We start from the raw sequence: 144,179 nt of genomic DNA, 5'->3' as shown, positions 1-144,179 counted from the left end.
ACATTTGTTAGTCTCAGTTCATTCTGACCCTGGTGTAATCCATCCCGTACAGTCAATGCTCACAGCATCCTTTCCTCCCACTGTCACTCTGTTACATTTGTTAGTCTCAGTTCATTCTGACCCTGGTGTAATCCATCCCGTACAGTCAATGCTCACAGCATCCTTTCCTCCCACTGTCACTCTGTTACATTTGTTAGTCTCAGTTCATTCTGACCCTGGTGTAATCCATCCCGTACAGTCAATGCTCACAGCATCCTTTCCTCCCACTGTCACTCTGTTACATTTGTTAGTCTCAGTTCATTCTGACCCTGGTGTAATCCATCCCGTACAGTCAATGCTCACAGCATCCTTTCCTCCCACTGTCACTCTGTTACATTTGTTAGTCTCAGTTCATTCTGACCCTGGTGTAATCCATCCCGTACAGTCAATGCTCACAGCATCCTTTCCTCCCACTGTCACTCTGTTACATTTGTTAGTCTCAGTTCATTCTGACCCTGGTGTAATCCATCCCGTACAGTCAATGCTCACAGCATCCTTTCCTCCCACTGTCACTCTGTTACATTTGTTAGTCTCAGTTCATTCTGACCCTGGTGTAATCCATCCCGTACAGTCAATGCTCACAGCATCCTTTCCTCCCACTGTCACTCTGTTACATTTGTTAGTCTCAGTTCATTCTGACCCTGGTGTAATCCATCCCGTACAGTCAATGCTCACAGCATCCTTTCCTCCCACTGTCACTCTGTTACATTTGTTAGTTCTCAGTTCATTCTGACCCTGGTGTAATCCATCCCGTACAGTCAATGCTCACAGCATCCTTTCCTCCCTCTGTCACTCTGTTACATTTGTTAGTCTCAGTTCATTCTGACCCTGGTGTAATCCATCCCGTACAGTCAATGGTCACAGCATCCTTTCCTCCCACTGTCACTCTGTTACATTTGTTAGTTCTCAGTTCATTCTGACCCTGGTGTAATCCATCCCGTACAGTCAATGCTCACAGCATCCTTTCCTCCCTCTGTCACTCTGTTACATTTGTTAGTCTCAGTTCATTCTGACCCTGGTGTAATACATTCCATACAGTCAATGCTCACAGCATCCTTTCCTCCCACTGTCACTCTGTTACATTTGTTAGTCTCAGTTCATTCTGACCCTGGTGTAATCCATCCCATACAGTCAATGCTCACAGCATCCTTTCCTCCCACTGTCACTCTGTTACATTTGTTAGTTCTCAGTTCATTCTGACCCTGGTGTAATCCATCCCATACAGTCAATGCTCACAGCATCCTTTCCTCCCACTGTCACTCTGTTACATTTGTTAGTCTCAGTTCATTCTGACCCTGGTGTAATCCATCCCGTACAGTCAATGCTCACAGCATCCTTTCCTCCCACTGTCACTCTGTTACATTTGTTAGTTCTCAGTTCATTCTGACCCTGGTGTAATCCATCCCGTACAGTCAATGCTCACAGCATCCTTTCCTCCCACTGTCACTCTGTTACATTTGTTAGTCTCAGTTCATTCTGACCCTGGTGTAATCCATCCCGTACAGTCAATGCTCACAGCATCCTTTCCTCCCACTGTCACTCTGTTACATTTGTTAGTTCTCAGTTCATTCTGACCCTGGTGTAATCCATCCCGTACAGTCAATGCTCACAGCATCCTTTCCTCCCACTGTCACTCTGTTACATTTGTTAGTCTCAGTTCATTCTGACCCTGGTGTAATCCATCCCGTACAGTCAATGCTCACAGCATCCTTTCCTCCCACTGTCACTCTGTTACATTTGTTAGTCTCAGTTCATTCTGACCCTGGTGTAATCCATCCCGTACAGTCAATGCTCACAGCATCCTTTCCTCCCACTGTCACTCTGTTACATTTGTTAGTCTCAGTTCATTCTGACCCTGGTGTAATCCATCCCGTACAGTCAATGCTCACAGCATCCTTTCCTCCCACTGTCACTCTGTTACATTTGTTAGTTCTCAGTTCATTCTGACCCTGGTGTAATCCATCCCGTACAGTCAATGCTCACAGCATCCTTTCCTCCCACTGTCACTCTGTTACATTTGTTAGTCTCAGTTCATTCTGACCCTGGTGTAATCCATCCCGTACAGTCAATGCTCACAGCATCCTTTCCTCCCACTGTCACTCTGTTACATTTGTTAGTCTCAGTTCATTCTGACCCTGGTGTAATCCATCCCGTACAGTCAATGCTCACAGCATCCTTTCCTCCCACTGTCACTCTGTTACATTTGTTAGTCTCAGTTCATTCTGACCCTGGTGTAATCCATCCCGTACAGTCAATGCTCACAGCATCCTTTCCTCCCACTGTCACTCTGTTACATTTGTTAGTCTCAGTTCATTCTGACCCTGGTGTAATCCATCCCGTACAGTCAATGCTCACAGCATCCTTTCCTCCCACTGTCACTCTGTTACATTTGTTAGTCTCAGTTCATTCTGACCCTGGTGTAATCCATCCCGTACAGTCAATGCTCACAGCATCCTTTCCTCCCACTGTCACTCTGTTACATTTGTTAGTTCTCAGTTCATTCTGACCCTGGTGTAATCCATCCCGTACAGTCAATGCTCACAGCATCCTTTCCTCCCACTGTCACTCTGTTACATTTGTTAGTCTCAGTTCATTCTGACCCTGGTGTAATCCATCCCGTACAGTCAATGCTCACAGCATCCTTTCCTCCCACTGTCACTCTGTTACATTTGTTAGTCTCAGTTCATTCTGACCCTGGTGTAATCCATCCCTACAGTCAATGCTCACAGCATCCTTTCCTCCCACTGTCACTCTGTTACATTTGTTAGTCTCAGTTCATTCTGACCCTGGTGTAATCCATCCCGTACAGTCAATGCTCACAGCATCCTTTCCTCCCACTGTCACTCTGTTACATTTGTTAGTCTCAGTTCATTCTGACCCTGGTGTAATCCATCCCGTACGGTCAATGCTCACCGCATCCTTTCCTCCCACTGTCACTCTGTTACATTTGTTAGTTCTCAGTTCATTCTCACACTGGTGTAATCCATCCCGTACAGTCAATGCTCACAGCATCCTTTCCTCCCTCTGTCACTCTGTTACATTTGTTAGTCTCAGTTCATTCTGACCCTGGTGTAATCCATCCCGTACAGTCAATGGTCACAGCATCCTTTCCTCCCACTGTCACTCTGTTACATTTGTTAGTTCTCAGTTCATTCTGACCCTGGTGTAATCCATCCCATACAGTCAATGCTCACAGCATCCTTTCCTCCCACTGTCACTCTGTTACATTTGTTAGTCTCAGTTCATTCTGACCCTGGTGTAATCCATCCCATACAGTCAATGCTCACAGCATCCTTTCCTCCCACTGTCACTCTGTTACATTTGTTAGTTCGCAGTTCATTCTGACCCTGGTGTAATCCATCCCATACAGTCAATGCTCACAGCATCCTTTCCTCCCACTGTCACTCTGTTACATTTGTTAGTTCTCAGTTCATTCTGACCCTGGTGTAATCCATCCCGTACAGTCAATGCTCACAGCATCCTTTCCTCCCACTGTCACTCTGTTACATTTGTTAGTTCTCAGTTCATTCTGACCCTGGTGTAATCCATCCCGTATGGTCAATGCTCACAGCATCCTTTCCTCCCACTGTCACTCTGTTACATTTGTTAGTCTCAGTTCATTCTGACCCTGGTGTAATCCATCCCGTACAGTCAATGTTCACAGCATCCTTTCCTCCCACTGTCACTCTGTTACATTTGTTAGTCTCAGTTCATTCTGACCCTGGTGTAATCCATCCCGTACAGTCAATGCTCACAGCATCCTTTCCTCCCACTGTCACTCTGTTACATTTGTTAGTCTCAGTTCATTCTGACCCTGGTGTAATCCATCCCGTACAGTCAATGCTCACAGCATCCTTTCCTCCCACTGTCACTCTGTTACATTTGTTAGTCTCAGTTCATTCTGACCCTGGTGTAATCCATCCCGTACAGTCAATGCTCACAGCATCCTTTCCTCCCACTGTCACTCTGTTACATTTGTTAGTTCTCAGTTCATTCTGACCCTGGTGTAATCCATCCCGTACAGTCAATGCTCACAGCATCCTTTCCTCCCACTGTCACTCTGTTACATTTGTTAGTCTCAGTTCATTCTGACCCTGGTGTAATCCATCCCGTACAGTCAATGCTCACAGCATCCTTTCCTCCCACTGTCACTCTGTTACATTTGTTAGTCTCAGTTCATTCTGACCCTGGTGTAATCCATCCCGTACAGTCAATGCTCACAGCATCCTTTCCTCCCACTGTCACTCTGTTACATTTGTTAGTCTCAGTTCATTCTGACCCTGGTGTAATCCATCCCGTACAGTCAATGCTCACAGCATCCTTTCCTCCCACTGTCACTCTGTTACATTTGTTAGTCTCAGTTCATTCTGACCCTGGTGTAATCCATCCCGTACAGTCAATGCTCACAGCATCCTTTCCTCCCACTGTCACTCTGTTACATTTGTTAGTCTCAGTTCATTCTGACCCTGGTGTAATCCATCCCGTACAGTCAATGCTCACAGCATCCTTTCCTCCCACTGTCAGTCTGTTACATTTGTTAGTCTCAGTTCATTCTGACCCTGGTGTAATACATTCCATACAGCCAATGCTCACAGCATCCTTTCCTCCCACTGTCACTCTGTTACATTTGTTAGTCTCAGTTCATTCTGACCCTGGTGTAATCCATCCCATACAGTCAATGCTCACAGCATCCTTTCCTCCCACTGTCACTCTGTTACATTTGTTAGTTCTCAGTTCATTCTGACCCTGGTGTAATCCATCCCATACAGTCAATGCTCACAGCATCCTTTCCTCCCACTGTCACTCTGTTACATTTGTTAGTCTCAGTTCATTCTGACCCTGGTGTAATCCATCCCGTACAGTCAATGCTCACAGCATCCTTTCCTCCCACTGTCACTCTGTTACATTTGTTAGTCTCAGTTCATTCTGACCCTGGTGTAATCCATCCCGTACAGTCAATGCTCACAGCATCCTTTCCTCCCACTGTCACTCTGTTACATTTGTTAGTCTCAGTTCATTCTGACCCTGGTGTAATCCATCCCGTACAGTCAATGCTCACAGCATCCTTTCCTCCCACTGTCACTCTGTTACATTTGTTAGTTCTCAGTTCATTCTGACCCTGGTGTAATCCATCCCGTACAGTCAATGCTCACAGCATCCTTTCCTCCCACTGTCACTCTGTTACATTTGTTAGTCTCAGTTCATTCTGACCCTGGTGTAATCCATCCCGTACAGTCAATGCTCACAGCATCCTTTCCTCCCACTGTCACTCTGTTACATTTGTTAGTTCTCAGTTCATTCTGACCCTGGTGTAATCCATCCCGTACAGTCAATGCTCACAGCATCCTTTCCTCCCACTGTCACTCTGTTACATTTGTTAGTCTCAGTTCATTCTGACCCTGGTGTAATCCATCCCGTACAGTCAATGGTCACAGCATCCTTTCCTCCCACTGTCATTCTGTTACATTTGTTAGTCTCAGTTCATTCTGACCCTGGTGTAATCCATCCCGTACAGTCAATGCTCACAGCATCCTTTCCTCCCACTGTCACTCTGTTACATTTGTTAGTCTCAGTTCATTCTGACCCTGGTGTAATCCATCCCGTACAGTCAATGCTCACAGCATCCTTTCCTCCCACTGTCACTCTGTTACATTTGTTAGTCTCAGTTCATTCTGACCCTGGTGTAATCCATCCCATACAGTCAATGCTCACAGCATCCTTTCCTCCCACTGTCACTCTGTTACATTTGTTAGTCTCAGTTCATTCTGACCCTGGTGTAATCCATCCCGTACAGTCAATGCTCACAGCATCCTTTCCTCCCACTGTCACTCTGTTACATTTGTTAGTCTCAGTTCATTCTGACCCTGGTGTAATCCATCCCGTACAGTCAATGCTCACAGCATCCTTTCCTCCCACTGTCACTCTGTTACATTTGTTAGTCTCAGTTCATTCTGACCCTGGTGTAATCCATCCCGTACGGTCAATGCTCACCGCATCCTTTCCTCCCAGCTGTCACTCTGTTACATTTGTTAGTCTCAGTTCATTCTGACCCTGGTGTAATCCATCCCGTACAGTCAATGCTCACAGCATCCTTTCCTCCCACTGTCACTCTGTTACATTTGTTAGTCTCAGTTCATTCTGACCCTGGTGTAATCCATCCCGTACAGTCAATGCTCACAGCATCCTTTCCTCCCACTGTCACTCTGTTACATTTGTTAGTCTCAGTTCATTCTGACCCTGGTGTAATCCATCCCGTACAGTCAATGCTCACAGCATCCTTTCCTCCCACTGTCACTCTGTTACATTTGTTAGTCTCAGTTCATTCTGACCCTGGTGTAATCCATCCCGTACAGTCAATGCTCACAGCATCCTTTCCTCCCACTGTCACTCTGTTACATTTGTTAGTCTCAGTTCATTCTGACCCTGGTGTAATCCATCCCGTACAGTCAATGCTCACAGCATCCTTTCCTCCCACTGTCACTCTGTTACATTTGTTAGTCTCAGTTCATTCTGACCCTGGTGTAATCCATCCCGTACAGTCAATGCTCACAGCATCCTTTCCTCCCACTGTCACTCTGTTACATTTGTTAGTCTCAGTTCATTCTGACCCTGGTGTAATCCATCCCGTACAGTCAATGCTCACAGCATCCTTTCCTCCCACTGTCACTCTGTTACATTTGTTAGTCTCAGTTCATTCTGACCCTGGTGTAATCCATCCCGTACAGTCAATGCTCACAGCATCCTTTCCTCCCACTGTCACTCTGTTACATTTGTTAGTCTCAGTTCATTCTGACCCTGGTGTAATCCATCCCGTACAGTCAATGCTCACAGCATCCTTTCCTCCCACTGTCACTCTGTTACATTTGTTAGTCTCAGTTCATTCTGACCCTGGTGTAATCCATCCCGTACAGTCAATGCTCACAGCATCCTTTCCTCCCACTGTCACTCTGTTACATTTGTTAGTCTCAGTTCATTCTGACCCTGGTGTAATCCATCCCGTACAGTCAATGCTCACAGCATCCTTTCCTCCCACTGTCACTCTGTTACATTTGTTAGTCTCAGTTCATTCTGACCCTGGTGTAATCCATCCCGTACAGTCAATGCTCACAGCATCCTTTCCTCCCACTGTCACTCTGTTACATTTGTTAGTCTCAGTTCATTCTGACCCTGGTGTAATCCATCCCGTACAGTCAATGCTCACAGCATCCTTTCCTCCCACTGTCACTCTGTTACATTTGTTAGTCTCAGTTCATTCTGACCCTGGTGTAATCCATCCCGTACAGTCAATGCTCACAGCATCCTTTCCTCCCACTGTCACTCTGTTACATTTGTTAGTCTCAGTTCATTCTGACCCTGGTGTAATCCATCCCGTACAGTCAATGCTCACAGCATCCTTTCCTCCCACTGTCACTCTGTTACATTTGTTAGTCTCAGTTCATTCTGACCCTGGTGTAATCCATCCCGTACAGTCAATGCTCACAGCATCCTTTCCTCCCACTGTCACTCTGTTACATTTGTTAGTCTCAGTTCATTCTGACCCTGGTGTAATCCATCCCGTACAGTCAATGCTCACAGCATCCTTTCCTCCCACTGTCACTCTGTTACATTTGTTAGTCTCAGTTCATTCTGACCCTGGTGTAATCCATCCCGTACAGTCAATGCTCACAGCATCCTTTCCTCCCACTGTCACTCTGTTACATTTGTTAGTCTCAGTTCATTCTGACCCTGGTGTAATCCATCCCGTACAGTCAATGCTCACAGCATCCTTTCCTCCCACTGTCACTCTGTTACATTTGTTAGTCTCAGTTCATTCTGACCCTGGTGTAATCCATCCCGTACAGTCAATGCTCACAGCATCCTTTCCTCCCACTGTCACTCTGTTACATTTGTTAGTCTCAGTTCATTCTGACCCTGGTGTAATACATCCCATACAGTCAATGCTCACAGCATCCTTTCCTCCCACTGTCACTCTGTTACATTTGTTAGTTCTCAGTTCATTCTGACCCTGGTGTAATCCATCCCATACAGTCAATGCTCACAGCATCCTTTCCTCCCACTGTCACTCTGTTACATTTGTTAGTTCTCAGTTCATTCTGACCCTGGTGTAATCCATCCCGTACAGTCAATGCTCACAGCATCCTTTCCTCCCACTGTCACTCTGTTACATTTGTTAGTCTCAGTTCATTCTGACCCTGGTGTAATCCATCCCGTACAGTCAATGCTCACAGCATCCTTTCCTCCCACTGTCACTCTGTTACATTTGTTAGTCTCAGTTCATTCTGACCCTGGTGTAATCCATCCCGTACAGTCAATGCTCACAGCATCCTTTCCTCCCACTGTCACTCTGTTACATTTGTTAGTCTCAGTTCATTCTGACCCTGGTGTAATCCATCCCGTACAGTCAATGCTCACAGCATCCTTTCCTCCCACTGTCACTCTGTTACATTTGTTAGTCTCAGTTCATTCTGACCCTGGTGTAATCCATCCCGTATGGTCAATGCTCACAGCATCCTTTCCTCCCACTGTCACTCTGTTACATTTGTTAGTCTCAGTCATTCTGACCCTGGTGTAATCCATCCCGTACAGTCAATGCTCACAGCATCCTTTCCTCCCACTGTCACTCTGTTACATTTGTTAGTCTCAGTTCATTCTGACCCTGGTGTAATCCATCCCGTACAGTCAATGCTCACAGCATCCTTTCCTCCCACTGTCACTCTGTTACATTTGTTAGTCTCAGTTCATTCTGACCCTGGTGTAATCCATCCCATACAGTCAATGCTCACAGCATCCTTTCCTCCCACTGTCACTGTTACATTTGTTAGTTCTCAGTTCATTCTGATCCTGGTGTAATACATCCCGTACGTCAATGCTCACAGCATCCTTTCCTCCCACTGTCACTCTGTTACATTTGTTAGTTCTCAGTTCATTCTGACCCTGGTGTAATCCATCCCATACAGTCAATGCTCACAGCATCCTTTCCTCCCACTGTCACTCTGTTACATTTGTTAGTCTCAGTTCATTCTGACCCTGGTGTAATCCATCCCGTACAGTCAATGCTCACAGCATCCTTTCCTCCCACTGTCACTCTGTTACATTTGTTAGTTCTCAGTTCATTCTGACCCTGGTGTAATCCATCCCGTACAGTCAATGCTCACAGCATCCTTTCCTCCCACTGTCACTCTGTTACATTTGTTAGTCTCAGTTCATTCTGACCCTGGTGTAATCCATCCCGTACAGTCAATGCTCACAGCATCCTTTCCTCCCACTGTCACTCTGTTACATTTGTTAGTTCTCAGTTCATTCTGACCCTGGTGTAATACATCCCGTACAGTCAATGCTCACAGCATCCTTTCCTCCCACTGTCACTCTGTTACATTTGTTAGTCTCAGTTCATTCTGACCCTGGTGTAATCCATCCCATACAGTCAATGCTCACAGCATCCTTTCCTCCCACTGTCACTCTGTTACATTTGTTAGTCTCAGTTCATTCTGACCCTGGTGTAATCCATCCCGTACAGTCAATGCTCACAGCATCCTTTCCTCCCACTGTCACTCTGTTACATTTGTTAGTCTCAGTTCATTCTGACCCTGGTGTAATCCATCCCGTACAGTCAATGCTCACAGCATCCTTTCCTCCCACTGTCACTCTGTTACATTTGTTAGTCTCAGTTCATTCTGACCCTGGTGTAATCCATCCCGTACAGTCAATGCTCACAGCATCCTTTCCTCCCACTGTCACTCTGTTACATTTGTTAGTCTCAGTTCATTCTGACCCTGGTGTAATCTATCCCGTACGGTCAATGTTTACAGCATCCTTTCCTCCCACTGTCACTCTGTTACATTTGTTAGTCTCAGTTCATTCTGACCCTGGTGTAATCCATCCCGTACAGTCAATGCTCACAGCATCCTTTCCTCCCACTGTCACTCTGTTACATTTGTTAGTCTCAGTTCATTCTGACCCTGGTGTAATCCATCCCGTACAGTCAATGCTCACAGCATCCTTTCCTCCCACTGTCACTCTGTTACATTTGTTAGTCTCAGTTCATTCTGACCCTGGTGTAATCCATCCCGTACAGTCAATGCTCACAGCATCCTTTCCTCCCACTGTCACTCTGTTACATTTGTTAGTCTCAGTTCATTCTGACCCTGGTGTAATCCATCCCGTACAGTCAATGCTCACAGCATCCTTTCCTCCCACTGTCACTCTGTTACATTTGTTAGTCTCAGTTCATTCTGACCCTGGTGTAATCCATCCCGTACAGTCAATGCTCACAGCATCCTTTCCTCCCACTGTCACTCTGTTACATTTGTTAGTCTCAGTTCATTCTGACCCTGGTGTAATCCATCCCGTACAGTCAATGCTCACAGCATCCTTTCCTCCCACTGTCACTCTGTTACATTTGTTAGTCTCAGTTCATTCTGACCCTGGTGTAATCCATCCCGTACAGTCAATGCTCACAGCATCCTTTCCTCCCACTGTCACTCTGTTACATTTGTTAGTCTCAGTTCATTCTGACCCTGGTGTAATCCATCCCGTACAGTCAATGCTCACAGCATCCTTTCCTCCCACTGTCACTCTGTTACATTTGTTAGTCTCAGTTCATTCTGACCCTGGTGTAATCCATCCCGTACAGTCAATGCTCACAGCATCCTTTCCTCCCACTGTCACTCTGTTACATTTGTTAGTCTCAGTTCATTCTGACCCTGGTGTAATCCATCCCGTACAGTCAATGCTCACAGCATCCTTTCCTCCCACTGTCACTCTGTTACATTTGTTAGTCTCAGTTCATTCTGACCCTGGTGTAATCCATCCCGTACAGTCAATGCTCACAGCATCCTTTCCTCCCACTGTCACTCTGTTACATTTGTTAGTCTCAGTTCATTCTGACTCAGTTCCTGGTGTAATCCATCCCGTACAGTCAATGCTCACAGCATCCTTTCCTCCCACTGTCACTCTGTTACATTTGTTAGTCTCAGTTCATTCTGACCCTGGTGTAATCCATCCCGTACAGTCAATGCTCACAGCATCCTTTCCTCCCACTGTCACTCTGTTACATTTGTTAGTCTCAGTTCATTCTGACCCTGGTGTAATCCATCCCGTACAGTCAATGCTCACAGCATCCTTTCCTCCCACTGTCACTCTGTTACATTTGTTAGTCTCAGTTCATTCTGACCCTGGTGTAATCCATCCCGTACAGTCAATGCTCACAGCATCCTTTCCTCCCACTGTCACTCTGTTACATTTGTTAGTCTCAGTTCATTCTGACCCTGGTGTAATCCATCCCGTACAGTCAATGCTCACAGCATCCTTTCCTCCCACTGTCACTCTGTTACATTTGTTAGTCTCAGTTCATTCTGACCCTGGTGTAATCCATCCCGTACAGTCAATGCTCACAGCATCCTTTCCTCCCACTGTCACTCTGTTACATTTGTTAGTCTCAGTTCATTCTGACCCTGGTGTAATCCATCCCGTACAGTCAATGCTCACAGCATCCTTTCCTCCCACTGTCACTCTGTTACATTTGTTAGTCTCAGTTCATTCTGACCCTGGTGTAATCCATCCCGTACAGTCAATGCTCACAGCATCCTTTCCTCCCACTGTCACTCTGTTACATTTGTTAGTCTCAGTTCATTCTGACCCTGGTGTAATCCATCCCGTACAGTCAATGCTCACAGCATCCTTTCCTCCCACTGTCACTCTGTTACATTTGTTAGTCTCAGTTCATTCTGACCCTGGTGTAATCCATCCCGTACAGTCAATGCTCACAGCATCCTTTCCTCCCACTGTCACTCTGTTACATTTGTTAGTCTCAGTTCATTCTGACCCTGGTGTAATCCATCCCGTACAGTCAATGCTCACAGCATCCTTTCCTCCCACTGTCACTCTGTTACATTTGTTAGTCTCAGTTCATTCTGACCCTGGTGTAATCCATCCCGTACAGTCAATGCTCACAGCATCCTTTCCTCCCACTGTCACTCTGTTACATTTGTTAGTCTCAGTTCATTCTGACCCTGGTGTAATCCATCCCGTACAGTCAATGCTCACAGCATCCTTTCCTCCCACTGTCACTCTGTTACATTTGTTAGTCTCAGTTCATTCTGACCCTGGTGTAATCCATCCCGTACAGTCAATGCTCACAGCATCCTTTCCTCCCACTGTCACTCTGTTACATTTGTTAGTCTCAGTTCATTCTGACCCTGGTGTAATCCATCCCGTACAGTCAATGCTCACAGCATCCTTTCCTCCCACTGTCACTCTGTTACATTTGTTAGTCTCAGTTCATTCTGACCCTGGTGTAATCCATCCCGTACAGTCAATGCTCACAGCATCCTTTCCTCCCACTGTCACTCTGTTACATTTGTTAGTCTCAGTTCATTCTGACCCTGGTGTAATCCATCCCGTACAGTCAATGCTCACAGCATCCTTTCCTCCCACTGTCACTCTGTTACATTTGTTAGTCTCAGTTCATTCTGACCCTGGTGTAATCCATCCCGTACAGTCAATGCTCACAGCATCCTTTCCTCCCACTGTCACTCTGTTACATTTGTTAGTCTCAGTTCATTCTGACCCTGGTGTAATCCATCCCGTACAGTCAATGCTCACAGCATCCTTTCCTCCCACTGTCACTCTGTTACATTTGTTAGTCTCAGTTCATTCTGACCCTGGTGTAATCCATCCCGTACAGTCAATGGTCACAGCATCCTTTCCTCCCACTGTCACTCTGTTACATTTGTTAGTCTCAGTTCATTCTGACCCTGGTGTAATCCATCCCGTACAGTCAATGCTCACAGCATCCTTTCCTCCCACTGTCACTCTGTTACATTTGTTAGTCTCAGTTCATTCTGACCCTGGTGTAATCCATCCCGTACAGTCAATGCTCACAGCATCCTTTCCTCCCACTGTCACTCTGTTACATTTGTTAGTCTCAGTTCATTCTGACCCTGGTGTAATCCATCCCGTACAGTCAATGCTCACAGCATCCTTTCCTCCCACTGTCACTCTGTTACATTTGTTAGTCTCAGTTCATTCTGACCCTGGTGTAATCCATCCCGTACAGTCAATGCTCACAGCATCCTTTCCTCCCACTGTCACTCTGTTACATTTGTTAGTTCTCAGTTCATTCTGACCCTGGTGTAATCCATCCCGTACAGTCAATGCTCACAGCATCCTTTCCTCCCACTGTCACTCTGTTACATTTGTTAGTCTCAGTTCATTCTGACCCTGGTGTAATCCATCCCGTACAGTCAATGCTCACAGCATCCTTTCCTCCCACTGTCACTCTGTTACATTTGTTAGTTCTCAGTTCATTCTGACCCTGGTGTAATCCATCCCGTACAGTCAATGCTCACAGCATCCTTTCCTCCCACTGTCACTCTGTTACATTTGTTAGTCTCAGTTCATTCTGACCCTGGTGTAATACATCCCATACAGTCAATGCTCACAGCATCCTTTCCTCCCACTGTCACTCTGTTACATTTGTTAGTCTCAGTTCATTCTGACCCTGGTGTAATCCATCCCATACAGTCAATGCTCACAGCATCCTTTCCTCCCACTGTCACTCTGTTACATTTGTTAGTTCTCAGTTCATTCTGACCCTGGTGTAATCCATCCCATACAGTCAATGCTCACAGCATCCTTTCCTCCCACTGTCACTCTGTTACATTTGTTAGTCTCAGTTCATTCTGACCCTGGTGTAATACATCCCGTACAGTCAATGCTCACAGCATCCTTTCCTCCCACTGTCACTCTGTTACATTTGTTAGTTCTCAGTTCATTCTGACCCTGGTGTAATCCATCCCGTACAGTCAATGCTCACAGCATCCTTTCCTCCCACTGTCACTCTGTTACATTTGTTAGTCTCAGTTCATTCTGACCCTGGTGTAATCCATCCCGTACAGTCAATGCTCACAGCATCCTTTCCTCCCACTGTCACTTGTTACATTTGTTAGTCTCAGTTCATTCTGACCCTGGTGTAATCCATCCCGTACAGTCAATGATCACAGCATCCTTTCCTCCCACTGTCACTCTGTTACATTTGTTAGTCTCAGTTCATTCTGACCCTGGTGTAATCCATCCCGTACAGTCAATGCTCACAGCATCCTTTCCTCCCACTGTCACTCTGTTACATTTGTTAGTCTCAGTTCATTCTGACCCTGGTGTAATCCATCCCATACAGTCAATGCTCACAGCATCCTTTCCTCCCACACTGTCACTCTGTTACATTTGTTAGTTCTCAGTTCATTCTGACCCTGGTGTAATCCATCCCATACAGTCAATGCTCACAGCATCCTTTCCTCCCACTGTCACTCTGTTACATTTGTTAGTCTCAGTTCATTCTGACCCTGGTGTAATCCATCCCGTACAGTCAATGCTCACAGCATCCTTTCCTCCCACTGTCACTCTGTTACATTTGTTAGTCTCAGTTCATTCTGACCCTGGTGTAATCCATCCCGTACGGTCAATGCTCACAGCATCCTTTCCTCCCACTGTCACTCTGTTACATTTGTTAGTCTCAGTTCATTCTGACCCTGGTGTAATCCATCCCGTACGGTCAATGCTCACAGCATCCTTTCCTCCCACTGTCACTCTGTTACATTTGTTAGTCTCAGTTCATTCTGACCCTGGTGTAATCCATCCCGTACAGTCAATGTCACAGCATCCTTTCCTCCCACTGTCACTCTGTTACATTTGTTAGTTCTCAGTTCATTCTGACCCTGGTGTAATCCATCCCGTACAGTCAATGCTCACAGCATCCTTTCCTCCCACTGTCACTCTGTTACATTTGTTAGTGTAATCAGTTCATTCTGACCCTGGGTGTAATCCATCCCGTACAGTCAATGCTCACAGCATCCATTCCTCCCACTGTCACTCTGTTACATTTGTTAGTTCTCAGTTCATTCTGACCCTGGTGTAATCCATCCCGTACAGTCAATGCTCACAGCATCCTTTCCTCCCTCTGTCACTCTGTTACATTTGTTAGTCTCAGTTCATTCTGACCCTGGTGTAATCCATCCCGTACAGTCAATGGTCACAGCATCCTTTCCTCCCACTGTCACTCTGTTACATTTGTTAGTCTCAGTTCATTCTGACCCTGGTGTAATCCATCCCGTACAGTCAATGGTCACAGCATCCTTTCCTCCCACTGTCACTCTGTTACATTTGTTAGTCTCAGTTCATTCTGACCCTGGTGTAATCCATCCCGTACAGTCAATGCTCACAGCATCCATTCCTCCCACTGTCACTCTGTTACATTTGTTAGTTCTCAGTTCATTCTGACCCTGGTGTAATCCATCCCGTACGGTCAATGCTCACAGCATCCTTTCTTCCCACTAACATTCTGTTGCACTTGCTGTGCGGTGACCACAGAGTGATAAATACGTGGACACATCTTGCAGCTGTGGTGGGCAGTTACCCTGGAAACGGAGGAAGTGGCTCACCAAAGATAACCGAAAAGGGAAATAACAAACTACATCATATGCTGTGAGTTCTACTGTGACAAATAGTAGTACTGCAGCCACTTTGAAATGAAGAATCTAAAACTATAAAGGCTGCTTTTAGCCATGCCTCGCTCTGTATTCAATTAATCCTCTCGTAGTTCTGGCTAACAAAAAAAATTATTCATACTCTGCCAGAAATACACCCAATGACAGCCTCAACCATCATCTGTTGTAACAAACTCCACAGAGCAACCATTCTTTGTTGGAAGAAGTTTCTCTCATCTCGGTTTTAAAGGGAAACTGCTTTATTCTGAGGCTGTCCTCTTAGACGCAGACTCTACGTCGTATGCAAATATCATCCTCATGTCCACTGGATCCAGGCTGTTCAGCATTCTGTGGGTTTAAATAAGATCCCGTCCACCTCTATACTTCTGAACTCCATAGAGTACAGGCCCAGAGTCATCAAATGCTTGTCGTACATAAACCCTCTCATCCCTGAGATTACTCTTGTGAGCAACAACTCTGCTGAACACATTTTCAGGAAAAACAGGGAAACTGGTACCAGGATAATTTACAAGGGAAAACTATGGTTTCTTTACTTTTCCATTAAGAATCACAAAACAAGCGCCTGTGCACAGGTCCATTTCCAGAGGAACTAAGTTAGCGATTTGGGTTCACAACCGTACGTCAGAATGGCTTCAACTATTTCCCATTTATAGTGCGGATTTACAGCATTTTGAGAATCTGCCTGTTTTCCACCGACTGACAGTAAGGGGGGATTTCCAAACACAGTTTGAACACCAAACTCACAGGTCTATTTCTACTGGTGCAAACACGGAACAGCCCATTTAATCACACCCTCTCACTGTGAGGAATGAGATGGTAATTCATCTTCTCCTCAGTATAGCAGTCATTGCTTCCAAAGGAACTCCAGAAACAAATATCTGAGCCCAGAACAGAAATACTGGCTCAACACTTCATAAACCTGGGCAGCTTGATCCCCGGGTCCATTGTGCTTGGATGTAAAACTTGGATCCCAGGACCCAACCTCACAGGGTCACACTGCTGAATTGGCCACTCACCGACCCTGGAACTCTCAGACATCATCCCCACATCTCCCAGTGAGTCGTGTACATAGAACATAGAAAACCTGCAGCACAATACAGGCCCTTCGGCCCACAATGCTGTGCTGAACCTGAGCTTACTTTAGAAATTACCTAGCGTTACCCATAGCCCTCTATTTTTCTAAGCTCCATGTACCTACTCAGGTGTCTCTTCAAAGCCCCTATTGTATCCGCCTCTACCATCGTCGCCGGCAGCCCATTCCATGCACTTACCACTCTCTGCATAAAAATGTTACCCCTGACATCTCCTAGCACCTTAAAACTGTGCCCTCTGGTGCTAGCCATTTCAGCCCTGGGAAAAAGTGTCTGACTATCCACATGGTCAATACCTCTCATCATTTTATACACCTCTATCAGGTCACCTCTCATCTTCTGTCGCTCCAAGAAGAAAAGGCCTAGTTCACTCAAGCTATTCCCATAAGGCATGCTCCCCAAACCAGGCAACATCCTTGTAAATCTCCTCTGCACCCGTTCTATAGTTTCTATATCCTTCCCGTGGAGAGGTGACCAGAACTGAGCACACTACTCCAAGTGGGGTTTGACCAGGGTCCTACATTGCTGCAACATTTCCTCTCGACTCTTAAACCCAATCCCACTGTTGATGAAGGCCAATGCACCGTATGCCTTCTTAACCACAGAATCAAGATTTGAGCAGCTGTGTAGCAGCTTTAAGTATCCTATGAATTCGGGCACCAAGATCCCACTGAACCTTCACACTGCCAAGAGTCTGACCATTAATTCTATATTCTGCTATCGTATTTGACCTACCAAAATGAACCACCTCACACTTATCTGGGTTGAACTCCGTCTACCGCTTCTCAGCCCAGTTTTGCATCCTATCAATGTCCCGCTGTAACCTCTGACAGCCCTCCACACTATCCACAACACCCCCACCCTTTGTGTCATCAGCAAATTTACTAACTCATCCCTCCACTTCCTCATCCAGGTCATTTATAAAAATCACGAAGAGAAGTAATCCCAGAACAGATCCCTGAGACACACCACTGGTCACTGACCTCTATGCAGAATATGACCCATCTACAACCACTCTTTGCCTTGTGTGGGCAAGCTAATTCTGGATCCACAAAGCAATGTCCCCTTGGATCCCATGCCTCCTTACTTTCTCAATAAGTCTTGCATGGGGTGCCTTATCAAATGACTTGCTGAAATCCATATACACTACATCTACTGCTCTACCTTCATCAGCGTGTTTTGTCACATCGTCAAAAATTTCAATCAGGCTTGGAAGGCATGACCTGCCTTTGACAAAGCCATGCTGACTATTCCTAATCATACTATGCCTCTCCAAATGTTCATAAATCCTGCCTTTCAAGATCTTCTCCAACAACTTACCAACCACTGAAGTAAAACTCACTGGTCTATAGTTTCCTGGGCTATCTCTACTCTCTTTCTTGAATAACAGAACAATATCCGCAACTCTCCCATCATCCGGAACCCCTCCCATCCCCACTGATGATGCAAAGATCATCACCAGAGGCTCAACAATCTCCTTCCTTGCCTCCCACAGTAGCATGCAGTACATCTCGTCCGGTCCCGGTGACTTATCCAACTTGATGCTTTCCAAATGCTCCATCACATCCTCTTTCTTAATATCTATATGCTCAAGCTTTTCAGCCTGCTGTAAGTCATCCCTACAATCATCAAGAGCCTTTTCTGTGGTGAGTGCTGAAGGAAAGTACGAGAGGTAATTGATAAGTTCGTGGCCTAAGGTAGCAGGAGTCAATTTTAGAAAACCTACTTTACGAACCCACAGGTTTTGTTTACTGTTGACTGTCGCTTTAAGTACCTGAGATAGGCGGGACTATGACGTCAGTCACAGGCTGCTGCGAACTTAAACTGAGGTATAGAGAGTGACCTTCGGGGGGGAGAGAGAGAGAGAAAGAAAGAAAGAAAGCTGGTAGCTTCAGCTTGTCGCAGCTGGGGCTTGGAACTCTCTTATGCCCACAAGGGTGGGTTAAACATCGGCACATGGTGCACAATGAATGTGTGACTGTCACTTCGTACAATCCATAGGAGTGGATTTTGGGGTATCTTGTGGGACCCACTTTTGTAGCCCTTGCCTGGGTATGTGTGTGGTAACCACTGGAAAATGATATTCCCGTGACAGGTCAATTTCGGTGATAATTCGTATGTGGATTTGGAACGACACATCGGACAAGACCTACGGTGACTGTTATCTCGTTCTACCAGCGTGGAACCTGTGGAATATTTTCTACTTGCCTTTTCTCTACGTTTCATCTTGGATTACAAATATCTCTCTCCCATCATTTATTTCATGGATGACTGAACTTTCCAACTTTATCATCTCAAGACTCTCAGCCTTGTTTCCCCAAGCTCAATAGTTATGTTTACACACATATATACCTATAACATTATTAACTTTTGTTTATTTTGGTTACATTACTATATTATAAGTAGTTACTAATAAAGATAGTGGTTTTAACATCAAAACCAGACTCCATGTGTAAAATCTATTGCTGCTGGTTCTTTTCTAATACGTTACATATTGTAACACCTAGCAGCACATTTATTTTTCAACATAGTCCCCTCGTACATTTATACACTTATTCCAGTGGTCGTGGAGTATACAGATCCCTTCTTTGTAGAAGTCGGTGTCTTGGACCTCCAGAAGTGGTCCACAGCAGGGGTGATTGATAAGTTCGTGGCCTAAGGTAGAAGAAGATGAGTTATTAACTTCAAACTTTCTGCATAATCTGCACGTGCATGTAAAGAGAGCTGTGGACCACTTTTGGAGGTCCAAGACGCCGACATCCACGAAGAAGGGATCCATATGCTCCACGACCGCTGGGCCGTGAAGGTAAATGTAGGAGGGGACTATGTTGAAAAATAAATGTGCTAGGTTTTCTAAAATTGACTCCTTCCACCATAGGCCACGAACTTATCAATCCCCCCCCCCCCCCCCCCGTATTCATTAAGTACCTTGCAATCTCCTCCGGTTCCAGTCTACTGTCACACTTGATTGGTCCTATTCTCTCACGTCGTATCCTTTTGCTCTTCACATACTTGTAGAATGCCTTGGGGTTTTCCCTAAACCAGCCTGCCAGGGCCTTATCATGGCCCCTTCTGGCTCTCCTAATGTCATTCTTCAGCTCTTTCGTGATAGCCTTATATTATTCTAGACCTCTATCATTACCAAGTTTTTGAACCTTTGGTAAGCTTTTCTTTTCTTCTTGACTAGATTTTCAACAGACTTTGTATGCCACAGTTCCTGTACCCTACCATCCTTTCCCTGTCTCGCTAGAACGTACCTATGCAGAACTCCACACAAATAACCCCTGAACATTTGCCACATTTCTGCCGTCCATTCCCTTGAGAACATCTGTTCCCAATTTATGCATCCAAGTTACTGCCTGATAGCCTCATATTTTCCCTTATTCCAATTGAATTCTTTCCTAACTTGTCTGTTCCTACCCCTCTCCAATACTATGGTAAAGGAGACATAATTGTGATCACTATCTCTAAAATACACTCCCACTGAGAGATCTGACACCTGACCAGGTTCATTTCTCAATATCAGATCAAGTACAGCCTCTCCCCTTGTAGGCTTATTTACATATTGTGTCAAGAACCCTTCCTGAACACACCTAGTGAACTCCACCCCATCTAAACCCTTTGCTCGACAGTGAATGCCAATCAATATCTGGGAAATTAAAATCTCCCACCACGACAACCCTGTTATTATTACACCTTTCCAAAATCTGTCTCCCTATCTGCTCCTCGATGTCCCTGTTACTATTGGGTGGTCTACAAAAACACCCAGTAGAGTTATTGACCCTTTCCTGTTCCTGACTTCCACCCAGACAGACTTAGTAGGCAATTGCTCCAAGGATATATGGTGTATCAGAAAGATAGGTTAGTAGGCAGAGGGGGCAGTGTGACCCTGTGTATAAGAAATAATATTAAATCATGTGAAAGGGATGACATAAGATCGGAAGGTGTAGAGTATCTATGAGTTGAATTCAAAAATAACAAGGGTAAAAGGACCCTAATGACAATTTTATACAGGCCTCGAAACAGCAGCCGGGATGTAGGTTAAAAATTACAGCAGGGGATAGAAAAGGCGTGTCAGAAGGGCAATGTTATGAAAATCATAGGGGATTTTAACATGAACATGGATTGGGATCGCCAGGCCTGTACTGAACCTCAAGGAAGAGAATTTGTAGAATGTTTAAGGGATGGCTTTTTTGAACTGCTTGTTGTTGAGCCCACTGGGGCATTGGCTGTGCTGGATTGGGTGTTGTGCAATAATCCGGAGGCGATGAGAGACCCTAAGGTTTAGGAACCCTTAGGGAACAGCGATCACAATATAATCGAGTTCACTTTGAAATATGAGAAAGAGAAACTGAATTGTAATGTATCGGTATTTCAGTGGAATATAATGGCATGAGAGGGGAACTGGCCAACTTTGACTGGAAAGGGATAATAGCAGGAAGGACAGCAGAGCAGCAATGGCTGGAGTTTCTGCGAAAAACGAGGGGTGCAAGACAGCTATATTCCAAATTGGAAGACAATTTTGAATGGAAGGAGGACACTGTCGTGGCTGACAAGTGAAGTCAGAGCCAAAGTAAAAGCAAAAGAGAGGACATACAAGGAAGCCAAAGCTAGTGGTAGATAGAGTATTGGGAAGCTTTTAAAAACCTGCAGAAACTAAATTCTAATGTATCGGTATTTTAGTGGAATGAAGCAAATTACAATGGAATGAGAGGGGAACCGGCCAACATTGACTGGAAAGGGAAGGTTATTGGGAAGGAAGAGATGAATTATAGAACATACACAGAACGTAGAATAGTACAGCACAGTACAGACCCTTTGGCCCACAATGTTGTGCCGACCCTCAAACCCTGCCTCCCATATAAGCCCCCACCTTAAATTCCTCCATATACCTGTCTCGTAGTCTCTTAAACTTCACTAGTGTATCTGCCTCCACCACTGACTCAGGCAGTGCATTCCACGCACCAAACACTCTCTGAGTAAAAAACCTTCCTCTAATATCCCCCTTGAACTTCCCACCCCTTACCTTAAAGTCATGTCCTCTTGTATTGAGCAGTGGTGCCCTGGGGAAGAGGCGCTGGCTATCCACTCTATCTATTCCTCTTATTATCTTGTACACCTCTATTATGTCTCCTCTCACCCTCCTCTCCAAAGAGTAAAGCCCTAGCTCCCTTAATCTCTGATCATAATGCATACTCTCTGAACCAGGCAGCATCCTGGTCAATCTCCTCTGTACCCTTTCCAATGTTTCCACATCCTCCCTATAGTGAGGCGACCAGAACTGGACACAGTACTCCAAGTGTGGCCGAACCAGAGTTTTATAGAGCTGCATCATTACATCACGACTCTTATACTCTATCCCTCGACTTATGAAAGCTAACATCCCATAAGCTTTCTTAACTACCCTATCCACCTGTGAGACAACTTTCAGGGATCTGGGGACATGTACCCCCAGATCCCTCTGCTCCTCAACACTACCAAGTATCCTGCCATTTACTTTGTACTCTGCCTTGGAGTTTGTCCTTCCAAAGTGTACCACCTCACACTTCTCCGGGTTGAACTCCATCTGCCACTTCTCAGCCCACTTCTGCATCGTATCAATGTCTCTCTGCAATCTTTGACAATCCTCTACACTATCTACAACACCACCAACCTTTGTGTCGTCTGCAAACTTGCCAACCCACCCCTCTACCCCCACATCCAGGTCGTTAATAGAAATCACGAAAAGTAGAGGTCCCAGAACAGATCCTTGTGGGACACCACTAGTCACAATCCTCCAATCTGAATGTACTCCCTCTACTACGAACCTCTGCCTTCTGCAGGCAAGCCAATTCTGAATCCACCTGGCCAAACTTCCCTGGATCCCATGCCTTCTGACTTTCTGAATAAGCCTACCATGTGGAACCTTGTCAAATGCCTTACTAAAATCCATATAGATCACATCCACTGCACTACCCTCATCTATATGCCTGGTCACCTCCTCAAATAACTCTATCAGGCTTGTTAGACACGATCTGCCCTTCACAAAGCCATGCTGACTGTCCCTGATCAGACCATGATTCTGTAAATGCCCAGAGATCCGATCTCTAAGAATCTTTTCCAACAGCTTTCCCACCACAGATGTAAGTCTCACTGGTCTATAACTTTCAGATTGGAGGATTGTGACTGGTGGTGTCCCACAAGGATCTGTTCTGTGACCTCTACCTTTCGTGATTTTTATCAATGACCTGGATGTGGGGGTAGAAGGGTGGGTTGGCAAGTTTGCAGACGACACAAAGGTTGGTGGTGTTGTAGATAGTGTAGAGGATTGTCAAAGATTGCAGAGAGACATTGATACGATGCAGTAGTGGGCTGAGAAGTGGCAGATGGAGTTCAACCCCGAGAAGTGTGAGGTGGTACACTTTGGAAGGACAAACTCCAAGGCAGAGTACAAAGTAAATGGCAGGATACTTGGTAGTGTGGAGGAGCAGAGGGATCTCGGGGTACATGTCCACAGATCCCTGAAAGCTGCCTCACAGGTGGATAGGGTAGTTAAGAAAGCTTTCTTAAGTCAAGGAAGGTTTTTCACTCAGAGAGTGGTTGGTGCGTGGAATGCACTGCCTGAGTCAGTGGTGGGGGCAGATACACTAGTGAAGTTTAAGAGACTACTAGACAGGTATATGGAGGAATTTAAGTTGGGGGCTTATATGGGAGGCAGGGTTTGAGGGTCGGCACAACATTGTGGGCTGAAGGGCCTTTACTGTGCTGTACTATTCTATGTTCTATGTACCCGGACTATCCCTACTACCTTTTTTGAACAAGGGCAGAACATTCACCTCCCTCCAATCCTCCGGTACCATGCCCGTGGACAACAAGGACATAAAGATCCTAGCCAGAGGCTCAGCAATCTCTTCCCTTGCCTCGTGGAGCAGCCTGGGGAATATTCCGTCAGGCCCCGGGGACTTACCCATCCTAATGTATTTTAACAACTCCAACACCACCTCTCTCTTAATATCAACATGCTCCAGAACATCAACCTCACTCATATTGTCCTCACCATCATCAAGTTCCCTCTCATTGGTGAATACCGAAGAGAAGTATTCATTGAGGACCTCGCTCACTTCCACAGCCTCCAGGCACATCTTCCCATCTTTATCTCTAATTGATCCTACTTTCACTCCTGTCATCCTTTTTTTCTTCACATAATTGAAGAGTGCCTTGGGGTTTTCCTTTACCCTACTTGCCAAGGCCTTCTCATGCCCCCTTCTTGCTCTTCTCAGCCCCTTCTTAAGCTCCTTTCCTGCTTCCCTATATTCCTCAATAGACCCATCTGATCCTTGCTTCCTAAACCTCATGTATGCTGCCTTCTTCCATCTGACTAGATTTTCCAACTCACTTGTCACCCATGGTTCCTTCACCCTACCATTCTTTATCTTCATCTTCCTCAGCGGGACAAATTTATCCCTAACATCCTGCAAGAGATCTCTAAACATCGACCACATGTCCATCGTACATTTCCCTGCAAAAAACATCATCTCAATTCACACCCGCAACTTCTAGCCTCATAGCCTCATAATTTGCCCTACCAGAATTAAAAATTTTCCTGTCCTCTCTGATTCTATCCTTTTCCATGATAATGCTAAAGGCCAGGAAGCGGTGGTCACTGTCCCCCAGATGCTCACCCACTGTGAAAGGAAGCTGGCGACTAATATCAAAGAAGCTACTAAAAGTTTTTTGTTCAGTATATAAAACGTAAAAGAGAGTTGAGGGTAGATATAAGATGAATAGAAAATGACGCCGGAAATATTGTAATCAGAGGCAAAGAGGTGGCAGAGGAACTGAATGCATATTTTGCATCAGTCTTCACAGTGGAAGACATCGGCAGTATACCGGACATTTAAGAGTGCCAGGGAAGTGAATTATGTACAGTGAAAATTACAACTGAGAAGGTGCTCAGGAAGCTTAATAGTCTGAGGGTGGATAAATCTCCTGATCCTGATGGAATGCACCCTCTGGTTCTGACGGAAGTAGCTGTAGAGATTCCAGAGACATTAACAATGATCTTTCAAGAATCGATAGATTTTGGCATTGTACCGGATGACTGGAAAATTGCAAATGTTTATCCGCTATTTACAAAAGATGGGAGGCAGCACAAAGGAAACTGTAGACCTGTTAGCCTGACATCAGTGGTTGGGACGTTGTTGGAACTGATTGTTAGTGATGAGGTTATGGAGCACCTGGAGGCACATGACAAGATATGCCAAAGCCAGCATGGTTTCCTGGAAGGAAATTCCTTCCTGACTAACCTACTGAAACTTTTTGAAGAAATTACCAGCAGGGTGCACAAAGCAGATGCAGTAGATGTGGTGTACTTGGATTTGATTTTCACAAGGTCTTTGACAAGTAGCCGCACATGAGGCTGCTTAGCAAGATAAGAGCCCATGGAATTACAGGGGAGTTTCTAGCGTGTGTGCAGCACTGGCTGATTGGCAGAGGATAAAGAGTGAGAATAAAGGGTTCTTATTCTGGCAGGCTGCCAGTTACCAGTGGAGCTCCACAGGGGTGGATATTGGGACCGCTGCTTTATATGATGTATGTCAATGATTGAGACTATGGGATGAATGGATTTGTGGCTAAATTTGCCGATGATACAAAGATAGGTGGAGGAGCGGGTAGTGTTGAGGAAACAGAGAGCCTGCAGAGAGACTTAGATAGTTTAAGGGAATGGGCAGGGAAGCGGCAAATGAAAATGGTCATGCACTCTGGTGGAAGAAATAAATGTGCATACTATTATTTATATGGGGAGAGAATTAAAAATACAGAGATGCAAAGGGATTTGGGAGTACTTGTGCAGGATACCCTAAAGTTTAACCTCCAGGTTGAGTTGGTGGTGAAGAAGACGAATACAATGTTGGCATACATTTCAGGAGGAATAGAATATAAGAGCAGGGATGTGATGTGGAGGCTCTATAAGGCACTCATGAGACCACACTTGGAGTATTGTGTGCAGTTTTGGGCTCCTTATTTTAGAAAGCATATCCTGAGTTTTGAGAGGGTTCAGAGATGATTCACGAGAATGATTCTAGGAATGAAAGGGTTACCGTATGAGGAACGTCTGGCTGGCAGCTCTTGAACTGTATTCCCTGGAATTCAGGAGAATAAGGAAGGATATCATAGAAACTTTCCGAATGTTAAAAGGCCTGAACAGATTAGATATGGCTATGTTATTTCCCATGGTAGGGGAGTCTAGGACAAGAGGACATGACTTCAGGATTGAAGGACGTCCATTTAAAGGGGAGATGTGGAAAAATTACTTTAGTCAGAGGGTGGTAAATCTGTGGAATTTGTTGCCACAAGCAGCTATGGAGGCCAAGTCATTGAGTGCATTTAAGGCAGAGATATATAGGTTCTTAATTGGCCGGGGTGTCAAAGGGTATGGGGAGAGGGCAGGGGAGTGGAGATGACTGGAAGAATTGGATCAGCCCATGATTGAATGGCGGAGCAGACTCGATGGGCCAAAAGGCCTACTTCTGCTCCTATATCTGATGGTCTTATGGAATTCTTCCTTTTCTGCTGCCGTGACACTCTCTCTGATCAGCAGTGCTACGCCACCACTTTTGCTTCCCTCCCTGTCTTTTCTGAAACATCTGAAGCCTGGCACTGTAAGTAAGCATTCAAGTCTCTGTAATGGCCACAATATCATAGCTCCAAGTACTGATCCATGCTCTAAGCTCATCTGCTTTATTCATAATACTCCTCGCATTAAAATAGACACATCTCAAACCTTTGGTCCGAGCGCATCCCTTCTCTATCACCTGCCTATCCTCCATCTCGCACTGTCTACAAGCGTTCTCTGTTTGTGAGCCAACTGCCCCTTCCTCCCGCCCTTCAGTTCACTTCCCACCCCCCAGCAATTCTAGTTCAAACTCTCCCCAATAGCCTTAGCAAACCTCCCTGCCAGGATATTAGTCCTCCTCGGATTCAAGTGCAACCGATCCTTTTTGTGAAGGTCACGCCTGCCCCAGAAGAGGTCCCAATGATCCAGATATCTGAATCGCTGCCCCCTGCTCCAATCCCTCAGCCAGGCATTTATCCTCCACCTCATTCTATTCCTATTCTCACTGTCAGGTGGCACGGGCTGTAATCCTGAGACTACAACCTGTGTGGTCCTGGTTCTCAACTTCCTTCCTAACTCCCTGTAGTCTGTTTTCAGGACCTCCTCCATTTTCCTGCCTATGGAGTTGGCACCAATATTTACCATGTCCTCTGTCTGTTCACCTTTCCACTTCAGGATATCATGGATGCGACCAGAAACATCCCTGACCCTGGCACCTGGGAGGCAAACTACCATCCATGTTTCTTTCCTGCGTCCACAGAATCGCCTGTCTGACCCAGTGACTATCAAGTCCCCTGCTGCCATCCTCTTTCTTTCCCTACTCTTCTGGGCCACAGGGCCAGACCCTGTGCCAGAGGCGCGGCCACTGTTGCTTCCCCCAGCTAGGCTGTTCCCCCCCACAGTACTCAAACAGGAGTACTTATTGTTAAGGAGGACGACAAGTCCTATAACCTCCAAGCTCGCCTCTTTCTTCTCCTCGACCATTTTATTCCGATATCTTCCCCCACTCTTCCTCAGTAATGAAGAAGACTCTTTCCCCAAAATGTCAACTGTTTACGCTTCTCCATACTGCTAGATGTGTTGAGCTCCTCCAGCATTTTGTGTGTGTTGCTTTGGATTTCCAGCATCTGCAGGCTTTCTCATGTTACTGTAATAATTTCTTGGGGTTTGTTGAGATTGTATGTGGAATGGGTGTAAAATCCCGCTCCCCACACTAACACGGGTTATACAGACCAAAGAACAAACTGCCGGAGGAAGTCAGTGGGTCAGCAGCATCTGTGGAGGGAAATGGACCGTCAACATTTTGGGCCGAGACCCTCCCTCTGGACTGAGAGTGGACGGGAAATAGAGAAAAGAGGTGAGGGGTGGGGATGGGGCAAGAGCTGGGGAGTGAGAGGTGGATCCAGGTGAGGGGGGAGGTGGGAAGGTGGAAATAGTGACGGGGTGGGAGGTGAGTGTTGGGGCAACATGGGGCTGCAGAAGATGGAAATTTAATTCCATGAATGATTAACAAAGAGGTTAGAGAGTATTTGTTTTAGAGATTCACCAGACTGACTCCTGGAGGACGATGAAGATCAGTGATTGTCTTCATATAAAACAGAGGTCGGCAGATGTGTGGAGACCGGATGGATCCAGCAAGTGGTGATCAGGCAGGAACGTGTGGCTAGGACAGGAGAACAGCCGCTCTCTTGTCGATGGTTAGAGGGGCTGAGCGGCCACCTCCTGCTGTATCTCAGTTGATGTTTCAGTGTTCCTGTCCAGTGAGGTCTCGAAGGAATGTAAATAGAAATTAATGTAAAAAAAAATCGTAGTCATTTGAATGAAAGCTGCACATTTTTTGTTCGGGTCTGAATTGTGTATCGGACCGGGATGGGAATCGAACTCGTAACTCTGAGAACCGGGGGAGGAGCGATGGGGACGGGAAAGGTGCAGAGGGAAAAATTAAAAAGGTAGCTGGTGTAAATATGGAATAATGTGTAAAATGCGGCAGGCGGGTCGGGCAGCGTGTGAGGGGCGAGGAGCAGAGTCACCGGTTCAGATGGGAGACCCCCCTCCCGTCACGTGATCCGGTTTCTCGCTCCCATTTCCAACGCAGCATCCGAGGCCCCGCCCCCGCCCCGCCCCCACAGTCCCCGGATGGGCGGCGGCTGAGCTTCCGTTCTCTGTCGAAGCGGATCGCCGGCGGGGGATCACTGTCTGCGGGACAAGTTGATCAGATTGCCATCGGTGAGTGCTGAGGTCGATCCCGGGGCGGGTGGGGGGGAGACCTGATGTCGGCCAGTGAGTCCCGTTAACTTCCTGGTACCGGCGGCCTTGTCCCGCTTCCTGGATGCAGTCGGTCCGGGTTGCGGGACCTTCACACCGAACCGCCTGAGATGAGCCGCCGCTAGAGGAACGGGACCCGGCCCGGTATCGGAGCCAAGCTCCGCCTGGGGTCGATAATTGTTTTACGCTGGAAGCGGCCGTTTGGCCTGGTGTGTTCTTGCAGACTCGAGGGTGAAACGGAGTAATCGCACCCTCGGGACACTGCTCCACGTGTATGAGCAGCTTCATCTTTCCCCCGTTCAGACGGGACAGTGAGATCCGGATCTCTCACGGCCTCTCGGGGGACTGGGAAATTTACTTCCATCTTCTTTGCATCGCTACGACTTACCGAAATGCTGACAGCGTTTCCCGATATCTGGCCCGGTTAATGCGAGAATTAAGTCTTGTTCGTTTATCTGGGTTTCTCGGAATTGTGTACACTACCTCCAGAATTTCCAAAGGAACAGCCCAGGCTGTCTAAATCTTCCACACGATTAAAGTGGGGATTAAAACTTTGATATGCGTTGCTTAAAATGGGAAATCTTTATTTTGTTTTACATATACAGAGGTTGAGTGAAAATCGTTTCTTCGGTATTATCCACACAGATCAATACATTACAGCAGTACATTGAGGTAAAACAATACCAGACTGGGAGACCGCTTTGCTGAACATCTACGCTCTGTCCGCCAGAGAAAGCAGGATCTCCCAGTGGCCACACATTTTAATTCCACATCCCATTCCCATTCTGACATGTCTATCCACGGCCTCCTCTACTGTAAAGATGAAGCCACACTCAGGTTGGAGGAACAACACCTTATATTCCGTCTGGGTAGCCTCCAACCTGATGGCATGAACATTGACTTCTCTAACTTCCGCTAGGCCCCACCTCCCCCTCGTACCCCAGCTGTGACTCATTTTTATGCACACATTCTTTCTCTCACTCTCCTTTTTCTCCCTCTGTCCCTCTGAATATACCTCTTGCCCATCCTCTGGGTCACCCCCTCCCCCCCCTTGTCTTTCTTCCCGGACCTCCTGTCCCATGATCCTCTCGTATCCCCTTTTGCCTATCACCTGTCCAGCTCTCGGCTCTATCCCTCCCCCTCCTGTCTTCTCCTATCATTTTGCATCTCCCCCTCCCCCTCCAGCTTTCAAATCCCTTCCTCACTCTTCCTTCAGTTAGTCCTGACGAAGGGTCTCGGCCTGAAACGTCGACTGCGCCTCTTCCTATAGATGCTGCTTGGCCTGCTGCGTTCACCAGCAACTTTGATGTATGTTGCCAGAGTGTAACAAATCATTACGGTTACAGAGAAAGTGCCGGTAGATATGTGGTACAAGGTCACATCGATTTGGACTGTGAGGTCAGGAGTCCATCTCATCACGCTGGGGAACATTCAGTTCGCTTATAACAGCCGAATGGACACTGTCCCTGAGCCCGGTGCTATGTTTCTGTTTTATTTCATCTTCGCCCCTATGGGAGGGTGAGAAGTGAGAATGTCGAGGGTTGTGGGGATCTTTTGGCTGCTTTACTGAGGCAGTGGGAAGTGTAGACCGAGTCCATGGAGGGGACGTTAGTTTCTATGATGTACTCAGCTGTGTCCACAGTTCTCCGCTATTCATTCAGTTAAAGAAAGAGCGATAGCCGTATGAAGATGTGAAGTACCGGGATGGGATACTTTCTGTAGAGCATTGATAACACTTGAGTCGGAAAGGACAAATACCACAGTTCTTATTGTTTTTTTCTGGCTTTGTTATATGGGAATCTATTATCTAGTAGTATTTGCGAATAATTCAATATCTGTGTATTGGTGGAGGACCATCAGAGATCGCCCTTGATCCCTTCTCCTACCTGGCTCCGTCTGCTCATTCCCTGCCCATCTTGTTCAACCTCTGTCCAGCCTGTATCCCACCACCTTAATGATATACGGTTAATCAGCAATCTCTACTAAACTTTGTCTTAATTGTGAAGTTTTGTTTTGCACCTTTTCCAGGGGTTGTTTTTTTGTTAGCTGGAACTAGCAGAGGTTTAATTGAATACAGCACATGGCAGGGTAAAAGGAGCCATTTCAATTTTAGTTTCACCGTTACAAAATGGCTGCAATGTTAATCTTTGTCACAGTGAAACAAACAGTATCTGATGTTGAGTTTGTTATTTCCTTTTTCGGTTATATTTGGTGAGCCACTCCCTCCGTTTCCAGGGTAACAAACCACTAGAGCTGTAAGAAGTTTTGCAAATTTTTATCGGTATGTGGTCACTGCCTCTCAGCGTAGAGACAGTGGCCCCAGGAGCAAGTGCAACAGAACAATAGCGGGAGCATTGATTGCATAGAATGTATTACACCAGGGTGGGAATGAAATGAGAACTAACAAATTGGGTGGGGTGGCATTTACAGTTTAGGGTGTTGCCGATATTTTCCAATAAGTTACTATCTGTGCATTAAAATGAAGAGGGAGAGAATACTACATTTGCAGGAAATTTACAGTAAGAAGAACAAAATACTGGAAACGCTCAGCAGACAGTTCCAGTTTTGAAACTGGGTCTTCCACCATTTATCCTTTCACAGATGTAGCCTGATGTACTGAGTTCCCAGCATTTTCTACTTTGTAATTTTACATTTTGTTCCTGCTACACTGTGGGGAAGCAGGGCAGCCAGCTGTGCTGGGCAAGATCCCACACAGCAGCGACATAGTGATCAAATGTGCTGGTTTAGCTGCTGGAGACAAGCTGAAGTGTATCTGCATCCGGTGAACCAGCCTGAGGGTGATTAGGTCCCAGTTCCATCTTAGTTTGTGAATCAGAAACAGCAGAAACTCCACGGCAAATCACCGGCACAGGGTATAGGTTATAATATCGGGATGGAGTCTCCGAGGATATGAACATGGCTGTATACAGGCTTCAGTCCAGATCGGTAATTCTGCAGCTGGGATCAGAATTTCCTTAGTCTGCAGTGAAGCTGAAGTTTCGGGCGATTGAAATCACTGTCTATAGTGCCCAGTTGGACGTCATGTCTGTCAGATATTTTGGAGATTTGTTTTTAAGAGTTAACTATGGGGTTAGATGAAGTTGGGTAGTGATGATAGACATCCCACCTCTCCTGGAAGATCTGGGAGTCTCCCGGATATCGATAGTGGCTCCCCGACGCCCGGAAATTATATACAATATCCCGGAAATAGATTTTTTTGAGAGGGAGAGCAAGCATCGTGATTGGTCTCTCTTCGTGCTAAGATTGGTCCCCAACCACCGGGCCATGAGGAAACGATATGAGTCAGCTGCCCCTTTCCTCATTCCCTGTCACGCACTGTTGAGCCATTACGCACGCGAGCTCATTACCCGCGCGTCATCCGTGTCAGCACAGGAAGGAGATCAACTCCTCGAGCTTGCAAATGACGGCGGGCTGAAAAGTATGTTTGACATAACATCTCTGTCGGCTTTCTGGATTAAAATCAAGGCTAAATATCCTGAGATAGCCACGAAAGCACTGAAAACGTTGCTTCCATTTCCAACATCATATCGCTGCCAAGCGGAGTTTTCTGCAATGAATGCAACGAAAACTAAATTGCGGAATAGACTGGACGTAAGGAACCCCCTTCAAGTATCGCTGTCTCCCATCACCCTTCGATAGGGCCGTCTTGTTGCAGGGAAACAAGCTCAGGGCTCCCACTGATTCAGCGATATTGGTGTGTTGCAATGATTTTATATGTTCATACAGGGAAAATATGTGCTGTGTGTTTAATATCCAAACGTTACTTAAAATGTTATGATGCTATTGACTTAACACCTATATTCCGGTCGTGATTATCACCCCCCCCCCACCCCGGTTGGCCGGTCCGCAAGAATATTGTTAATATTAAACTGGTCTGCGGTGCAAAAAATGTTGGGGACCCCTGCTAAGTAGAGCTATCAGGTTTCTCTGTGGGCGGGCTTTACAGTCGACCTCAAAAATAATGACAGTGTTGCTCGCTGCACTATTTGCAACAGTGACTTTTCTATTGCCCATGGTGGGTTAAAATGTAAAAGACATGCTGAGGTGAGTTTAACAGGTGTCATTACAGCATAGCTAACGTTATTTAAACTATCTGGCTAGCTGCCAAGGAGCTACGCTATTGACGTCCTACATGATGAGGCCAAACTCCCTGTAGACTTGCTTAAAGTTGTAATAGAATAAACATGATAATATAATATATGTACATATTTTAATGCCACATTTGCTGCATATACCCAACTTGGTTTGCAGATTAGACAAAATCACTAAACAAAGTTTTCCATACACCCTTGGAGGTCAACGGGGGAGGGGGGTGGATATTGGGGTTCTGGGGGGTGGGAGTGCTACCTCCCTGAAATAGTGGTGATACCTCCCTGAAATGAGTTTTTGCAGGGTGGGATGTCTGGTGATGTTGTCCAAATCGAACAAGATCTCGCAGAGCAGCTGATCTGGAAGGTTAGGCCACGTGGGATTCACGGGGAGCTTGCGAGGTGGATTCACACTGGGCTTGATGACAGGAAGCAGAGGGTGATGATTGAAGATGAATTTAGTGAATGGTGATGAGTGGGATGTGCGTGTCAGTATTGAGTAATTTGATATTCATGCCAATAATTTGTATATGAATGTACGTAGCATGGTTAGCAAGGTTGTGACTAAATTCGGGAGCGTGGTTGATATTGAAATAGGTTACAATGAATTTCAAAGGGATCTTGGTCAGTTATGGAGATGGGCTGAGGAACGGCAAGTAGTTTTCAACTTGGACAAGTGAGAGGTGGTGCACTTTGGACAGTCAAACTATGGTGGGACTAGTATAGTGAATGGGAGGACATGTAGTGTTGTTGAACAGAGCAATCTGGTATTACAAGCATACAATAGCCTGAAAGGGAACGTGCAGGTATGGAAAAGAAGGCTTTAATCATGCTGGCCTTCATCAGTCAGGGCATTGAATTCTGGATTATGGACATTCGATTGTAGTCATAAAAATGGTTGGTGAGGCTACACTGAGCATTTATTACAGTTTTGTTCACCCAATTGTAGAAAAAATATTATCAAGTTGGAGAGGGTGCAGAACAGATTGGTGAAAATACTGTCTGGACTAGAGGGCTGAGTCATAGGGAGAGGTTGGCCAAGCTGGATCTTTATTCAACAGGAGAATGAGGGTGACATTGTAGAAGGTTATTAAATCAAGAGGGAGTGTAGATAATGTGGTTGGTCGTGGTATTTTCCCAAGGCTCAAGATTCAAGTTTGCTCAATGCCATTCCAGGACACTGATGTAAAGGAGAACAAAATAATTGTTACTCTGGATCTCATGCAGGAACAAAAAACACAAAAACATAAAGACCATAATAATAAAAAAAAAGTACATATCATAGATTAAGACGTTAATTGTATGTCCATAAAGTAACGTTAGGCACAGGAGTATCTTTACGTATGGTGACTCAGAGGAAATGTTAAACTCGTGGTGATGGAGGTGAGGAAGGGTTGATTAGTGGTTGGAGGTGCTGATCAGTCTTAGCGCTTGAAGAAAATAACTTTTTTGGGTCTCGTGGTCCTGGCGTGGATGCCACGATGGCGGTGGGACAAACAGTCCATGAGCAGGGTGAGTTGGAGAAGGGGTACCAGAACAGGTCCCTTAGGCACACCACTGGTCACCGACCTCCATGCAGAATTTGATCCTTCTGCAGCCACTCTTTGCCTTCCGTGGGCAAGCCAGTTCTGGATCCACAAAGCAAGGTCCCCTTGAATCCCATGCCTCATTACTTCCTCAATAACCCTTGCATGGGGTACCTTATCAAATGCCTTGTTGAAATCCATATACACTACATCTACTGCTCTACCTTCATCAATGTGTTTAGTCACATCCACAAAAAATTCAGTCAGGCTCGTAAAGTACGACCTGCCTTTGACAAAGCCATGCTGACTATTTCTGATCATATTCTGCCTCTCAGGATCTTTTCTATCAACTTACCAGCCACTGAATTAAGAGCATTTATGAGCATTTGGAGAGACATAATGTGATTAGGGATAGTCAGAATGGCTTTGTCAAGGGCAGGTCGTGCCTTAGGAATGATTGAATTCTTTGAGGATGTCACAAAGGTTGATGAAGGTAGAGCAGTGGATGTAGTGTATAAGGATTTCTGTAAGGCGTCTGATAAGGTTCCCCATGCGAAGTTCATTCAGAAAGTAGTGAGGTATGTGATCCAAGGAGACATTGCTTTGTGGATCCAGGATTGGCTTGTCCACAGAAAGCAACATTTGGTTGTAGATGATTCTGCATGGAGGTCGGTGACCAGTGGTGTTCCGCAGGGATCTGTTCCTGGACCCCTCTTTTTTTTGATTTTTATAAATGTCCTGGATGAAGAAGTAGAAGTTTGGGTTAATATGTTTGCTGATGACGCAAAGTTTGCGGGTGTTTTGGATATTCTGGAGGGTTGTCAGTGTTTAAAGTGGGACATTGATAGGATGTAGAACTGGGCTGAGTTGTGGAAGGTTGAGTTCAACCCAGATAAGTGTGAGGTTGTTCATTTTGGTAGGTCAAATTTGAAGATGGAATATAATATAAATGGAAAGACTCTCAGCAGTGTGGAAGATCGGAGAAATCTTGGGGTCTGTGTCGATAGGACACTCAAAGCTGCTGTGCTGGTTGACGGTGTTGTTAAGAAGGTGTATGGTGTGTTGGCATTCATGAACAGTGGGATTGAGTTCAAGAGCTATGAGATAATGTTACGGCTATTTAAGACCTTGTTCAGACTCCACTTGGACACTGTGTTCAGTTCTGGTCACCTCACTACAGGAGGAATGTGGATACTATAGAGAGAGTGCAGAGGAGGTTTACAAGGATGTTGCCTGGATTGGAGAGTGTACCTTATGAAAATAGTTTGAGTGAACTTGGCCTTTTGTTCTTGGAGCGATGGAGGATGAGAGGTGACCTGGTAGAAGTGTTTAAGGTAATGTGGAGCATTGATCATGTGGATAGTCAGAGGCTTTGTCCCAGGGCTGAAATGGCTAACACAAGAGGGCACAGTTTTAAGGTGCTTGGAAATAGGTACTGAGGGGATGCCAGGGGTAAGTTTTTCACACACAGAGTGGTGGGTGTGTGGAATGCACTGCCGGCGGCGATGGTGGAAGCGGATACAATAGGGGCTTTTAAGAGCCTCTTAGATAGGTACATGGAGCTTAGAAAAATAGAGGGCTATGCACTAGGGAAACTCTAGGGAGTTTCTGGAGTAGGTTACGTGGACAGCACAACATTGTGGGCCACAGAATCTGCAGTGTGCTGTAAATATCTATGCTCTATATTCTATGTTCCCCTTAAATATTTAAATTTTCACCCTAAATCCATGACCTCACCCAAGCTGAGGGGCAAAAGTCTATATGCATTCACCCTTTTCGTACCATCCTACTTGTGTGTACCTCTAGCAGGGGTTCCCAAACTTCATGACATGGACCCCTTCTATTACCGTGGGGTCCTAGGATCTCTCCTCATTCTCCTGTACTTCAAACAATCAATTTCTTACCTGTTCAACCTACCTTTGTAACTCTGTTCCTTAAATAGCAGCAACATCTGTGTCTTCCAGGGCTCCTGCAGCCTTTACGCTAGTCTGCCACAAGGTCTGAGGGACCCGTTGTCAGACCCTGGGGATTTATCCATCCTAATTCACCTCAAGACAGCAAATACCTGCTGTGTAATCCGTATTCAATCCATGACTTGATTAACTATCATATATACGCACAGAGAAACCATTAAAGATCTCTCCCATCTCTTTCAGCTCCATGACTAGATGAGCACACTGATCTTCAGGAGATATTTTGTGGCAGTTACTGGGGCAGTACGGAAACCAAAGGTTTTCTCAATAGATTACCTTGCCGCCTAATTGTCTGTTATTCGTGGAAATGTGCTCATCACAGTTGTTGTTTTTAAAGTTCACAACAGTGATTCGGGAATGAAAAGTTTTATGTAGGAGGGGTATTTGGTGTCTCTGGGCCTGTTCTCAATGGAGGGGTGGTGACTCTGGGAACAGGAACCTCAATGAAATCCTGAGGTCTGGATAGATTGGATGCGGACAAGGTGTTTTCAACAGTGGGGGAGTCCAGGATCTGAAGTTCCGATCTTAATCCATCCAATTGTATCTGGGGAACTTCCCTTCCATCATTCTGTCCGGTATCAGGATCTGAATTGCACCTGTATCAATGCCTGGGGTTGATCGTAGTTATAAGTTATTTGCACACACAAGATTATGATGGAATTTTTAACCATTTAATTGGACAAAGTAGGAAACTTCATGATTATCACCAGAATGTATTGTGTGATGTCCTTTGTAAATATCCCATAGTGGACATTTGGAACTGACAGGCTGCATCCAACAACGTGTTTTGATTTTGGACCAGCTTCTGCACTGCTGGAAGTTCTGTAGAGATGGAAATACCAACAGATTTACTGGATGCACCTCGAGACAGGGTTAAAACAGTCACTGGGATTTTAGCTTCCCCATTACAAAATGGCTGAGGGTTCAGTGTTCATCTCTGTCATAATGAAACCCAGAGCATGTGAGGTTGAGTTCCTTATTTCCTATTTTCAGTTAGTTCTGCTGAGCCACATCCCCCATCACCAGGGTAACAGCCCACCAGAGCTGCAAGGAGTGTTGAACATTTTTATCACTCTCTGTCTGGTCACTGCCCCTCAGCGGAGAGACTGTGACCTCAGGAGCCGGTGTGGATGCAAGGATTCTTTGGGCATTTACTGTACAGAATATATGATGCCTGTGTTAGTATGAAGAGACTACAAATAGTTTCAACGTTAGAAAATGGCCACTGTGATAACCTTTGTCACGAAGAAATTTGCTGTAGTTAAAGCTGAGTCTGTTATTTTTCTCAGTCATTTCTGGAGAGTAACATTCTCTGTTGCCAGAGTAGCAGCACACAGGATCTGCAGGGAGTGGTGCAGATTTTTATCGCTGTCTAGTCACTTCCCCTCATTGAGAGTTAGTGGCCTTGGGAGCAGATGTAACGGGTTGATCGTGGGGTGGGGAGGATGTTGTGAGCATTGACTGTATCGGCTGTATTATCCCTATGTTGGAATGAAAAGCAAACTAATGAATGTGGGTATTACATTTGTGCAACTTTGTTCAGGCCATCACAAACATCTTGTAATCAGTCAATAGTTGTGCATCACTTAAAGTAAAAAGAGAAAATGCAGGAAATGTTCAGCAGATCGGGGAGCATCTTGGACAGTCCCAGTTCTGATACTGGGTCTTCCACAGTTTCTCTTTCCACACATCCAATCTGATGTACCGAGTTTCCAGCACTTTAATTTCAATTTTATATTAAAAGTGTTTTATTCCTGTTAGCCCACAGGAAATGTGACAGCCAATTGCGCTGGGCAAGATCTCATTTAACAATGATAATGATACAATGTGTTCAGTTTAGCTGCTGGAGATGATGTGAAATGTATCCCTGCCTGATGGTGCCCCGCGCCCAGGTTTTCCAGCCGGATCTCTGCCCAGTCAGAGGATCATCATGTTCCCGTTCTACCACAGGTTGATGCAGGAGTGTTAGTTTTTGAACTCAGAATGGCTGAAACACTGCAGCATATTACCGGTAACAGGGAGTCCTGGGAAAATTGGTGCTTGAACTATTATCCTGGAATGTAGTCTCCGGGCATATGGAACTGTCAGTATTGGGGATTTGGCCCAGGTCAGTACTTCCACAGATGGGGCTGGATGTTCCTCCTTCCACAACAAATCAGAAGTCTCGGGCAGCTGGACATTGGTCGTGGGGCAATCGCTGATTACACCACTCGCTGAGAAATGTGGGGACGATGTGCAAGGATTCGGGGGTCGGTGAGTGGTAGATTCAGCGGTGTGACCCTGTGAGGTCGGGTCCTGGGATATCACAGTTTTAGATCCAAGTGCAATGGACCCGGGGTTCAAGCTGCCCAGGTTTATGAAGTGTTGAGCCAGTATTTCTGTTCTGGGCTCAGATGTTTGGTTCTGGAGTTCCTTTGGAAGCAATGACTGCTATACTGAGAAGATCATGAGTTACCATCCCATCCAGTTGTCAAAGGGAAGGCTCGTCGGTTTGATGCTGGTTCCCCAGGGAGCGAGTGATCCAGCAGGAGGAGGAGGGAGAACGAGGATAAACATGTTGTGAGGGGTTGGATAGGATGGAGTCTGGGAGGTTGTTTGTCCCGGTGGTGGATCAAGGAGCAGGTTGGGGGAAGGAGCCCATTGACAGTGGGGAAGGGACATGAGGGGCTCGTCTGTGGAAATGTCTGAGCCCATGGTGGTGGAGAGCAGAGATATTCACCACTTTGGGGGGCAAACACTGGCAGACTGTTGAGCTGCAAGTGGGGCCAATGGTCCGGGCAAAGTGGAAACGGGCATGGTGTTGGGGGACAAGGATGGACTGGTTTGGGTCTTATTGAATGACAGGACAGGCTGGAGGGACTAAGCAGCCTGCTCCTGTTCCTGTGTTTAAAGAGAAGGATTTACCAGACCCTTCTTGGGTCTGCAGGATGTCCCAGTGGGTGCAGTAGGGACCGGTGCTCGGAGCCCAGTTTTTCCAAACTGTGTCAACAATTTGGCTGAGGGACCATTTTCAACATTTCCAAGGCTGCTCTTGAAAAAAATGTATATTCACACATTGTTAATGACATAAAACTTGTATTTCTACATTGATAATGAGACAGAATTGTATAACATATGTCTGTGTGTTATCTGAATGTACTTGCCTGTGATGCTGCTACAAGTCACTGTTTCTCTGTCCCTGTACCTTCCCGTACTTGTGCACTTGGCAATAAATTCAACAGGACCTGAGAAAACTCAGTGAGATTTGATTTGTGTCGATGATCTTGGAACCTCGGTAGGTCAAATATAAAGAGATAATACACTGTTAAGTCAAGCCCTGTAAACGTGTCGATGAGCAGAGGGATCTTGGAGTCCCAAGTTCACTGCTCCCTCAAAGTGGCTACACAGATTGACAGGGTGGTTAAGAAGGCAAATGGCATGCTGGCCTTTATTAGTCATATATTGCATTCAAAATTCAGGAAGTTATGTTGCAGCTTCATAAAACTGGAGTTAGGCCACATCTGAAGTATTTCATACATTCTGGTTGCCTCATTCCAGGAAGGATATCAATGGCCCTGGAGAGGGTGCAGAAGAGGTTTACCAGGATATTGCCTGGATTTGAGGGCATGAGCTGTAACGACAGGTTGGACAAACTTTGGTTGTTTTATCTAGAGCGGCGCAGGCTGGGGTGAGATGATGGAGTTTTATAAGTTTATGAGAGGCATAGATAGAGTAGACAGACAATATTTTTTTTATCCTGGTTAGCAATGTCTAATACAAGATACCATGCATTTAGAGTGGGAGGGGGTTGCTGGAATGTGCTGCCTGGGCTGACGGTTCTGGCAGATACATTGGGGACTTTTCAGAGATATTTAGATCAGCACATGAATGTGAGGAAAAGGGAAGGATGTGGACATTGTTCAGGCAGATGGAATTAGTTTAGTTGGCAATTTGATTAATTGAATAGTTTGAGCACAATAATGTGGGTCGAAGGGCCTGTTCCTGTGCTGTACTGTTCTATGTTCTGTGTTTCTTGTCGAGAGATTTCAGCGTAACGGAGGCAAAAGGAGTGAGTGGGCAACAGGTCAGCTGGAGACCAATATGGAAAATGTGAGATCACCCACTTCTGTAGGAGAAACAGAAACACTGAGTGTGTAAATGACTGAGGTGCAGTGGGTAGGGATGAAGGTCACAATACATTGTATTTATTGTAAGAGTTATTGGATATCAGAGTGAAATGACTTTAACAATTATTTGTGTTTTGTTGAGACTGTACCTGGAATATGGTGTAAAATCCCGCTCCCCACACTAACACGGGTTACACAGACCAAAGAACAAACTGCCGGAGGAACTCAGTGGGTCGGGCAGCATCTGTGGAGGGAAATGAACCGTCAACATTTCGGGCCGAGACCCTCCCTCTGGACTGAGAGTGGACGGGAAATAGTCAGAGAAAAGAGGTGAGGGGTGGGGATGGGGCAAGAGCTGGGGAGTGAGAGGTGGATCCAGGTGAGGGGGGAGGTGGGAAGGTGGAAATAGTGATGGGGGGGAGGTGAGTGTTTGGGGCAACACGGGGCTGCAGAAGATGGATATTAATTCCATAGAGGATTAACAAAGAGGTTAGAGAGTATTTGTTATGGAGAGTGCAATGAAGATTCACCAGACTGATCCCTGGAGTGGTGGGTCATCACATGAAGAAAGATCAAATGTGATAACCCTTTCATTTGGAGAATCGAGGACTGAGAGGTGACCACATTGAAATGCACAACATCATTACCGGTTGAACCAGGGATCCCAGTCTCTGAAAAAGGGGGTGGACAGTCCGGGACTGAGATGAGGGGAAATGTCTCCACTCCGAGGGTGGTGAATGTCTGTAAATCCCCACCACAGAGGGCGGTGAAGACTCAGTGATCGTCCTCACATAAAACAGAGGCCGGCAGATGTGTGGAGACCGAGGGGATCGAGGAAATGAGGATCGGGCAGAAACACGTGGCTGAGGTGGGAGAGCAGCTGCCACCTTGTTGATGGTTAGAGGGGCTGAATGGCCACCTCCTGCTGTTTCTCACTTGATGTTTCAGTGTTCCTGTCCGGTGAGGCCAGAGTAAATGAATAGAAATTAGTGTTTTCAACATAGAACTGATTTAAATGAAACCTTCTCAGTTCCTGTGTGGGTCTGAATTATGTGTCTGACTGGGATGGGAATGGAACTAAAACTCTGAGAACTCTGTGACCTGGGAGTGGAGGGAAAGGGACAGGGAAGATATGGAGGGAACAATTAAAAATGTTGCTGAAATAATACGGGAAATAATGAAATAATGTGGGAAACGCGGCCGGGGGGGGAGGGGCGGTGTCACCGGGTCACGTGGGAGACCCTCCACCCGTCACGTGATCCGGGTTTACCGCGGATCCGCAGCAGCTGCAGGGCCGTTTCCGAGGCCCCGCCCACCGCCTGATTAGGCGCTGAGGACATCGCGCATGCGCAGTACGGGCAGGGCGGTGTTGTTTTTTCCGTTCTTTGTCGAAGCGGGTAATCGGTGGGATCGGGATCGGGATCGGGGGAATGTCCCCATCCCTTGGAGCGGAGAGCCCGGGACAGATTGTTCTCTGCGGGGCGACACCAACAATTTCCATTCGGTGAGTACTGAAGCCGGCCCCGAGCGGGGAGATATAATGTTGCGCAATGAGTCCCGTAACTTTCGCGAACTCAAACAGGATAAAGTCTGCAGATGCTGGAAATCCGAGCAACGCGCACAAAAAGCTGGAGGAACTCAGCAGGCCAGGCAGCATCCGGGAAAAGAGTACAGTCAACGTTACCGGCCGAACCCCTTCGGCAGGGCTGGAGAGTAAAAGGTGGGGTGGGGTGGGGAATGGAGAGAGAAACACAAGGTGATAGGGGAGGGGATGAACTTTCCCGAACTGGCGGCCTCGCCTCGCTTCCTTGACAGAATCTGCCGGGGTCGGTCCGGGTTGTGAGACCTTCACACCGAACCGTCTGAGATGAGCCGTCGCTCAGCCCCTGTTGTTCTGGTCCTGTTAGCAGGATGACGTAAACCATTTCTATATTGTTACTGACAGAGAATTGTATAATTATGTTCCGTGTGTACTTGCCTGTGATGCTTCTACAAGCCAGTGTTTCTCTGTACCTGTACCTTTCCGTAGTTGTGCATTTGGCAATAAATTCAACAGGACCTGAGAGAACTCAGTGCGATTTGATTAGTAATTATGTTGCCTGATTTACTGAGGCAGCAGGACTTACAGAGTGAGTCCATGGAGGGGAGGCTCGTTTCCATGATATGCTCAGCTGTGTCCACAGTTCTCTGCTATTTCTGGAGGGCATAAGAAGAGAGTAGCCGTACAAAGGTGTAAAGTAGCTGGATGGGATACGTTTTATGGTGTGTTGATGAAAATTGGTGAGGGACAAGGGTAAATGCCAAAGTTGTTATTTGTCCTTGTGTTGTTATTTTAGAATCATTTATACAGTAGTATGTACCATTATTTCAGTATACTGGAGGACCATCAGTGATTGTTCTTGATACCTTCTCCCAACTGATTCTATCTGCTCATTCCCTGCCCATCTTGTTCAGTCTTGTCCAGACTGTATCCCATCACCTCAATGATATCAATTAGCAATCTTTCTTCTGACCTTTGTCTTCATTGTGAAGTATAGTCTTTCACTTTTTACCTCACTATTTTCCAGGAATTGTGTATTTTTTTGGATTAATTAAGGTTACACTGTTACAGCATGTGGCAGAGTAGACACAGACAATTCAATTTTAATTTCACTGTTACAAAATATTGCAGTGTTAATCTTTGTCATAACAAACTCAATCTAATATGCAAACATGAGGAAATCTGCAGATGCTGGAAATTCAAGCAACACACATCAAAGTTGCTGGTGAACGCAGCAGGCCAGGCAGCATCTCTAGGAAGAGATACAGTCGACGTTTCAGGCCGAGACCCTTCGTCAGGACTAACTGAAAGAAGAGCTAGTAAGAGGGGGAGGGATGGAGCCAAGAGATGGACAGTTGATTGGCAAAAGGGATATGAGGCTGGAGAAGGGAAGGATCATGGGACGGGAGGCCTAGGGAAAAGAAAGCAGGGGGAAGAGCCCAGAAGATGGGCAAGGAGTATAGTGAGAGGGACAGAGGGAGAAAAAAGAGAGAAAAAAAAATAAAAACAAGTGTTACACATGCCCTTACATTTCCTCCCTTACCGCCATTCAGGGCCCCAGACAGTCCTTCCAGGTGAGGCGACACTTCACCTGTGAGTCGGCTGGGGTGATATACTGTGTCCGGTGCTCCCGATGTGGCCTTCTATATATTGGTGAGACCCGACGCAGATTGGGAGATCGTTTCGCTGAACACCTACGCTCTGTCCGCCAGAGAAAACAGCATCTCCCAGTGGCCACACATTTTAATTCCACGTCCCATTCCTATTCTGATAGGGCTATCCATGGCCACCTCTACTGTCAAGGTGAAGCCACTGGAAATAGGAAAAGTTTTCTTGCTTAAAATATGAAAGAAATGTGTCATCTTTAAATTCATGCCTTTTGGAAATCAGGTCATTTTTTACTCGCTTAGCTATTCACAGTAACAGAAATTTTGACTGGGGTGCCCAAACTTCTGCATGCCACTGTATATCAACAATCTTTCTTCTACATTGTCTTCCTTGTGAAGTATTTTGCCTCACTGAGTTATTTCTGAAATTGGTGTTTGTTACCTGGAAGTACCGGAGGATTTACTGAATGCAGCATGAGGTAGGGTAAAGACAGCCATGACAGTTTTAGTTTCAACGTTATAAAATGGCCACTGTGTCAATCTTCGTCAGGAGGAAATTTGCTGCATTTAAAGTTGAGACTGTTATTTTCTTTCTCAGTCATTTTTGGAGAGTCACATTCTGCGTTGCCAGGGTAACAACCCCCATGACTTGCAGGGCGTGGAGCACATTTTTTCAGCTCTCTGGTCACTTCCCCTCATTGAGAGATAGTGGCCTCTGGAACAGATGTAACAGCTTGATAGTTGGGTGGGGCGGATGTTGTGAGCATTAACTGTATCGACTGTATTAGCCCTGTGTTGGAAAGAAAATTAATGAATGTAGGAATTACATTTGTACAACTTTGAAATAAAAAGCATTTTATTCCTGTTAGCATACAAGAAATGTGATGGCCAATTGTGCTGGGCAAGATCTCATTCAACAATAATAATAATAAGATGTGTTCAGTTTAGCTGCTGGAGACAATGTGAAACTTAACCATGCCTGCTGGTGACACACGCCCAGGTTTTCCAGCCTGATCTCTGCCCAGTCAGAAGATCATCAGGTTCCCGTTCTGCCACAGGGTGATGTTGGAGTGTTAGTTTTTGAACACTGAATGGCCAAGAAACTGCAGCATATTACTGGCCACAGGAGTCCTGGGAAAATTGGTGCTTGAACTGCGATCCTGGAATGGAGACTCTGAGCATACAGAACTGTCAGTATCGGGGATTTGGCCCAGGTCGGTACTTCCACAGATGGGGCTGGATGTTCCTCCTTTCACAATGAATCAAAAGGCCTGGGGTGCTGGGCATCGTGGGGCAATTGCTGATTACACCACTCGCTGTGAGATGTGGGGACGATGTGCAAGGATTCGGGGGTCGGTGAGTGGTAGATTCAGCGGTGTGACCCTGTGAGGTCGGGTCCTGGGATATCACAGTTTTAGATCCAAGTGCAATGGACCCGGGGTTCAAGCTGCCCAGGTTTCTGAAGTGTTGAGCCAGTATTTCTGTTCTGGGCTCAGATGTTTGGTTCTGGAGTTCATTTAGAAGCAATGACTGCTATACTGAGAAGATCATGAGTTACCATCCCATCCCTCACAGTGAGAGGCTGTGAGTAAATGGGCTGTTCCATGTTTGCAACAGCAGAAATAGACCTGTGAGTTTGATGTTCAAACTCCCCCCTCACTGTCACCCATCTGTCAGTCAACAGACAATAGGTGCAGGAGTAGGCCATTTGGCCCTTCGAGCCAGCACCGCCATTCACTGTGATCATGGCTGATCATCCACAATCAGTATCCAGTTCCTGCCTTCTCCCCATATCCCTTCACTCCACTATCTTTAAGAGCTCTATCTAACTCTTTCTTGAAAGCATCCAGAGACTTGGCCTCCACAGCCTTCTGGGGCAGAGCATTCCATATATCCACCACTCTCTGGGTGAAAAAGTTTTCCCTCAACTCTGTTCTAATTTACCTACCCCTTATTCTTAAACTGTGGTCTTTGGTTCTGGACTGACCCATCTGTGGGAACATGCTTCCTGCCTCCAGCGTGTCCAATCCCTTAATAATCTTATGTTTCAATAAGATCCCCTCTCATCCCTCTAAATTCCAGAGTATACAAGCCCAATCGCTCCAATCTTTCAACATATGACAGTCCCGCCATCCCAGGAATTAATCTTGTGAACCTACGCTGCACTCCCTCAATAGCAAGAATGTCCCTCCTCAAATTTGGAGACCAAAACTGCACACAGTACTCCAGGTGTGGTCTCACCAGGGCCCTGTACAACTGCAGAAGGACCTCTTTGCTCTTATACTCAATTCCCCTTGTTATGAAGGCCAGCATGCCATTAGCTTTCTTCACTGCCTGCTGTACCTGCATGCTTGCTTTCAGTGACTGATGTAGAAGAACACCTAGATCTCGTTGTACTTCCCCTTTTCCTAACTTGACTCCATTTAGATAGTAATCTGCTGCCTTGTTCTTGCCACCAAAGTGGATAACCTCACATTTATCCCCATGAAACTGCATCTGCCCACTCACCCAGCCTGTCCAAGTCACCCTGCATTCTCATAACATCCTCCTCACATTTCACACTGCCACCCAGCTTTATGTCATCGGCAAATTTGCTAATCTTACTTTTAATTCCCTCATCTAAATCATTAATATATATTGTAAACAGCTGCGGTCCCAGCACTGAACCCTGCGGTACCCCACTGGTCACCGCCTGCCATTCCAAAAGGGACCCGTTAATCGCTACTCTTTGTTTTCTGTCAGCCAGCCAATTTTCAATCCATGTCAGTACTCTGCCCCCAATACCATGTGCCCGAATTTTGCCCACTAATCTCCTATGTGGGACTTTATCAAAGGCTTTCTGAAAGTCCAGGTACACTACATCCACTGGCACCCACTTGTCCATTTTCATAGTTACATCCTCAAAAAATTCCAGAAGATTAGTCAAGTACGATTTCCCCTTCGTAAATCCATGCTGACTCGGACCGATCCTGTTACTGCTATCCAGATGTGTTGTAATTTCATTGTTTATAATTGACTCCAGCATCTTTCCCACAACCGACGTCAGGCTAACCGGTCTATAATTCTCTGTTTTCTCTCTTCCTCCCTTCTTGAAGAGAGGGACAACATTAGCCACCCTCCAATCCACAGGAACTGATCCTGAATCTATAGAACATTGGAAAATGAGTACCAATGCGTCCACGATTTCTAAAGCCACCTCCTTAAGTACCCTGGGATGCAGACCATCAGGTCCCAGGGACTTATCAGCCTTCAGACCCAACAGTCTATCCAACACAGTTTCCTGCCTAATATAAATTTCCTTCAGTTCATCCATTACCCTAGGTCCTGTGGCCACTATTACATCTGGGAGATTGTTTGTATCTTCCCTAGTGAAGACAGATCCAAAGTACCTGTTCAACTCGTCTGTCATTTCCTTGTTTCCCATAATAAATTCACCCGCTTCTGTCTTCAAGGGCCCAATTTTGGTCTTAAGTATTTTTTTCTTTTTCACATACCTAAAGAAGCTTTTACTATCCTCCTTTATATTCTTGGCTAGTTTACCTTCATACCTCATTTTTTCTCCACGTATTGCCTTTTTAGTTACCTTCTGTTGCTCTTTAAAAGTTTCCCAATCCTCCGGCTTCGCCCTCGGCTTTGCTATGTTATACTTCTCTTTTATTTTTATACTGTCCATTACTTCCCTTGTCAGCCACGGCCTCCCCTTACTCCCCTTAGGATCTTTCTTCCTCTTTGGAACAAACTGATCCTGCACCTTCTGCATTATTCCCAGAAATACCTGCCATTGCTGTTCCACTGTCATCCCTGCTAGGGTATTGTTCCATTGAACTTTGGCCAGCTCCTCCCTCATAGCACCATAGTTCCCTTTGTTCAACTGTAATACTGACACTTCCGAGTTTCCCTTCTCCCTCTCAAATTGTAGATTAAAACTTATCATATTATGGTCACTACCTCCTAATGGCTCCTTTACCTCGAGGTCCCTGATCAAATCCGGTTCATTGCACAACACTAAATCTAGAATTGCATTCTCTCTGCTAGGCTCCAGTACAAGCTGTTCTAAGAATCCATCTCGGAGGGACTCCACAAACTCCCTTTCTTGGGGTCCAGTAACAACCTGATTCCTCCAGTCTACCTGCATGTTGAAACCCCCATAACAACTGTAGCATTACCTTTGCGACATGCCAATTTTAACTCTTGATTCAACTTACACCCTACATCCAGACTACTGTTTGGGGGCCTGTAGATAACTCCCATTAGGGTCTTTCTCCCCTTAGAATTTCTCAGTTCTATCCATACTGACTCCACGTCTCCTGATTCTATGACCCCCCTCGCAAGGGACTGAATATCATTCCTCACCAACAGAGCCACCCCACCCCCTCTGCCCATCAGTCTGTCCTTTTGATAGGACGTATAACCTTGAATATTCATTTCCCAGGCCCTGTCCACTTGAAGCCATGTCTCTGTTATTCCCACAACATCATACTTACCAATTTCCAATTGTGTCTCAAGCTCATATGCTGAATGATTGGAGCGACTGGGCTAGTATACTCTGGAATTTAGAAGGCTGAGAGGGGATCTGATTGAAACATATAAGATTATTAAGGGATTGGACACGCTGGAGGCAGGAAAGATGTTCCCGATGTTGAGGGAGTCCAGAACCAGAGGCCACAGTTGAAGAATAAGGGGTAGACCATTTAGAACGGAGTTGAGGAAAACCTTTTTCACCCAGAGAGTGGTGGATATGTGGAATGCTCTGCCCCAGAAGGCTGTGGAGGCCAAGTCTCTGGATGCTTTCAAGAAAGAGATGGATAGAGCTCTTAATGATAGCGGAATCAAAGGTTATGGGGATAAGGCAGGAACTGGATACTGATTGTGGATGATCAGCCATGATCACAGTAAATGGCTGTGCTGGCTCGAAGGGCCGAATGGCCTACTCCTGCACCTATTGTCTATTGTTTAACACAGTGAGTCCTAAGCTGCCGATTTGATCCAGCCCGGGTTCTGAGAGTGTCTGAGCTCCGCTCCGTATATAAACAGGACTGCCCGGTGTAGATATAGCTTCAGCTCAAATGTCCCTCACCTGTTCAGGTACAGGGAGCCGCATTTCTGCTGAAATTAAACCAAAGATGTTTGACTATGTATTTGCACTAAGTGAAAAAGAAACTGGGAGAGATTATTGCATTTCCATCCAGATAACTATTGTCACAAGAAACCTCCTCGCCCACAGTTACCAGCGGGTTTCATTTCACAAGCAGAGGCTGCTGATTGACACCCCGCCGGAAATATTTGTGGAATTTGTTTCTCTTCAAAGTCATTTATTCCAAATGGCCAGAAGTTTTACCGAGGGAGGGAGTGATGCACTCACTGAAAATTGTCACATCCATTAAAATGGCGACAGGGAGGGAATGCCGCACTGACTAAAAATGAGCACGGGGGAAGTGTGTGTGTGTGGGGGGGAGCGGAGTTGTGTGCTGATTAAAAATGAGATCCTCACTCCCCTCTAATCCCTGACCTAACCCTCACTCTTCCCATCCCTCTACCCCATCTACCCTATATATACTCAAGGTTTTGCAGACCTCCATCAAATCTCCCCCAAATTTTCTGCGTTCCAAGGAACAAAGTCGTAACCTATTCAATCTTCCCTCATAACTCAGGTCCACCAATCACAGCAACATCCTTGTAAATTTTCCTTGTAATCTGTCAACCTTATTTACATCTTTCCTGTGCGTACGTGATGTAAACTGCACACAATACACCAAATTAGGCCTCATAACCATCTTATATCATGCAGCCTCGTGTACTGAATAATTTATGACGGCCAATGTGCCAAAGATTTCTTCACTACCTTATCTAGTTGTGTCGCCACTTTCAATGAATTGTGGACCTGTATTCCCAGACGCCTTTGTTCTACTGCTCACTGTGTAAGACCTATTCTGTTTGATCCTACCAAAGTGCAACAGCATGCAGTCCTGCATTAAATTCCATTTGCCATTATCAGCCCATTTCCCGCCTGATGCAGATCCCACTGCAAGCTCTGATCGTCTTCATCGCTGTCAAATACACCCTAAACCTTGGTGTCATCTGCAAATTTGCTGATCTGGCTAATCTAATTATCATTGAGATCATTGATATAGATGACAAACAACAACAGATATCAGCACCGATCCCTGCGGAATTCCACCAGTCACAGGTCTCCAGTCAGAGAGGCAACCATCTGCTACCACTATTTGCCTTCCTCCTCTTTGCTAACGTCTACTCCCATTTACTACCTCACCTTGAATGCCAAGAGAATTAACTTAATTGGCCAACATCCTATGCAGGACCTTGTCAAATGCCTTGCTAAAGTCTGTTTAGAAAACTTCCAGTGCCTTGCCTTCATCAACTTTCCTGGTAACATTCCTCGTAACTTCTTTGAAAAACTCAATAGATTTTCTAGAACAGACAAAGTCACGTTGGATATCTCTAATCAGTCCTGTTTATTTAAATACTCCTATATCCCGTCCTTTCAATGTCTTCCCACGACTGATATCAGGCGCACTGGCCTATCATTTCCTGGTTTAATTTTGGAGCCTTTTTTAAACAGCGAGTCAAAATTAATTATCCTCCAATCCTCTGGTAGCTCTCCTGTCTTTGAGCATAATTTAAACATATCGGCTACGTCCCTGCAATCTCTGCATTCGCCTCCATCGGGGTCCAAGGACTGAACTTCTCAGTCGCTGGTATTTATATGCTCGAATCTGCCCAATATGCGAAACACTTACTCATCCATAATCTGTATAACATCCACGTCCTCACTTCTCCTTTGCCTCACTTCTATAGATTCTTTTCCCGAGTGAACACAGAAGCAAAAATCTACTTAAGAACTCCTCTGTCTTTTTTGGCTCCATGCGTACATTACCATTCTGATAATCCAGACGATCAGTTGTGTCCCATGCAATCCATTTGCTTTTAAAATATCTGTATAATCCCTCACCCTGTCTGCTGGGACAACCTCATGCCACCCTATAGCCTTCCTGGGTTTCTTTCCTCAATGTTATCTTGCATTTCCTTGACTCCATAAGTACTTCATTTTTTCCCCTTCCTGCCTGCACCTGTTACACACCTATTTTTTTCTCTACAAGGGCCTCAATATCTCTCGAAAAACTGGTATATTTCCCTTTTATTCGGACAGGCACATAAATACCTTGAAGTCTACAGATTTTATCTTTCAAAGTCTCCCACTTAGCAAGTATTCATTTGCCAGAATATAGCCAATTCACACTAGTCAGATCCTTTCTGATAACATCAAAATTGTTCTTTCTCCAATTTAGAATCTCGACCCATGGAGCAGAGCTATCGTTGTCCACACTTCCTTTGAATCTGATGACATTATGATCACAGATGCAAAAAGTTTCCTTACACCAACTTCTGTTATGTGTGTCCTGTCTCAGTCCCTAATGGGAGATCAAGTATCACACACTCTCTCTTTGGAACTTCAATGTACTGATTCAACGAAACTTTCCTGAAGACATTTGTCAAATACATGAGTACATCTACTCAATATACAGTATGAGAGTTCCAGTCTGTATGTGGAAGGTTAAAATCAAATTATAACAAATTATGTTTCTTGCAATATTCTCTGACATCTACTAATTTGTTCCTCTAAATCCCGCAGACTCTTGGGTGGTCTATAAGACAGACTCATTAACATGTTCAAACAATTTTTATTTCTCCAGTCTATCCATAAAGCCTCACCAGATGAGTTCACCCATCTGTCCTTACTGCACACTGCAGTGACAGTTTCCTTGAGTAGTGAAGCCACCCCTACCCCTTTAATCCCTCATGCCCTGTCGTGTCTAAAACAACAGATCCCCAAAATATCGAGCTGTCAGTGCTCTGCAAACCAGTCTCAATAGTGGTGACAATATCATAATTCCATGTGTTGATCCATGACCCGAGCTCACCTGCCTTTTCTCCAATACTTGTTGCATTGAAATATACGCAGCTCAGAATATTAATCACAACATGGTTAATCTTCGATTCCTGACTTTGTCTGCGGTCTTAACAACATCTGTTTGAGAAACTTGGATAGGCACGTGGATGGGAGGTGGTGGAGGGCAGGTCAAAGGGTCTCGACAGATTAACAGTTCGACAGGGAGACCGTGCACAGTAAAACTCCCAGTGTCTGTTGGACCTGGAGGCTTGTGGGGTGGTTTGAGAGCTCTCAAACGCATCTCTCCCACTTCACACACATCTGCTCTCACCCCATCCTCCCGCCACCCCACTAGGAATAGGGTTCCCCTTGTCCTCACCTACCACCCCACCAGCCTCCGGGTCCAACATATAATTCTCCGTAACTTCCGCCACCTCCAATGGGATCCCACCACTAAGCATGTCTTTCCCTCCCCCCCCCTTTCAAATTTCCACAGGGATCGCTCCCTATGCAACTCCCTGGTCCATTCGTCCCCCCCATCCCTTCCGACCAATCTCCCTCCCGGCACTTATCCTTGTAAGCGGAACAAGTGCTACACATGCCCTTACACTTCCTCCCTCACCACCATTCAGGGCCCCAGACAGTCCTTCCAGGTGAGGCGACACTTCACCTGTGAGTCGGCTGGGGTGATATACTGCGTCCGGTGCTCCCAGTGTGGCCTTCTATATATTGGCGAGACCCGACGCAGGCTGGGAGACCATTTCACTGAACACCCATGCTCTGTCCGCCAGAGAAAGCAGGATCTCCCAGTGGCCACACATTTTAATTCCACATCTCATTCCCATTCTGACATGTCTATCCACGGCCTCCTCTACTGTAAAGATGAAGCCACACTCAGGTTGGAGGAACAACACCTTATGTTCTGTCTGGGTAGCCTCCAACCTGATGGCATGAACATTGACTTCTCTTTCTCTTTTTTTTCTCCCTCTGTCCCTCTTGCTATAACTCCTTGCCCATCCTCTGGGCACCCCTCCCCTTTCTTTCTCCCTAGGCCTCCCGTCCTATGATCCTCCCCCTTCTCCATCTATGTATCCCTTTTGCCAATCACCTGTCCAGCTCTTGGCTCCATCCCTCCCCCTCCTGTCTTCTCCTATCATTTCGGGTCTCCCCCTCCCCCTCCCACTTTCAAATCTCTTACTATCTCTTCTTTTAGTTAGTCCTGACGAAGGGTCTCGGCCCAAAACGTCGACTGTACCTCTTCCTAGAGATGCTGCCTGGCCTGCTGCGTTCACCAGCAACTTTTATGTATGACACCTTCACCTAATTCTCCCTGCGAACCAGTAACCCAGGTGGTCAATTTCCACAGAATTAAAATGGTGAATCAGCCTCAGGGTAAAGGGACGCTTACTTAAAACAGAGATGCGGAGAAATTTCTTCTGCCAGAATTTGTGGAATCAGAGGCAGCTGTGGAGGCCAAACTGGGGGGATTTAAGAGGGAAATTAATAGGATCTTGAGCGGTTACGATGAGAAGGCCGGGGAGTGGGGCTGAGGAGGGAAAAACGGGTCAGCCTGATTGAATGCCAGAGCAGACTCGATGAGCCAAACAGCCGAATTCTGCTCGTATGTCTTACGCAGCCGGTTTATTATCGGGAGACGCGCCGACCAGTCACGGTATCCTGTTTTCCGCTCTTATATTGCCGCAGATCTGCAGCCTGTGGGTTTTTCCCCGAGGCCCCCCGTCGGCTTTGATTACATGTAAATCACACTGCGCATGCTCACAGTCCGCGGAATGGCAGTGATTTTTGGCCGGCTGAGTTCAGTCACCGTTTTGTGCTGATGTGGATTTGCAGCACTGGCATATTTTCTTGTGTTGGGAGAATCTGATAGTGGCCAGTGAGTCTCGTTAACTTCCCGAACTGTCGACTTTGCCTCGCTTCCTGGAACTTCTCAAAAACTTTTTCACTTCAGATAAGCTGTTTCTGAGCCTGGTGATGTATGCTTCAGGGCTGTTGTATCTTCTCCTTAATTGGGGAGGGTGAGAAAGGAGAATGCCCCAGGTTGTGGGGATCTTTGATTTTACCGAGGGAGTGGGAAGTCTAGAAGAGTTCATGGAGGGGAGACTGGTTTCTGTGATGATCTGATCTGTGTCCGTATTTCTGCAGTTCTTTGCAATCACGGGCAAAGCATTAGCCATAACAAGGTGTGGAGTATCTGGATGGAAAACACTTTATGGTGCATTGATAAAATCTGGTAATGAGCAAAGCATATATACCAAAGTTCTTAGGGTTTGTTCTAGCTTTTGTCATTTTGGTATCTTTCATACCGTAGTATTGTGAGCATTTGGTCCATAATGACAGATGAGGCAGCTCATTAACAGACATCACACTCTGAAAAAGCTCATTTCAGGGAGGTAGCACCACCACCCCTGTCCCCCGCAACCCTATACCCCTCCGTTTTTTATTGTATTACAACTTTAAGCAAGTCTACAGTATGTCACAGAGAGTGTCACAGTATATCATTAATTCGGTATCTGTGTACTGCTCGAGGACAATCAGTGATTGTCCTTGATCCCTTCTCTTGGCTCCATCTGCTCATTCCCTGTCCATCTGGGTTAGCCTCTGTCCAGCCTGTATCCCACCACCTCAATGATATATATCAACCATCTTGTTCAACTTCTGTCTAGTCTGTATCCCACCAACTCAATGATATATATCAACCATCTTGTTCAATCTCTGTCCAGTCTGTATCCCATCACCTCAATGATATATATCAACCATCTTGTTCAATCTCTGTTCAGTCTGTATCCCACCACCTCAATGATATATATCAACCATCTTGTTCAATCTCTGTTCAGTCTGTATCCCACCACCTCAATGATATATATCAACCATCTTGTTCAATCTCTGTACAGTCCGTATCCCACCAACTCAATGATATATATCAACCATCTTGTTCAATCTCTGTCCAGTCTGTATCCCATCACCTCAATGATATATATCAACCATCTTGTTCAATCTCTGTTCAGTCTGTATCCCACCACCTCAATGATATATATCAACCATCTTGTTCAATCTCTGTCCAGTCCGTATCCCACCAACTCAATGATATATATCAACCATCTTGTTCAATCTCTGTCCAGTCTGTATCCCATCACCTCAATGATATATATCAACCATCTTGTTCAATCTCTGTTCAGTCTGTATCCCACCACCTCAATGATATATATCAACCATCTTGTTCAATCTCTGTTCAGTCTGTATCCCACCACCTCAATGATATATATCAACCATCTTGTTCAATCTCTGTCCAGTCCGTATCCCACCAACTCAATGATATATATCACCCATCTTGTTCAATCTCTGTTCAGTCTGTATCCCACCACCTCAATGATATATATCAACCATCTTGTTCAATCTCTGTCCAGTCCGTATCCCACCAACTCAATGATATATATCAACCATCTTGTTCAATCTCTGTCCAGTCCGTATCCCACCAACTCAATGATATATATCACCCATCTTGTTCAATCTCTGTCCAGTCTGTATCCCATCACCTCAATGATATATATCAACCATCTTGTTCAATCTCTGTCCAGTCTGTATCCCATCACCTCAATGATATATATCAACCATCTTGTTCAATCTCTGTCTAGTCTGTATCCCACCACCTCAATGATATATATCAACCATCTTGTTCAATCTCTGTCCAGTCCGTATCCCACCAACTCAATGATATATATCAACCATCTTGTTCAATCTCTGTCCAGTCTGTATCCCATCACCTCAATGATATATATCAACCATCTTGTTCAATCTCTGTTCAGTCTGTATCCCACCACCTCAATGATATATATCAACCATCTTGTTCAATCTCTGTTCAGTCTGTATCCCACCACCTCAATGATATATATCAACCATCTTGTTCAATCTCTGTACAGTTCGTATCCCACCAACTCAATGATATATATCACCCATCTTGTTCAATCTCTGTTCAGTCTGTATCCCACCACCTCAATGATATATATCAACCATCTTGTTCAATCTCTGTCCAGTCCGTATCCCACCAACTCAATGATATATATCACCCATCTTGTTCAATCTCTGTCCAGTCTGTATCCCATCACCTCAATGATATATATCAACCATCTTGTTCAATCTCTGTCCAGTCTGTATCCCATCACCTCAATGATATATATCAACCATCTTGTTCAATCTCTGTTCAGTCTGTATCCCATCACCTCAATGATATATATCAACCATCTTGTTCAATCGCTGTCCAGTCTGTATCCCACCAACTCAATGATATATATCAACCATCTTGTGCAATCTCTGTTCAGTCTGTATCCCACCACATCATTCAGCAGTCTTTCTTCTAACATTTGTCTTCATCAAGAAGTATTCTGTTGCACTTTTTGCCTCAGAGTTAATTCAGAATCTGATTTTATTACCTGGATCTACGAGAGCATCATCATTTTCCAGTTTTGTTGTGCATTGGTGTGGTAGTATTGAGTTTTTGAACTGTGAATGGCCGAGATACTGCAGCTCATTACTGGCAGCAAAGAGTCACAGGAGAGCAGTAAACCTGGGGTGGAGACTCTGATAATGTGGGACTGGCAGTGGTTTGGGCTTCAGCCCAGGTCAGTGTTCCTACAGACGGGCTGGATGTTCTTTCTCCACAGTGAATCAGAAGTCCTGGGTGGCTGGAAATTTGCAGTAGGAAAATCCCTGATTACACTGCTCCATGTGAGACGTGGGGGGAGTGTGTGAGGATTCCGAGGTCGGTAAGTACCAGGTACAGCTCTGTGACCCTGTGATGGTTGGCCTGGAATGTCACCCAGTACTGAACCATGTTGCCTGTATTTATGAGCGGTTGAGTAGGTATTTCTGATCCAGGTTCTGATGTTTGGTTATTGAGTTAATTTAGAAGCAGTGATTGCTAATCTAAGAGAGTGAGTTCCCATTCCATCCGTCTCAGGATGAGGCTGTGATTAAATGGGCTGTTCCATGTTTGCATCAGGAAAAATGGTTCAGATGGTGTTTGGAAATCCACCCGCGGTCTCATGTCTCTGTCAGACAGTGGAAATCAAACAGAAGCTTGGGATGCTGGAGATCTGCACTAAAATCTGAAACTGTTTGAAGACATTCCGATGAAAGGTGTGAACCTGAATCATCAAATTTATTCCTCTCCCCACAGCTGTTCCTTACCCGCTGAGTGTTTTTCGTAATTCCAGTTTCTTTTTATTATACTCACCCTGGAATGGTTAAAATTTCCTGAAATGATTGCAAATTACCTTCAGGGTTACAGGAGGAAGGCCGCAATATGGTGTTGAAATAAAATCAGCCATGGTTGAGTGGTGGAGCAGACTCGATGGACCAAATCACCTAATTCTGTTCCTGTGTCTTATGTCTTACCACGAATGAACAATGACTCCTTCGTGTCCCATATCAGGTTTTGTGACGTCTGAGGACAATTACAGATTTGTTCACTCAGATCATTATATTTGTCTTCATCGTTTAAATTTCAGTGTTTTGTTTTTTGGAACATTGAGCAGAAATGCTCTCCTTTATATTGTTAACGTGTTTCATTGTCTCTGGTTAAAGTTAGACCTGCAGTGAGAGATTTATTTGAAGAAAAGCCCACAACTGGAAGCAAACCACAACTGTAGACGAGGGAACAGTAACAAGTGAACCAGCCTGAGGACTGAGAGCATCAATTGGAGAGGACCCTTTTGACTCAGAGTTTCCATTGATTCAGTCAGGAGAAAGTTTGGTGAGTCTCATTTACTCGAACACTAGTCCTTTAGTCATTACATTCCTGTACAAAGGAAGGTAGGAAATAGTTGGAGTGAGACTGAATATGCCCAAAAATACCAGTTACGCCTCTGACAGACCCAGTTGCAATCACTCCTGATCTGGTATGGAATCCTCTGTTGACCTGTTGGTGCGATAGGCAAATTGGGGGTCCAGGGTAGTGGGCAGACAGGATTTCAGATGTGATAGAACCAGTCTCTCAAAGCACTTTGCAATGATGGGGGGAGTATTTATACTTACTGTCCTTCAAAAAAAAGTAATTGTTTGAAATTGCTGCAAACTCACTACCCGTAACCTATACATTCTCAACCAAATTATGGACATAGATGACAAGTAGCAATAGGTGTAACCATGGGGAACATCACTAGGCACTGGACTCGAGTACAATAAACAGCCTCCCATCATCACACTTTGCTTCCTACAATCCAGCTGCTCCCAGACTCTGGGCTCTGTAACAAACACAATGTTCGCAGCAAGATTAGACTAATTCATATAAAGAGATACTTGTTGCTTCCGGAAAGGACACACAAGCTGTCTGATCCAATGGACCAGATCTTTCCTTGTTTACAACTTAATTTGCCCCGGATTCCATCCTCTCAGGTCACGCTACGTCCGATAACCCATGTTACGCCAACCACCCCGCCAATCGCACCACAACTCTCCCACCATTTATCCCATGCATGTACAGGTAGACAGATCCCCTTCATCCATGTCCATCGTTCCAGCTTCGGGAACCACAACTAACTGATCCCACAATCTTGGCTTGGGAGCAAAACTGAAACCAGGGCTGCAGCACTGGACAGCCCGGACTGTGCAGGAGTCGGGCTCGGTCCCGGCCCTTTCCCATTGCAATCAGCCCTGTATTTACACAAACCCGAGATCAGCGCCTTCCTCTCTGGCCCTTTCCCATTGCACCCAGCCCTGTATTTACACAAACTCGAGATCAGCGCCTTCCTCTCTGGCCCTTTCCCATTGCACCCAGCCCTGTATTTACACAAACCCGAGATCAGCACCTTCCTCTCTGGCCCTTTCCCATTGCACCCGGCCCCGTATTTACACAAACCCGAGATCAGCACCTTCCTCTCTGGCCCTTTCCCATTGCAATCAGCACTGTATTTACACAAACCCGAGATCAGCACCCTTCTCTCCGCTGCCTGCTGGGGTTGGCACTGTGCTGCAATTTGTAGGAGTGGCCAGAGGCCGGAGGGAAAACGTAGAGTGTTTGGCTGTCTGGTCCTTCCACTGTGACTCCCCCGAACTCTGCATTAACTCCATCCCAATGACTCTGGGCGAAAGTTAATGACCAACAAACATAATTCATCTCGGTGATCAGTTGTCTGAATGGTTCACTCAGTTTTAGAGTAAGTGGTAGCTGTGGTCCACATTGTCAGATTGATTAGTTTCCCAGGAGACAAAGACTGCAGGGATGAGAGGTTTTCTGTTCACTGATACTAATCTGTGTTTACCCTGATGGCAATTCTGGTTTACACCAGTAAGCACGTTGTTTATGAAATTAGTGAACAGCAGGGTACTGCACTGAGTGAGCCACCTCAAATCAAATCACCCTGAAGATCCTCCCAGGAAACATTTGGAGTTTTGTGACCCAGCTTGAGAAAAAGACCACGCTGCCCACCCCATCAACAACATGGCATAGCAGGGGACTTTACATCACACAGCACTGGATTCAGTGATAAAGCCCGCTAAGTTTTCTCCTTTGTTCCCCTGAAATCATTAAAAACGCCCATTAAACAGCTTTTGAAAACAAGATCTGACCCACACATGACATCAGTCTGCAACCCCACATGCCTGGTGTCACATGTGGGTTCCTCACACTGGGATCTGACGTCATGTGTGCAGTTCCTTGTGTCACATACATGCTGAGATGTTTCAACGAGGTAAAAAATGACCTGACCCACCACCACGGTTAACAGAGGGTTTACGAGCTGAGCTGTTCCCATTGGAGCGAAGCAATGTCAATCACTGGTTGCACCCAATAGCGGAAACAGACCAGCTGAGAGGGTGTTACCCCTGCTGACCCTGTTTCCTGCTCCCACTCCGGCAAAGCAGAACAAACCTCAAAGTAAATGTCCTGCTTTCTGATTTATTTCCATTTCCCTCTGAGGGAAGTTGGGGGCATTTGTGCAGTGTCTCCTGTGGCTGGTGTCTGATGAATCACTGAGGGGTAGGAGGTGACCACTCGGCCCCTCTGTTTGATGCCGGTTCCCCAGGGTGCGAGTGATCTGGCAGAAGGAGGAGGGAGAACGAGGATAAATATGGTGTGAGGGGTTGGATAGGATGGAGTCTGGGAGGTTGTTTGTCCTGGTGGTGGATCAAGGAGCAGGTTGGGGGAAGGAGCCCATTGACAGTGGGGAAGGGACATGAGGGGCTTGTCTGTGGAAATGTCTGAGCCCACGGTGGTGGAGAGCAGAGATATTCACCACTTTGGGGGGCAAACACTGGCAGACTGTTGAGCTGCAAGTGGGGCCAATGGTCCGGGCAAAGTGGAAACGGGCATGGTGTTGGGGGACAAGGATGGACTGGTTTGGGTCTTATTGAATGACAGGACAGGCTGCAGGGACTGAGCAGCCTGCTCCTGTTCCTGTGTTTAAAGAGAAGGATTTACCAGACCCTTCTTGGGTCTGCAGGATGTCCCAGTGGGTGCAGTAGGGACCGGTGCTCGGAGCCCAGTTTTTCCCAAACTGTGTCAACAATTTGGCTGAGGGACCATTTTCAACATTTCCAAGGCTGCTCTTGAAAAAAATGTATATTCACACATTGTTAATGACATAAAACTTGTATTTCTACATTGATAATGAGACAGAATTGTATAACATATGTCTGTGTGTTATCTGAATGTACTTGCCTGTGATGCTGCTACAAGTCACTGTTTCTCTGTCCCTGTACCTTCCCGTACTTGTGCACTTGGCAATAAATTCAACAGGACCTGAGAAAACTCAGTGAGATTTGATTAGTGATGATCACCTTGGCAGCTCGGTAGGTCAATATAAAGAGATAATACACTGTTAAGTACAAGACCATTAACAGTGTCGATGAGCAGAGGGATCTCGGAGTCCCAAGTTCATCGCTCCCTGGAAGTGGTTGCACAGATTGACAGGGTGGTTAAGAAGGCAAATGGCATGCTGGCCTTTATTAGTCATATATTGCATTCAAAATTCAGGAAGTTATGTTGCAGCTTCATAAAACTGGAGTTAGGCCACATCTGAAGTATTTCACACATTCTGGTTGCCTCATTCCAGGAAGGATATCAATGGCCCTGGAGAGGGTGCAGAAGAGGTTTACCAGGATATTGCCTGGATTCGAGGTCATGTGCTGTAACAAGAGGTTGGACAAACTTTAGTTGTTTTCTCTGGAGCGGCACAGGCTGGGGTGAGACGATGGAGGTTTATAAGATTATGAGAGGCACAGATAGAGAAGACAAACAATTTTTTTTATCCGGGTTAGCAATGTCTAATACAAGATGCCATGCATTTAGAGTGAGAGGGGGTTGCTGGAATGTGCTGCCTGGGCTGATAGTTCTGGCAGATACACTGGAGACTTTTCAGAGATATTTAGATCAGCACATGAATGTGAGGAAAATGGAAGGATATGGACATTGTTCTGGCAGATGGAATTAGTTTAGTTGGCAATTTGATTAATTGAATAGTTTGAGCACAACAATGTGGGTCGAAGGGCCTGTTCCTGTGCTGTACTGTTCTATGTTCTGTGTTTCTTGTCGAGAGATTTCAGTGTAACGGAGGCAAAAGGAGTGAGTGGGCAACAGGTCAGCTGGAGACCAGTGTGGAAAATGTGAGATCACCCACTTCAGCAGGAGAAACAGAAATGCAGAGTGTATTTAAATGGAGAGTTTAAGTGCAGTGGGTAGAGAGGGAGGTGAAAGGTACATTGTATTTATTGTAAGAGTTATTGGGTATAAGAGTGAAATGACAGTAACAATTATTTGTGCTTTGTTGAGACTGTACCTGGAATATGGAGTAAAATCCCGCTCCCCACACTAACACGGGTTATACAGACCAAAGAACAAACTGCCGGAGGAACTCAGTGGGTCGGGCAGCATCTGTGGAGGGAAATGGACCGTCAACATTTCGGGCCGAGACCCTCCCTCTGGACTGAGAGTAGACGGGAAATAGTCAGAGAAAAGAGGTGAGGGGTGGGGATGGGGCAAGAGCTGGGGAGTGAGAGGTGGATCCAGGTGAGGGGGGAGGTGAGAAGGTGGAAATAGTGACGGGGTGGGAGGTGAGTGATTCAGGCTGCAGTCGATGGAAATTAATTCCATAGAGGATTAACGAAGAGGTTAGAGAGTATTTGTTATAGAGAGTGCAATGAAGATTCACCAGTCTGATCCCTGGAGTGGTGGGGTCATCATATGAAGAAAGATCAAATGTGATAACCCTTTCATTTGGAGAATCGAGGACTGAGAGGTGAACAAATTGAAATGCACAACATCACTACCGGTTGAACCAGGGATCCCAGTCTCTGAAAAAGGGGATGGACTGTCCGGGACTGAGATGAGGGGAAATATCTCCACTCCGAGGGTGGTGAATGTCTGTAAATCCCCACCACAGAGGGCGATGAAGACTCAGTGATCGTCCTCACATAAAACAGAGGCCGGCAGATGTGTGGACCGAAGGGATCGAGGAAATGAGGATCGGGCAGAAACATGTGGCTGAGATGGGAGAGCAGCCGCCATCTTGTTGATGGTTAGAGGGGCTGAATGGCCACCTCCTGCTGTTTCTCACTTGATGTTTCAGTGTTGTTATCCAGAGAGGCCAGAGGAATGTGAATAGAAATTAGTTTTTATAAACATCGAAGTGTTTTAAATGAAATTTGCACAATTCCTGATTGGGTGTAAATTATGTGTCGAACTGGGATGGGAATCGAACCCATGATTCTGTGACATGGAGGTAGAGGGAAAGGGTCAGGGAAGATAGGGAGGCGAAAACTAAACATTTCGCTGGTGTAAATATGGTATGATGTGGGAAATGCAGCAGATGAGTCGGGCAGCATGTGAGGGGCGAGGAGCAGAGTCACCGGGCCAGGTGGGAGATCCTCCACCTGTCATGTGATCCCGTTTCCTGTTCACATTTTTCTACAGCATCTGTAGGTCACTGCTCTACGTGTACGTGTAGCTTCATCTTTCACCCATTCAGACAAGGCAGTGAGATCAGGATCTGTCATGGGTCCTCTCGTTGTGGGTGGGCAATATGTTTTTTGTTCTGTAATATGGCAGTATGTTTCATTCTACTGTTTCGACCTGCCGAAGTGCAGCCAATGCTTCTGGGTATATGACCCACTCGCGTGAGAATTTAGCCTTTTCTATTTACCTGAGCTTCTCATAAATGTGTACAGTTCAGTCAAGCTTCGCTCCAGAGTTTCCAAAGCAACAACCCAATGAATCAGATAGTTCCACACAGTTGAATTAGTTTATTACATTTTAAAATTTTTATTTTGCACTGCTTATATAATTTAACCATTTAACATGTATGTTCTTATTGTCATTCACAGTTGTTAAAAACTATTGTAATGTAGTAGGTTCTACTGCTGCCGCAAAGACGAATTTCATGACATATGCCAGTGATATTAAACGTTATTTTGATATTGACATGGGAGACCCAGTTACCGGAGATCTTAATGTAAGACTGAAACTATTCCATTTATTTGCGTTCCTCAGAAATGACAACAGTTCTTTTAAGTTTCCCTCTGAAGCTCCAAAGCAGAAGCTCAGTCTGTCTAATATTTCCACACAATTAAAATGGGGAATTTGTTTATTCTTGTCATGTACTCGGCTACAGTGAAAATCTTGTCTGACGTACCATCCGCACATATCAGTACTTTATTACGGTACATTGAGCTGATAGATAAGAAAACAATAACTGTAACAAAGCATTATGGCTGCAGAGAAAGTGCAGTGTAGATAGACGTATGGGGCAAGGTCACGTCGAATTACATTGTGGGGTCGCGCCCATTTTATTGTACTGGAGACCATTCATTCGGTTTACAACCGCAGACAGGAAGCTGTCCATGAGCCTGATGGTACGCGTTTTAAGGCTTTTGTATCTCTTCCCCGATGGGGGATTGGGTTTGCAGCCAGAATGTCCCAGGTTGTGGGGATCTTTGAGTACACGGCCTGTTTTTCCGATGCAGGAGGAAGTGTAGGAAGAGTCCATGCTGGGGGGGTGGGGGTGGGGAGGGCTTGTTCGTATGATGCTTCCAGCTCAGTCCAAAATTCTCTGCAGTTCCTTGCAGTCATGGGCAGAGCAGTAGCCATACAAAGGAGTGAAGTATCGACAAGAAGCTCAGAGACTTCAGCCTTTACCCTGCTTCTAGTCACTGTCCCTCATTGAGAGTTAGTGGCCTCAGGAGCAGATGTGACAGATTGATAGTGGGGTGGGGTAGTACATCAGGCACATATGTCAAAAGATAAATTAGCCTGTATTTTTCCCAATATTAATCCTCTTCGTGACAGATGTAATATTGAGGTAGATACTTTAACCCATATGTTTTGGTCTTGTATCAAGATAGTTAATTTTTGGAAAGATGTCTTTAAAACTTTATCAAAAGTCTTGAATTTGGATCTACAACCAAATTTATTTACAGCAATTTTTTGTGATTATTCCACCAGAAGCAGGATGTATTCCTGTTTCCGCTCAACGGATGGTAGCTTTTTCAACTTTATTGGCTAGGAGAACAATTTTGCTTAAAGGGAAGGACTTCAATCCACCTATATTTTATTGGCTTTTCTCCATTATATCCTGTCTAAGTTTTGAGAAAATAAGAGGTCAGACATTTGATACATCCTTTAAATTTGAAGAAACCTGGCGACCTTTTATTCAATATTTTCATATGGTTTGATGTATTGCTCTTCCAGTTACTTCCTCGAAACTGGATTTGATCAGAGAGTTCTTCTTTTTTTCTTGCTCTTACTCTCAGTATGGGCTGCCCAGTCCCCCCCCTTTTTTTTTCCTTTTTCTCTCTTTTTCGTTTTATTTTCTGTTTTTGCTTATAGAGAATAGTTTTTTAATCTATATAAAATTACAAAAGTTTCTTTGTCTTTTTTTCTTTTTATGAAATGATAAGAGGAGAATTGATTATCTTATTGATTATCTTATATTTTTATTATATACTATTAGATGAATACTACGTATGATCTTGACAATGTTTATTTTACCTTTTATATGTATTGTTATCGCTATAGATATTTGAGATAGTTCTCTTGTTTGTATATATATATGTACTTTTTAAAAAAAAAAATTAAAAGATTGGTAAAGATAGTGGGGTGGGGAGGTTGTTGTGAGCATTGACTATATCGACTGTATTATCCCTGTGTTGTAATGAAGAGAAAACTAATGAATGTGGGCATTACATTTGTGCAACTTTTTTCAGGCCATCACAAACATCTTGTAATCAGTAAATAGTTGTGCATCATTTAAAGTAAAAAAAAAGAAAATGCTGGAAACGTTCAACAGATCAGGCAGCAACTTGGACAGTCCCAGTTCTGATATTGGGTCTTCCACAGTATCTCTTTCCACAGATCCAATCGGATGTACCGAGTTTCCAGCACTTTAATTTCAATTTTTTATTAAAAGGATCTTATTCCAGTGAGCCTACAGGAAATATGACGGCCAACTGAGCTGGGCAAGATCTCATTTAGCAATGCGGTAATGATAAAATGTGTTCAGTTTAGCTGCTGAAGACGATGTAAAACATATCCCCGGCATCTAATGACCCACGCCCAGGTTTTCCAACCGGATCATTGGCCCAGTCAGATGATCTTCAGGTTCCTGTTCTGCCATAGGTTGACACAGGAGTGTTAGTTTTTGAACTCCTAACGGCCGGGACACTGCAGCATATTACCAGTAGCAAGGAGTCCTGGGCCAGTTAGTGCTTGGGCTGTAATCCTGGGAAACACCAGGCATATGGAGTTCTCAATGTCTGGGATTTGGCCCAGGTCAGTACTTCTACAGCTGGGGCTGGATGTCCCTCCTTCCACAATGAATCAGAAGTCTTGGGCAGCTGGACATCGGTTTTGGGAAAATCCCCCATCGAGGCACGACTGCGCAAGCTGAGTTTAAAAAGAAGACAGCTTTATAAAGCGGGTGTCTAAGTAGAATAAATCAGAGCAGGAGGGCTTTGGCTCAATGGGCCTAGGTGATAATGCGTCGGGGCGAGCTAAGTTACTTGTGAAGAATAGAAACAGGAAGTATGTGTGTGAGGCCGGTGTTCTGTACTGGGTGTCAGGAGTGGGAAGTCTGGTAGACAACGAGCCTCCCCGACGGCCACTTCTGAGCCAGGTGTTATGAGTTGCGGCACCAGAGGGACCGTGTTAGGGAACTGGAGATGCAGCTCGATGACCTGGTCAGGCAGAGTGCGGAGGTGATAGAGAAGAGTCAAGTAGCTCCGGGGCCTTGGAAGACAGGTAAGTCAGTAACAGTCAGGACTGGGAAGGACAAGAGAGTACCCCTGGGGCTGACCCGTTAGCAATAAGTACACCTGCTTGAGTACTCTGGGGGGCGGGTGTGGCCTAACTGGGGGAAGCAACAGTGGTTGCATCTCTGGCACAGAGTCTGGCCCTGTTACTCAGAAGGGTAAGGAAAGGAAGAGGATGGCAGCAGTGATAGGGGACTCTATAGTTACGAGGTCAGACACAGGATTGTGTGGATGCAGGAAAGAAACACGGATGGTAGCTTCCCTCCCAGGTACTAGGGTCCGGGCTGTTCCTGATCGCGTCCATGATATCCTGAAGAGGGAAAGAGAACAGCTAGGGGTCATGGTAAATATTGGTACCAACGAAATAGGCAGGGAAAGGGAGGATGTCCTGAAAACAGACTACAGGGAGTATGGAAGGAAGTTGAGAAGCAGGACATCAATGGTAGTAATCTCAGGATTATTGTCTGTGCCGTGTGACAGTGAATATAGGAATAGAGTGAGGTAGAGGATAAATGCGTGGCTGAGGGATTAGAGTAGGGGGAAGGGATTCATATACCTGGATTATTTGGACCTCTTTTGGGGCAGGCGTGACCTGTACAAAAACGACGGGTTGCACTGGAATACGAGGGGGACGAATATCCTGGCAGGGAGGTTTGCTAAGGCACTTGGGGAGAGTTTAAATGCGAATTGCAAGGGGGTGGGAACCGAATTGAAGAGGCGGAGGAAGGGACGGTTGGCTCGCCAACAGAAAGTTTGTAGACAGTGCAGAGGTAGGATAGGCAGATATGTGCTCAGATTGATGGTCTGAAGTGTGTCTATTTTACTGCAAGGAGTACTTTGAAGAAAGCAAATGAGCTTGGAGTATGGATCAGTACTTGGAGCTATGATGTTGTGGCCATTTCAGAGACTTGGATGGCTCAGTGGCAGCTTAGAGTGCCAGGCTTCAGATGTTTCAGAATGGATGGGGAGGGAGGCAAAGGTGGGGACGTAGCACTGCTGATCAGAGATAGTGTCATGGCAGCAGAAAAGAAAGAAGTCCACAAGACCATAAGATATAGAAGCAGAAGTAGGCCATTCAGCTCATCTAGTCTGCTCCGCCATTTAATCATGGGCTGATCCAATTGTTCCAGTCATCCCCACTCCCCTGCTTTCACCCCATACCCTTTAATGTCCTGGTTAATTAAAATCCTATCCATCACTACCTTAAATGCACCCAATGACTTGTCCTCCACAGCCGCTCCTGGCAAAAAATTCCACAGATTTACCACCCTCTGACTAAAGTAGTTTCTCCGCATCTCTGTTCTAAATGGATGTCCTTCAATCCTGAAGTCGTGCCCTCTTGTCCTAGACTCCTCTACCATGGGAAATAACTTTGCCATATCTAATCTCTTCAGGCCTTTCAACGTTCATAAAGTTTCTATGAGATACCCCTTCATTCTCCTGAACTCCAGGGAATACAACACAAGCGCTGCCAGATGTTCCTCATCCTTTTAGTTCTGGAATCATTCTTGTGAATCTTCTCTGAACCCTCTCCAATGTCAGTATATCCTTTCTGAAATAAGGAACCCAAAAATGCACACAATATTCTGTGTGATATCACGAGTGCCTTATACAGACTCATCATCACGTCCCTGATCTTATATTCTATACATCTACAAATGAATGCCAACATTGCATTCGCCTTCTTCACCATCTGGAGGTTAATCTTTATTGTATCCTGCGGAAGGACTCCCTTTGCATCTCTCATTTTCAATTCTCTCCCCATATAAAGAATAGTCTGCCCGTTTATTTCTTCCACCAGAGTGCATGACCATACACTTTCCCACATTGTATTTCATTTGCCACGTCCCTGCGCATTCCCCTAAACTATCTAAGTCTGTCTGCAGGCTCTCTTTCCAACACTACACGCTCCTCCGCCTATCTTTATATCGTCAGCAAATTTAGCCACAAAGCCATTCATCCCATAGTCCAAACCATTGACATAAATCGTAAAAAGCAACGTCCCAACATCGACCACTGTTCAACTCCACTGGTAACCGGCTGGTTGCCAAAATAAGATTCCTTTCTTCCCACTCCCTGTTTTCTGCCGATCGGCCAATGCTCCACCCATGCCAGTACCTCCCCTGTAATTCCTGGGCTCCTATCTTTCGATGTAGCCTCGTATGCGGCACGATGTCAAAGACCCTCTGAAAATCTACGTACACCACATCGACTGCTTCTCCTTTGTCCACCTCAAATAATTGTAGTAGGCTATACAGGCATAACATTCCTTTCAGGAAACCGTGCTGGCCTTGGCCTATCTTGTCATGTGCCTCCAGGTACTCTGTAATCTCATCACTAGCAATCAGTTCCAACAACTTCCCAACCACTGACGTCAGGCTAACAGGCCTATAGTTTCCTTTCTGCTGCCTCCCACCCTTCTTAAATAGCGGAGTAACATTGGCAATTTTCCAATTATCCGGTACAATGCCAGAATCTATCGATTCTTGAAGGATCATTGTTAATGCTTCTCTCCAGCTACTCCATTCAAAACCCGAGGGTGCTTTCCATCAGTTCCAGGAGATTTATCAACCTTCAGACCATTAAGCTTCCTGAGCACATTCTCAATCGTAATTTTCACTGCACATACTTCACTTCTCTGACACCCTTGAATGTCCGGTATACTGCAGATGCCTTCCACTGTGAAGACTGATGCAAAATACGTATTCAGATTCCTCAGTCATCTCTTCGCCTCTCATTACAATATCTCGGGCATCATTTTCTATTGGTCCTATACCTACCCCCAACTCTGTATTACCCTTTATACACTGAAAAAAAAACTTAGCAGCTTCTAGACAATAGACAATAGAGAATAGGTGCAGGAGTAGGCCGTTCAACCCTTCGAGCCAGCACCGCCATTCACTGTGATCATGGCTGATTATCCTCGATCAGTATCCAGTTTCTGCCTTATCCCCATAACCTTTGATTCCGCTATCTTTAAGAGCTTCTTTGATATTAGTTGCCAGCTGCGTTTCATAATTCATCTCTTCCTTCCCACTGACCTTCTTAGTTTCCTTCTGCAATTTTTGAAAAGCTCCCCAATCCTCTACCTCCCACTAGCTTGGCTTCCTTGTATGCCCTATGTTTTGTCTTTACTTTGCCTCTAACTTCACTTGTCAGCCACGGTACTGTCCTCCTTCCATGCGAAAATGTCTTCCTATTTGGAATATATCTGTCTTGCACTTCACTCATTTTTCGCAGAAACTCCAGCCATTGCTGCTCTGCTGTCTTTCCTGCAAATGTCCCTTTCTCGTCAGCCTTGACCAGGCCCCCTCTCATGCCATTGTAATTTCCTTTATTCCACTGAAACACCGACACATTAGAATTTAGTTTCTCCTTCTTGAATTTCAAAGGGAACTCAATCATGTTGTGACCACTGTTCCCTCAGGGTTCCTTAACCTTAAGCTCTCTCATCACCTCCGGATCATTGCACAATACCGAATGCAGAAAAGAGGATTCCCCAGTGGGCTTAACAACAAGCTGTTCTAAAAAAGCCACTCCTTACAAATTCTACAAATTCTCTCTCTTCAGGTACTGTACTGACCTGTTTTTTCCAAATCCACTTGCACGTTAAAATCCCCAACGATTATCATAACATTACCCTTCTGACACGCCTTTTCTATCTCCTGCTGTAAATTGTAATCCACATCCCGGATGCTGTTTCGAGGCCTGTATAAAACTGCCATTAGGGTCCTTTTATCCCTGCCATTTCTTAACTCAACCCGTAGAGACGCTACACCTTCCGATCCTATGTCATACCTTTTATATGATTTAATATTGTTTCTTATACCCAGGGCCACACCACCCCCTCTACCGACTAACCTATCCTTCTGATACACCATATATCCTTGGGGAGATTGTCTACTGGGTCTCCGTGGGTGGAAGTTAGTAACAGGAAGGGGTCAATAACTCTACCGTGTGTTTTTATAGACCACTGAATAGTAACAGGGACATCGAGGAGCAGATAGGGAGACGGGTTCTGGAAAGGTGTAATAATTACAGGGGCGTTGTGGTGGGAGATTTTAATTTCCCATGTATTGATTGTCAACTCCCAAGAGCAAGAGGTTTAGATGGGGTAAAGTTTGGTAGGTGTGTTCAGGAAGGTTTCTTGATATAGAAAGAAATATGTGGATAAGCCTAGAAGAGGAGAGGCTGTACTTGATCTGGTATTGAGAAATGAACCTGGTCAGGTGTCAAATCTCTCAGTGTGAGGGCATTTTAGAGATAGTGATCACAATTCTATCTCCTTTACCATAGCATTGGAGAGGGATAGGAACAGACAAGTTATGAAAGCATTTAATTGGAGGAAGGGGAAATATGAGTCTATTTGTCTGAAATTTGGAAGCATAAATTGGGAACAGATGTTCTCGGGGAAATGTACGGAAGAAATATGGCAAATGTTGAGGGGATATCTGCATGGGGTTCTGCGTAGGTACGTTCCAGTGAGACAGGGAAAGAATGGTAGGGTACAGGAACCGTGGCGCACAAAGTCTGTTGAAAATCTAGTCAAGAAGAAAAGAAAATCTTACGAAAGGTTTAAAAACCTGGTAATGATAGAGATCCAGAAGATTATAAGACTAGCAGGAAAGAGCTGAAGGATGACATTAGGACAGCTGGAAGGGGCCATGAGGAGGCCTTGGCGAGGAGTATTAAGGAAACCCCCATTGCATACGACAAGTATGTGAGAAGCAAGAAGATAAGACGTGAGAGAACAGAAAAAATCAACTGTGACAGTGGAAATATGTGTCTGGAACCGGAGGAGACAGCAGAGGTACTTAAAGAATACTTTCCATCAGTATCCACACCAGAAAAGGATCTTGGCGATTCTACGGATGACTTACAACGGACTGAAAAGCTTGGGATATAGCTATTAAGAAAGATGATGTGCTGGAGCTTTTGGAAAGCATAAAGCATCACCAGGACAGGAGGAGAAGTACCAGGCTACTGTGGGAGGCGAGAAAGGAGATTGCTGAGCCTCTGGCGATGATCTTTGCATCATAAAAGAGGATGGAAGAGGTTCTGGAAGATGGAAGGGTTGCGGATGTCGTTCCCTTATTCAAGAAAGGGAGTCGAGATAGCCCAGGAAAATATAGACCAGTGAGTTTTACTTCAGTGGTTGGTAAGTTGATGGAAAACATCCTGAGAGGCAGGATTGATGAACATTTGGAGAGGCATAATATGATTAGTCAACATGGGTTTGTGCCTTACGAGCCGAATTGAATTGTTTGACGATGTGACTGAACACATTGATGAAGACAGAGAAGTAGATGTAGTGTGTATGGATTTCAGCAAGGCATTCGATAAGGTACTCCATGCCAGGCTTATTGAGAAAGTAAGGAGGCATGGGATAAAAGGGGATATTTCTTTGTGGATCCAGAACTGGCTTGTCCACAGAACGCAAAGTGTGGTTGTAGAAGGGTCATATTCTTCATGGAGGTCGGTGACCACAGGTGTGTCTCAGGGATCTGTTCTGAGATCACTACTCTTTATGATTTTTGTAAATGACCTGTGCGAGGAAGTGGAGGGATGGGTTAGTAAATTTGCTGATGACGCAAAGGTTGGGGATGTTGTGGATAGTGTGGAGGGCTGTGAGAGGTTACAGCGGGACATCGATAGGATGCAAAACTGGGCTGAGAGGTGGCTGATAGAGTTCAGACCATATAATTGTGAGGCGGTTCATTTTGGTATGTCAAATATGATGGCAGAATATAGAATTAATGGTAAGACTCTTGGCAGCGTGGAGTTTCAGAGGGATCTTTGTGTCTGAGTCCATTGGACACTTAAAGCTGCTACACAGCTGCTCAAAGCTTGACTCTGTGGTTAAGAAGGCGTAGGGTGCATTGGCCTTCAACAACCGTGATATTGAGTTTCGGAGCCGAGAAGTAATGTTGCAGCAACATAGGACCCTGGTCAGACCCCACTTGGAGTACTATGCTCAGTTTTGGTCACCGCACTGCAGGAAGGATATGGAAACCATAGAAAGAATGCAGAGGAGACTTACAAGGATTTTGCCCAGATTGGGGAGCATACCTTAAGGAAATTTGGTAAGTGAACTCGGCGTTTTCTCCTTGGAGCACCGGAGAATCAGAGGTGACCTGATAGAGGTGTACAGGATGATGAGAGGCATTCATCATGTGGATAGACAGACACTTTGTCCCAGGGCTGAAATGGCTAACACGAGAGGGCACAGTTTTAAGGTGCTGGGAAGTAGGTACAGAGGAGATGTCAGGGGTAATATTTTTACGCAGAGAGCGGTGAGTGCATGGAATGGGCTGCCGGCGACATTGGTGGAGCGTCTTTAAAGAGACTTTCGGATAGGGACATGGAGCTTAGAAAAATAGAGGGCTGTGGGTAACCCAAGGTAATTTCCAAAGTAAGTACGGGTTCGGCACAACATTGGAGGCCGAAGGACCTGTATTGTGCTGTAGGTTTTCAATGTTCGATGTACACCACTCGAAGTGAGATGTGGGGACGATGTGTGAGGATTCGGGGGTCTGTCAGTGGCAGATTCAGCAGTGTGACCCTGTGATGTTGGGTCCTGGGATATCCCAGTTTTAGATCCAAGTATAATGGACCCGGGGTTCAAGCTGCACAGGTTTATGAGGTGTTGAGCAAGTATTTATTTTCTAAGCGCAGATGTTTCTTTCTGGAGTTCCTTAGGAAGTAATGACTGCTATACCAAGGAAAGGATGAGTTACCATCCCATCCCTCACAAAGAGAAGCTGTGAGTAAATGGGCTGTTCCGTGTTTACAACAGTAGAAATAGACCCGTGAGTTTGGTGTTCAATCTGTGTTTGGAAATCCCCCCTTACTGTCACCTGTTTGTCACTCGGTGGAAATCAGACAGAATCTCAAGATGCTGGAAATCTGCACTAAAAACGGAAAATAGTTGAAGCCATTCTGACGAACGGTTGTGAACCCGAACCGCTGACTTTGTTCCTCTGGAAATGGACCTGTGCACAGGCGCTTGTTTTGTGATACTCAGTGGAACAGAAAAGAAACCACAACTTTTCCCTCTGAATTATCCTGGTACCACTTTCCCTGTTATTTCTGGAAATGTGTTCAGTACAATTGCTGCTCACATGGTTCACAAGAGTAGTCTCAGGAATGAGAGGGTTTATGTAGGACAAACATTTGATGACTCTGGGCCTGTACTCTATGGAGTTCAGGTGAAGAGGTGGACCGGATCTTATTTAAACCTACAGAATGCTGAACAGCCTGGATGCACAGTGGACATGGTGAGGATATTTCCTTCAGACGGGGAGTCTGTGGTCTGAGAGGACAGCCTCGGAATAAACAAGCTTCCCTTTAACACTGAGATGAGAGAACTTCTTCAGCCAAAGAGTGGTCAATGTGTGGAGTTTGTTGCAATAGATGGTGGTTGAGGCCGTCACTGGGTCTATTTATGGCAGAGGTTAATACATTATTGCTTGCTAAGTCGGAAACATTATTTTGTTAGCCAGAACTACCAGAGAATTGATTGAATACAGCACGGGAAATGGTTGAAAGCAGCCTTTACAATTTTAGATTCATCATTTCAAAATGGCTGTAGTGTTAATATTTTTCATGATCAAACTCGCAGCATATGAGGTTCAGTTTGTTATTTCCCTTTTCGGTTATTTTTGGTGAGCCACTTCCTCCGTTTCCAGGGTAACAGCCTATCAGAGCTTCAAGAAGAGTTGCACGTTTGAATCGCTCTGTGGTCACCGCATCTCAGCGTAGAGACTCTGGCCTCAGAGCAAAAGCAACAGAGTGACAGTGGGAGGAAAGGATGCTGTGAGCATTGACTGTATGGGATGTATTACACCAGGGTCAGAATGAACTGAGACTAACAAATGTAACAGAGTGACAGTGGGAGGAAAGGATGCTGTGAGCACTGACTGTATGGGATGGATTACACCAGGGTCAGAATGAACTGAGACTAACAAATGTAACAGAGTGACAGTGGGAGGAAAGGATGCTGTGAGCATTGACTGTACGGGATGGATTACACCAAGGTCAGAATGAACTGAGACTAACAAATGTAACAGAGTGACAGTGGGAGGAAAGGATGCTGTGAGCATTGACTGTATGGAATGTATTACACCAGGGTCAGAATGAACTGAGAACTAACAAATGTAACAGAGTGACAGTGGGAGGAAAGGATGCTGTGACCATTGACTGTATGGGATGGATTACACCAGGGTCAGAATGAACTGAGAACTAACAAATGTAACAGAGTGACAGTGGGAGGAAAGGATGCTGTGACCATTGACTGTATGGGGTGGATTACACCAGGGTCAGAATGAACTGAGAACTAACAAATGTAACAGAATGACAGTGGGAGGAAAGGATGCTGTGACCATTGACTGTACGGGATGGATTACACCAGGGTCAGAATGAACTGAGACTAACAAATGTAACAGAGTGACAGTGGGAGGAAAGGATGCTGTGAGCATTGACTGTACGGGATGGATTACACCAGGGTCAGAATGAACTTGGAACTAACAAACCAGTTGGGGTGGGGTGGCAATTGCACAGTTTGAGGTGTTGCTGACATTTTGCAATCAGTTACTATCTGTGCATTAAAATGACGAGAAAAAAAGAAAACGACAGTTGCAGGAAATTTAAAGTAAGGAGGAGAAAATACTGGAAACGCTCAGCAGGTCGGCAGCACCTTGAACCGTCCCACTTGTGTTCCTAGGTCTTCCACCATTTCTCCTTTCACAGATGTCGTCTGATGTACTGAGCTCCCAGCATTTTCTACTTTATAATGTTACATTTTGTTCCTGCTACACTGCAGGAAACTTCGCAGCAAACAGTGCTGGGCGAGATCCCACACAGCAAGAAGATAGTGAACAAATGTACTCGGTTTAGCTGCTGGGGACAGGCTGAAGTGTATCCGCATCCTCTCACAATCTACAGACCGGGGAACCAGCCTGAGCTCCGGCCAAGGCAGAGTGTCATTAGGTTCCAGTTTCACCTTAGATTGTGAATCGGAAATGGTAGGAACACCACGGCAAATCACAGGCATCTACTCCCTCACACATTCAATGCATATCCTCTGGTATTAGATATTTCTAAACAGCAGAAAGATACTCCCTGTCTACTCTGTCTCTGCCTCTTTTAATCTTATAAACCTCTACCAGATTTCCCCTCAGTCCCCACTGCTTCAAGGAGAACAACCCAAAATTTGCACTAAAAACTGGATGATATTTGAATCCATTCTGATGAATGGTTAGGAAACTGAATTGTTAACTTTGTTCCTCACTCCATGTCAATTCCTTACCTGCTGAGCGTTTCTATAATTCCAGTTTCTCTTTATTACATTCACCATGGAGTACTTTAAATCTGCTGGAAATGAACCAGTGTATCAGTGCTTGTTTTGTGATAGTTAGTAGAACAGTAAAGAAACCAGAGCTTTTCCCAGTAAAATTATCCTGGTTCCAGTTGTCCTGTTCTTCCTGGAAATGTGTTCAGTACAGTTGTTGCTGAGGAATGATAAGCTTTATGCATGAGGATCATTTGATGGCTCTGGGCCTGTGTTCAGTGGAGTTCAGAGGGATGGTGGTTGAAGGGGGGGTGGTGTGGGCGGGAGTGATGATTTACACCAACTGAATAACAACAAGCCTGCTTACAGTGGGAAAGGAGAGGATGTCTTAATTAGACAGAGTCTGGGATCTGAGAGTGCAGCCTCAGGATAAAGAAGCATCACTTTATAACTGAGACGAGAACAATTACTTTAGTCAAATGTTGGTTGACCTGTGGAATTTGATACCCGGGGCAAAGGTGTTTGATATCATTATGTACCCAGAGAGAATGGGTCAAAACATGTCCTCACGGAGAGAAAGTCCAGAAAAGAAGGAGGTGGAACCAGCAACACACACAAAATGTTGGAGGAACTCAGCAGGCCAGGCAGCATCTATGGAAAAGAGTACTGCCTTGCAGAGGGTGGTTCGGGGAGCAGAGAAGGTTATTGGGTCTCCCTCCCTTCTGTCCAAGACCTCTTTCAGAGGCGATGCCTCCAGAAGACACGGTACATCATTAAAGACCCCTCACACCCTCTCCATGAATTGTTTGTTCTTCTGCCATCAGGCAAACGTTACAGAAGCATCAAAACTAAAACCACAAGGCTACTAAACAGCTTCCTCCCACAGGCAGTCAGACTGCTAAATAGCTGCTCTACCTGACTGTGCTTTGGACACTTTTAACTTGCACTGGACATTTATAACTGATTTTAACTGATACGTGCAACACACATCAAAGTTGCTGGTGAACGCAGCAGGCCAAGCAGCATCTATAGGAAGAGGCGCAGTCGACGTTTCAGGCCGAGACCCTTCGTCAGGACTAACTGAAGGAAGAGTGAGTAAGGGATTTGAAAGCTGGAGGGGGAGGGGGAGATGCAAAATGATAGGAGAAGACAGGAGGGGGAGGGATAGAGCCGAGAGCTGGACAGGTGATAGGCAAAAGGGGATACGAGAGGATCATGGGACAGGAGGTCCGGGAAGAAAGACGGGGGGGGTGGGGGGGTGACCCAGAGGATGGGCAAGAGGTATATTCAGAGGGACAGGGGGAGAAAAAGGAGAGTGAGAGAAAGAATGTGTGCATAAAAATGAGTAACAGATGGGGTACGAGGGGGAGGTGGGGCATTAGCGGAAGTTAGAGAAGTCGATGTTCATGCCATCAGGTTGGAGGCTACCCAGACGGAATATAAGGTGTTGTTCCTCCAACCTGAGTGTGGCTTCATCTCCACAGTAGAGGAGGCCGTGGACAGACATGTCAGAATGGGAATGGGATGTGGAATTAAAATGTGTGGCCACTGGGAGATCCTGCTAGAGTTTTCTCTGTTCATCTTTGTCATAATGAAACTCAAAGCATGTCAAGTTGAGTCTGTTATTTCATATTTCAGTTCGTTTTCCTGAGCCACTTCCTCCATCACCAGGGTAACAGCCCACCAGAGCTACAGGGTGTTGAACATTTTTGTCTCTCTCTGGTAACTGTCCCTCAGTGGCCTCAGGAGCCGGGGTGGATGCCCGGATGCCTTGAGAATTCACTGTCTGGAATGTGAATCCTTTGTTGGAATGAAGAAGATAACTAATGAATGTAGGGATTGCATTTATACAAATCTGTTTAGGGTGTCGCAAACATCTTGCAGTCAGTCAATATTTGTACATCAAAAAGAAGAAAAACCTGCAGTGAGTTTCCAGTGATTTATTTTCAATTTTATATTAAAAGATTTTGTTCTTGTTACACTACGGGAGTTGTGGCGGCCAATTTCTCTGCTCCAGATCCTGCTCAGTAATAACATAAGTGAACAAATGTGCTCAATTTACCTGCTGGAGACAAGTTAAAATATATTCCCAGTTTCTGGTGACCCACAGCCCAGGTTCCCTGCCCAGTTAAGCATCATCAGGTTCCAGTTCTGTTTTGGGATGGGGGAGGGGTGTTAATTTTAGAACTGGGAATAGACAAGACACTGCAGCATATTACCGACTGGAAAGAGTCCTGAGAGTGTTGGTGACTGGACTATAATCCTGGGATGGGGCTCCAGGATCAAGAAACTGGCAGTGTCTGGGCTTTGTCTTTGGCCCAGGTTCGTGCTTCTGCAGATGGGGCTGGATGTTCTTCCTTCTGCAATAAAGCAGAAGTTTCCGGTCTTGTGTGTGGACATTGTTTGTAATGCATGAGCTGTAACGAGAGGTTGGACAAACTCTGTGCTGCAGGAAAATGAATTTAAATTGAATGTTCCACAGAAGTCCATTTCCTAGGAAAGTTCGATCTTGGATTGGGTTAAAACTTGGATTGTTTCTCTAGTGTGGTGCAGGCTGGCCTGAGACTAGGTAGAGGTTTCTGAGATTATGAGAAGCATAGGTAGTGTAGATAGACGGTATCGTTCTCTCATGGTTGAAATATCTAATTCCAGACAGCTTGCATTTAAGGTGAGGTGGTTTCAAAGAGGATGAGAGAGACAAGTTCCTCCCCCCCCCCCAGAGTGGTGCGACTGGAATGTGCTGCCTGCGGTGGTGGTAGAGGCAGCAATATTGGGGATTTGTAAGAGGTGTTTAGATTGTCACTTGAATGTGAGAGAAATGAAAGGATTGTTGGCATTGTGCAGGCAGAAATAATTAATTTAGTTGGACTTTTGATTACTTAATTAATTGGTTCAGCACAACATTGTGGGCGGAAGGGCCTGTATTGTAATGTTCGATGTTCTGTGTCTGTTGTCCAGAGGTTTCGGGGTAACGGAGGCAAAAGGAGTGAGTGGGAACAACAGCTCAGCTGGAGCCCGATGTGGGAAATGTGAGATCACCCACTTCTGTAGGAGAAACAGAAACACTGACTGTGTTTTAAATGGTGAGGGACTGAGGTGCAGTGGGTAGGGAGGAAGGTCAAAGGTACATCATATTATTGCAAGAGTTATTGGGTCCCATCTCTAACACTTCTGTCCCCTTTCCTGATCTCTCTCTGCCTCCATCTCTGGAGACAGATTGTCAACGGACTTCCTTTATAAATTTACTGATTCCCATGGCTATCTCGACCATTCTTCTTCCCAACCTATCACCTGTAAAATGCTCTTCCCCTTCTCAGTTTCTTTGCTTCGTACGCATCTGTTCCCAACTTGTGGCTGTCCTCCCTCCGTTGTTCCCAGGGTGTGGCTGTCCTCCCTCCGTTGTTGATGCTGTCCTCACTCATGTCTCCTCCGTTTTCCTTACATTTGTGCTCACCCCATCTTCCCACCACTGTAAGAGTGATAGAGTTCCTCTTGTCCTTAATTACCACCCCTGCAGCCCCTGCAACTTCCACCATCACCAAAGAGATCTTACACCTAATCATATCTTTACCTTCCTTGCTCCCACCCACCCTCTTCTTTCAACAGGGATCACTCCCCCAACAATTCCCTTGTTCATTCATTCCTCCTCACTAATCTCCCTCCACCCACTTATCGCTGCAAGTGTCTTAAGTACTACACCTACCCGTACACCTCCTCCCTCACCTCCATTCAGAGTCCGGAACAGTCCTTCCAGGTGAGGCAACACTTCGCTGGGGTCATCTTTTGTGTCCCGTGCTCCCGATGCGGCCTCCTTTACATTGGTGAGACCCACCATAAATTGGGAGACCGTTTTGTCGAACCTCTCTGTATAATCTGCCACAAGGGGGACTTCACAGTGGCCAAATATTTTAATTCTGATTCCCATTCGGATGCCTTGAATTATGGCCTCCTCTTGTGCCAAGATAAAACCGGCTTCAGGGTAGAGGAGCAACATTTTGTATTCCATCCTACAACCTAATTATATGAATATTGAATTCTCCTTCCAGTAAACAAATCCCCCACCCCACAAACTTCTCTATTCCCCACTCTGAACTTTAATTTCTCCTCAGCAGCCTATTATTTCTCCCTGGATCCCCTCCTTCCCTTTCTCCTACTGACAAGTCTGTGATTCTTTCATCTCCATGCTTGACTTCACCATCACATTCCAGCTCGCCTCTTTCCCCTCCCCTTTTATTCAGATTTCTTTCCCCCCCCCCCAGTAATGAAGAAGGCTCTTTGCCCAAAATGTCGACCGTTTATTCTTTTCCATGGATACTTCCTGATGTACTGAGTTCCTCCAGCATTTTGTGTGTGTTTCTTTGGATTTCCGCATTTGCAGGCTTTCTCATGGTTGTGTGGTAATTACCATAACAATTATTTGGGCTTTGTTGAGGTTGTACTGGAATATAGAGTAAAATCCAGTTCCCTATACTAACGCGGATTATACAGACACCAACAGACTGTTGCCCTGCAAGCGGGGCCAATGGTCCGGGCAAAGTGACAATTATTTGTGTTTTGTTGAGATTGTACCGGGAATATGGTGTAAAATCCCGCTCCCCACACTAACACGGGTCATACAGACCAAAGAACAAACTGCCGGAGGAAGTCAGTGGGTCGGGCAGCATCTGTGGAGGGAAATGGACCGTCAACATTTCGGGCCGAGACCCTCCCTTTGGACTGAGAGTGGATGGGAAATAGTCAGAGAAAAGAGGTGAGGGGTGGGGATGGAGCAAGAGCTGGGGAGTGAGAGGTGGATCCAGGTGAGGGGGAGGTGGGAAGGTGGAAATAGTGTCGGGGGTGGAAAGTGAGTGTTTGGGGCAACACGGGGCTGCAGAAGATGGAAATTAATTCCATGGAGGATTATCAAAGAGGTTAGAGAGTATTTATTTTAGAGACTCACCATTCTGATTTCTGGAGGACGATGAAGGTCAGTGATCGTCTTCACATAAAACAGATGTGTGGAGACTGAAGGGATCGAGGAAATGATGATCAGGCAAAAACATGTGGCTGAGATGGGAGAGCAGCTGCCATCTTGTTAATGGTTAGAGGGGCTGAATGGCCACCTCCTGTTTCTCACTTGATGTTTCAGTACTTCTGTCTTATGAGGCCCCTGAGGAATGTGAATATTAATTACTGTTGCAAAAACACCAAAATGATTTAAGTGAAACCTGCGCAATTCCTGTTTGGGTCTGAATTATGTGTCGGAACGGGATGGGAATTGAATTGATAAATCTGAGACGGAGTTGTGCAGGGGATGGTCGGAGGTGGAGAGCAATGAGAATGGCGATGCAGCTGGTGAAAATATGAAACAATGTGGAAAATACGGCAACAGGGTCGGGCAGCGTGTGAGGGGCGAGGAGCAGAGTCACAGGTTCAGGCGGGAGTCCCCCCACAACCCGTCACGTGATCAAATTTCTGGCTCCCATTTCAACGCAGATCTGCAGCATTTGCGGGGTTTTTCTTCCGAAGCCCTACCCCCGCTCTGATGACCATCACTTTGCGAATGCTCACAGTCCCCGGCTGGGCTTTGGTTTTCGTTCCGTTCCGTGTTGAAGCGGATCATCAGTGGGGAGTCGCGGGGCGCATCACTGACTACGGGGAAAATTGATCAATTTTCTGTCGGTGAGTACTGAGGCCGATCCCGGGGCGGGGGGGACCTGATGTCGGGCGGTAAGTCCTGTTAACTTCCTCGAACTGGTGGCCTCGTCCTGCTTCCTGGACACATACTGCCCGGATCGGGCGGGGTTGTGGCACCTTCGCACCGAACCGCTCGAGATGAGCAGCTGCTCAGCCCCTGGGTTCTGGTCCCAGGACAGCGATGAAGTGATGATGCCGGGACTAAACCCATCCATTGATTTGTACCTGGGGAACTTTACCCGGTCCGGTTTCGGATCCAAGTTTCACCTGGATCGATGCCTGTGGTCGATAATTGTTTTACATATTTCCAGCAGACTGGAAGCGGCCGTTTGGCCTGTTGTGTTCTTGCAGACAGAGAAGGTTAGGATCCTTATGTCCTCGTTGTCCACGGGAGTGGTACCGGAGGATTGGAGGGAGGCGAATGCTGTTCCCTTGTTGAAAAAAGTTAGTAGGGATAGTCCGGGTAATTATAGACCAGTGAGCCTTACGTCTGTGCTGGGAAAGCTGTTGGAAAAGATTCTTAGAGATAGGATCCATAGGCATTTAGAGAATCATGGTCTGATCAGGGACAGTCAGCATGGCTTTGTGAAGGGCAGATCGTGACTAACAAGCCTGATAGAGTTCTTTGAGGAGGTGACAAGGCATATAGATGAGGGTAGTGCAGTGGATGTGATCTATATGGATTTTAGTAAGGCATGTGACAAAGTTCCACACGGTAGGCTTATGCGAGAATGAAATCTTTTTTTCCATGTATCTGGGTTTCTCAGAAGTGTGCATGGTCCCTCCAGAATTTTTAAAGGAGCAACCCAGGCTGTTTAATATTTCCTCATGATTAAAATTGTTTTTTTTACATGTACCGAGGCACAGTGAAAATCTTGTCTTCAGAGCTGCAAGGAGTGTTGCAAATTTTTATTGCTCTGTAGTCCGTGCCTCTCAGCGTAGAGACAGTGGCCTCAGGAGCAAACGTAACAGAGTGATAGTGGGAGGAAAAGATGCTGTGAGCATTGACTATACGGGATGGATTACACCAGGGTCTGAATGAACTGAGAACTAACAAATGTAACAGAGTGACAGTGGGAGGAAAGGATGCTGTGACCATTGACTGTACGGGATGGATTACACGAGGGTCAGAATGAACTTAGAACTAACAAACCAGTTGGGGTGGGGTGGCAATTGCACAGTTTGAGGTGTTGCTGACATTTTGCAATCAGTTACTATCTGTGCATTAAAATGACGAGAAAAAAAGAAAACGACAGTTGCAGGAAATTTAAAGTAAGGAGGAGAAAATACTGGAAACGCTCAGCAGATCGGTAGCATCTCGGACAGTCTCAGTTCTGAAACTGGGTCTTCCACCATTTGTCCTTTCAGAGATGTAGTCTGATGTACTGAGCTCCCAGCATTTTCTACTGTATAATGTTACATTTTGTTCCTGCTACACTGCGGGAAACTTCGCAGCAAACTGTGCTGGGCAAAATCCCACACAGCAAGAAGATAGTGAACAAATGCGCTCAGTTTAGCTGCTGGGGACAGGCTGAAGTGTATCCGCATCCTCTCACAATCTACAGACCGGGGAATCAGCCTGAGCTCCGGCCAAGGCAGAGGGTCATTAGGTTCCAGTTTCACCTTAGTTTGTGAATCGGAAATGGTAGGAACACCACGGCAAATCACAGGCATCTACTCCCTGACACATTCAATGCATATCCTCTGATATTAGATATTTCTAAACAGCAGAAAGATACTCCCTGTCTACTCTGTCTCTGCCTCTTTTAATCTTATAAACCTCTACCAGATTTCCCCTCAGTCCCCACTGCTTCAAGGAGAACAACCCAAAATTTGCACTAATAACTGGATGATATTTGAATCCATTCTGACGAATGGTTAGGAAACTGAATTGTTAACTTTGTTCCTCACTCCATGTCAGTTCCTTACCTGCTGAGCGTTTCTATAATTCCAGTTTCTCTTTATTACATTCACCATGGAGTACTTTAAATCTGCTGGAAATGGACCAGAGTACCAGCGCTTGTTTTGTGATAGTTAGTAGAACAGTAAAGAAACCAGAGCTTTTCCCAGTAAAATTATCCTGGTTCCAATTGTCCTGTTCTTCCTGGAAATGTGTTCAGTACAGTTGTTGCTGAGGAATGATAAGCTTTATGCATGAGGATCATTTGATGACCCTGGGCCTGTGTTCAGTGGAGTTCAGAGGGATGGCGGTTGAAGGGGGGCTGGTGTGGGCGGGAGTGATGATTTACACCAACTGAATAACAACAAGCCTGCTTACAGTGGGAAAGTGGGATGTCTTAATTAGACAGAGTCTGGGATCTGAGAGTGCAGCCTCAGGATAAAGAAGCACCACTTTATAACTGAGACGAGAACAATTACTTTAGTCAAATGTTGGTTGACCTGTGCAGAAGGGGTTAAATACAATATTAAACTTTCTTCACGCTTGAATGACAGTGTTTTGTCGAACCGGTTTGGATTTGATTTCAGCGGAACGGCCGCTCCCTGTTCTGAGGAATGTACACGGACAGGCAGCTGCTTGGACGCAGACCCTGAGCACCGAGTCTCACAGAACAACAAGCCGCACCTTCCAAATCGGTCAATCATCTGCCCGCTTCCCCTTTCCATTCCAGTCCTGATGAAGGGACTCGGTCCGTAACGTCGACTGTTTACACCCATCCATAGAGCAGCCTGACCTGCTGAGTTCCTCCAGCATTGTGTGTGTTACCATGGATACGAGAGATCCGTGTGGGGCAGCAGGTGGGGCTATTTATGAAAAAAACGATACACCGTATCCACAGTCTCAGAATATTCTTGGGGAGTTAAGGTGAGAATAATTCAGCTTCTGATATTTATTTTGGATCTTTATTTCCAAACAACCAGTTATCTGTGCATTGGATCAGCGAATAAGAAGATTGTTGGGTTTTTAAGCCACTTCTGGCTGTGGTGCTTTTTGTGTTCCTACTGTTTCCTGTTTGCACGACTGACATTTTCCACAGGTTAGGTAAAGATTAAGAACAATGGCCACCAGTTTCAAAGCAAGGGTGTGAGATCTGTACAACAAACATCTGTTCCGTTCCAGAATTTCCTATTTCAGACGAATGCATCTCTTGTTCCTGCGTCAATTGTGGGTGTTTTCAACTCCACTCCTCAATGGCCAGTTGAAGCAAAGACTGATTCTGTTGAAGGCCGAGATTTTTGATAAAGAACGGGTTCGAAGTGTTACAGGGATGCACATGGGGGAATACAGAATGAAATTTTAGATCAGATCAGTTCTGATCTCATTATCTGCAGCAACAGTTTCGAGTGGCCTGTCCAGTAATGTGTTTTGTTGTGTTGACTGGAAAAACTCTGACGATTTAATTAATGTAAGCTTACTAGTATGTGAAGGGAGATATGATTTTATTTATATAGTTGAACTGAACACAAGCAGTTTGCTTGATTTAATGATTTGCATTTAACTTTGTGCGTTAAATGTGTGCCCCAGCTGCGTTAGGGTGTCGAACTTTTGACTTATTCGGTCAGCTGGCCAGTATGGTACGGGACAGCAGAACGTGCTCCCCGTTCCCTGTCCCTGACTCTATGTAGTTTCCTCATCTACCGCGCGCACCTCCCACTGCCTCACTCCATGTGGCCAAAGTATTTGAGCTTTTCAAGTCTCCTTATCAGCAGTCGGGCTGTACTTCTTCAAGTGTTGACTTGTTGGATCTTCTTGCTGTCAAATGAACTCATAGCACTTTCCTCCAGCATCCAAGTTCAAAGGCGTCGATTCTTTTGTGTTCCGCCTCACTAATAGTCCAGCTCTCACAGCCACACATCACAACTGGAAATACCATCCTTGACTATACGGACTTCGGAGACAATGTTATATCTCCGATCTTCAGTATTTTATCGAAATTTCCATTGCTTCCCGTCCCAGAAGTAAGAACTATTTAATTTCGTGGCTGCTTTTATCATCTATAGAAAACTTGGAATCGACAAAATTTGTTACTGATTCCACTTCCTTTCCACTTATTACCATTCAGTTGATAGGGCTGGCCAGTATTTTTGATATTGAACAACCAGTGAACTTTTCCACTTCCTTCTTTCACTTTCATTAGAAACATCCTCAGATCCTCCTCACTTTCAGCCATTAGAGTAGTGTCACCAGCATATCTGAGGTTGTTGATCCGGCAATTTTTATTCCAACACTTACAGTCCTCGAAACCAGCATTCCTCATGATGTGTTCAGCTCATAGATTAAATAAGTAGGGTGACATCATGTAGCCTTGTCATACTCCTTTCCCAATGTTGAACCAGTTTGTTGTTCCGTGTTCAGTTCTAACTGTTGCTTCTTGATCTTCGTACAGGTTTCTCATAAGGCAGATCAGATGTCCAGGTATCCCTATTTCTTTAAGGATTTGCCACAGTGTATTATGGTCCACACTGTCGAAGGCTTTAGAGTAGTCAATAAAACACAGATAAATACTTTTCTGGAATTCTCTCGATTTCTCTATTATCCAGTGTAAGTTAGCAATTTTGTCTCTGGTGCCTCTGCCTCTTCTAAAACCAGCTTGTACATCTGGCAGTTCTCATTACATAGATTGCTGGAGTCTTGCTTGCATGATTTTTAGCATTACCTTGCTAGCATGTGAGATTAGTGAAACTGTTCGGTAGTTTGAAAATTCCTTTACATTTCCCTTCTTGGGAATTGGGATATAAACTGTTTTTTTTCCCCAGACTACAGGCCATTGTTAGGTTTACCAGATCTGCTGTCAAATTGCATGCAACACTTTTACAGCATCACCTTTTAAAGTTTTAAACGATTCAACTGGACTGCTGTCACATCCTGCAGCCTCACTATCGCCCATCCAACTTCACTTTCCAGAGTGTCCGGCTCTAGATCAACGAGGGAGTCACTGCAGGTGTCTTTGCTGTTGGGATATTTCCTGCACAATTCTTCTGTGCATTCCTGCCACCTCTTTTTGATGTCTTCTGCTTCTGTATGGTGCTTCCCTTTTTTATCTTTTCCTGTACTCATTTTTGCATGAAATGTTCCTTTGATTTCTCTAATCTTCTTGAATAGATTTCATGTTTTTATCCAATTCTTTTGGCTTCTTCAGCTTCTTTGCTTCGCTCCTTTAAGTCAAGTTTCCGTATCTTTCCTTGCTATCTTCTTGGACTTTGTGTTCAGTTGGAGGTATTTGTTCCGATCTCCATTGGCCTTCTCTTCTTCACTTCTCTTCACTGCTCAGCCTACGCAGAAAGCCAGTTTGTTTTCCTGGTTTTCTTTGTGTTTGCAATATTTTTTGGCACCTCCTGTATAATGCTCCTGACTTCTATCCATGGTTCTTTTGGCTTTTTCTCTACCAGCTTTAATCCACGAATCTGTTCTTCACCTCCACGGCATATTCTTCAGGGATGCTATCAACATCAAACTTCTGGTACGTTGCTTTTCCTGGTGTTCTTCAGTTTCATTCTGAGATTGTCATAGAACAGAGGGACCGAAGAGTTTAAGTCCATAGTTCACTCAATACGGCAACACGGTGGTGAAGAGGTGTTTACCACACCATACTTCAACAGTCAGAGTATTGAGAGCAGGAGTTGGGACATGATGTTTTTTTTAATTGAAATACAGTGAACGGCGCTGCCCATTAATTCCCCCGATTTGATCCTAGTCTTGTCAAAGGACAATTTACAATGAATGATTAACCTTCCCAGCAGTACGTCTTCAGACTGTGGGGTGAAACCGGAGCACCCGGAGGAAACCCATGTGATCACAGTGAGAACCTGCAAACTCTTACAGTCATCGGTGGAAATTGCAGCCGGGTCATTCGAACTGTAAAGAGTTGTGTTAACCACTATGGTGCCATTGTGTAAGTCATTGGTGAGACTGTGTTTGCAGTACAAAGTATAGTTCTGCCCTCTATATGTTTGAAAAGGCTTGGTTAAAGTTGAAAGAGTGCAGAGAAGACTTGCGAATGTGTTGTCAAGACCAGAATGCCTCAGTTCTGGGGAGAGAATGGCCACTCTATATCTTTACTCCCTGGAATGTAGGAGACTGAGCAACGACCTTACAAAAGTGTTTTTTAAATTATGACGAGCAGAGTAACTGACTCAATTTTTTTATTTGTGTAATTAAGATTATCGCCAGCAGGAGGTGCTTTCTTCCACCCAGACAGCACACAAGCAGACGACTATCAACCAACGTCAGTCAGAGTCAGAATGGACACAGGTATGTTCACTGGGCTCCTTCTCATCAAAACTCTGTCATCATGGTACACGTGTAGTCAAATCATCAATATTTCAGAGGAATAAACTTGGGCGCTAAAGGGGCACAGCAAAACTGCCATTATTGATCCTACTGGTAAAGCGACCATGAGCAATGGAACAATTCACCAGGTCTAGTGCAGTGACCTAACAACGGGAATGGTCGAATCACTCCACTCACCATGCAAATCTTCACCTGAGTGAAAGGGGAAGGAGCTACTGAATAAGGTGGGTATGGGTGACACTCAGACAGCGGACAATGTAATAGTCCAGGGAGCAGACAGAATTTCTGTCAGTATTTGGTACATCCTGATGTGGGAAACACCTCCAACAGCCAGTTAGAGAAACAGATGTTGTTTTCTCTTTTGGAAGGCAAGTGGTGAATTTCCCCTGGATTTCCGGGTTGTTGCTCAATGGAGGTGAGGGGAGTTCCCGGTGTCTGTTTTCTGTGGCCGAGTTAAGGAACATTATATTGTGGGAGAATGGTCTGGGTGCGGGAGACAATGAACAGGAGACATTTTAAACAGGGAATCTGAGTGGGCTACTGAGGCAATGAATGTCCTTGGTGAATAGGATTAAAGTAAAACAAGAGAGTAAGTAGAGAGGGCAATGCACACTATGCTGGAGGAACAGCAGGTCAGGCAGCATCTATAGAGGGAAATGAGCAATCGACATTTCGGTTTGAGGAATGTTAAGCTGAGACTTTGTACATTGATTTCAAATTTGTCCTGGTCACATAAAGTAGAGTCAGGACTGGAGGAGTATTCTTCTGGGTGAAGGTCTGTGACCAGTAGTGCCCGCATGAATCCGTATATATACTTTGTAAAACCACATAGGTGGACTGATCCATCAAGTTACAGAGTCGGCAGAGTAATGTAAATTTGGGACTGTTGTCAAAGTGTTCATCATCCAATTAGAAATATGAACAGAGAGACACCAGGTAGAGTTAATTCGGGCAAATGTGAGGAGTTGCACCTTGGGAGGTCAAGTGCGTGAGCGATTTGTGCAGTGAATGCTGGGTCATTTAGGAAGTCTGATGTACGGACTGGTCTTGTGATGGATGTGCATAGCTCCCTGAAAATAGCAACACAATTGGTAGCATGCTAATGATGGGTTGATGTGTGAGTCAGTATTTTTTAAAGTTGTGCTGTAACTGGATGAACGTTGGTTAAGAGACAATTTCAGTATTGTGCACAAATCTGGTAGCCACATCATGAGAATGGTTTGGAAGTTCTGGAGAGGGTGCAGATGAGTTTCACCATGATTACAGAATATAATCAGTTACTGTACCCAGATTACAGAATATTGGCTGCCAGGAGAGGTCAATCAAGCTTGGATTTCTTTCCTTGGAACGTCGGAGACTGAGGCCTTATCTCAGAGAATTCATAAATTTATGAGAAGCACAGCACAGTTCGATAGTCTGTGACTCAGTGCAAACATCAAGCATGGGAGTGAATAGGTTTAAGGTTAGAGGGTACAGTTTAAAGGGGATTTAGGATGCAGGTTTTAGCACAGAGAGATATCAGTGTCTGGAATGAGCTGCCGAGGGAGGGACTGGAAACAGATACTCAGGAGCACCTGAGAGGCATTTGAACTCATGAGTAGGCCGGGAACAGAGGGATATTGACCAGGTTCCTGAAGATGGGATTGGTTTAAATTGGCATCGTGTCCGCATACACATGGTACACTCTACTATTTTATATTCTATGACTGACTACAGATCTGAACTCCGCAATCTCCGCCTTCCTGTCAAATTGTGAGGATCACCAACTGTTCCGGTTGACGAGATTCTACATGGAGCGACTGGAGCAGGCGATTGAGGAGGGAGTGGAGGGAGTCGGCTTCATGTTAATGGGCGAGGATCACTTCACCGGGACAGAGTATCACGTAAGTGGTAGGAACATAGATTGACTGTAGATTCTACTGAATCAATCACAGATCAACAGAACCGGTGTAACGGCACCTCTGGGCTATGAAAATCCTGCAATGCTTGTGGTCAACATCAAGAAAAGTGTTTTTGTTTGCAGAAACCCTGAACGTTTATTCACCAGTATAAGCCTCTGTCCATTTTTCAGAATACATTCACATTTAGACAGGTTAGGATACAGACAATGATTGATGGGTGAATTTAGTGGCGTGGCGCTTGACAGATATTGCAAGTAGACATAGGACAACTTCACAGCACTCAGTCTGACATCACATCATGTTCCCAATGCTTGACCTTAATGGGCATTCACCAGTCTCTCTTGATAGTGACTTAATTCTCAGCTCATTTCTCGAGTCTAGATTCAACCCCATCATCAATTGAACAGGCAGTACTGAATGTCGTCTCTCTTTTCAACTACTGACCCTCTTGCATTTGATCAAATATCCGAACATGCCTCATGGTTCAGTTACCTTCTATTCCTTGTGACTGTTCCATTTGGAGTCTGTAATTACCACAGCATATACCGTTAACACTGGGAACTGCAAGATCATACAATTGAAAATAGGCCAAGCATCTGCAGCTAACACAGGATTACCAAGAAATGCCTTTCTCATGGTCCTCCTGTTACTGGGACACATTCATCTATTGCTCATCAGACTGAATTTTAGTGAAGAGCCACACATCATCGCTCACCCTAACGTTCCACACGAAACAGCTGACAATTTCAATCCGAACTTCCTTCTCTGCATTACTACCATTTGACTTTGGTCTCTCTAACACGCACAAAAGTCCTGCAATTGCTGTCTGCTCCTCACTGCCAGTTCCCAGCTGTAGGCTGACACTGGACCCCTCGTGGAGCCTGGCAGTTAATTGTGAACCTGCTGCTGTTCACCAGAGATTACCCCAGTGACCCTGTCATAGTTTGACTTAGTCATAGTCATCGAACTCTACAGTACAGCAACAGGCTCTTCGGCCCATCAATTTCACACTGACCTATTACATACTTAGTTGCATTGATCTGCACACCATCTAGAAACATCCATACCACTCTCATTCATGTACTTATCCAAATTGTTTTTAAATGTTCAAATTGAATGCACATACATCACTTCCGATGGCAGCTCGTTCCATATTCTCACCAGCCTCTGAATGAAGAAGTTCTCCCTCAAATTTTCTTTCATCTTTCATCCTTAATCCATGACCTCTAATTCCAGTCTCACCCAAACTGAGTAATAGATGTCTGTTTGCATCTACCTTCTCTATACCTCTTACAAACTTTTATACCACTATCACAACTCTCCTAGTCGTCCTACACTCTACGGCAGTCCTAACCTATTCAAACTTTCTCTATATCTCAGGCCCTCAAGTCCTGACAACACCTTGTAATTTTTTCTCCGCTCGTTCAATCTTACTGATATACTTCCAAGACGTAGATGCACACATTCTCCCAATTAGCCTCTGCAACATCAATTTCGACATAATATCCCAACTTCTGTATTCAATACTTTAATTTATGAAGGCCAATATCCTAAAAGTTTTAGCAGGACATCTACCTTTGACAACACTTTTAAGCAATTTTGGATCTGTAAGGTATCGGCAAGTTGATGGTGCCTGGAGGTTTATGGCAGGGAGTTTCTCCCTTTTGCCGCCTGCTATCGGGGATTTGGGAGTCGATCAACTCAGGACTTTGAGACTATTTTTTACTGTGCCCATGGTCTGTTCTTCATCAAATTATGGTATTGCTTTGCATTGCTGTAACTATATGTTATAGTAATGTGGTTCTGTCAGTGTTAGTCTTTGGTCTGACCTGCTTTCTGTGATACCACTCTGGAGAAACATTGTATCACTTCCTAATGCATGTATGCATTTCTAAATGACAATAAAAGAGGACTGAGTGTTCTCATAATCTAATCTGTAATGCCTGATACCCTGTTGTTACCACACCGCTCAATGCCCAACCAGTGAATGTCTTAATGCTATCGTGGTTTGTCCTCAAATAGTGTAACACCTCACACTTGTCTTCATTGAATTCTATCTGCCGATCTCCATTTCACCTTTTTCCAGCTGTTCCAGGTCCCGCTGCAAGCTCTGATAAAATTTCTCACCATTACTACCTTGATGTCATCCACAGATTTACTGACCCTGTTTACCACATTGTCATCCAGAGCGTTTATATATATATATATATATATATATATATATATATATATAATATGACAGACAACACCAGACCCAGTACAGATCCCTAAAGCACACCACTAGTCATAGACTTCCAGTCAGAGAAACAAATCTCTACTACCTCTCTTAGCTTCTCTCGCGAATCCGATATCTAAACTAACTCACTACCATGTCATGAATGCCAAGCGACTTAATCTTATTGACCAGGCTCCTATGATGTACCTTGTCAAAGGCCTTGCTGAAGTCCACGTAGACAACATCCACTCACTTGCCTTCATTACTCGCTTGGTAACATCCTCGAGAAACCATAAGGTTAGTTATACAGGATATACCAGGTACATATCAGTGTTTGTACCTGGTACCTAATCAATCCTTGTCCATCCAAATACTCATATCCAGTCCCTCAGAATACCTACCAATAACTTTACCATCACTGGTGTCAGGCTCACCAACCTGTAATTCCCTGGCTTTTCCTCACAGCCTTTTCAAACAGCAGAACAACATTATCTACCCTCCAATACTTCCACATCTGACATTTTAAATATCTTTGCTGGAGCACCTGCAATCTCTGCACTCGTCTCAGACAAGGTAGGAAGGAAAACCCCGGGGTTTTACCCTCCCTAATCTGCCTCAAGACAGCAACCACCTCCTCCTCTGTATAGAGTCCATGATCTCACTGCAGTTTCGCCTCACTCTAAAGATGCTATATGTCTCCTGAGTAAATATAACTGTAAAAAATCCATTTTAAATCTCCCCCATCTACTTCAGCTTCAAGCATAAATGCCCACTCTGAGCTTCAAGAGGACCAATTTAGACCGTTGGAATATTTTTGTTCTAAATATATTTCATGAAGGATTTGGGGTTCTCTTTTCCCTTGTCTGCTGTAGCAAACTCATGCCATACTTTCGCCCTCTTGATTTCCTCCTGTAGTAACTCTTGCATTTCCTGTACTCATCAAGTACCTCATTTGATCCTTCGAGCCTATACTTGTGATGTGCTCAGGAGCTTGATATCTCTAAAAAAACAACGTTCCCTAAATGAAGGTACCCTTGCCTTTTATTCTGTCAGGAACATTCAAACTCTTCACTTGTGGTCATTTATGCATTTGAACTCGGTACTCTCAAAATATCAGTTTTGGAGGCCCTACACTTACCAAGCACATCTGTACCAGAAATCAACCAGTCCCAATCCACTTGCATCAGATCCTTTCTGGTACCATTAAAATTGGCTTTTCTCCAATTTAAAGTCTTAACCGAAAGACCAGACCCATCCTTTTCCATAATGATTGTTAAACTGATGTTATTATGATCACCAGATCCAAAGTGTTCTCCTGCACACTCCTCTGTCGCTTGCCCTGACTTGTTCCCTCATAGGAATTCCAGAATGCGCTCTCTCCAGTTGTGACCTGAATATATCGATTACAGAAACTTCCCTGGACACATTTGACCTACACTATCCCATCCAGCCCTTTAACCCAGTGAGTCAGTCAATAAATGGAAAGTTAATTGTCTACCATCAGAATCTTGTGTTTCTTGTTTCTGTGATCTCCCTGCACATTGTCCCTCTAAATCCTATTGATTATTGGGTGCTCTATAATATAATCCCACTAACGTGGTCATCCCTTTCTTATTCCGTAGTTTCACCCATGCAGTCTCATTGGACCAGCTATCCAGTTTGTCCTGTCTGAGCAATGCAGTGACATTTTCTCTGACTAGTTATGCCACCCCTCCATCTGTAATCCCTCCCGCTCTATCGAATCGTGTCTAATGCAAAGGAACCCGGTAAAGCTGAGCTGTCAATCCTGAACCTCCTCCAACCAAATCACAACAATGGTTACAATGCTGTAATTCAATGTGCTGATCCACATGCTAGGCTGATCTGTCTTTCATATAGTACTCCTTGCATTGAAATAATACGTATTTTGGGAAAAACGATTCTCATCCTTTAGTTTCCTGACTTTGTATGTTGGCTTAACAACATCTTTCCCACCCAACCACTCCACTATCCATGCTGGTTCCTCACCCCCTGCAACTCAAGTTTGACACCTCCCCTCTGTCCATGCAGCGCTAAGAACCCTTCCCACAGGGGTATCAGTGCCCCTCCAGTTTGGGTTAAAACGATCACGTGTCCAAACCCCATCTCCCTCGGAAGAGACCCCACACATCCAAACATCTGAAGCCCTCGGTCATGCATTATCTCATCAGCCAGACGTTAAACTGTATTATCGTCCTATTTCAGTCCTCCCCAGCATGTGGCACGGGTAGCAATCCTGAGAACACAACCCTGGAGTTCCTGCACTTCAGTTTAGCATCTAACTCCATGAACTCACTTTGCAGGACCTCATCACACTTCCTACTCTTGTCATTGGTACCAACGTGGACCACGACCTCTGGCTGCTCACACTGCCCTTAAGAAAGTTTCAGACTCAAATCGAGATATCCCTGACCTTGGCAACACACCATCCAGAAATATTGTTCTCGTCAACAGAATCTCCAGTCTGTTTTCCTAACCGCGGAATTCCCCCTGTTAGTGCAGCTTACGCTTCTCACTTGTTCTGAGTCACAAAACCAAACTCGGTAGCAGAGGCTTAATGAAAGTGGCGTTCCTCTGCCAGGTCACACCCCGAAACAGAAACCTGTATACCTGTTACAGAGGAGTTTCCTGCAGTGGCTGCCTCTCCGCTTTCCCTCTCATGGTCACCCAGTTACCTGTGTCCTGCCCCTTGGGTATAGCTCCCTCCCTGTATAGCCTGTCAGTCAACCTCTCAGCCTCTTGAATGATCCTGGGTTCAACCAGCTCCAGCTCCAATTCCTGAGCACAGTCTGTAAGAAGCTGCAGCTGGATGCAATTCCTGAAGGTCTAGTTTTCGGGGACACTGGCGGTCTCCCTGCCTTGTCAGACCCCTTAGGAAGAGCATTCCACTATCCTGCCTGGTATTCTCACTGTTCTAGCTGTGAAAAGGAAGGGAAAATACTATCTAAAATCTACATAAAGCCTCTGCCTCTCCTCACTGAACCCACTCTGACACAAAGCCGCAACTCCCCACATTATCTCTGGCTCACTCACATTATGTTTGCTCCGCTTAAAACCTGCCAAGTGGATCATTCCCCACAATCTGTGGCGTTGAGAAGGACATGACTGACCCCGCTCGCTTCTTTTAAAATCTTTCTCCCAGAGTGAACACTTCAATGGCTGTTAGTGATCTGTGGCGAGCAGAATGTGCTGGGTCAGTCCATGTTCAGGGTAGATTTGTACCCATCCCTCCACTCCTCAATATATTCCCCATTGTTCATTACAGAGCGTGACTGAGCTGGCGGAGAAGGGAAACCGAGCGGGCGCTTCCAAACTCCTCCTGGATCTGGTGATGGAGAAGGGCTCCGGGGCCCGGAGGGTGATGTGGGAATCCTTTGTGAAACTACATCACCATTTACCGAAGCTGAGCAGAATATTGGATGAAATACGGGAACGTGGTACGGTGAACAATACACTGTGTGTTACAGATGTAAATGCTGATGAATTTACAGTATTGCACAGAACAGACTTCATGCAGGTTAATCTGTTTGAACAGGTGACGGCCAGTTTGCCTTCATGGACACTGAGCGGGGTTTATCTGAAGTGCCCGCGCATCTGAAAGGTAAGCTTTGGAACGGAAATCTCAACGTCTGTATATCACTCTGAGTCTGAATACCTGCCTTTAGGGGCATGTTTAGAGACCGTCAGAGTTTGGGAGACAGTTTTTGATGCTGTGGCTGGAAGACAGGTAACCACTTGCATTTTCCAGAGCACCTTTTACCGTCTGAGTCATCGGCTGTGCACCTGGCGACATCTATGAGTTTGCTAAACAGACATTCCCGTCGGTCAGAGAGGAAGCCTTCGCGTTCCCCTTTCCCTACCGCCAAATATCCTGAGGTCTCTCAAAACTCTAGCCAAACCTCTCCAATAGGAACATTCAGCTCCAGCATGGAAATTCTCACACCTCCGATCCAAAGTGCGGTCGAGATTTGCTGTTATTCCTCCATAAGACCACAAGACATAGGAGCAGAATTAGGCCATTCAGCCCATCGGTCTGCTGCGCCATTCCGTCTTGGCTGATCCCAGATCTCACTCAACTCGATACACCTGCCTTCTCGCCATATCCTTTGATGCCCTAACTGATTAGGAACATTGGCCTTAAATATACCCATGGACTTGGCCTCCATTGCAGTTTGTGGCAGAGGCTTCCAGAGGTACACTACTCCCTAGCCCTTTTTTTTAAATCCTCCTTACCTGTTTTAAAGGATCGCCCCCCAATTTTGAGGCTGTGCGCTCTGGTTCTGGATACACCCACCATGGGAAACATCGCCTCCACATCCACCCTATCTGGTCCTTTCAATATTTGGTAGGTTTCAAAGAGATTCCCTCGCATTCTTCAAAATTCCAGTGACTACAGGCCCAAAGTTGCCAAAACACACCTCATATGTTAACCCCTTCATTTCCGGGATCATCCTGTTGAATCTCCTCTGGACTCTCTCTAATGACAACACATCTTTTCAGAGGTGTGGGGCACAAAACTGTTGACAATACTCCAAATGCAGACTGACTACAGTCTTGTTAAGGCTCATAATTTTCTCCTTGCATTTATATTCGCTTCTCTTTTTTAAAAAATGCCAACGTTGCATTTGCTGCCTTTACCACAGAGTTGAACTTTAAACTGATCTTCTGGGAGTTTTGCTCGCGACTACGAAGTCCCTCTGCACCTACCATGCTTGGACCCTCTTTCCATTTAGATAATAGTCTGCTCCTTTTACCAAAATGCATCATCATACATTTCCAACACTGTATTCCATCTGTCACTTTTTGCCCATTCTTCCAATTTCTCTCAGTCCTGTTGCAATCGCACTACCTACCCCTGCACCTATCTTTGTATCATCCACAAACTTTGCCACAAATACATTCATTCTTTCATCTAAATCATTGACAAACAATCTGAAAGTCAGTTGTCCCAATATTGATCCATGCGGAACAGCACCAGTCACTGGCGGCCAACCAGGAAAGGCCCCTTTTATTCCCACTCACTGCCTGCTGCCTGTCAGCAATTCCGCTACACATGCCAGTATCTTTCCTGTGACGCCATAGATTTTTATCTGGTTAAGCAGACTCATGTGCGGCACCTTATCAAATGCTTCCGAAAATCCAAATAAGTGGCATCCACTGACTCCTTTGTCCACCCTGCTTCTTACTTTCTCGATGAATTCTAACAGAAAACATGCTAACTTACTTTGTCATTAGTATCCAAGTACCTTGAAATCTCAACCTTAATAAGAGACTCCAATTCTTTCCCAATCACTGAGGTTTGGCTAACTGGCCTACAATTTTCTTTCTTTTGCCTTCCTCGCTTCTTAAAGAGTAGAGGTACAATTGCAATCTTCCAGTCCTCCAGGACCATGCCCGAATCAAGTGATTCTTCAAAGTTCATGACCAATGCATCCGTCATCTCTTCAGCATCCTCTCTCATGACTGTGGGATGCAGTCCATCTGGTACAGGTGACTTTGCATCTTAAGAGCTTTCAGTATGCCGAGAACTTTTTCTTTTGTAATAGAATGGTACTCTGTCCTACTGCCCGTCACTCGCAGACCACTTCACGCTGCTAGCGTCTTGCAGAGTGAAGATATATGCAATGCACACATTAAGCTTTTCTGCTATTTATTTGTCCACCATTACTATCTCACCAACGTCATTTTCCAATGTCCAGTATCAACTCTCACTTCCCTTTTACTCTTTATATAACAGAAAAAAGTGTTTATAATTCTGCTTTATATTATTGGCTTTTCCGCCCTCATATTTCATCTTTTCCCTCCTTATAGCTTTATAGTAGCCTTTTGTTGGATTTTAAGTTTTCTATTCATCCAACTTTCCCTCACTCTTGTTATCTTGTATGCCCTTCCCTTGGCTTTTATGCAGACTTCAACTTCCTTTGTCAACCATGATGGCCTATATCTGCCACTTGAGAACTTCTTCCTCCGTGGGCCATATCTATCCTGCAAATTGTGACCTATTCCCCGAAGCTTCAGCCGTCTCTGCTCTGCCGTCATCTCCACTAGTATCCTTCTCCAATCTACCTGGGTACTTATGGGTGGAGCTGAGAAACAGGAAAGGTATGGCCACATTAGGTCGATTGTATTACAGACCACCCAACAGTCAACGAGAGTTGGAAGAGCAAATCTGCAGAGAGATAGCAGGCAACTGCAGGAAACATAAAGTTGTGGTGGTAGGGGATTTTAAATTTTCCATATATTGATTAGGACTCCCAAACTGTTAGGGGTCTGGATGGTTTAGAGTTTGTAAAATATGTTCAGGAAAGTTTTCTACATCAATATATAGAGGGACCAACTAGAGGGGATGCAATATTGGATCTCCTGTTAGGAAACGAGTTACGACAAGTGACGGAAGTCTGTGTAGGGGAGCACTTTGGTTCCAGTGATCATAACACCATTAGTTTCAATTTGATCATGGACAAGGATAGATCTGGTCCTAGGGTTGAGGTTATTAACTGGAAGAAGGCCAAATTTGAAGAAATGAGAAAGGATCTAAAAAGTGTGGATTGGGACAGGTTGTTCTCTGGCAAATATGTGATCGGTAGGTGGGAAGCCTTCAAAGGAGAAATTTTGAGAATGCAGAGTTTGTATGTTCCTGTCAGGATTAAAGGCAAAGTGAATAGGAATAAGGAACCTTGGTTCTCAAGGGATATTGCAACTCTGATAAAGAAGAAGAGGGAGTTGTATGAAGTGTATAGGAAACAGGGAGTAAATCAGGTGCTTGAGGAGTATAAGATGTGCAATAAAATACTTAAGAAAGTAATCAGAAGAGCTAAAAGAAGACATGAGGCTGCCTTGGCAGTCAAAGTGAAGGATAATCCAAAGAGCTTTTACAGGTATATTAAGAGCAAAAGGATTGTAAGGAAGGGATAAAATTGGTCCTCTTGAAGATCAGAGTGGTCGGCTATGTGCGGAACCAAAGGAAATTTGGGAGATCTTAAATAGTTTATTTACTAAGGAAACTAGCATGAAGTCTATGGCATTAAGGGAATCAAGTAGTGAGATCATGGAAACTGTACAGATTGAAAGGGAGGAGGTGCTTGCTGTCTTGAGGAAAATTAAAGTGGATAAATCCCCGGGACCTGACAAGGTGTCCCTCGGACCTTGAAGGATGCTAGTGTTGAAATTGCGGGGACCCTGGCAGAAATATTTAAAATGTCGCTGTCTACGGGTGAGGTGCCGGAGGATTGGAGAGTGGCTCATGTTGTTCCGTTGTTTAAAAAAGGATCGAAAAGTAATCCGGGAAATTATAGGCCGGTCAGTTTAACGTCGGTAGTAGGTAAGTTATTGGAGGGAGTACTACGAGACAGACTCTACAAGCATTTGGATAGACAGGGGCTTGTTAGGGAGAGTCAACATGGCTTTGTGCATGGTAGGTCATGTTTGACCAATCTATTGGAGTTTTTCGAGGAGGTTACCAGGAAAGTGGATGAAGGGAAGACAGTGGATATTGTCTACATAGACTTCAGTAAGGCCTTTGACAAGGTCCCGCATGGGAGGTTAGTTAGGAAAATTCAGTCGCTAGGTATACATGGAGAGGTCATAAATTGAATTAGACATTGGCTCAATGGAAGAAACCAAAGAGTGGTAGTAGAGAATTGCTTCTCTGAGTGGAGGCCTGTGACCAGTGGTGTGCCACAGGGATCAGTGCTGGGTCCATTGTTATTGGTCATTTATATCAATGATCTGGATGATAATGTGGTAAATTGGATCAGCAAATTTGCTGATGATACAAAGACTGGAGGTGTAGTAGACAGTGAGGAAGGTTTTCAGAGTCTGCAGAGGGTCTTGGACCAGCTGGGAAAATGGGCTGAAAAATGGCAGATGGAGTTTAATACAGACAAGTGTGAGGTATTGCCCGTTGGAAGGACAAACCAAGGTAGAACATATAGGGTTAATGGTAAGGCACTGAGGAGTGCAGTGGAACGGAGGGATCTGGGAATACAGATACAAAATTCGCTAAAAGTGGCGTCACAGGTAGATAGGGTCGTAAAGAGAGCTTTTGGCACATTGGCCTTTATTAATCAAAGTATTGAGTATAAGAGCTGGAATGTTATGATGAGGTTGTATAAGGCATTGGTGAGGCCGAATCTGGAATATTGTGTTCAGTTTTGGTCACCAAATTACAGGAAGGATATAAATAAGGTTGAAAGAGTGCAGAGAAGGTTTACAAGGATGTTGCCGGGACTTGAGAAACTCAGTTACAGAGAAAGGTTGAATAGGTTAGGACTTTATTCCCTGGAGCGTAGAAGAATGAGGGGAGATTTGATAGAGGTATATAAAATTATGATGGGTGTAGATAGAGTGAATGCAAGCAGGCTTTTTCCACTGAGGCAAGGGGAGAAAGAAACCAGAGGACATGGGTTAAGGGTGAGGGGGGAAAAGTTTAAAGGGAACATTGGGGGTGGGGCTTCTTCACACAGAGAGTGGTGGGAGTATGGAATGAGCTGCCAGATGAGGTGGTAATTGCGGGTTCTTTTTTAACATTTAAGAATAAATTGGACAGATACATGGATGGGAGGTGTATGGAGGGATATGGTCCGTGTGCAGGTCAGTGGGACTAGGCAGAAAATGGTTCGGCACAGCCAAGAAAGGCCAAAAGGCCTGTTTCTGTACTGTAGTTTTCTATGGTTTCTATGGTTACCTGGGTAAGCTTCTCTCTCGTGCCTCTAATTTCCTTTATTCCATTGCGATACTGATACTGTAAGTTAAGCTTCTCCCTCTCAAACTGCGGTATGAATTCACTCAAATGATGATCACTACCTCTTAAGGGTTCTTTTACATTAAGCTCCCTCATAGGATCAGGGTTATTACACAACACCCAATCAAAGATAACCTTTCCCTGAGTAGTCTCAAGCACAAACTGCTCTAAAACGCTAACTCATCGGTATTCAATAAATTCCCTCTCTTGCGATCCAACTCCTGAAGTTTGTTTGATTTTCTTATTCCGCGAGCATATTGAAGTCGCCCATTACAATTGCGACATCACATTTATTACATGCCTTTTCCAGCTCCCTTTGCAATCTCAACCCCACACCTTCGCTACTATTTGCAGGCCAATAAAGGATTCCCATAAATCTTTTTTTTGTTTGTTTGTTTTAACCCTTGCAGATTCTTTTGTCCACCCACAAAGATTCAGCATTCTCTGACCCTATGCCACCACTTTCTAAAGATGTGATTCTATCTCATAGAACATAGAACAGTACAGCACAGTTCAGGCCCTTCGGCCCACAATAGTGTTGCGACCCTCAAACCCTGCCTCCCATATAAGCCCCCACCTTAGATTCCTCCATATACCTGTCTAGTAGTCTCCTAAACTTCACGAGTGTATCTGCCTCCACCACTGACTCAGGCAGTGCATTCCACGCACCAACCACTCTCTGAGTAAAAAACCTTCCTCTAATATCCCCCTTGAACTTCCCACCCCTTACCTTAAACCCATGTCCTCTTGTATTGAGCAGTGGTGCCCTGGGGAAGAGGCGCTGGCTATCCACTCTATCTATTCCTCTTATTATCTCGAACCAACTCAGCTACAATACCACCGCCTTTGCCTTCCTGCCCGTCCTTTTGACAAGACGTACATCCTTTAACGTTAAGCTCCCAACTGTCTTCTTTCAGCCATGACTCTGTGATGCCCACAACATCACAAGGACCAATCTCAAATTGCGCCAAGAGTTCATCCACCTTAGTCAAAATGCTGCGCCCATTTTAAATACAATGCGTTCAGTCCGCATCTGCGCCCTTTTGAATGTTGTCTATGTGGTACAATTTAACACTTTGCTCTGACTGTATGTGAACCCAGTCATTGGCTTGTCCTTCGTTATATTCATGTCACACCCATCGTCTATTTGTAAACCAGCTGGTTCATCCACAGCTCTATCATCCTATTTCCAATCTCCCTGCCATTTTAGGGTAAAAACACTCCCAACAGCTCCAGTAAATCTGCCCGTAAGAATATTGGTCCTCAGCGGATTCACGTGCAGCCCGTCCCTTTTGTACAGGTCTTACCTGCCCTGGAAGTGGTCCCAATTATCCAGAAATCTCAATCACTGCCCCCTGCTCCAAATCTTCAACCACAATTTCTCTGCCACCTCATTCTTTTCCTATTGCCACTGTCAGCTGACACAGGCAGCAATCCTGAGATTGCTACATTTGAGGTCCTGCTTCTCAGCTTTTTCACTAACACCCTGCGCTCTGATTTCCAGAGCTCTTCACTTTTCTCTTCCTATGTCATTGGTACCAACATTTGCCCCAACCTCTGGCTGCTCAACATCCCTTCTCGGGATATTGTGGCCGCATCCAGAAACATTTCGGACAATGGCACCTGAGAGGCAAAGACCATCGGTGTTTCCTTTTTGTGTCCACAAAATCGCCTACCTGTCCCCCTAACTATAGACTTCCCTATTACCGCTGCCATCCTCTTCAGCTTCCTGCTCTTCCGCGCATCATCGGGGAATTGCTTGAGTTCATGTACCAGCTCCTCGGAGAATAAGAGACTGTAGACTAGTGCGGGATGTGTTACATTGAGACTGGTACAGCCTCGAGAAGGAAACAGAAATTGTGTTCCTTTTCTGTGGCTCAGTACTGAACATGGGGTCCATTGTGAGAAAGGTAAAAGTCAGTAGAGCAAGTAAATGGACACCCCCCGCCCCCCCACCCCCCGCTGTTACCCTCTCCAGTGTTGCACAGTTCAACAGAAGCTGAGCAGTGAAAGCAGTGAAACCAGCCGCTCGACACGACACTCTCCTCTCAGGAATCACGTGTGCACTTGCTGCTCGCTGGAGCACCGGGGAATCTGCAAACTATGGACAGAGGGGAGGGTTGGGCCTTTCACGGTGAAACTGAATCAGATCAGAAATGTTTCTGGGCTATCGTTCATTCTCAGACACTCTTAGCTCTGACCTCCCGATTTCACCCAAACAATGTCTTTAACAATTTTTTTTTATTGAAGAAAAACTGTTGTGTGCTCCATGTTCATCAGATTGGGCATTGACAACCTATTTCTGTCCATCCAAAGATGTTCAGCAGAAACACAAGGAGACTCTGCGGGCAGAAACTGAAACACTGAGAGTCAACACGATCCTGATGAGGGAGAAGGTGAAGGTTTTCCAGCTGGTTGATCGATACGCTGAGCTCACGGTCATTTCTATTGTTCGAGATCGGAGACTGGTGGAACATGAGCTGCTGGCAAGAGGCAGAGACCATGAGGAGTGGAGAGAACAACATCTCCGCGGAAAGCTGGAAAAAATCCGGACTGATCAATTATTTACGAGGAGTTTTCTGCAAAAATTTAAAAGATCTGTCTTTGGAAACAAAAGAGGGATGTCGGCAGTAGTGGCCGGAGTCCCGGGAATCGGGAAAACAACAATGGTTCAAAAGATTGTTTATGACTGGGCCACGGGAAAAATATACCAACAATTCCAGTTTGTCTTCAGTTTCAAATTGAGAGATTTAAACTCCATTAACTGCAGAATAAACCTGAGGGAACTGATTCTGGATCAGTATCCTTACTTTGGGAATTCCCTGAGAGAGGTCTGGAAGAACCGAGAGGGATTACTGTTTATATTCGATGGATTGGATGAATTCAAACACAACATCGATTTTGCTGACGGTCAGAGAGATACAGAACCCAAGCACCAGTGCCCAGATCCCGAGTGGTGGTGTGAAGTGTCTGACATTGTGTACAGTTTAATCCAGGGCAAGCTGCTCCCAGGGTGTTCAGTGCTGGTGACCACCCGTCCCACTGCGTTACATTTATTGGAAAAGGCAGACATCAGTGTCCGGGCCGAAGTCCTGGGATTTGTTGGTGAGGAACGGAACGAATATTTCTTCAGGCATTTTGAAGATCAGACGGTGGCAGAAGCTGTTTTCAAACACATGAAGGAGAATGAGATCCTGTACACCATGAGCTACAACCCCTCCTACTGCTGGATCCTCGCACTGACACTGGGCCCATTCTTCACACAAAGAGTCAGGGACCCGCAGCGAGTTCCCAAGACCATCACTCAGTTATATTCCTATTATATTTACAACATCCTGAAAAACCACAGCCGTGAGATTGAGAACCCCCGTGAGGTGTTACTCAGTGTTGGTCAGATGGCCTTCAGAGGAGTGTCCGAGAAGAAGATTGTGTTTACAGATGGAGATTTGATCAGCTACAGTCTGCAGCCTTCCCAGTTCCTGTCCGGGTTCCTGATGGAGCTTTTGGAGAGAGAGGATTCTGCCCGGCGTGTGGTGTACACATTCCCACACCTCACCATCCAAGAGTTTGTAGCTGCAGTCGCACAATTCCTGAATCCACATCCCGGGGATATCCTGAAATTCCTCACTGAAGCACACAACACGACAGATGGGCGATTTGGGGTATTTCTCCGTTTTGTTGCTGGTCTCTCCAACCCAATGACAGCTCGGGGCCTGGAGGAGTTTCTGGGTCCATTTCCCCATCAAACAACCTGCCGGGTGATTGACTGGGTGAAGGAGGAGGTGAAACGCCAGAGTGGAAACACATGGAGTGAAACTGGGAAAAGGAGCCTCCTGAACACATTGCACTACCTGTTTGAGTCTCAGAATCGTGGACTGGCTCAGGCCGCACTGGGATCTGTGGAAACACTTTCATTCAGTGGAATGACACTGACCCCGATTGACTGCGCGGTCGTGTCTCATGTCATCAGACTCTGTGATACAATAAAACAGCTCGACCTGGAGAGCTGCCACATTCAGTGTGAAGGAATCCAGCGGCTGGGACCCGAGCTGCACAAGTGCCAGAAGTTGAGGTAACTTGATTTATCTCTCACTGTGAGCTGTGAAAATGTTCCATTGTGCTGTTTCAATGTAAGTGAATTTGGGTAAAACTAGCAAAATCAGATTGTGATGAATTGTGACAAATGCCCGGGGATCGGTCAGTAAACCCCAAGGACGGGAGAGTTCTGTGGTTCCTTGTGAAGGGATGTTGGAGACTTCATCAGATCAGTGAACAACGGCCATTGGTTTAATGGTGGTAAATCACAGGAATGGCTGTGTTTCTCGCTGCCTGTGACACGTCCATTGACAATGTTCCTTCTCACTGTTACTGACACCCAGACCGACACTGACTGCAGCAGGTGGGTCAGGGATTCACACCCCCTTCCCGGTGAGGGACAAGTACCGTCAGCAGACTGTCCCAGTGAGAAGGAAATAAATACCATTGTGAGATTGACCTCCCCTGCCCTTCCCCGTGTGTGACTATCAGCATCAGTCCACCTGTGTGACTGTGCTGACTACCACATACCCAGAACCCATGGGCGCATCTCCTCTCCCGATTGTGGGCCTCAGTTCAGACACACCCCTCCCGTACAATCTGTGGAAATATCCGCCGTTTGAATCACTTTGTTCATCAATTTGTCTGTTTGTGTTTAGACTTGGGGAGAATGAACTGGGAGATTCAGGAGTGAAACTGGTGTCTGCGGCTCTGAGGAACCCTGAGTGTAAAATACAGACACTGGGGTAAGTAACAGACTGTGGGAGATTGTGTTTACAGTCACTGGGTGTCTGACACTGAACATTAATGTTATCAGTAATTGTGTTACTGATAAACACTGGGGATTTGTACCGTCTCCTGTCTCTCTGTGTCCTTCACCCTCACTCTCTCTCATCTCCAGGCTGGACAAAGTCGGTCTCACAGATTCTGGTGCCGAGGATCTCGTCTCTGCTCTCAGTTCAAACCCATCACTGACGGAGCTGAACCTGGGTTTTAATAAACTGGGAGATTCAGGAGTGAAACTGGTTTCTGCGGCTCTGAGGAACCCAGAGTGTAAAATACAGAAACTGTGGTAAGTACCAGACTGTGGGAGATTGTGCTTATGGTCACTGGGTGTCTGACACTGAACATTAATGTGATCAGTAATTGTGCTGCTGATAAACACTGGGGATTTGTACCGTCTCCTGTCTCTCTATGTCCTTCACCCTCACTCTCTCTCATCTCCAGGCTGATGAGTGTCTGTCTCAAAGACTCTGGTGCCGAGGATCTCGTCTCTGCTCTCAGTACAAAACCATCACTGACGGAGCTGAACCTGGGTTTTAATAAACTGGGAGATTCAGGAGTGAAACTGGTGTCTGCGGCTCTGAGGAACCCTGAGTGTAAAATACAGAAACTGTGGTAAGTACCAGACTGTGGGAGAATGTGTTTACAGTCACTGGGTGTCTGACACTGAACATTAATGTGATCATTAATTGTGTTACTGATAAACACTGGGGATTTGTACCGTCTCCTGTCTCTCTGTGTCCTTCACCCTCACTCTCTCTCATCTCCAGGCTGGACAATGTCGGTCTCACAGATTCTGGTGCCGAGGATCTCGTCTCCGCTCTCAGCACAAACCCATCACTGACGGAGCTGGAGCTGGGATTAAACTCGCTGACAGACCAATCTGTCCCCGCTCTCCGCCGCCTCATACTGACCCTCCCGAGTCTGAAGTGGATCTGGTGAGTATTTGTGTTAATGTTCAATGTGATAAAATATCAGCGGATCCGCGGGTTTTCTGGTGATATTTGTCTGTGAGTGTTGTTGAAACATTAACCCCAGTCCCCTGTTACCGACACTGTTATGTAATCTGTTTATTTCGTCTTTATTCTCCCATCTGTTTCAGGCTGGGGAACAATCAGTTCAGTGAGACCGGGATGAAGGAACTGAGATCTCTGCAGGAACCCAGACCCGGACTGACGGTGACCGTTGGAACATCTGAATGTGTGAACATCCCCGCCCGTGGGATGGGGACATTTTGGCCGATTCCCCGCCCTCCCCTTTAACTCCCGCCCTTACCTTTAATGGCCGCGAGCCGGCTTTAATTCCCAACGTTTCTGACGGAGCTGACTCCCGTTCAGCGCTCTGTGACTTCGGAAGCGGTCCCCCAGTGATGTATTTCCGCCTGTTGTCCAACGGCGCATCTTCCGCTGGATGTGCGTGTTCGAGACTCCCCCACGTGAGACCCCGGGGAATTACACGGACAGAAAGAGCCCGGGGGCCGGGGCTCAGTCTGGGACACCGGTGTCCCGGGGTCGGATTATCCCGGGAGAGAATCCTTTTGCTCCCTTTGCTGAGGACGGTGCATTCGGCAGTCTGGCCGATATAATGATGTTAAATAGACAAATACCTCGGCAGTGACCCTGGATCTGCAGCGATCTGGGACACGGCCCTGAAGTGTGATTTTATAATCATCGGTTCCCCGATGCAGAGTGACGGTGAGAAACGGGACTGATTATTCAACCGGTCACCGTTGTCGCCGGTCAGTTAATTGTGTGTGACTGTGAGTGAGTCGGAAGCAGTTTATTTATTCCCGCACGTCAGCAGCTCACACATTGTTTAATTTACATTTGTCATGATGAAATCAATAAACCGCTGTAACTTCCTGTCTTGGTGTCGGACTCGAGTCTCATTAGAGGAGAAACAGTGACCTGGGGTTACTGCTGCCCCGCCGCACCCGGTGTACTGCAATAATGGGTCTGAGCTCCTCACACTGTTACAGCAGCCTCTCAGCTCCAAGCTCAGGGATGTCAGTAAAATAGTGTCTGGTCCCCAGGATCTCTTCACTCTCCATCCCCATCTAGGCTGACCACTGCTTCCTCATACCCCAGATACTTACACTACCCTGACCTCCACCTCCCTGCGCACTCTCCTTGCTCTCGCAGAAAAACAAACGACAAAGGAGATCAGAAAATGCAAACACGAGGAATCTGCTGGAAATTCAAGCCACACACACAAAATGCTGGTGGAACTCAGCAGGTCAGGCAGCACCTATAGGAAAAGGTACGGTTGACGTTTCGGGCCGAGACGCTTCGTCAGGACTAACTGAATGAAGAGATACTGTATTAAAAAGATTTGAGAGGGGGAGGGGGAGATTCAAAATGATTGGAGAAGACAGGAGGGGGAGGGATGGAGCTGAGAGCTGATTCAGTTCCACAGCAGCTCTTTTGAATCCTCCCCTGATGTTCATCTCTCACTCTCCCTGCGGGATGGGTCCCAGTCACCACTGTGTGGGTGAAGAGGTTTCCCTTGAATTTTCTGCAGACTGAAGAAGTCGAGCTGACTGCAGTTCTGTCTGAGATGTTCTTTACCCCTCAAATCTCTGGGCTGAGAAAGAATGACATTGGGAGTTAATCTCCTTATTCAGGGCTCATTTCCACATTATCGGTCATTTTCCCTGCTTCTAAAGGGTTGTTGAAAACACCACTCTCCTCTAAAGACTGAAAGCAGAATGGGAAACCATTAGTTGGATGTTCAACGGACTCGGGTTCAGAAACCAGAGGCTGGTCTGCACAGGGCAGAGTTTGGGGCTCTGGACGATGGTCGGTATAAGAACTTATGATGATGAGAAGGGAATCAGCAGTGGGGTGTGGCAGCTGATGACAGAGTAGCAACACTTGGAAGCTGATTGACAGAGAAAATCTTTCCATTGTCTGACTGATGACACAAACAACACCTGTGGTGAGGTGCCCCAATGGTCGAGGAAGATGTGTGTGTTGGGAATGGTTTTATCTATTGAGGGAGTTGTACCTGCTTGTGTATTCTGTAATATTATATCTGGATGGTTGTTATGGATTGTCCTATCTGAAATAATGTATTGATTATCTTATAATTTGTAAGATTTTGACTCTGAAACTGAATCAGGCTTGAATTTATGGTGCTCAATGAAATTATGGTGGTCATTCATGAGTTTATATTTTGAAGTAAGATTTTGGTGAATGATATTTGCCACTTGATTGTACCTTTGTAAGTAATCAGATTGAGTTAAACTGCTACAGCATCCTGGAATGTGTTGGATCGTGTCTGGTTTCTCTTGTCATTATCTGCACTTACTGCCTTGTTTGTTTGTAGTTCATGCATTTTCAATTTTGTTTTTCATTTTCTTAACCACCTTGTCCTGTATTTCTGCAAGGAACCCCTCTGTTTCTGGGAAGAGGTCTCCAAAACTCAGTCAGGTGCTCGATGCTTCCCTGTCACCACCTAGTCTGCTCAGATCGTTGGGATGTCTCCCATGGAGGGTCATATTCATTCCACTGGTTAATGTTTTCTTCCATAGTGATGATTCATTTTTCTGAGTTGGCCTCTCATTTAAGTTTCTGGTCTGTATTACTTATCACAATTGCATATACACACATGGAGTGCTGAATCGTGTTCATTTTTGATGAAAATATATACTTTCAAGTTGTATCTGACTGTTGTGTGATTTCTTTTTCATGTGTGTTATTTCTCTTCCTCCTTCTGTCCAATCTAAGTGGGTTTGAGTGTAAATAGTCTTTTCTAAAGTTATCATTTCAGTTCTTAGTTATCTTTGTAAATTTTGCTGATTGAAATGGGACCAAGATATTTTAATTTTAAAAAATGTCAATGTTGGTATTGATGAAAGTGTTTATTGCCGTTGTTGTATTTGTTAACTATTGAGCTCTGTTTGGCAGGGTTTTTTTAAGCCTTGAACTAAATTTTGTCAAAGGTTTTCCCTATTTCGCACTACTTTTTATTTTCTTTGCTTGTTGATATTCCAGATAGGTGGGTATCAAGAGTCCCAAAGAGGGGTCTTGGCCCGAAATGTTGATTCCCATCCATAGATGCTGCCTGACATGCTGAGCTCCTCCAGCACTTTGTGTGTAGTTCTCTAGATTTCTAGCATCTGCAGGTCCTCTTGTTTCCCAGATACTTATATATTTGTTGAAAGAACAATCTAATAGTGGGGTGTGTGTCTCTGTTGGTAAAATATTAATTAAAATCATTAGAAAGAGGTGGCATTGGGTTGGAAGGTGTAGAATCTGTGGGTAGAATTAAGGAACAGCAAATGTGAAAACAAAGATCCCTGATGGAAATTGTATAGAGACCTCCAATCAGTTGTAAGTATCTGGTCCACAAATTACAATGGGAGATTAAAAATGCTTGCCAAAAGGGCAATGTTACAATAGTCATGGAGGATTGTCATGCAGGTGATAAGGAAAATTAAGTGTGTTGTTCTCAAGAGGAGGAATTCCTAGAATGCCTACAAGATGCTTTTTTAGAGCAGCTCGTGGTTGAGCCCACTTGGGGATCAGCTATTCTGGATTGGGTGTTGTAATGAACTGGAATTAATTAGGTCACTTACGTTCAAAGAACCCTTAGGGGCAAGTGATCTAAATATGATCAAATTCACCCTGACATTAGAGAAGGAGAAGCTCAAGTCAGATGTGGAATAAATGTGAGGCTGCTTAACAAGATCACAGCTCATTGAATTACAGGAAACATACTTGTCTGGATCGAAGGTTGCCTGACTGATAAGGGAAAAAGAGTCAGAATAATGTGGGCAATTCTGTTTTGCTGTCGGTAACTAATGGTGTTCCGTAGGGGTCAGTATTGAGACCGCATCTTTTCATGTTAAATCTGAATCTTTTGGATAACTGAATTGATACTTGGGTAATTAACTTTGCAGCTGATACAAAGGTAGGTATGGGACAGGTAGTTTAGAGCAAAGCGGGAGCCTGCAGAAAGACTACGATAGGTTTGGAGAACAGGCAATGAAGTAGCAGATGAAATATAGTGTCCGGTCATGTACAATTGGTAGAAGGAATAAGGGCGTAGGAAAAAATTTTAAATGGGAGAAACTTGAAGAATCAGAAGTGTATCAGTACTTGGGAGTCCTTGAGCAGGAGTCCCTAAAGGTTTGCTTGCAGATTGAGTTGATTAAGGATGACAACTGTAATGTTTGCATATAAGAGCAAGGATATGACACTGTAGCTTTATAATGCATTGGTCAGATTGCTGTTGGTGTATTGTGAGCAGTTTCTGAACTCTTACCTGAGAAAAAAAAGATGTGCTCGTATTGGATCAGGTCTGGAGAAGGTTCACGAGAATAATTCCAGGAATGAAAGGGTTAATGTATGAGGAGCGTTAGATGGCTTTGACCCTGTACTCACTGGTTGAGAAAGAAGAGTGGGGATCTCATTTAAACCTATTAAGTATTTAAAGGCCTCGACTGAGTGGCTATGAAGAAGATGCACCCTACACGGTGTGAGTCTGGGACCAGAGGCCACGGCCTCAATGTATAGGGCATCCACTGACAGCAGAGATGAGGAGGAATTTCTTGAGTCAGGGAGTGGTAAATCTTTGGAATTCATTGCCACGGACAGAGTAGAGGCCAAGTCACTGAGTGTGTTTTCAATGGATGTTCAAGGATTAAGGGGAGAAGGCAGGAGAATAGTGTTGAGAGGGATAATGAATTGGACATGAAGGAATGGTGGAGCAGACTCGATTGGCTGAGCAGCCTCTGTCTCATATCTCGTGGCTCATGGTCTGAAGAAGAGGCTAGTGAGGTTGCATTAGGGTTAGGGTATTGTTAGGGTATCCGTGCCTGGATTATTGTATTCAGTTTTTGGTCGTTCTGCTATAGGAGAGAGGACGTCAATCTGGAATGAGTTCAGGGGAGATTTATGAGAATGGTTCCGGTACTCGAGGGACTGAGTTCTGCAGAGAGGCTGGGCAGGTTGGGACTTCACACCTTGAAGTGCAGGAGATTGAGTCTGACATGATGCAGGTGTTCCAAACCCTGAGGGTACAGAAATAGGGAATGTGAGCAGATGAGTGAACTCGGCCTTTTCTCCTTGGAGCGACGGAGGATGAGAGGTGACCTGATAGAGGTGTATAAGTTGATGAGAGGTGTTGATCGTGTGGATAGTCAGAGGTTTTTTTCCCAGGGCTGAAATGGCTGCTACAAGAGGGCACAGGTTTAAGGTGCTGGGGAGTAGGTACAGAGGAGATGTCAGGGGTAAGTTTTTTCACACAAAGATTGGTGAGTGTGTGGAATGGGCTGCCGGCAACGGTGGTGGAGGTGGACACAATATGGTATTTTAAGAGACCTTTGGATAGGTACATGGATCTTAGAAAAATAGAGAGCTATGGGTAAGCCTAGTAATTTCTTAGGTAGGGACATGCTCGGCACAACTTTGTGGGCCAAAGTGCCTGTATTATGATGTAGGTTTTCGATTTTTTTTTTCCCCTTTTTCCCCACTTTTGTGGAATGAACAACCAGTGGGCACCACTTTAAGGTGAGATAGGATTGATTTAATAGGGATCGCAGGGGAAAGTTATTAATCCACTCTCCCTTCCGGTTTCACTAGCACGATGAACCCACTCTCAGGTTAAAGGAGCAATAACACATACTACATCTGGGTAGTTTACAACTCGATGGCATGAACATTGATATCTTTAACTTCCACCTCCACCTTTTCCTTTCATCAACCCACACGCTCGTCTCCTCCATTCTGTCTCCCCACTTCTCTCTTCACTGTGGATCGTCTCCCTGTGGTTCCGCTTTTACTTCCTCTTTTCCCCATGGTCCGCTCTCCTATCCTATCAGATTCCTTCTTTTCAGCCCTTTGCATTTTCCAGCTTCCACCTCACAGCGTCTCACTTCATCTCCCACCTCCCCCACCCACTCACCTTCACTTTTATCTGGCTTCACCTATCATCTACCAGCTTGGACTCTTTCCACTCCCCGCACCATCTTATTCCGGCTTCTCCCCACTTCCAGTCCTGATGAAGGGTCTCGGCAGGAAATCTCTGTTTTGATTTGTCCCCCTCTATAGAAGCTACCTGACCTCCTGACTTCCTCCAACATTTTGTGTATGTTACTCTGCATCTCCAACATCTGCAGAATCTCATCGGGATAGAGTGCAGAATGCAGAGACTACATCGGGTCTCACTAATGTCGAGGAGGCCATACCGGGAAAACTGGAAACAGGAGATGATCCCAACAGGCATGATGTTGAAAAGTTGCCTTATATGGAAGGACTGTTTGGGACCCTGACTGGTGGTGGGGAGAGTGGTTTGGGGCAGGTCTGTCACTTCATCCACTTGCAGAGTTGGCTTCCAGCCCCCTACACCTCTCCTTATCGCTGTAAACCTCTCCCTTTTGTGGACAACACTTCCACTTGGTGGTGATTTGCCACAATAACAGGAGCCCCTGATTTGTGGACACTATTGTCACCAGGTGGCGCTCTGCCGCAATAACACTGAGAGACAGAAATGTGACCCTGCAGTCTGCTGAAATGTTTATTCAAGATTCAAGGTAGTTTAATTCCATTTCCAGCAGACAAGTGTAAATGGGATCAAAATAATTATTACTCCGGCTTCAATGCAGCACAAAAACACAATAGTAAAAACATATATCCACAGCTTATAAACTGTGCACAGATTGATTGTATGTCCATAAAGTGACGCTCAGCATAGTCAAGTCAAGTCACTTTTTATTGTGATTTCAATCATAAACTGCTGTTACAGTGCACAGTAAAAACAAAACAACATACCTCCAGGACCATGGTGCTACATGAAACAACACAAAACTACACTAGGCTAAGTGACACAACGCAAAGCTACACTAGACTATGTCAAATAACCCAAAAACCACACTTGACTACAGACCTACACAGGACTGCATGAAGTGCACAAAACAGTGCAGGGCAGTACAATAAATAATAAACAAGAAAATAGGCACAGTAGAGGACAAATTACTTTATAATAATAAATGATAAAATAATAAATAAAAGTATGCCTGCATATAACATGACAGACAGGAAATGATAAAGTAGAGGTGTTTGGTGGTGTGGAAGGGTGGGTTAGTTGGGTAGAGACATTTATCAGCCTTACTGCTTGGGAAAAGTAGCTGTCCCAGAGGCTGGCAGTCCTGGTGAGGATGCTGTGCAGTCTACCTCCCGATGGGAGTGGGGCAAACAGTCCATGAGTGGGATGGGTGGAGGTTGATTATGAAAATCAGGTTGGTGTTTCATCTCAAGAGAGAGAATTTGGAAAATACCAATGAGATGCCTTTTTGAACAGCTTGTAATTGTGCCCATTAGGGAAAAGTTAATTTTGGATTGGGTGTTGTGTAATGAACCAGATTTGATTACGAAGCTTATGGTAAAGGAAACGTGGACTTGGTGATCATAATAAGTTAGAATTCACCCTACACTTTGAGAGGGGAAAGGTATAACAAGATGCATCATTATTAGTGGAGTGAGGAGAATCCTGGAGGCATGGGAGAAGAGCTCACCAAAGTTGATTGGAAGGGGACACTAGCATGGATGATGGCAGAATAGTAATGGCTGGAGTTGCTCAACTTGACAGCCTCAGGGTTGAAGAGAAACACATCATACTCCACCTGCACAGCTCCAACCTGAAGGCATGAATATCGATTTCTCCTCCAGTTAAAAAAAAACACTGCCCATAGCCTTTCCTTCTACTCTTCACTCTGGCCATTCACCATTAGTTATGTAAATATGATGCTACCATTCATTAAGAGAGGTCTATCCATAATCCACAATGTTGAGATGTTATAAGGCAATAGTTAAACCACACAGACTATTATGAACGGTGTAGGGACTCATCTCAGGAAAAATGTGCTGGAATTGGACAGAGTCCAGAGGAGGTTCATAAAAATGATTCTGAGGCTGACAGGTTTAAAACATGAGGAGCATTTGATGTATCTGGGCCTGTGTCCTATAATGTTTAGAAAAAAATGAGGGAGGCTCTCAAACACTGAAAAGCCGAGAAAGAGTGCATGTGGAGATTATTTTTCCTGCAGTCGGGGACCAGGGGAAAACACCCTCAGAATAGTGGGACCTCCATTTAGAACAGAGAAGAGGAAAACTTCTCTCGCTGTGTCTTATGATTCAACACAACTGTGTATGATGTAAGCTCCTGTGTCCATTCCCCTTGCTCCCCTTAATTATTATTTATCTCCACCTCAAAAATACCCAGCCAACCGGCCTTCACACCCTCAGGGCAGTGAATCCCAAAGATTGTACACTCAAATAGATAGATACCTCATTGATCACAAAGCAAAATTAAATAGAAAATATAAATTTCCAAGAATTTTCACACATCTCCATTTGAAATGAGCATCCCTCATCGACCCCTCTCTGTGGCTCTCTGACTGACGAGGAGAGATACTCTATCAAGATGCTCCACAAATACCCTATCGTTTGTGAATATGTTCTAAATTCAGGGCCAAATCATCTCACCTCTGCTGGTAAATCATCCCATGTATTACATTGGTCAAACTGCTCTGCTGGCTCCATAGCTACTCTTAAGATTTCTTTCTGCTTGGGGCTTAAAACCGTGCAAAGAATTCCAGGTGTGCCATCACTACCCTGTACAATGGTAGCTACACTGGCCCATTACATCATCTCCACTCTCTGTGCGGTGATGGTCAAAATACAATCTGCCTTTTGAACTATTTGATGCAGAACCAGAACATCGTCATTAGATTTCTTTCCTTTGCTTCTGTGTTATCAATATATTTGGACATTTCCCATCTTGTTCCCTCCTCCAGGGGATTAAGCAGTGAACATGTTTACTGAGCATATAAACATGTACCAGAGCCTGTCTGCAGGGTTAGTACTTTGCTCTGGGTGTAAGATGTGGAAATCCCGGGAATCTTCCTGTCTCCCAGACGGCCATATCTGAGCCAGGTGCACTGAGATGCAGCTGATGAGAGAACGCATTAGGGATCTGGAGCTGCGGCTTGATGACCTACAGCTTATAATGGAATGTGAGCAGGAGATCGATAAGTGGGTGACTGTCAGGGAAGGGATGGGAAGAGCTCAGATAGCAGAGAGCACCCCTGTGGCCATGCCCCTCAGTAATCGTTATCTTGTTTTGGAAGCTGCTGAGGGGGATGATGTGACACAGGACGACCACGGCGATCCGGTCTCTGGCACTGGGTCTGGTTCCGTGGAGCAGAAGGGAAAGAGGAAGATGATCTCTGTTTTAAGTCATCATAACCTGAATCCCAACTTTGGCTATCATGGGTATCAGAATCATGCTGCACAGAACCGTCTGCATTGGCAGACATTTTAGCTGTACTTCGAGTTACTGTGCAGGAAGGATAAATGTTAAAATCCATCTGTGGGTTGTCAGTGGTTGGCTTAGTTGTCAACTGAACTGCAGGAACAACTTTACCATCTGCCAGGTCATTCCCTAACAGCAAAGTAACATCTTCCACTGGTAAACTGGAGCATAATCCGATCTTAACAGGTCCTGAAACTAAACTTGACTGTAAAGTTACCTTGTACAATGGCACAGAAACCATGCCTTTAATAAAATTTATCTCACCAATGTTAGTCTCATCATCAAACTTTAGAACACTGTCTAATATAAGTGACTGAGAAGCCCCAGTATCTCGAAGAATTTTCACTGGTACCGGGGTTGACCCTTCCTTTACTAATACAAACCCATCTGACATAAAATGATCGAATCCCTTCTTAACTCGGTCAGACATCTCAGTCCTTAACTGAGCCTCAACAGAATGTTCAGAACGCTGTGGGTTTACAGGTGCTTCAACATACTGATCACAGGCATGTGGGACGGCCTCCTTTTCCTTTTTCTTCTTCAGGACAGAACAATTAGCCACTATATGACCAGCTTTCTTACAATAGTAACAAGACCAGAATATTTCTCCTTCAACTGCTTCCCTTCATCCTCACTCTTGTTGCTAATCCCAGTATTAATTTCTGGTTTACCCTGGTTATCCCTGCTACTCTTTTGGAAACTCTTACTCGGGGTAAACATAACCTTGTGGGTTAAAGCAAACTCATCTGCTAATCCAGCAGACTCCTGCAAAGTGGCAGCATCCTTTTCATCTAAATACATCTTTATGTCACCAGGGACACACCTTTTGAATTCTTCAATTAAAACCAACTCTTTCAAGCTGTTAAAATCATCATTTATTTTATTTTTATATGTGAACCAGCGGTCAAAACACACAAATTTCTCATCAGCAAATTCCATATAAATCTGGTTCAGGGATTTCCTCAAATTTCTAAACTTTTGCCTGTATGCTTCTGGGACCAACTCATAAGCTTTGAGCACAGCCTGTTTCACTATGTCATGATCAGCTGCTTCATCAACTGTCAAAGCAGAATAGGCTTGCTGAGCCTTTCCCTTAATTACACTTTGTGGCCAACCCTCTTTTGGCCACTTTAAACTCTGAGCAACCATCTCAAATTGCTGGAAGTATTTATCAACCTCTGCCTCGTCAAATGGAGGTACCAATTTAACTTCTCGACTGGCCTCAAACTTATCACCAGAGTCTAACGTGAGACACCTTTGCTACAATCTTTCTATCTTTTCCAGCTTGAACATCCACTGTCTTTCTGCTTCCTCTCTGTTTTTCTGCCTGTCCAGCCTCAAACTCCCTCTGCCTTTCCACAGCCTCCATCTTTAATTTTTCTAACTTGTACGGGCGCTCAAGCTCACTAGGTTTACATTCAGGAAACACTTCCAACTCTTCCACTTTAAACACACCCTTAGATACATAATGCTCAGTATGATCTTCTGCATCTGTGCCCTTCTCATTGTCAATTTCACCTTAGCAAGTTTTAACCTTTTAGCAATACTCAACAACTCAATCCTTGTGTCCTTTAGTGCCTCAGAGGTTGATGCTTCCAGAAATCTATCAACATCCATTGCTGCTGATTTTCCACACACAAATAAATCAAAGGGATTTCCCCAATGAAATTGATAATTAATCAATACGCCCCCAAATCTGCTCATATCCCGGATGCAGGCCCCAGATTTGTTATGAACCGTAACACTTTAGAAATGAACCAGCATCAACAGACTACAACTGGAGTCTGGTTTTGATGTTAAATCCACTATCCTTAATAGTATCTACTTATAATATTGTAACTTAAGCAAGATAAACAAAAGTTAACAGTACTATGTGTACATGTGTGTGTAAATATAACTCCCAACTACTGAGCTCAGGGAAAACAAGGCTTAGAGTCTTGAGATGGTAAAGTATGAAAGTTCAGTTCATCCACAGAATAGGTGATGAGAGAGAGATATTTGTAATCCAGGGTAAATGTTGAGAGAAGGCAATTATGTCAAATTCCACAGGTTCCACGGTGGTAAAACGAGAGAACAGTAGCTGTAGGTTTTATCTGTTCTCGTTTCACATCCACATACGAATTATCACCGAAAGTGACTTGTCACAAGGGGTATCGTCTTCAAGTGAATTACAACACACCAAGGCAAGTGTTAACACATAGGTGGTCTCCACAGGATACCCCAAATCAGATCCAATCCTATGGATCAAACAAGGTGACAACCACACATTCGATGTTCGCTGAATCGATAATTAACCCACCCTTGTGGGCAGAGGAAAGTTCGAAACAGTGACCCTTGGTCACTAGTTCCCTTGCTTCAATCCTTCCATTTTTCTGCCTTTGTCTCCATCTGAATCTGAGTGTCTGTGTCCAAAATTAAAACTAAACAAGCTGCGAGCAATGTAACCAAGCTGCAAGTCAGACTGATTCACCTTCTTAATCTCTCTCTTAAAATGACAGTCCACAGCAAACAAAACCTCGTGATTCATAATAACAGCAACTCCCCATTGTGAACTGACTGATGTGCCAGTAGTTTGGATGACTCAGTGAATCCTTTCCCACATTCTGAGCAGGTGAATGGCTTCTCCCCAGTGTGAACTCGCTGATGATTCTGTAGGTGGGATAACTGAGTGAATCCCTTCCCACAGACTGAGCAGGTGAATGGCTTCTCCCCAGTATGAACTTGCTGATGTCTCTGTAGGGTGGATGACTGAGTGAATCTCTTCCCACATTCTGAGCAGGTGAACGGTTTCTCCCCAGTGTGAACTCGCTGATGTCTCTGTAGGTAGGATGACTGAGTGAATCTCTTCTCACAGACTGAGCAGGTGAACGGCCTCTCCCCGGTGTGAACTGACTGGTGTGCCAGTAGTTGGGATGACCGAGTGAATCCCTTCCCACAGTCTAAGCAGGTGAATGTCCTCTCTCCAGTGTGAACTGACCGGTGTGCCAGTAGTTTGGATGACTGAGTGAATCCTTTCCCACATTCTGAGCAGGTGAATGGCCACTCCCCACTGTGAACTGACTGGTGTGCCAGTAGTTTAAATGACTGAGTGAATCCTTTCCCACATTCTAAGCAGGTGAACGGCTTCTCCCCAGTGTAAACTCGCTGATGACTGTGTAGTTGGGACAATTGAGTGAATCCCTTCCCACAGACTGAGCAGGTGAATGGCTTCTCCCCAGTGTGAACTCGTTGATGACTCTGTAGGGTGGATGAGTGAGTGAATCGCTTCCCACATTCTAAGCATGTGAACGGCTTCTCCCCAGTGTGAACTCGCTGATGACTCTTCAGGTGGGATAACTGAGTGAATCTCTTCCCACAGACTGAGCAGGTGAATGGCTTCTTCCCAGTGTGAACTCGCTGATGTCTCCGTAGTTGGGATGACTCTGAATCTTTTCCCACAGACTAAGCAGGTGAACGGCTTCTCCCCAGTGTGAACACGCTGATGTCTCTGTAGGTGGGATAACTGAGTGAATCTCTTCCCACATTCTAAGCAGGTGAACGGCTTCTCCCCAGTGTGAACTTGCTGATGTCTCTGTAGGGTGGATGAGTGAGTGAATTCTTTCCCACAGACTGAGCAGGTGAACGACTTCTCCCCAGTGTGAACTCGCTGATGACTCTGTAGGTGGGATAACTGAGTGAATCTCTTCCCACAGTCTGAGCAGGTGAATGGCTTCTCCCCAGTGTGAACACGCTGATGTACCCGTAAGTGGGATAACTGAGTGAATCTCTTCCCACAGTCTGAGCAGGTGAATGGCTTCTCCCCAGTGTGAACACGCTGATGTCTCTGTAGGGTGGAAGAGTGAGTGAATCTCTTCTCACAGACTGAGCAGGTGAACGAGTTCTCCCCAGTGAGAACTCGCCGGTGAGTCATTAGGTCAGATAACTAAGTGAATCCTTTCCCATAAATTCAGCAGATGACCAGCCTCTGCTCGATGTGAACTGACTGGTGAGTCCACAGGTGGGAAGACTAACTGAATCCCTTCTCACACACAGAACAGATGAATGGCCTTGTCCAGTGTGAACTTGCTGGTGGACCTTCAGTTGAGACAACCGACTGAATCCATTCCCACTGTGTAAAATGACGGGTGTGCCAGTCAGTCAGATGACCAAGTGAATCCCTCCCAACAGTCTGACCAGGAAGGATGGTCGATTGAATCCCTTGCTCCACTTCTTAAATATCTAGACAGAGACAGCAAAACTGGCGTGCCGTCTTTGCGATTCCTTGAGACAAATTCCCTCTTATTTTTAACCTGTAAAAAGATTTACAAAATCCATCAGTGGGTGTAGGACAACATTTCAGATGAGATTACTTGAGTTGTCAAGGTTTGGTCTGGTATCACACTGTTACAGTGAGGTTCAACCCAAATTCAACAGAGAAATCATCTTCTGACTGGTCACAGTGCTGGTATCTGGAATGACCATCAATTCCCTGATGCTCTTCCTGTCTCTATCAGAATGGGGCATTTCTGCTGTCTCCAATCTGTGACTTGGCTCAGTTTGACTCTCTCCATTGGTATTATTCCCTGTTCCTGCTGAGCAGCATGGGTGCCTGGCCCCACAGTAACTGAAACAGTATCAGGCAAATTGTATTTCTTGACGTGCAGCGAGGATTTTCTTTCATGTATTATTAACTTAAAGTTCCACAGTTTTAACGCCATATAAAAAATTCCAGCTGAGATGAACATGGTTGGTCCGCACAGCTATGAAAAGGACTTAGAGTGAATTTTTGTATTATTTCAGGTTCTTGTCACAGTCACAGAAAATTACAACACAGAAACAGGCCCTTTGGGCCATCTGGTTTGTGCTGAACTATTTAAACCACCCACTCCCATACCCCTACCATCCAGGTACCTATGCAAACCTCTTCAATGTTGAAATTGAGCTCACATGCACCACTTGTGCTGTCTGCTCATTCCACACCCGGATGACCGTCTGTGTGAAGAAGTTTCCCCTCATGTTCCCCTTAACGTTTCACCTTTCACCCTTAACCCATGGCCTCTGGTTGTAGTCCCACCCAATCCCAGTGGAGAAAGTCAGCTTGCTTTTACACTATCTATGCTCCTCTATCACAATCAAATCTCTGCTTAATCTTCTACATTCCAAGGAATAAATTCCAGACCTGTTCAATCTTTCCTTAAAACCCAAGTCCTCCAGACCTGGTAACATGCTTGTGAATTTTCTCACAACTCTTTCAACATCTTTTACATCTTTCCTGTAAGTAGGTGACCAAAACTGCACACAATACTTCAAATTATGCCTCACCAATGTCTTATACAAGTCAACATAACATCCACCTATTATTGTCAGTACTTTGGTTCACAAAGGCCAATGGACTGAAATCCTGCTTTCCGTCTCTATCTTACTGTGACACCACTTTCTGTGAACTAAGGACCTGTACTCCCAGGTCCCTTTCTTCTACAACAGTCCTCTATGCCCGACCAGTCACTGTGAAAAACCTGCCTTGGTAGGTCATACCAAAGTGCAACAACTCGCACTTGTCTACATTAAATTCAATTTTCCGCTTCTCAAACCATTTTCCCAGCTGGTCCAGATCGCACTGCAAGTCATGATAGTCTTCCTCGCTGTCCACTACACAACCAATCTTGGTGTCATTCACAAATTTGCTGATCCAGTTAACCACACTATCATCCAGATTACTGATATAAATGACAAACAACAACAGATCCAGCACTGATCCCTATGACACACCACTAGTCACAGGCCTCCAGTCAGAGAGGCAACCATGTACTACCACTCTCTGGCTTCTCCCAAAGTCAGTGTCTCATCCAATTTACTATCTCATCTTGAATGCGGAGTGACTGAACCTTCTTGACCAACCTCCCATATGAGACTTTAAGTGCCTTGCTAAAGTCCATGTGGACAACATCCACTGCCTTGCCTTCATCCACTTTCCTGATAACTTCCTCGAGAGACTCTATAAGATTGGTTAGACATGACCTACCGTGCACAAAGCCATGCTGTCTATCCTTTATCAGTCCACACCTATCCAAATACTTACAGTATATATCCGGTTCCTGCACAAATGTTCCAATAACTTACCCAAAAACTATTGGGAAGCTTTCAGAAACCAACAGCAGACAACTAAAATAAAGTCAAATGAGCTCAGGGTGTGGAATCATGATATTGTAGTCATTAATGGGTCTTGGTAGCACCCAACAGTCTGAGGCATTCAGAGGAACAAATTATCCCGGCCTCAATATCTCTTGAAAACCAAGATTCCCTGCACCTGTAACTTCTCAACTTTTATTTCAGCAGGCACATACAAACTCTACATCCTCAAAATTTCACTTCTGAAGGCCTCCCACTTACCAAGTACTCCTTTGCCAGAAAGCAGCCTGTCCCAAACCACACTTGTCAGATCCTTTCTCAGACCATCAAAATTGACCTTTCTCCAATTTAGAATCTCAACCCGTGGTGCAGATCTCTCTTTTTCCATATTTACTTTGAATCTCATGGCATTATGATCACTAATTTCTGTCACCAGCCCTGGATCATTTCCTAACAGCTTTTTGCACACTTCTACGTCAGGAATTCAATGTACAGATTAAGGGCACATTTGACAAACTCTACCCCATCCAGCCCTTTTACTGTATGGGAGTCCCTGTCAATATATGGAAAGTTAAAATCACTTACTGGAACAACCTTTGTATCGTGGCATGGTGCAATCTCTCTACAAATTTATTCCTCTAAATCCCTCAGACTGTTGGATGCAACCAAGTCCCAACAATGGATACAACTTAATAATTTCCTGTCCTGAGCCCATCTGGCTTCCCTACGATGCTTCTTGCATTGTGATATACACAGCTCAGCACATTCATCGCACCATGCTCAACCATTTGATTGCTGACTCTGTCTGAGGTCTGAACAACATCTGACTGGTGTCAAGAAAACAAACTCTCCCTCATGGTCACAAAAACAGAGGAGCTGATTGTGGACTACAGGAGGAATGGAGACAGGCAACCCCTTATTGACATCAATGGATCTGGGGTTACGAAGGTGAACAATTTTAAGTTCCTCAGTATAAACATCACCAAGGATCTCACATATAACCATATAACAATTACAGCACAGAAACAGGCCATATCAGCCCTTCTAGTCCATGCTGAATGCTTACTCTCACCTAGTCCCACCGACCTACACTCAGCCCATAACCCTCCATTCCTTTCCTGTCCATATAGCTATCCAATTTTTCTTTAAATGACAATATCGAGCCTGCTTCTACCACTTCTACCAGAAGCTCATTCCACACAGCTACCACTCTCTGAGTAAAGAACTTCCCCTCATGTTACCCCTAAACTTCTGCCCCCTAACTCTCAACTCATGTCCTCTTGTTTGTATCTCACCTACTCTCAATGGAAAAAGCCTATACACGTCAACCCTATCTATCTCCCTCATAATTTTAAATACCTCTGTCAAGTCCCCCCTCAACCTTCTACGCTCCAAAGAATAAAGACCCAACTTGTTCAACCTTTCTCTGTAACTGAGGTGCTGAAACCCAGGTAGCATTCTAGTAAATCTCCTCTGTACTCTCTCTATTTTGTTGACATCTTTCCTATTATTTGGTGACCAGAACTGTACACAATACTCCAAATTTGGCCTTATCAATGCCTTGTACAATTTTAACATTACATCTCAACTCCTATACTCAATGCTCTGATTTATAAAGGCCAGCATACCAAAAGCTTTCTTCACCACCCTATCCACATGAGATTTCACCTTCAGGGAATGATGCACCATTATTCCTAGATCCCTCTGTTCTACTGCATTCTTCAATGCCCTACCATTTACCATGTATGTCCTATTTTGATTAGTCCTACTAAAATGTAGCACCTCACACTTACCAGCATTAAACTCCATTTGCCATCTTTCATGTACATGGTCTGTACATACCGGCTGTGTTGTGAAAAGAGCACAGAAGCACCTCTTTCACCTCAGATGGCTGAAGAAGTTGGGGATGGGGCCCAAAATACGAAGGTCTTTCTGCAAGGACACACAATTGAGAGCATCCTGACCAGCTGCATCACTGCCTGGTATGGGAACTGTACTTCCCTTAATCACAGGAACCTGCAGAGAGTGGTGCGGACAGCCCAGCGCATCTGTAGATGTGAACTTCCCACTATTCAGGACATTTACAGAGACAGGTGTGTAAAAAGGGCCCAAAGGATATTAGGGACCCAATTCACCACAACCACAAACTGTTCCTGCTGCTACCATCCAGGAAACGGTAACACAGCAAAAGGACCAACAGGCTCCGGGACATCATCTTCCATCAGGCCGTCAGACTGATTAATTCATGCTGATACAATTGCATTTCTATGTTATATTGACTGTCCTATGTATAAACTATCTGTTATAAATTACTATGAATTGCACTTTGAACATTTAGATGGAGATGTAAAGATTTCTACTCCTCATGTATATGAAGGATATATGTAATAAAGTCAATTCAATTCAATTCACCCTCCCCACTATCTGTTCTGTCATTCTGGCGCCCATTTCCCCTACAACTTATTTTAACCACATCACCCTCTCCCCACACTAGCACTAGTGAGCCTTACCACTGGGATATTAGTCCCCTCTTGTTCTGTTCCCCTCACTAACGAATCCCCTATCACCCCTTTGATTTTTCTCTGCCAGGTAATCTCAACAGTTTCTAAAGTGGATCCACCTGTTGTTGTGTGGGATGGACACAAGAGTACTCTGCGTTGGCTATTTAACGTCATTCCCCTTCCTGACTCTCACCTGTATCCTGCACCTTGGGTGTAACTCACCTCTCTTCATGTCATGTCTATTACCCACTCCAACTCCTGGATGATCTGGAATTCATCTATTTCAGGTTCCAACCATTTAAAATGCAGGGTTACAAGCTGCAGCTGGATGCACATCTTGTACGTCATGGCATCAGGGACAGTGGAGGTCTTCCCACCTTCCCACCAATCTCCCCTCAAATTTGTAATGACCAGTGTGCACATAAAGCTTGTATTGTGCAATTTTCCCACTGAGCATTCTTCTACCCAGTGACAACGTGTGCACAGTGAATTTTATTCAGAGAGGTATTAATTTTAACAGCTAGCAAATCACTGTCAATAAGAACTTTGATCTCCTCTGGGTTTGATCAAGTTCTTCTGCACTCTCGCACAGAATATATAGCAGGCCTGTAAAGGTTAATGGAGGATTTTCTTACCAGAGCTTTTGCACATTGTTTATATGTGGTTTACTTGCTACATTACACTTTAAAAAGTCAGATTTCCAACTATCACTCCACTTCTTCTCACTTTCAAATTCTCCAGCAACTTTTGCATCACCACAATACACACAGGTAACACCAGTTTCTGTATTGTACATAAATATTTCCCCTGAACCCTCCCCCAGGTGACTAACGGTGGTGAACTCAGTGATGGCAATGCCAATGAATATGAAGGGAAGGGCAGTAGTCTGTCTCATTGGAGTCTGGCACATTTGTGATGTGAAAGCTACTTGTTGCCCAGGACAAAGGTGTTTGATATCATTATGTACCCAGAGAGAGTGGGTCAAAACATGTTCTCACGGGTAGAAAAGTCCAGAACAAGAGGGGGTAGAACAAGCAACAGACACAAAATGCTGGAGGAACTCAGCAGGCCAGGCAGCATCTATGGAAAAGAGTACTAATGCTGAGTTCCTCCAGCAATTTGTGTGTGTTGCTTGGATTTCCAGCATCTGCAGATTTTCTCTTGTTTGTGACTGGAGGCAGAACAAAGGTGATTTTCTCAACAGCTGATGTAAAAGATTTTGTTCCCTTTCTCCGAGTTCCCGATCCTTGCATTTAGACAGCTGGAGCTCAGCTCTGTCTGAGAGATCCATCGGTTCCCATTCCCTCATCAGCCGGAAGCTCCCCGGGGCCCGTGTACGGATGGTGGGGCTGAGAGAGAGGGAAGAGAGCAGGACTGTCCCGGGATTGCGGCTCACGGAGTCCGGAGCTCACAGCAACTACCCGAAGTCGGTGTTGAAAACGCCCGCCCGGTGAGACCCCCAACCCGGAGATCCCTTCTTACCTCAACCGATCATCCGGGGCCTTTTGTGCACCGCGCGCTGGTGAGCTCGAGCTTGGTCGGTTTAACGGCTGGGCTACTAATCACGTGACCAGCCCCTCCCCCACAGCTGTCAACAGAGGAGTCACGCGCTGCGCTATTCTCACTGGTGGGAAGCGATGTCAATCATTGCTTCCAACCAATAGCGGAGGCGGACCAACCGAGAGGGCGTTACCCCCGCTGACACCGTCTCCCGAACTTTCCGTCACGGCGGGACAACCGTCAAAGTAAATGTCCGCTTTCTGATTTATTTCCATTTCCCTCCGAGGGAAGTTGGGGCGTTTGTGAAGCGTCTCCTGCGGCCGGAGTCTGATGTGTCGCTGAGAGGTAGGAGGAGACCGCTCGGCCCGTCGGTTTGATGCCGGTTCCCCGGGGAGGGAGAGGGGGATTTTATTGAAAGGATGAAGACGGTGAGAGAGGGGGCGGACAGGATGTTTGTCCCGGTGGGGACAGGAGGGGCTCATCTGTGGAAATGTCTGAGCCCACGGTGGTGGCGAGCAGAGGGATTCACCACATTGGGGGGCAAACACCGGCAGACTGTTGCCCTGCAAGCGGGGCCAATGGTCCGGGCAAAGTGACAATTATTTGTGTTTTGTTGAGACTGTACCTGGAATATGGTGTAAAATCCCGCTCCCCACACTGACACGGGTCATACAGACCAAAGAACAAACTGCCGGAGGAACTCAGTGGGTCGGGCAGCATCTGTGGAGGGAAATGGACCGTCAACATTTCGGGCCGAGACCCTCCCTCTGGACTGAGAGTGGACGGGAAATAGTCAGAGAAAAGAGGTGAGGGGTGGGGATGGGGCAAGAGCTGGGGAGTGAGAGGTGGATCCAGGTGAGGGGGAGGTGGGAAGGTGGAAATAGTGACGGGGGTGGGAGGTGAGTGGTTGGGGCAACACGGGGCTGCAGAAGATGGAAATTAATCCCATAGAGGATTAACAAAGAGGTTAGAGAGTATTTGTTATGGAGAGTGCAATGAAGATTCACCAGACTGATCCCTGGAGTGGTGGGGTCATCATATGAAGAAAGATCAAATGCGATAACCCTTTCATTTGGAGAATCGAGGACTGAGAGGTGAACACATTGAAATACACAACATCATTACCGGCTGAACCAGGGATCCCAGTCTCTGAAAAAGGGGGTGGACTGTCCGGGACTGAGATGAGGGGAAATGTCTCCACTCCGAGGGGGGTGAATGTCTGTAAATCCCCACCACAGAGGCCGGTGAAGACTCAGTGATCGTCTTCACATAAAACAGAGGCCGGCAGATGTGTGGAGACCGGAGAGATCGAGGAAATGAGGATCGGGCAGAAACATGTGGCTGAGATGGAGAGCAGCCACCATTCTGTTGATGGTTAGAGGGGCTGAATGGCCACTTCTGGCTGTTTCTCACTTGATGTTTCAGTGTTCCTGTCCAGTGTGGCTGGAGGAATGAGAATAGAAATTAGAAACATAGAAAAACTACAGCAGAACATAGGCCCCTCAGCCACAATGCTGTGCCGAATATATCCTTACCTCAGAAATTACCTAGGGTTACCCATAGCCCCCTATTTTTCAAACTTCCATGTCCAGGAGACTTTTCAAAGTCCCTATCATATCCGCCTCCACCACCATCGCTGGCAGCCCATTCCACGCACTCACCACTCTCTGTGCAAAAAAAAAACTTACCCCTGACATCTCCTCTTCACCTACTCCCCAGCACCTTAAACCTGTGCCCTCTTGTGGCAACCATTTCAGCCCTGGGAAAAAGCCTCTGACTATCCACAAGATCAATGCCTCTCATCATCCTATACACCTCTATCAGATCACCGCTCATCCTCCATCACCCCAAGGAGAAAAGGCCATGTTCACTCAACCTATTCTCATAAGGCATGCTCCCCAATCCAGGCAACATCCTTGTAGTCCTGACGAAGGGTCTCGGCCTGAAACGTCGACTGCACCTCTTCCTAGAGATGCAGCCTGGCCTGCTGCGTTCACCAGCAACTTTTATGTGTGTTGCTTGAACATCCTTGTAAATCTCTTCCAAGGTTTCTATGGTTTCCACGTCCTTCCTGTAGTGAGGCGAACAGAACTGAGCACAGTACTCCAAGTGGGGTTGACCAGGGTCCTATTTAGCTGTAACACTACCTCTCGGCTCCTAAACTCAATCCCAGGGTTGATTAAGGCCAATGCACCGTACGCCTTCTTAACCACAGAGTCAACCTGCGTAGCAGCTTTGAGTGACCTATGGACTCGGACCAAAAGATCCACCTGATCCGCCACACTGCCAAGAGTCTTATCATTAATACTATATTCTGCCATCATATTTGACCTATCAAAGTGAACCACCTCACACTTATCTGGGTTGAATTCCATCTTCTACTTCTCAGCCCAATTTTGCATCCTATCAATGTCTGCTGTAACCTCTGACAGCCCTCCACACTATCCGCAACACCTCAAACCTTTGTGTCATCAGCAAATTTACTAACCCATCCCTCCACTTCCTCATCCAGGTCATTTATAAAAATCATGAAGAGTAGGGGTCCCAGAACAGATCTCTGAGGCACACAGCTGGTCACCGACCTCCATGAAGAATATGACCTGTCTACAACCACTCTTTGCCTTCTGTGGGCAAGCCAGCTCTTGATCCACAAAGCAATCTCCCCTTGGATCCCAGGCCTCCTTACTTTCTCAATAAGTCTTGCATGGTGTACCTTATCAAATCCAATGTTCTTCTGATGTTTGCCTTAAACTAGACTGGTGTTTAATATTGTGGATCTGTAAAAGATAAATCAGTTCTGTTTCAAAACTCATGTCACAGATACTTACTGTTTCTGCCGAACTTACAATGTACACTAGAGAGGCCACTCAGTCTGTCTGGTTCCTGCCCATGTTTCTGTTCCATATCAGGATCTTAAAGTCTAGCCCTGTTGTTCACTTCACCTCTTACTCTCCCCATGATGACAGGTTGCAACTCGTCACTACTCTGCAGGAGAAGAGATTTCCCTTGAATTTCATAGAATCATAGAAATCTAGAGCAGATTGCAGGCCCTTCGGCTCACAATGTTGTGCCACCATGTAACCTACTCCAGAAACTGCCTGGAATTTCCCAACCGCATTGCCCTCTATTTTCCTAAGCTCCATATACCTGTCTATTGGTAATCATTTTCCAATGTTCTGTAGATTCAGGGTCAGTTCCTGTGGATTGGAGGGTAGCTAATGTAATCCCACCTTTGAATAAAGGAGGGAGAGAGAAAACAGGCAATTATAGACCAGTTAGTCTGACATCAGTGGTGGGGAAGATGCTGGAATCAATTATAAAAGATGTAATAGAAAAACATTTGGATAGCAGTGACAGGATAAGTCCGAGTCAGCATGGATTTACGATGGGGAAATGATGCTTGACTAATCTTCTGGAATTTTTTGAGAACGTAACTATGGAAATGGACATGGGAAAGCCAGTGGATGTAGTGTACCTGGACTTTCAGAAAGCCTTTGATAAGGTCCCACATAGGAGGTTAGTGTGCAAAATTAGAGCAAATGGTATTGGGGGTAGGGTACTTAGATGGATAGAAAATTGGTTGGTAGACAGGAAACAAACAGTAGGGATTAATGGCAGAACAGCAGGCGATGACCAGTGGGGTACCGCAGGGTTCAGTGCTGGGAGCACAGCTGTTTACAATATATATTAATGATTTGGATGAAGGGATTAAAAGTAACATCACCAAGTTTTCTGATGACACAAAGCTGGGTGGCAGTGTGAAACGTGAGCAGGACGTATGAGAATGCAGGGTGAATTGGACAGGCTGGGTGAGTGGGCGGATGCATGGCAGATGCAGTTTAATGTGGATAAATGTGAGGTTATCCACTTTGCTGGCAAGAACAATAAGGCAGATTACTATCTAAATGGTGTCAAGTTAGGAAAAGGGGAAGTACAATGAGATCTAGGTGTTCTTGTACATCAGTCACTGAAAGCAAGCATGCAGGTACAGCAGGCAGTGAAGCAAGCTAATGGCATGCTGGCCTTCATAACAAGAGGAATTGTGTATAAGAGCAAAGAGGTCCTTCTGCAGTTGTACAGGGCCCTGGAGTACTGTGTGCAATTTTGGTCTCCAAATTTGAGGAAGGACATTCATGCTATTGAGGGAGTGCAGCATAGGTTCATAAGATTAATTCCCGGGATGGCGGTACTGTCATATGTTGAAAGATTGGAGCGATTGGGCTTGTATACTCTGGAATTTAGAGGGATGAGAGGGGATCTTATTGAAACATAAGATTATTAAGGGATTGGACACGCTGGAGGCAGGAAGCATGTTCCCGCTGATGGGTGAGTCCAGAACCAGAGGCCACAGTTTAAGAATAATGGGCAGGCTATTTACAACGGAGTTGAGGAAAAACTTTTTCACCCAGAGAGTGGTGGATATATGGAATGCTCTGCCCTAGAAGTCTGTGGAGGCCAAGTCTCTGGATGCTCTCAAGAAAGAGATGGATAGAGCTCTTAAAGATAGTGGAATCAAAGGTTATGGGGAGAAGGCAGGAACTGGATACTGTTTGTGGATGATCAGCCATGATCACAGTGAAAGGTGGTTTGACTCAAAGGGCTGAATGGCCTACTCCTGCACCTATTGTCGATTGTCTAAGAGTGTCTTAAAAGACCCTATTGTATCCACGTCTACCAATGTCTCTGGCTGTGCATTCCACACACCCACCACTCTTTGACATCTCCTGTGCGCCTGCTTCCAAGCACCTTAAAACTATGCCCCTCGTGTTAGGCATTTCAGCCCTGGGAAAAAGCCTCTGGCTATTCACACGACCACTATCTCTCATCATCTTATACACCTGCATGAATACCCTGCATGATTTTCTCCAGGCTGAATAAGACGATGAGCTCCCTGTGTATTTGAAGTTCTTCAGTGCTAAACTCCTTCTTCGCTGCTCTTTTCAACGTTTTCGGTCATTTTCACTAATTTCCAAGGACTGTGCCTCAGACAGCTGGGTTGTTGCAATGCGCCTCTAAAGTCTGGCAGCAGACTAGCAAATGAATCTTCGATGGAGCAGATTCAGAAACCAATGAGATGCCGGCCTGAGTCAGGGCTTTGAGGCTCCAGAGAGCAATGGGGTCTGGAGTTTATGAGGAGGAGGAGGAGGAATCTGACCAGCAGGATGTGACTATAAATGAAAGATCAGAAACATTTTGAAACAGGTTGAAAAAAAAAGTGGGTTCGACAAAATACTGGAAGAAATCAGCAGATCAGGCAACAAATGTGGAGAGGAATAGACAACATTCAGGCTGAACCCCTTCAGCAGGCTTAGACTGTGTACTCCTCTGCTTAGTCGTTGCCTGAACTGCAAAGTTCCTCCAGCATTTTGTGTGTGTGTGTGTGTGTGTGTGTGTGTGTGTGTCTGTATTTCCAGCAACTGCAGAATCTCTTGTGTTTTATATCTACATCTGTAAGAGGATTGTACTTTGGCATTAGATACACGTTGATATTGAGTATATTGTTTATGGGAGCCGCTTTCTGCGTTAAAACAGCTGCTGAATTTTCTATACACACAAAAAAAACTGAGCTATGGACATGGAACTGGTGCTTGCAGAAACTTTTAATGGCACCGTGATTACCCATAAAGCGCTGCGATATAAAGTTCGCCGTCGCAGAAGCACCGATCAAATGCGCAGGCGTCAGGGTTGTTCCGTTGCCGAATATCACGCATGCGCGCAGTACACGGTAAACTTAAGGAGATTGGCTGCAGGGAGACTGTTGCGGGGTGGGGTTTCAACACCGACTTCGGGACAGTTGCTGTGAGCTCCGGACTCCGTGACCCGAAATCCCGGGACAGTCCTGCTCTCTTCCCTTTCTCTCAGCCCCACCATCCGTACACGGGCTCCGGGGCGCTTCCGGCTGATGAGGGAATGGGAACCGATGGATCTCTCAGACAGAGCTGAGCTCCAGCTGTCTAAATGCAAGGATTGGGAACTCGGAGAAAGGGAACAAAATCTTTTACATCAGCTGTTGAGAAAATCACCTTTGTTCTGCCTCCAATCACTAACAAGAGAAAATCTGCAGAGAGGGCACAGTTTTAAGGTGCTTGGAAGCAGGTACGTAGGAGATGTCAGGGGTGTTGTGTTCTTTATACATACCGTGGGTTTCTAATAACAAACCATATTCTGGCAGAATTGAACTTTTATTTAACAGCAGAAAAACCATGTCTTACACTGCCATGCTTCTCGATCTTTCTTCATTTCTGCTCATGTTAGGAACTCTGTCCAGTCACGTCCTGACACATGATATTACCACAAGGGGTAAGTTTTTTACACAGAGTGGTGAGTGCGTGGAATGGGCTGCTGGCAGCTGTGATGAAGCCGGATACAATAGGGTCTTTTGAGAGGCTCCTGGATAGGTACATGGCGCGTAGAAAAATACAGGGCTATGGGGAACTCCAGATAATTTCTAAAGTAAGTAGTGTTCGGCACAGGATTGTGGGCCGAAGGGCCTGTATTGTGTTGTATAAATGGGGAAGTCAGTTACCCATGACCTCTGGTTGTCGTCCCACTCAACATCAGTGGAAAAAGCTGCTTGCATTTACCCTATCTATACCCTCATAATTTTGCCTACTTCCAACAAAGCCTTTTTTAGGTGGATAAGATGATGAGGGGCATTGATCGTGTGGATAGCCAGAGGCTTTTCCCAGGGCTGAAATGGCTAATGTGAGGGGCATAGTTTTAAGCTGCTTGGAAATAGGTACCGAGGGGAAGGCAGGGGTAAGTTTTTTCACACAGAGAGTGGTGGGTGTGTGGAATGCACTGCCAGCAGCGGTGGTCAAGGCAGATACAATAGGGTCTTTTAACAGCCTCTTAGATAGGTACATGGAGCTTAGAAACATAGAGGGCTATGTGCTAGGGAAATTCTAGGCAGTTTCCAGAGTAAGTTACATGGTTGGCACAACATTGTGGGCTGAATGGCCTGGAATATGCTGCAGATTTCTATGTTCTATGTTGAACAGTGAAATAACTTTGGCTATCCTACAATCCTCTGATAACTCTCCCGTCACTAAGGATGAATTATTTATCTCTGCTGGGGCCCCGACGATTTCTGCACTTGCCTCCCATGGGGACTGAGGGAGCACCTTGTCATGCCCTGGAGATTTATCCACCCTCTTCTTTAATCTGTGCAGGGTCCACGATTTTAATGCCGCTTTTCCACACTCTCATTGACACTGTGTCCATCTGAGTAAATAGGGATGAAAAGAATATTTAAGATCTCCCCCATCTGCTTTGGTTCCAGACATGGATTGCCATTCCAGTCTTCCAGAGGACCAACTTTGTGCCTTGCAATCTTTTTGCTTTTAATCTATCTCCAGAATCCCTGAGGATTATCCTTCATCTTTTCTGCAAGGGGAATCTCATGCCTTCTTTTAGCCCTCCTGATTTATTTCTTATGTGTTCTCTCGCATTTCTTATACTCCATAACAACCTGCCTGCCTATCCCTGTTATGTAACTCCATTTTGTGCTTCACCAGGGTCTCAATATCTCTTGAAATCTAAGGTTCCCTACAGTTTCTATCTTTACCTTTTATTCTGACAAGCACATACCCGCTTTGTACTTTCAAAATTTCACTTTGAAGGCCTCAATTTACCAAGCACACCTTTGCCATAAAGCAGCCTGTCCCAGGCCACAGTTGCCAGATCCTAGTGTCATAATTCCAGGTGTTGATCCATGCCCTGAACTACGCTACTGCTTGTATTGAAATATACAGGGCTCAGCATATTCACTGCATCATGCTCAACTTTTTCATTCCTGACTTTGTCTGAGGTCTGAACAACTGTCGCTGCAAACCCTGCACTATCTGTTCTGTTATTCAGGCTCCCATTCCCCCTGCAACTTTAGTTTAACCCTCCCCTACCCCCACCCGACACCATGCAGCTCTATCACCCCTTTGGCTTTCATCTCCCAGATCAATAAAAAGGAGGCGCATGCCAGGTACAGGCAGATAGGAACAAATGGGGTACTTGTGAGATACAGGAACTTCAAGTGAACACTTATGAAAGACAAAGAACGCATGAGGTTACCCCAGCAGACAAGATGAAGGAGAATCCTCAGGGATTCTGCAGATATGTCAAGAGTGAAAAGATTGCAAGGGAAAAAATTAATCCTCTGCAAGATCGGAACAGTAATCCATATGAGGAGACAAAATAGATGTGGGAGATATTTTTTGCTCAGGAGATGGACACAGAGTCTATAGAGGTGAGGCAAAGCAGCATCAAATTCCTAGACCCTGTACAGATTACAGAGTGGAATATGGGAGGTGGATCAAGAAGGTTCAGTCACTCAGCATTCAAGATGAGATAGTAAATTGGATGAGACACTGTCTTTGGGAGAAGCCAGTGTGTGGTAGCAGATGGCTGCTTCTTGACCGCATCCTGTGACTAGTGGTGTGCCACGGAGATCAGTGCTGTATCTATTATTGTCTGTCATCTATATCAGTAATCTGGATGATAGGGTGGTAAACTGGATCAGCAAATTTGTAGCTGACACCAAGATTGGTGGTGTAGTCGTCAGCGAGGAAGAATATCATGGTTTGCAGTATGATCTAGACCAGCTGGGAAAATGGTTTGGGAAATGGAAAATGTAATTTAATGCAGACAAGTGTGAGGTATTGCACTTTGGTATGACCTACCAAGGGAGGTCTTCCACAGTGACTGGTCAGGCATGGAGGAGTGTTGTAGTAGAAAGGGCCCTGGGAATACAAGTCCTTAATTCACTGGAAGTGGTATCACAGTTAGATAGAGACAGAAAGAAAGATTTCAGCCCATTGGCCTTCATGAACGAGAGTACTGACAACAATAGACGGATGTTATGTAGAAGACACTGGTGAAACCTAATTTGGAATATTGCATGCAGTTTTGGTTACCAACCTACAGGAAAGATGTAAAAGAGGTTCAGAGAAAATTCACAAGGATGTTGCCAGGTCTGTAGGACTTGGGTTATAAGGAAAGATTGAACAGGTCAGGACTTTATTCCTTGGAACATAAAAGATTGAGGGGAGATTTGATTGGGGTATACCACTATTATGAGGGACATAGATAGGGTAAATGCAAGCTGGATTTTACCACTGAGATGGTGTGGGACTACAACCAGAGGCCATGGGTTAAGGGGGAAAGGTGAAATGTTAAGGGGAACATGAGGGGAAACTTCTTCACACCGATGATCATCCGGGTGTGGAATGAGCAAAGAGCACAAGTGGTGCATGCAAGCACGATTTCAACATTTAAGAGGTTTGTGTAGGTACCTGGATGGTAGGGGTATGGGAGTGGGCAGTTTAAATAGTTCAGCACAAACCAGATGGCCCAAGAACCTGAAATAATACAAAAATTCACTTTAAGTCCTTTTCACAGCCGTGCAGACCAACCATTCATCTCAGCAGGAATTTTTTTATATGGCGTTAACACTGTGGCACTTTAAGTTAATCATACGTAAACGAAAATCCCAAATGCATGTCAAGAAAGACTATTTGCGTGATACTGTTTCAGTTACTTTGGGGCCAGGCGCCCATGCTGCTCAGCAGGAACAGGGAATAATACCAATGGAGAGAGTCAAACTGAGCCAGGTCTCAGATTGGAGATGGCAGAAATGCCCCATTCTTATAGAGACAGGAAGAGCATCAGGGAATTGATGGTCATTCCAGATACCAGCTCTGTGCCCAGTTAGAAGATGATTTCTCTGTCCATCTTGGGTTGAATCTCACTGTTACAGTGTGATACCAGATCAAACCTTGGCAACTCAAGCAATCTCATCTGAAATGTTGTCCTACACCCACTGATGGATTTTGTTATTCTTTTTACACATTAAAAACGAGAAGGAATTTGTCTCCAGGAATCTCAAACACGACACGCCAGTTTTGCTGTCTCTGTCTAGATATTTAAGAAAAGGAGCAAGGGATTCAATCGGCCATCCTTCCTGCTCAGACAGTGGGGAGGGATTTACTCGTTCATTTGACCAATTGGCCCGCCCAGATCACACCTTGGCAACTCAAGTGATCGCATCTGAAATGTTGTCCTGCACCCATTGATGGATTTTGTAAATCTCTTTACAGGTTACAAATGACGAGGAATTTATCTGCGGGAATCTTGAACACAACATGCCAGTTTTGCTGTCCTTGTCCAGATATTTAAGAAGTAGAGCAAGCGAATCACTTGATCGCCCGCCCGCTCAGACTGTGGGGAGGGATTCACTCAGTCATTTCAACTGAAGATATATCAGCAAGTTCACACCAGACAAGGCCATTCATTTGTTCTGTGGGTGAGAAGGCATTCAGTTGCTCATCCCACCTGTGGACACACCAGTCAGTTTACCCTGGGCAGAGGCTGGTCATCTGCTGAACTTGTGGGAAAGGATTCACTCAGTCATCTGACACAATGGCTCACCAGCGTGTTTACACCGGGGAGCGGCCGTTCACCTGCTCAGACTGTGGGAAGGAATTCACTGAGTCATCCAACCTAATGGCACATCAGCGAGTTCACACTGGGGAGAAGCTGTTCACGTGCTCAGTCTGTGGGAAGAGATTCACTTGGTTATCCACACTACAGAGTCATCAGCGAGTTCACACTGGGAAGAAGCCATTCACCTGCTCAGTCTGTGGGAAAAGATTCACTGATTCATCCACCGTACAGAGTCATCAGCGAGTTCACACTGGGGAGAAGCCGTTCACCTGCTCAGAATGTGGGAAGAGATTCACTGATTCATCCAACCTACAGAGACACCAGTTAGTTCACACAGGGCAGAAGCCATTCACCTGCTCAGTCTGTGGGAAGAGATTCACTGATTCATCCACCCTACAGAGTCATCAGCGAGTTCACACTGGGGAGAAGCCACTCACCTGCTCAGAATGTGGGAATGTATTCACTCGGTCATCCCAACTGCTGGCACACCAGTCAGTTCCCACTGGAGAGTGGCCGTTTACCTGCTCAGAATGTGGGAAAGGATTCACTCAATCATCCCACCTACTGGCACACCAGTCAGTTCACAATGGGGAGTGACCATTGTTATGAATCCCTAGATTTTATTTGCTGTGGACTGTCATTTTGAGAGAGAGAGAGAGAGAGATTAAGAATGGAAATCAGTCTGACTTGCAGCTTGTTTACATCGCTCACAGCTTGTTTAGTTTTAACCGAGGACACAGACACTCAGAGTCAGACGGAGATGAAGGAGGATAAATGGAAGGATCGAAACAAGGGAACTAGTGGTCAAGGGTCACTGTTTAGAACTTTCCTCTGCCCACAAGGGTGGGTTAATTATCGATTCAGCGAACATCGAATGTGAGGTTGTCACCTCGTTTGATCCATACGAGTGGATCTGATTTGGGGTATCCTGTGAAGACCACTTATGTGTTAACACTTGCCTGGGTGTGGTGTGGAAATTCACTTGAAGACGATACCCCTTGTGACAAGTCACCTTCGGTGATAATTTGTATGTGGATTTGGAACGACGACGGATAAAATCTACAGCGACTGTTCTTATGTTTTACCACTGTGGAAACTGTGGAATTCAACATAATTGCCTTCTCTGGACATTTACCCTGGATTACAAATATCTCTCTCTCCTCAACTATTCTGTGGTTGAGCTGAACTTTCATAGTTCACCATCTCAAGACTCCAAGCCTTGTTTCCCCTGAGCTCAATAGTTTGGGAGTTATATTTACACACGTACACATAACACTGTTAACTTTTGTTTATCTTGCTTAAATTACTATATTGTTAGTAGATACTAATAAAGATAGTGGATTTAACATCAAAAACAGACTCCAAGTGTAGTCTATTGCGGCTGGCTCATTTCTAAAGCGTTAGGGTTCATAACAAAATTTGGGCCTGCATCCGGGATATGAACAGATTTGGAAGTGTGTTGATTAATTATTGATTTCATTGGGGAAATCCCTTTTGATTTATTTGTGCATGGAAAATCAGCAGCAATGGAGGTTGATAAATGTCTGGAAGCATCAACCTCTGAGGCACTAAAGGACACCAGAAGGATTGAGTTGTTGAGTATTGCTAAAAGGTTAAAACTTGCTAAGGTGAAATTGACAATGAGGAGGTCACAGATGCAGAGGATAATAGCTGAACATTATGTATCTGAGGGTGTATTTAAAGTGGAGGAGTTGGAGGTGTTTCCTGAAAGTAAACCTCGTGAGCTTGGGCTCCCGTACAAGTTAGAAAAATTAAAGATGGAGGCTGTGGAAAGGCGGAGGCAGGTTGAGGCTGGAGAGGCAGGAAAATAGACATTACTATTCTGCCATCATCCATGCTAGTGTCCCCTTCCAATCAACTTTGGTGAGCTCTTCTCCCATGCCTCCGTAGTTCCCCTCACTCCACTAATAATGATGCATCTTCTTGTACCTTTCCCCTCTCAAAGTGCAGTGTGAATTCTAACATGTTATGATCACCAAGTCCACGTTTCCTTTACCATAAGCTTCGTAATCAAATCTGGTTCATTACACAACACCCAATCCAAAATTAACTTTTCCCTAATGGGCACAATTACAAGCTGTTCAAAAAGGCATCCCATTGGTATTTTCCAAATTCCCTCTCTTGAGATCAAACACCCACCTGATTTTCATAATCAACCTCCACCCATCCCACTCATGGACTGTTTGTCCCACTCCCATCTGGGTAGACTATGCAGCATCCTCACCCGGACTGCCAGCCTCTGGGACAACTACTTTTCCCAAGCAGTAAGGCTGATAAATATCTCTACCCACTAACCCACCCTTCCACACCACCAAACACCTCTATTTTATAATTTCCTGTCTGTCATCTTATTTGCAGATATCCTATGCTGAGTGTCACTTTATGGACATCCAATCAACCCATGCACAGTATATAAGCTGTGGTTATATGTTTTTACTATTGTGCTGTTGTGTTGCATTGGAGCCGGAGTAATAGTTATTTCAGTCTTGTTTACATGTGTCTGCTGGAAATGGAATTAAACAACCTTGAATAAACATTTCAGCAGTCTGCAGCGTTTTTGTGGCAGAGTGCCACCCGGTGACAATGGAGTCCACAAATCAGGGGCTCCTGTTATTGTGGCAAATCACCACCAAGTGTCAGTGTTCTCCACAAAAGGGAGCGGTTTACAGTGATAAGGAGGGGTGTAGGGGGCTGGAAGCCAACTCTGCAAGTGGATGAAGTGCTAGACCTGCCCCAAACCACTCTCCCCACCACCAGTCAGGGTCCCAAACAGTCCTTCCATATGAGACAACTTTTCAACATCATGCCTGTTGGGGTTATCTCCTGTTTCCAGTTTTCCAGGTGTGGCCTCCTCGATATTAGTGAGACCCGATGTAGTCTCTGCATTCTGCACTCTATCCTAATGAGATTTTGCAGGTGTTGGAGATGCAGAGTAACATACACAAAAGGTTGGAGGAAGTCAGGAGGTCAGGTAGCTTCTATACAGGGGGATAAATCAAAACAGAGATTTCCTGCCGAGACCCTGCATCAGGACTGGAAGTAGGGAGAAGCGGGAACAAGATGGTGCGGGGAGCGGAAAGAGTCCAAGCTGGTAGATGATAGGTGAAGTCAGATAAGAGTGAAGGTGAGTGGGTGGGGGAGGTGGGAGATGAAGTGAGACGCTGTGAAGTGGTAGGTGGAAAATGCAAAGGGCTGAAAAGAAGGAATCTGTTAGGATAGGAGAGCGGACGATGGGGAGAAAAGGAAGTAAAAGAGGATCCAGAGGGAGACGATCCACAGTGAAGAAGAGAGAAGTGGGGAGACAGAATGGAGGAGACGGGCGTGTGGGTTGATGAAAAGAAAAGGAAGAGGTAGAAGTTAAAGTGTCGATGTTCATGCCGTCGGGTTGTAAACTACCCAGATGTAATATGAGGTGTTGCTCCTTTAACCTGAGAGTGGACTCATCGAGTTAGTTAAACAATGAACCGGAAGGGAGAGTGGATTAATAATTTTCCTCTGGCATCCCTATTAAATCAATCCTCTCTCACCTTGAACCGGTGACCTCTGGTTGTTGGTTCCACAAAAGTGGGGCAAAGGACTGCGCACGTTCCCCATTTCTATACACTCAGGGTTTGGAACACCTGCATCATGTCAGACTCAATCTGCTGCACTTCAAGGTGTGAAGTCCCAACCTGCCCAGCCTCTCTGCAGAACTCAGTCCCTCGAGTACCGGCACCATTCTCGTAAATCTCCACCGCACTCATTCCAGCTTGACGTCCTCACTCCTACAACAGAACGACCAAAACTGAATACAATAATCCAGGCACGGATACCCTTAACAATACCCTAACCCTGATGCAACCTCACTAGCCTCTTCTTCAGACCATGAGCCATGAGATATGAGACAGAGGCTGCTCAGTTAATCGAGTCTGCTCCACCATTCCTTCATGTCCAATTCATTATCCCTCTCAACACTATTCTCCTGCCTTCTCCCCTTAATCCTTGAACATCCATTTAAAATACACTCACTGACTTGGCCTCTGCCAATGAATTCCGTGGCAATGAATTCCAAAGATTAACCACTCCCTGACAACAGAAATTCTCTGCTGTCAGTGGATGCCCTATACATTGAGGCCGTGGCCTCTGGTCCCAGACTCACACAGTGTAGGGTGCATCTTCTTCATAGCCACTCTGTCGAGGTCTTTCAATATTCGATAGGTTTCAATGAGATCCCCTCTCTTTCTTCTGGACCAGTGAGTACAGGGTCAAAGCCATCTAGCATTCGTCATACGTTAACCCTTTCATTCCTGGAATCATTCTTGTGAACCTTCTCCGGACCCGCTCTGATACGAGCACATCTTTTTCTCAGACAGGAGTTCAGAAACTGCTCACAATACACCAACAGCGATCTGACCAATACATTATAAAGCTACAGTGTCACATCCTTGCTCTGATATGCTGACGTTACAGTTGTCATCCTTAATCAACTCAATCTGCAAGCAAACCTTCAGGGACTCCTGCTCACGGACTCCCAAGTACCTATTTCTGATTTTTGTATTTTCTCCCATTTATTTTTTTTCTCTCCGTCTTTATTCTTTCGACCAATTGTACATGACCGTACATTTGCATACACTGTATTTCATCTGCTACTTCATTGTCTGTTCTGCAAACCTATCGAAGACCTTCTGCAGACTCCGACTTTGCTCTAAACTACCTGTCCCGTACCTATCTTTGTATCAACTGCAAAGTTCATCACCCAGGTATCAATTCAGTCATCCATATCATTCAGATTTAACATGAAAAGATGTGGTCTAATACTGATCCCTACGGAACACCATTAGTTAGCGACAGCAAAACAGAATTCTCCACATTATTCTGACTCTTTCTCCCTTGTCAGTCAGCCAATCTTCGACCCATACAAGCATCTTTCCTGTCATTCCATGAGCTGTGATCTTGTTCAGTAGCCTCACGTGCAGCCCCTTAGAAACATAGAAAACCTGCAACACAATACAGGCCCTTCGGCCCACAAAACTGTGCCGGACATGTTCTTACCCTACAATTACCCAGGCGAACCTATAGTCTTCTATTTTTCCAAGTTCCGTGTACTTAGACAGGAGACACTTAACAGACACATTCATTTCCACCTCAACCACCGCCGCTGCCAGCCCATTCCACACACACACTATTCTCTGCGTAAAAAAACTACCTCTGATATCTCCTCTGTACCTACTTCCAAGCACCTTAAAACTTTGCCCTCTCATGTCAGCCAGAGATCAGTGAGTGTCAGAGAGCAGGACTGAGTGTCATTGCTATTACAAAGGAAAATGTGCTAGGTTCCCAGGTTCTTAAAGTGGATAAGTCACCTGGACCAGATGGACTACATCCCAGAGTCCTGAGAGAGGTTGCTGACCCCTCAAGAATCACTTGATTCTGGCATGGCCCCGGAGGACAGGAAGATCACAAATATTCATCCACTCTTTGAGAAGGGAGGAAGGCAAAATAAAGCAAATTAGAGTCCAGTTAGCCTCACCTCAGTGGCTGGGAAAGGGTTTGAGTCTGTTGTAACAGATGAGGTTTTGGGGTACTAGGAGACTAATGATAAAATAAGTCAAAGCCAGCATAGCTTCTGTACAGGGAAATCTTGTCTGACAATCTGTTAGAATTCCTTGAGGAAGTCATAAGCAGGATGGACAAATGAGAGGCAGTGGATAGCATTTACTTGGATTTTCAGAAGGCATCTGATAAGGTGTCACACATGAGACTTCTTAACAGGATGGAACTCAGAAGAAATACTGGCATGGATAGAGGAATGGCTGGCAGCCAAGAGGCAGCGAGTGGGAATAAAAAGAGCCTTTCCTAGTTGGCTAGCAGTGACTAGTGGTCTTCAGGGATCAGTAATCGGTCTGCTACTTTTCACATTGTTTGTCAATGATTTGGATAATGGAATTGATGGCTTTGTGGCAAGGTTTGCAGATGATACAAAGATAGGTGGAGGCGTTGGTAGTGCTGAGGAAGCAATGCGATTGCAGCAGGATACAGACAAATTTGTAGAATGGGCAAAAAAAGTGGCAGATGGAATACGATATTGGGAGATGTACGATAATGCATTATGGCAGAAGGAACAACAGTGAACTATTATCTGATTGGGGAGAAGGTTCAAACAACAGAAGTACAGAAGGAAATATGAGCCCTCGGGCAAGACTCCCAGAAGGTTACTTTACATGTTGAGTCTGTGGTAAAGGAGGCAAACACAATGCTGGCATTTATTTAAACTGAAGTAGAATATACAAGCAGGAAGGTAATGCTGATACTTAAAACACTACTTAGGCCGCACTAAGGCTACTGGGGACCCATATCTCAGAAAAGGTGTGTTGTCATTGGAGAGAGTACAGAGGATATTCAAGAAGATGATTCCAGGAATGAAGGGGTTAAGATATGAGGAACGTTTGCCAGCCTTGGGCCTGTACTCCTGCACTGACCTATGTTTAATAAACGCGGGTGGGGTGGGAGTGTTAAATCTCACTGAAACCCACCGAATGTGGAAAGATCTCAATGGGTGGATGAGGAGAGGACTTTTCGTATGGTGGGGGTAGCCATAACAGAGGGCACAGCCTCAAAGCTGAGGAGCGACCTTTTAGTACAGTTATGGAGGATTTTATTTAGTCAGAGAGCAGTGAATCTGTGGAATTCTCTGACACACACGGTGGTGGGGGCCAACTCTGTGGGTACATTTAAGGCAGAAGCTAACAGTTTGCTGATCAGTCGGGGCATTACAGGATATGCCGAGGAGGAAGGTGCATGGGGTTGAGTGAGAACCGGGATCAGCCATGATAGAACGGCGGAGCAGACTCGATGGGGCTGAATGGCCTAATTCTGCTCCTATGTCTTATTGTCTTATACTGCTAGTGTCTTACACAGTGGAGATTGACACAAAACACTTACTACATTCAACCGCTGTTTCTTTGCTCTATTACAAAATCGACAGTATCATCTTCCAGCGGTACAATATGAATTCTTGCCTCTCTTTTACTCTGAATATATCTGAAAGGCTTTTGATACTTGATACTATTGGCTCACTTACCTTAATTTTTCACCTTGTCTCCCCTGTGTGTTTTTTTTAGTTGTCTCCTGTTGGGTATGTAAAAGCTTTTCAATCCTCTAACTTCCCACCATTTTCTTGCTTTATTATATGACCCCACTTTTGTTTTTATGAAAAATAGGAGAAAATCTGTGGATGCTGGAAATCCAAGCAACACATAGACAAAATGCTAGAGGAACCTAGGAGGCCAGGCAGCATATATGGGAAATAGTAAACAGTCGAGGTTTCGAGCCGAGACCCTTCATCAGGACTGGGGAAAAAAAAGATGAGATGTCAGAGGAAGAAGTGTGGGGGTTGGAGGGGTGGAAGAAGTGGGAGGTGATAGGTGTAACTGGGAGAGGGAGAGTAGTGAAGGAAAAAAACTTCTTAGGATCTAATTTCCTTAACGATTCTCGAAAGATCATTGCTAATGCATCCACATCTCTTCAGCCACCTCTTTCAGATCCCTGGGGTGTGCACCATCTGGTCCAGGTGACCTATTTACCTTCAGACCATCTCCGTTTCCCAAGAACCTTCTCCCGAGTAACGTAACTTTACACTTTCTGACCACTGACCTCTGCGACCTCCATATTCCTGCCAGTGTCTCCCACAGATATGAGTGATGTACAATACTGAATGGAGAGAGTGGGTCCTTTTTCTCTTTACTTTGGTAACCATACAGTCAAAGTAAGAATTATAAAGCTCAATCATTTCATTGTACATTGTGTTATTTCAGCTGTCACGTATTCTGTGATGGGAATGAAGAACCAGCAGAGATGGAAAACACTTTGAAGTCCAGCATTGTTCGAAACTCATAATATTTATTGGTAACTATGCAATACAGTATTATAAATGTAGATAAATCTAACAGGTTAGTAATGATTACATAAAGGTAAGTGTGGAATATATATGTATGAAAAACCAAGCTTCTTTAATTCTAGCAGTAAAAAGATACAGTTTTACAGGAACTTCAGCAATAGCTTGAACCTTGGCCTGTCCAGGAGTCAAGTGGCCTTGGCCCAACATATAACACACATATGTACAAACAACTGTAACATGGCCAAACTCACTTTTAGTGAGGTCCACAGTAAGACTGGCCTTGGAAAATCTGTCAAATAGTTTTTCTACAGCTGCAATCTGCTCTTCCCACGTGTCATTCAAGACCAATAAATCACTGATATAAGCCCCTGTGTTTACTAAACCTCTAATCACAGAATTGATCATTCTTTGAAATGTCCCAAATGCTGATTTCTCTTTAGCCCTCTCTGTTAAGGGAACACCCCAGTATTCTTTTAACAAGTCAAACTTTAAAAGGTATTTAGCCTTCCCCACTCTATCAATAGTCATTCATTCTCTGTCCTTGTTCTTTCCTGTTTCTAATTTCTTCAACCATTTTCCTTTCTTGAAAGTTCTCTCTGTAAAGGTACCATTTCATGGGCTGGGCTGAATTCATAATGACGTGATGCACTGCACCTGTGCTCTATTTCAAAATACCAATTAGTCCTTTCGCTAGTTGTTGCGATCTAGGGTCCAACTGATGGACCTTATCAGTAATATTTTCCAAAACAATGGAATTCTGACATCTGAGTGAGAATAGATTCAGTGGGCAAACATGTTTTTCCACTCCATTATCAGATTCCATGACTCCATTTTGTTCCATAACAATTCTCCCAGCTGCAATTCTAGCAAACAAGTGTTTTATTTTGATTCGACCATTTTGTAAACTTTCCTTTGCAAGGACACAAAGCTTACTAAATTTTCCCAGAATTTTAAAACAAACTTAAACACACTGACACATTTTTCTCAATC

General features: G+C 45.2%; 1 protein-coding gene across 1 annotated transcript; it reads left to right on the top strand.

Moving 5' to 3' along the window:
- The first annotated feature begins 41,369 nt into the window (after nucleotides 1-41,369).
- LOC134342211 (NACHT, LRR and PYD domains-containing protein 3-like) lies at nucleotides 41,370-111,298 on the top strand. Its single transcript, XM_063040183.1, is given in 12 exon segments — nucleotides 41,370-41,711; nucleotides 86,604-86,695; nucleotides 88,451-88,617; nucleotides 94,134-94,305; nucleotides 94,404-94,469; nucleotides 101,928-103,683; nucleotides 104,306-104,392; nucleotides 104,548-104,718; nucleotides 104,874-105,044; nucleotides 105,200-105,367; nucleotides 105,532-105,628; nucleotides 105,631-111,298. Coding segments are annotated over 12 exon segments (3,405 nt in total). The 5' UTR covers nucleotides 41,370-41,637; the 3' UTR covers nucleotides 106,015-111,298.
- The last annotated feature ends 32,881 nt before the right edge of the window (nucleotides 111,299-144,179 follow it).

The sequence above is a fragment of the Mobula hypostoma genome, unplaced genomic scaffold, assembly GCF_963921235.1.
Source record: "Mobula hypostoma unplaced genomic scaffold, sMobHyp1.1 scaffold_88, whole genome shotgun sequence".
In the NCBI taxonomy this organism is placed as follows: domain Eukaryota; kingdom Metazoa; phylum Chordata; class Chondrichthyes; order Myliobatiformes; family Myliobatidae; genus Mobula; species Mobula hypostoma.
This window is presented reverse-complemented; position numbering and strand designations above follow the sequence as displayed.